General features: G+C 41.8%; 1 protein-coding gene across 2 annotated transcripts; it reads right to left on the bottom strand.

Annotated features, from left to right (window-relative positions):
* Positions 1 to 29,614: 29,614 nt before the first annotated feature.
* Positions 29,615 to 108,748, bottom strand: Tmem200a (transmembrane protein 200A). Of its 2 annotated transcripts, none has more exons than XM_032894908.1 (2): positions 107,823 to 108,748; positions 29,615 to 32,822 (listed from the first exon to the last, which is right to left on the bottom strand). In XM_032894908.1, exon 2 carries the CDS (start codon positions 32,804 to 32,806, stop codon positions 31,331 to 31,333), a length of 1,476 nt encoding a protein of 491 aa, XP_032750799.1. In that variant the 5' UTR covers positions 32,807 to 32,822; positions 107,823 to 108,748; the 3' UTR covers positions 29,615 to 31,330. The 2 variants fall into 2 exon arrangements, with proteins under 2 accessions (XP_032750799.1, XP_032750798.1); XM_032894907.1 differs by lacking the exon at positions 107,823 to 108,748 and adding an exon at positions 71,572 to 71,590 and having other exon boundaries at positions 30,003 to 32,822.
* Between the last annotated feature and the right edge of the window lie 35,431 nt (positions 108,749 to 144,179).

The raw sequence follows: 144,179 nt of genomic DNA on the forward strand, positions 1-144,179 counted from the left end.
AATCATAACAGTTCTCGATCTTTTAAGACTAGCTGCAAGCAAGGTCAAAGTACTAATTACTGCTTTGACATATTTTATTAGCTCAATGATTTATAGTAAGGCTGTAGCCATTGTTAAATGAAGCACTGAAGATCATGCAAGTCAGTAAGTTGGATCCTGTCCCCAGGCCTGCTAGCGTTACTGAGTGACCTTAGGACAGCCAACCCATAGTGTCTGAATCGAGTGCTCTGATGCCAACTGTAGGGGACCACCCTTCAGTTTCATCATCTGTACAATATGGTGAGCAGAGTTATCTGTAAGGGCCTTACAGTGGATGCTTCAAAGACAAGGACTTCCTTAAATTGTCTCATTGCTCCTGAACACTGAGATCAACCCCTTAGCTCAGAATGCTGAGCCACTGAGATCTTGACTAGATGGATATCTTATAGGAGTTGACCCTCTCTCTCACAGTGGTGGAGAGGAGAAAGGCGTTGTCAAATGACAGAGGGAGGAAGGGAATTCATGACCAGCCAATTAGAGAATCCGAACACTTTCAGCCACTGAAGTGAGTGACTGAGGCTGGCAGTGAACTCTGTGCATTCATGACCAATGAGCTCAGGATGCGTTTGAAGCACTTGTTGTACAGCCGGATGTGAAAGTTGGAAAAACTCAGAAAAGAAGCAGAAGTTAGAGCAGGCAGTCAGTTCAGTCAGCGAAGTGACAGACCCTTTTAAAGAATAGGTTTGAAAAACAGTTGAGGCTTTAAAAACCATGTAGACAATCTTAAAGTGAAAGTTGGGTCTAGAATGAACCCGATTGCCTGCTCATGCCAGCATCTCCCTCCACACAGATGCCCAGGCTGTAGGAGGGAGAAGTGGGCAGCTTTATAGAAATGGGACACTGAGCCAGAAGGGAAAGGGAGGCAGTGGGAGGAAAGTGGCAGGTGGGAGAGAATGAGAGAGAGAGAGAGAGAGAGAGAGAGAGAGAGAGAGAGAGAGAGAGAGAATGAATAAGAAGAAAAATATGGAATTAGCCGGAAGAATACTGAAGGGAACCAATTCCTTCAACCTGCCTGAGCATGAGAACTACCTGGGGGAATTTCCCATTTCTTCCTGTTTGTTTTCTTTTTATCTATCTATCTATCTATCTATCTATCTATCTATCTATCTATCATCTATCTATCTATCTATCTATCTACCTATCATCTACCTATCACCTATATCTATCTATCTATCTATCTATCTATCTATCTATCTATCTATCTATCTATCTATCTATCTATCTATCTATCTATCCATCCATTCAGTTAGTTTATGGTAGTTTCATTTTGTTTGAAAAGAGTCCTTGCTATGTAACCTTGACTGCCCTTGAACTTTTTCCAATCCCATCCTTGCCTTCTAATGGTGCTTCCTTCTCCCTTCCCTATTCGCTCTCCATTTTTTTTCTGAAATATTTTATACAGTGCACAGATTGTGTGTAGCCCATACTTAAAGGTTAATGAATCATAATACATCAAACACCCATAGGGTCACCATACAACTTTAAAATTTGACATTGTCCACTTTTAAAGCTCCCTGGATGCTCTTCTCTTCACTGTGTTTAATATTGTTGATCTTACCCTCAATTTAGAACCAATAGATGAGGTTTATTTGTAAAGACAATGTAAGGAGAAAAAATGGTAAGAGCAATAATGGTGTGAATGAAAGGCGGGTGATTTGGTTTTATTGAACAATTTATTTTCATGAAAACCTTTCTAAAGTTTCTATAAAGTTTTAGCCTAATCCAGTGTCTCCCAGCAGCAGAGGCCACTTGGGTGGTCTCTGCCTGTAGGCAGTAACTCCTGCAGAGTGGGCCAGCAGGCGTGGCTGTTCTTTCTGAGGTGATTTTTTTATGTTTTTGTCTTGCAATTTTAATAAATTAGTTGTGTGTTCATGCCCAAACTACCAGAGTAAACTCGTCTGTCACTGGGCACATTCTGTAAAATTAGAGTCATTAAGAGTCATTAATGGGGACAATTCTTGCAGTAATCCGAGGCCCTGGAGAAGTCACTTGGTTACTTTATTACCCTGTTACTTTGTTAATGATAAGTTACCAGAATCTCCCATAAAGAAGACATTGCTCTGCTGAATTCAATGGAGCTCTTAGATAGGCCTCTGGGTGTTTCTAGCCCTGCAGGTTTTAAGCAGCAAGTTGCTAGAAGTAATTCAGAAGGAAGGACATAGGGGTGGGGTGGGGATGGGCAGGCAGCAGGCAGCAGGCAGCAGAGAGCAGGGAACAGGAGAGCTGCTTTGCCTCCTTGAGAACTGGATTGTCCAGTTTCAAATTCTGGACTGTTTTGACCAATGTCAATTCATTCCCATTACCTTCCTCTCCATCTGGCACAGAACTGCTTGTTGAGAGTGGAAGTCAGACAGACACAACTGGTCAGCAAGGCCTCCAGAGCTTTCCAGATTATCTGTGATTCCAGCTATGATTCCAACTCCACTATTTCAGGACAACTAGCAGAATCTGACCTTGTTCAGAGACACCTCTTCAACCTCCATTTGTTTGACAGAAGAGAGGCAGCTAAGGCGCACCCCTCCCCCTCCTAGTTATTCACTCACAAGGCCCAGAGATGGGTCAACAAGTTTCAGCCTAAATCTCTGAACCAAGATTTGCTCTGTAACAACTCCTGGACCTAACCAAGAGGAGTTGGTAAGTGGTCAATAGGTACCATCCTCAGGCCTACATGATGGAGAACTGACAGACCAAAGTCAAAATGTTAAGTTAAGGGATTGTGTCTGACTGGGATAGTGTGGCCGTCTGAGCCTTTCTCCACCTCTGCACTGGCCACATTTGGATCAGCTGTGTTGTCAGAAATTGGCCTTCTTCTTATTAGCTGCCAGCTGCAGCCCCTCTGTCTCCTTAACTCAGGACAAGGAAAAATATCTGCATACATAGACTGATTCCCCTTGTGGCAGGTTCATCCTTAACTGAGAGATTCCCCTTGTGGCAGGTTCATCCTTAACTGAGAGATTCTCCTTGTGGCAGGTTCATCCTTAACTGAGAGAGTCTCCTTGTGGGAGGTTCATCCTTAACTGAAAGTTACAGAGAAGTAGCTGCTATAGAGAGTGTGTTTATAGTGGGTTTTCTCAAATATTCACAAACTATCTGAAAAAAACTCTGCTGAATCCTGAGGGCCAGCTCAAAATTATTGAGCTCCCATCGCTTACATTTTAATGAGTACAGTAGAATAATTTTCTCAGTTCTGGGCTCCACACATTGTAGGGGGAGGAGCTAATACTGAAATCTGGTTCAGTATCTGGAACTAATACTGAAAGCTGATACTGAAATCGACTGTTTCTTGATTAGGTCAATAAAGACAGCAGTAGCTGATGGCTGGGCATAGGTAAAGAGATGGGAATTCCAAGACCTAGGAGAAAGAGGAGGGAAAAGAACAGGCCTTTTCAGCCAGGCTTTGGAGAGAGGAGCAGGGAACCATGTAAGGTCTGGGGTCAACTAGAACCGGTGGTGGCTTCTGCCACTGGCAGAATTCTAACATAGATGATGAGTTTAGCACCAGAGATTCTTCCCCCAGCAGTTGTGTTATTTGGCTGGTTTTAAAATATTAAGTCTGGTGTTTCCCATCCACCGTGACTCAGGTAGGCATGGGAAAGGCCACTGACTTGGAGCAGTCTTTAGAGGTTTGGTGGAGCTAGCCTGAGGGGCTGGAGCAGCAGCTCCCTGGGTGCAGAGAACAAGCTGGCTGTTGGCAGAGCTATGTCAGGAGTGGAACCAGTGGCAGCTCGTTTTTGGAGCCGAGCTGAGAGCATGGCCCCCCAAAAGGTGATAGCATGGCTTTTTAAAACTACATGCTACAACATGTGTCAGACATATATTCTGCCATTCAGCTATAACCTTATCCACATAAGAAATTCATATGTGAAGTCCATGGTCTTCCCTAGTAGTTGGGTCAGAGAACTTTGGGTTTGATAATGTAATAATGTTGTTAAGTGGTCAACATGTCAGTGGTGGTAGAAAGACCCAGTGTTCCTGCTCTGATCAATGTTCCCTCCACCCTTTATGGACAGCCCAATCTGCTGGTCCTACCAGTGTCATCCCTTAAGTTGACATTCAAGGAAAGTCATTGTTATTGTGCAATACCTTACCTGGTAGAAGAATCTGTCACAACTCAGTACCTCAAATTCAAGTGTAGTGCATGATGGAAGAATGCTAAGTAGAAACTTCAATTTGGAAGAAGGATGGAATGAATTTTGAGTCTCCAATACAGCACACATTTATTTTCATTTGCCTGTCTTAGCTAGACAGCTCCTTAAGATGCTTCTGTGAATGGATTCTGGTGCTATCAGAGTGCTGGGTAGTAGTGGCTGCAGGGAGTGGATATATGTGGACCTTTGGGGCTTGGAGGGTGGGAAGCACTCCATGGAGAAGTGAGAAACTGGAAGAACAAAAGGAAGCTAAGATTTAACAGAGTCAGCCTTAATTTTTATCTTAAGGTTGCTTCTGCCAATAGCAATAGTTTGTGTTTATGATATCTTTACTCTATGTTCACCTTATCTTCTCAGCACATTAGAAGGAAGGTGTCCTTATGGCTGTTGGTGTTGTGTCTCAAATGTCTTATTGAGGTCCTCATTAACATATCAAAGGGGACACTGAACACCAAGTTTTCCCTGCATCCCTCAGTCCCTCCTTGTTACAGGGTCCAGTTGGCATGCCCCACCACAAACCATAAACTTCTCCAGCACAGGCACTTCCCTCCCCACAGCTCCAGTGGTTCTTATATAATTCAACCATTTTGGCTCTGCTAGTCTCTTGTCCAAGGCTGCTTGTCCTTCCTCCCATCCCCACCCCCACCCCCCCAGGTCAGTGTCTCCTCTCCCCACCTGTTGTCACATGTCACACAGCTTGACTCAGTATCATGCTCACTCTGGACTCTCCCAGATGTTTCTGCCTCTGACTATGCCCTCCTTGAATCTACAATAAACTTTCTCCTCCAACATACCTAGGGGCAGCCATGTCCTTTCCTTTTTTATTTATTTATTTTATTTATTTTTTCCATTCAGTTGAGAAGACTGAAGTTACCAGAGAGACAAAATGTAGTTCTTTTACCTCAGACCCTGGCTTTTATCAAGAGCATTATGGGAGGCAGTTCTACTTGCCAAACACCATGGCCTTGCTCATATACCCAAGGAAAAGCCCTGGGTGAGCAGAAGTGGGACAAAGCTTCCAGCAGACTTTTGTAGAAAGGGCAGTCAGTCTAGTCTGAGAAAATAGATTGTGATTTAGTTCATGATTCAGGCTTCTCCATATCAGCACCCTGTCCCACTGCCATGATTTAGCAGGGTGGTCCTGAGTTGAATCTCCACCACCCCACCCCCTACCAGAAGTCCAGCAGGAGGACTTGGGTCTGAACCCCCAGGGTCTAGACAATCACACAGAGAGCTTAACTGCTAAAAGAGACTGGAGCTCTTTAAACAGTTCCTGGCCACCTTGATTTCTTTCTGCATGCTGCCTTTTGCATGCAAATTACTTTTTCTGCCTTCTTTTTCTCCTCCAAGACATCTGCTTGCATTTGAATTCATTCATATAAAAATAAAGGGGAACATGAAGACCATTCAGAGAGATTGTTCTTGCTCTGGGATCCTTCAGAGAAGGCCTGAGTTCTGGGGTCCTGGAGCCCCCTGGAGAGTTTGTCACCAAAGGGAGATGGTTGGGCTGAAAGGGCGGTAGTGTTGAGGGTCTGAAGCAAAGGTGACTCTGTTTCAAACTAAATGAGAAAACAGAGAAGAAGGGAGGGAGGGAAGAACAAAAGGAGCGAAGTCCAGCAAAGACAGAACACAAGGTACTCTGATTGGACCACGTGATTTTAATGCCCAAGAATTTTATTAAATTAGAATTGTCTCACATAATTTACTCTGTTGTCTTTGATCGATGCCCCCCCCCCCCGCCTTTGTTTCTGTTTCCCTGGCTCACTTAGGCAGGAGAATACAGCTTTGAGGGAGGCAGGCAAGATCTAAGAGCCAACTCTCCAACTGTCTCACAGGGCACCCTGCTTATTTTCAGGTCTCTTAAAGGTTAAGTTCTATAATTGACACAGAAAATTTTTGTCAGAACCTAGAATTACGCTTGTAGCTAGTTTTCAAAGTGTGTGATGGCCTTTACTTTCCCCAGAGAGCCAAACTAGAACTTTCTGCTGACTACAGCCCAGAAAGTCAGAACACAGTGCTCACAGGGGGCCCTTCCTTGTGTGGAGCTGAACAAGGTCATACCTAACACACTGCAAAGACCTTGGGGAGAGGCCTTCTTGTGTTTGCTTCAGCATCTCTTGCTTTTCAGGTTGAAGCACTCACAGGCATCCTGGGGTACAATTTGGGTCCCTAAGTGAGTCACTTGACACTGGTGCAAGTGTGCAGGGGTTCAGGGGGCTGGGTCAGTCAGCTCAGTGAGAAGAATTTCATGCAGCTCAAGGCCACTTCACATACTTTGAAAGCACTCCCCTCTAACAACAGTTAAGTGTCTTTGTGGTAGCTGCCTGTGTTTGCAAAGGAGGTATCTACTATACATACAAAACCCAACCAAACCAAAAAAGAAAAAAAAGAAAGAAAGAAGAAAAAAAGAGAGAAAGAAAGAGAGAGAGAGAGAGAGAGAGAGAGAGAGAGAGAGAGAGAGAGAGAGAGAGAGAGAAAACCCCAAACACCTCCAAGTTGAAAGGAAAGCCACCAGCTAAGGAGAGCAGCCCTTTGTTTGCCCCATGGAGACTCCCTCACATTTCCCGGAAAGAGAAAGAAAACCCTGACAGAACTGAAATGAAGGAAACCTTGATAACAGCCACTGGGAAGAACTCCGCTGCTTCCTTCCACAGAATAATTTGGTCTTAAAACATCACATCCTTCCTGTCTATTTTAAAGGCTTCCCTGCGGGCGTGTCTACTCTCTGAACTGCCACCTCCAAGACAAAGCACCCCCTCTGAGAGAATGGAGCTAATTACATTCATGTCTTATTCAGGTGATCCCTTTTATCACAATGACAGTGGACTTTGAAATCAGCTTGAGATTTTACAATGAGGCTCTGGGAATTTTCCTAGATAGGAACCTGAGACCAAGGCAGTGAAGCTAATCTTATCCCAGGGCCAAATGCTGCCCCTTCCCTCTCTTGATATTAGAAGCATTGAGAAAACAAACAAAAACAGAATAACTTCACGGTAGCTTTCTGAATGTTGCTGGTAGTAGCAGGGAACTGTTCTGCGCACTGGCCAGCAGCATAGACAGATGTGCTTGTGCTTTTCCAATAAATCCCTAAGGTTTGGTTGGTTCAATAACAACAATTTGTCATAAAAATCTTCATTTCTTGGTTGCTTGGAGGTGAGTGAAGTTCTTTATGACTCAATTGCAAATATTCTCTTTTATACAGAGAACACAATAAATAATTCTATATCTCTATCTATCATCTCTCTCTCTCTCTCTCTCTCTCTCTCTCTCTCTCTCTGTGTGTGTGTGTCTGTGTGTGTGTGTGTGTGTGTGTGTGTCACAGAAGGAATGCAAGTTAGAGACACTGCAGCAGAGTTCAATAGGTTTCATAAATGGTGGGTTGTAGGTTCAAAGTTTTCAAAACCTACTTTTAGTAAGAATTCTCAAACACTTTGACCCTCCTTCTTGTCCATTGTCCAAAGGTAGAGAGAAAAAATGGTAAATAAGACAAGGGGATATGGATCTGTTTAGAAGTAGTTCTTTGGGACAATTACAATTACAATCTGTTCGTCAGGATACCAGATACCTGTCAGCAGCGGTGTCATGATCCAGCAGAAACTGCCAGGCCTTTAAGGAATCAGGGCAAGTCGGCAGGAGCAACTCAACCAATTGGAATGCCAGGAGTTCTCTGCCCAAGCCTCTGTCAACAAAGTGAAGATCAGTGATGCCCAGAGACCATCGAAGAGTTGCACAGCTAACTATGCCAACGCCTTGTCACTGTCCATTGTGTCCTATTTATACTCTCTCCAAGCATCACATGTTCTCCCACAGGACTTGCTTCAGTAAAACACCACATGAGCTTGCATCACACGGCACAACCAGTAACTTCTCTTCAGTGAATCAGGTTTAGGCCCAGATAGCAGAACAGGGAGACAGCAGGTAGGGGACAGGCAGTCAACTCGGTTATATCAATAACAGGAAATTGAGCCAAGCTGGGGAGTCCTTGGTACTACATGCACACACACACACACACACACACACACACACACACACACACACACACACACACACATCAGGTGATAGGTTGTTGTGGGTCCGTGTCATTGCAATGCTAGGTCTCCATCACTTTCTTGGGTCCAGACAAGGAAGATGTACTCTTTACTAGAGCTGCTACACCCAATTAGTTCTTAGGCCTGATTTTTTTGAAAAGCCTGTAATATACCAGCATGCCCTCAAAGTTCTCTCACTTGTCTACAATAAACTGGTGAGGTAGCTCACTTGCCACCCTCGGCAATCAGTCTGTGGTAACTGATAAGTGATGCAGAGTCTAGGCATGTTCAGGGGGATACAGTCACCCTTCTTCCTCAAAATAGAATCATAGGTTGCTTCTCAAATGGAGTCTCCTAGAGCCATCTGTGGCCTGGAAAACCAAACGTATAGATAAGTAGGACATACTTTGACCTCGACATGAAACATCCTATTGAGTAATATTTTCACATATGATGAAAATTTCACATTGCTTCTGAATGAAGGGATATGGTAAAAATTTCAAATTTGTGATGTGTGAAATGCAAGCAAGTGCTCTGTTTTAAACATCATGCCCTTGTTGGAAATAGGGAAATGTAGTTTTTATTTCTCTCCTCCCATCTTCTTATAGTGTGTACTTCCTATAGTGTAACCATCCTCTAGGACCCAGAGAGGTGTCTTAGTGGTTATGATTATATACTATTCTCATAGAGGACTCAAGTTTGGGTCCAAGAATCTACATAGTGGCTCATAACTGCCTATAATTCACACAATATCCAAAACTTATGACCCTACAAAGTGACTAATCCAGCATTGGTGACTTCACCTGCCTGTCCCCTAATCACCTCCTGCCCCCAACCACCGCTCTCTCTGCTTACTACTAAAGGGCTGTTCTATAATATAATTCCAACTGTTGGCTGGGGGCAGGGGATGTACATAGGCAAATCGAAAGATGCTTACATGGCATGGTTGTTTAAAACCGGCAGAGAAATAGCATTTAATAATTCCATCAGCCAAAATTTAGGTATCACTGCTGGTGCCAAGCTAAATTTTGACTACCCATTCTCAATAAGCAAACTAAAAGTAGTTCCCCAAATTAGTAGTAGAAAGCAGGGAATAGTGATTTATTCAATTTTGCCATGTGAGAGAAAAGAGGTCCAGTGACCCCTTCCCCAACTCCATCCTTAGGATCCTGGGGTGAGATTTAAATTTAAGTAGAGGGCAGAGGATATAACATCTAAACATCTGGTCCAGGTATGATTTCACCTACCCCTGACCCATCATTACTTCAGCCTCATGCAGTAAGATGCTCACAGAAGTTTTTACAGCTGTGTGCAAATCTCTTTCTTGGCTGGTGCTAGTTCTGTTTCCCAGCCTAAGATTCCAGTAGTTGATAGTTAGACTGAGACAAGACTGTCTTTTTAGAATATTTTCATTTCTGCTACCTAATGACATCACTGTTGTTGTTGTTGTTGTTGTTGTTGTTGTTGACGACTTAATTAAATGGCCTAAGTAGTTTAGGATGAAAAAGATTTGAAGAAACATAATTGAATAGAAACAAGGTAACCTAAATGCCTTTAGCCTCTCCAGCCACTATGGTATGAGTCTAGGTGCCCTCCCTCGTTCTAGAGATTGTCTAGGAACATTTTTTTATACTCACTGAGACACTTATTACTTCCAATGAAGACAGGAAAGTTGAGAGATGTTTCCTCATTTGCAATTCACTCTCGAATTTTATTAATTTTAATGATGTCAATAGCACTTGACTGATATGGTTTAAAGAATGTATGATTTTCACTTAGTGTTTATTTCTTCTTCTTGGAGAAGTTATACCTTGATTTCCTCTGGCCATTTCCATGTAAACACAACAGGGGTGCATTTTGCTTAAAGTTTAAAGTTAGGAAAACGTACATAAAACACCAGGAGTTTCGTTAGCAGGGGAAAGTCTGTTGGGATTTAAGGCATGATTTCTTGAAATCAGAGAGGAGTGTTGGCTGAGAACACCCTGTAATCTGAACATCAGAATGTGTGTTGGTTGTCACGCTTAGAACTGATTAAATGCGATTCTAAAATCAGTGATAGGGGAAATTTATGCCTGCACCTTAACATTGTAGGCTGGCTTTCCCGTCTTAACTATCAGAGACCAGGCCAGTGCTGTCTCACAAAATAAACATTACAGTTGCCAAGGAAACAGAAATCACCTTGGAGATGATTAACGCCACTAAGACTAACCATGAAGGCTGCAATCAATCATGAACAAACAAAGAGCCGCAAACATTTTTATAAGGCATAAAAGACAAGTTTTTTTTTTTCGGAGACCATTTAGAATCATAACAATGGTTCTTTGTGAATGTGGGACTTGGCTAGTAAATGGTTACATTTCTAATCACTCACTGATCAGTGTTTTGCTAGATCCATTGTTTGGGTTCCTTTTAGGTATGGTAGAAAAGGTCCTGATAAAGCAAACCTTGGCAGTCTGTAAGCACCTCTGGTCATGATCTGTTATTTCCCCCTATGGTGAGTCTTTGTAACTGAGACTCTTTTGACTCTGAATTATCATATTTGAAATTTTAAATGTCTGTGGCGTTTAGAAAAATGGTGTTGTCTAAAAGAACTTTGCCATAATGCTAACACTATAATGCTAAAACTGTATTATAACACTAACATTATAACACTATAATGCTAACAAGAAACTTTGTTACTGGGCAAAAAAACAGAATTCAACTTAAAAGATTTCATAGCTGAATTTAGGAAGGATAACTTTTTTGTGGCTGTTGTTACATGGTATGCCTTGTGAAGTTTAGACTGTTCCGTCCTCGAAGGACAATAAAATCATTATCAATGAAGAGGCTGTCCCAATAATACACTTATGTCAAATTTTAATTTTAGAGGAGATAAAAACAGAAGTATATATGCGTTTTCACTTAAAGAAAGCTGCACATGAAAATGCTATTCGAGTTGAATAATGTTCAATGTTGTTTCAATGTATGCGTTTTGCTTTTTAATACTTATTCATGCCCAATAGCTTAGCAGATCAAATGACTGCATTCAGGACATAGGGAAGAAGAGGGCATGTTCAGCAGGGGATGCAACCATTTGTATGCAAAATGTGAAAAGCGATACTGGACAAATGACCCAGTTCCTCCAACAATGAAATCAAAGAGGACACAGAAGGAAAAGGAAGACCCCAAGAGATGCAGAGGAGACAGTAACCAGCTGTCAAATGAGACCCTTACTTGGATTTTGATACAGGGAAGTCAACAGAAATAAGAGGAATTATTACCGGGAGCCAAGCATGCTCAGTCTCAGGAATTCTTCTCAGGAATGTTCTGCTGATTGTATGGCCCCTATCTCCAGGAAAATTAAGCCAGTTACAGCCTCCAGACTTGGGACATCTAGCCAGTTGTCTGTTCTTATCAGTGTATACCTGCATTTTATGGTTTAGGGCTATAAGAAGGGTGGTGGCAGTGATGGATTGTCCTGGGTAACCTTCCCACCTGCTTGTCTTTATAAGCCGCTGTTTTTTGAAATAAACTTTGAGAGCTTGATAGAACACAGACTTACTTTCCTTCTTTGTGCCTCCTGTCCCCTATTCTTTCGCCCCCTCCCAGGTCCACTCTGAACCCCCGCTGGCCGGGGCAAATTATGAGACAACTGCAAACACATTGAGTGATACTTGATAATAGTAAAGAGTCGATACTAAGTTTGTGGTGAGAAAAGTACCCAAATAAATAAGTAAAAGAAGGAGCCTATGAGATGGCTCGTTGAGTAAAAGTATTGCTGCCAAGCCTAAGGACCCAAGTTCAATACCTGGGACCAGAGTTAGGTATAAGGAAAGAACTCAAAGTGGTCATCTGATCCCCTCATATATCGTAGCCTGAGTTCTCTGAATAAATAGATGTAATTAAAAGATATTTTTTATGAATAAAAAATAATGAAAGGAGACTTCTCAAAGGATAAATGCTGAGTTTATCTACCACTGAAGACAATGTGTACAGTCACGGTGAAGGAAATTCCTTGGCTTTATAAAATCAACAGAAGAGACCTTGTCAATTATAAAGGATGACATTGGAAGTAATATTCAATATTTACAATTAAAAAGTTAATTTTTTTTCTAAAAGTGAGCTGGACATGAGAGAAATATGTGCTGGTGAAACCCTGGCATTTAGGAGAAGTAGATTCTCTAGACTCTTGTGGCTCTAAGTCTCCATTTGCATGAGCAGGCCTGTGTGTGCAAGAGTCCCTTTGATTTTATCTTTCACATGGGGAACAGTACCTGGGGTTTTATTCTGAACTCTCTACACTTAGATATATTGGCCTAGAGGATCCTGGTGCCCTTGGTTCATGTACAGATAACCTAACAGAATCCTGACAGCATATTAGTCACTCTCCAAGAATAAGCCAGAGGTGTCAGGGCCGGACAGGGAGGAGGCTACACTCATTTTCCTCACGATTCTATGGCTATTATGGTCCTCTGCTGCCTCTCTCTGTCTTGAGCAGAGGGGTTTCCAGAAGCCATTCCACTGGCTGCTGGAGGTCAGTGGCTTGGAAAATTGTTTTGTGCCCCCCCACCCCCATTTAAGTTCTCGATTTTATTTTCTAATACATTATATGCCTGTAGACAGAAAACATAAACTTATGTCTTTTTAGTCTTCAATGCATTTAGTAAGAATATATAATGTTCCTGGGACTAATAACTTGGAAACTCTTATTGTTTTTGTTGTCGTGTTGGCTTTGAGTGGCACTGCTACGCAAAATATTACAGGAGCACATGAATTTTAGAAAATTTGGATTTTATTGAGCATACATAGCAAAGGGCTTAATTTACTTATTTCCAGCTTGTCTAATGCTAATAACATGTCCATATTGCTATAAGGTTCTAAAGCAAAAACCTTGGCTTCATTATATATGGTCTACATAAAACCAGAAGACCAAATTTAAATAAGCCAGCTTTTTGTCTGAGACACTTGTGAGTAAAGGCAACATCTCATATGAAGCTTAGAAAGTTCTTTCATAAGAGTGGGGAGGGTGTTTTTGCAGGCAAAAGGCCAAAGAAATCAGAACAGATAATAAAGGCAGATTGGTCATTTTGACATAGGGTTAAAATGGAGAGGATTGCCTGAATTGTGCTATCCCTGGCCCCTAGAGGACTTAGCTCTCTCTGTTCTCTTATTTCTCAGAAAGCCAAACAACTCAGTTCCAGTTTGCTGGTATGGAACCTGTCATGATTTGTATATGCTTGGCCTAGGGAGTTATACTACTAGAAGGTGTGGCCTTGTTGGAGGAGGTGTGTTACCGTGGGTATGGGCTTTAAGACCCTCAAAGTAGCTGTCTGAAAGCCAGTCTCCTCCTGTTTGCCTTCATATAAAGAGGTAGGACTCTCAGCTCCTCCTGCACCATGCCTGCCTAGATTCTGCCCTGCTCTCACCTTGATGATAATGGACTGAACCTCTGAACATGTAAGCCAGCTCCAGTGAAATGTTGTCCTTCTAAGAGTTGCCTTGGTTATGGTGTCCATTCACAGCAGTAAAACCCTAACTAAGATAGAAGTTGGTACCAGGGACCGGAGTATTGCTGTGATAGGCCTGACCATGCTTTTGTTTGGAATAATGTGGATTTGGGGACTTTGGATTTGGAAAGCCATTGAATGTTTTAAATGGGGCTTAATGTGATATCCTAGTAGGAATATGGAAGACATTGTTGTTGTGAGTGGTTTGAACTGTGTAGACCTGGCCCAAGAGCATGCAGTGGAAAAGAACTTCAGTATGTGGCCCAGTGACTGTTTTTGTAGTATTTTGGTGAAGAATGTGGCTGCTTTTTGCCCTTGCCTAAAGAGTCTGCCTGAAGCTAAGGTGAAGAAACTCAGATTAATTGCATTGACAAAGGAAGTCTCAGAAATGCCCATCATAGACTTTGTTCTCTGGTTAAGTTCCAGGAAGAATGTTTTGAATAAGCATAGCAAGCTTAGAAAGGGAAAATATAAAATACATGGTTTTAGTATTAAAGGGGCACCAGGAAGTGAAATGGAGTCGAATCCTGTGTTCAAGGATATTAAATTGAATTAAGGGAGTGGTAACTTTGGGGTAAGATCCCACCTAGCTAAATTTAGGTGCAGGCCTGGTGCTATACACCTTTGATCCCAAGAGACAAAGTAGATCTCTGAGTCCAAGGCCAGCCTGGGATAGAGCAAGTTCTAGGTAAAGAAATGTTTAAATTCAGGCATGGTGGTACATACCTTTAATCACAGAAGATAGAACGATGCAGATCTCTGAGTTCAAAGTCAATCTACAGAGCAAGTTCCAGGATAACCAAACTTAGTCAGTGAGGGAGCTAGAAAACCGAAAGCTGGTAAAAGAATAAGGGGCGGGGTATGTGTGTTCTGGCTTCAGCAAGCAGCAGCACATGGTAGCTTTGACCATGTGGCTCTGGATTTTAGAGTCCAGAATAGAAGGGTCTACTGGGACAATTGGCGCTGGTTAGCTGGAGCTAAGAAATTAGTGGTGATAAAAAAGAGACCAGCATCACTGAGGTGACATCTTTTGGAAAGTGTTTTCTGAGAGCACAAAGAAGCTGTGTTCCAGAGATAGTCAAGATTGCACCTTGTGCTGCAGCTGTACTTGGTAATGTGTGGGAGTCACACAAATGGTACTGGATTTGAGGACATGAAGGGGTCACAAAGAGCAGCTGTGGTTTGGCACTGTGAGAGGTCATGGAAGACCACTGGTGAAGGTGCAGCCTCAGTTGCAGTTGACAGTCCAGGACTGAAGGGGTCATGCAAAGGAGCTGAGACTTGGCACCATGAAAAGAGCCTAAGAGACAATTGGTGAAGCCTAGGTGCAGCAGAAGACCCCAGGGTATTGCAGATGCCAGTACCCTGAGAAGATCATCAAGAACAGTAGCCGTGGAGTGGATCAACCTGAGCTTAGAGTGCTATAGAGGGCAGAACTGGAGATTTGGCCCAAGCCATTTGGAGAAACCTAGAAAATCATGTGTGGATCCTAGACACTGAAACAAGAAGCTGTAACATTGAAGTTGCCTTGGAGACCCAAGATGTTTGAGATGCCAGAGCTGTGGTCTGTACCCTGTTGGCCCTGCTTCCCCTCAGGGCCCTACTTTCTTCAAACTAGAAAGTAGGTTTCCCATGGACAGCAGCCAAAGAACTGTTTTTAGGAACTGTTGGAAATGGGAGCCCAAGATTCAGACCACTTCTATTCTCTGCAAACCAGTTCACTTTCCTTGGATTACACTATCTCTTCTGGGCCCTTGGCTCTTGGCCTCAGTTGCCTTCTAACCTCTCCTGAGCACAGGCTTACGGTGTCCATTATTGGCATAAACTGAGTTAAGCTTACCTGTTCTCATATACCAATGGAGTTATTCATTGGTTGATTCAAACACTAATAGTTACAGGCAGAGCAGGTGTAATTAGCTTGTGTCTCGTTACTAGGTAATGTTAACTTAAATGTATAAAACAAAATGTACAGGAGGCTGTTGGTTCAGCCTGAGCTCTGTACCAGAGCTCAATAAACCCAAGCAAAGCACGGTCACCTGGGCTAAGGTTCTGTCTTAGGATTTTACAGTTGTGAACAGACACTATGAGTAGGCAACTCTTATAAGATGATATTTAATTGGTGCTGGCTTACAGGTTCAGAGGTTCAGTCCATTATCATCAAGGAATTTTGGGGGTTACTTAAATATTCTATCATATCATCTGAAATAGTGATATTCTGACTTCTTCTTTTCCAATGTGTATCCTTCGACCTCTTCTTGTTGTCTAATTGCTGTGGCTAGGACTTCAAGTACTATATTGATTAGGTAGGGAGAAAGTGGACAGTCTAGTCTAGTCCCTGATTTTAGTGGGATTGCTTCAAGTTTCTCTTCATTTAGTTTAATGTTGGCTACTGGTTTGCTGTATATGACTTTTACTATGCTTAGGTATGGGCCTTGAATTCCTCGTTCCAAGACATTTTTTTAAAGATTTATTTATTTGAAGTATATGAGTACACTGTAGCTGTCTTCAGACACACCAGAAGAGGACATCATATCCCATTACAGATGATTGTGAGCCACCATGTGGTTGCAGGGATTTGAACTCAGGACCTCTGGAAGAACAGTCAGCTTTCTTAGCCACTCAGAAATCTCTCAGCACTTTCCAAGACTTTTATCATGAAGGGGTGTTGAATTTTGTCAAATGCTTTCTCAGCATCTAATGAGATGCTCATGTGGGTTTTCTTTGAGCTTGTTAATATAGTGGATTACATTGATGGATTTCTATATATTGAACTATCCCTGCATCCCTAGGATGAAGCCTGCTTGATTATGGTGAATGATTGTTTTGATGTATTCTTAGATTCAGTTTTTGAGAATTTTATTGAGTATTTTTGCATCGAAATTCATGAGGGAAATTGGTCTGTAGTTCTTTCTTTGTTGGGTCTTTGTGCGGTTTAGGTAAAAGTATAATTGTGGCTTCAAAGAATGAATTGGGTAGTGTTCCAATTTTGTGTAATAGTTTGAAAGGGTGTTGGTATTAAGTCTTCTTTGAAGGTCTGATAGAATTCTGCACTAAACCCATCTGGTCCTGGGCTTTTATTGGTTGGGAGACTTTTCATAACTGCTTCTATTCCTTTAGTGGTTTTGATACTGTTTAGATGGTTTATCTGATCCTGATTTAACTTTGGTACCTGGTATCTGTCTAGAAAATTTTGCATTTCATCCAGATTTTCCAGTGTTGTGGAGTATGGCTTTTGCAGTAGGTTCTGATGATTTTATTTAATTTCCTCAGTTTCTGCTGTTATGTCTTCCTTTTCATTTCTAATTTTGTTAATTTGGATATTGTCTTTGTGCCCTCTAGTTAGTCTGGCTGAGGGTTTAATCTATCTTGTTGATTTTCTCAAAGAACCAGCTCCTGGTTTTGTTGATTTTTTGTATAGTTCTTTTTGCTTCTACTTGGTTGATTTCAGTCCTGAGTTTGATCATTTCCTGCTGTGTACTCCTCTTGGGTATATTTGCTTCCTTTTGCTCTAGAGCTTTCAGGTGTGCTGTCAAGCTGCTGATATATGCTCTCTCAGGTTTTTTGGTTTGTTTGTTTGTTTGTTTGTTTGTTTGAGGTATGAGTTTTCCTCTTAGCACTGCTTTCATTGTGTCCCATAAGTTTGGGTATGTTGTGCCTTCATTTTCATTAAATTCTAAAAAGTCTTTAATGTCTTTTTGTCTTCCTTGACCAAGTTTTCTATGAGTAGAGTGTTGTTTGGTTTCCATGTGTATGTGGGCTTTTTGTTGTTTTATTGTTATTGAAGACCAGCCTCAGTTCATGGTGATCTGATAGGATGCATGGGATTATTTCGATTTCCTTGAATCTGTTGAGGCCTATTTTGTGACCTATTATATGGTCAGTTTTGGAGAAGGTACCATGAGGTGCTGAGAAGAAGGTGTATTCTTTTGCTTTAGGATGAAATGTTCTATAGTTATCTGTTAAATCCATTTAGTTCATAACTTCTGTTAGTTTCACTGTGTCTCTGTTTAGTTTCTGTTTCCACGATTTGCTTATTGCCCAAAGTGGGGTGTTGAAGTCTCCCACTATTACTGCGTGTGGTAAAATGTATGCTATGAGCATAAAGTTTCTTTAATGAGTGTGGGTGTCCATTTTCTATTTTAATTCATTTTTAATTTGTTAAACTTATTTTTAATGTATTAAAATAAAATTAAATTTTAGTGAATTTTATAGAAGCTACATATTATGTTTCTGTAACAAGTAAGATGATATAAATTATATATACATATTATATATATTGTGTAATATATATGTATATTTAATGTGTGCATTTTATTTATTTTTAATTATTTACTTATTTATATCCCAAATATTGCCACCCTTGGTCCCTCCTTGTGCAGTTCCTCCCCTCCCTTTTGCCTCTGAGAGGGCAGCCCCCATATCCTCCTTGGTATCCCCCACCATGGAGCATCAAGTCTCTGCAGGATAAGCACATCCTCTCTTACTAAGACCAGACCACGTATGCTCTTTGGTTGGTGGCTCGGTATCTGGGAGCACGCAGGTGTACAGGTAGTTGTCACTGTTGGTCTTCCTGTGCAGTTACTATCTCCTTGTTGGTCTTCAATCCTTACCCTAACTCTTCCAATGGGGTCCCCAACCTCCATCCAATGTTTGTCTGTCGGTATCTGTAACTTTGTCAGGAAGCTGTTGTTTAGAGCTTCCCAACAGAGGACTGCTATGCTAGGCAAGCACAACATAGCATCATTGATAGTATGAGGGATTGATGCCTGCTCCTGGGCTTGGTCTCAAAATGGGCCAGTCACTGTCCAGCCATTCCTTCTGTCTCTGCTCCATCTTGGTTCTTGTATTTCTTTTAGATAGGAACAGTTTTTGGCCAAAGGTTTTGTAAGTGGGTTAGTGTCTCCATATTGCTACTGGAGGTTCTGTTTGGCTACTGGAGGTGGTCTTTTTAGGTTCCATATCTCAACTGTTGGGCATTCCTGTTAAGGTCACCTGCATTGACTCCTGGGAGCCTACCATATCCCAGGCCTCTGGGACTTCTTAGAGAATCCCCCATCCCTGACCCCTGGCAGCTGCTTACACATTTCTATTCATTCCTAGCCCTCTGGGCTTCTCTCTTGTCTCTCCCTATGCCTAATCCTGTCCCCCATTCCCCTGTCTCTCCCCTCACCTACCCAGGTCCCAGGTTCCTCCCTCCCTTTGCCTCCATGACTATTTTGTTCTCCCGTCTAAGTGGAATTGGGATTGGGCTTTCTTACTTGGCTTTCTTGTTTAACTTCTCTGAGTCTGTGAGGTCTATAATAGGTATTCTGAAATGCTGGCTAATATTTACTTATCAGTGAGTATATACCATGCATATCCTTTGGGGTCTTGGTTACTTCACTCAGGATATTTTCTAGTTCTGTCCATTCGCCTGAAAAATTCATGATGTCCTTTTTTTTTAAAAAAAATAGCTGCATAGTATTCCATTGTGTAAATGCACCACATTTTCTGTATCCATTCCTCTGTTGAAGGGCATGTGGGTTCTTTCCAGCTTCTGGCTATTATAAATAAGGCTGCTATGAACATAGTGGAGCATGTGCCTTTGTTGTATGTTGGAGCATCTTTTGAGTATATGCCCAGGAGTAGTATAGCTGGGTCTTCAGGTAGAACTATTTCCAATTTTCTGAGAAACTATCAGATTATTTCCAGAGAGGTTGTACTAGTTTGCAATCCCACCAGCGATAGAGGAATGTTCCTCTTTCTTTACATCCTTGTCAGCATGTGCTGTTGCTTGAGGTTTTGATCTTAGCCTTTCTGATCGGTATAAGCTGGAATCTCAGTGTCAATTTGATTTGCGTTTCCTTGGTGACTAAGGATGTTGAACATTTCTTTAAGTGCTTCTCAGCCATCTGAGATTCTTCTGTTTAGAACTCTCAGTTTAGTTCTGTACCCCATTTTTTGATTCAGTTATTTGGTTTTTTGGAGTCTAACTTATTGAGTTCTTCATATATTTTGGATATTAGTCCTCTGTCGGATGAAGGATTAGTGAAGATCTTTTCCCAATCTATAGGCTATCATTTTGTCCTATTGACAGTGTCCTTTGCCTTACAGAAGCATTGCAGTTTCACGAGGTCCCATTTATCAATTTTTGACCTTAGTGCCTGAACCATTGGTGTTCTGTTCAGGAAATTGTCTGATGTACCAATGCATCCAAGCCTGTTTCCCACTTTCTCTTCTATTAGATTGTCCGTCTGGTTTTACATCGAGATCTTTGATTTGGACTCAAGTTTTGTGTGGGGTGATAAATATGGATCTGTTTGCATTCTTCTCCAGGCAGACATCCAGTTAGACCAGCACCAATTGTTGAAGATGCTCTCCCTGTTCCATTGTATGGCTTCTTCGTGAAAAATCAAGTATCTGTAGGTGTGTGGGTTTATCTCTGGGTCTTTGATTCGATTCCGTTGATCCACCATGGTCCATCTATAACAATCCCAGGCAGTTTTTACTATTATTGCTCTGTAGTACAGCTTTAGGTCTCCAGAAGTTCTCTTACTGTTTAGGATTTTCTTTTTCTTTTCTCCTTCCTTCCTTCCTTCCTTCCTTTCTTTTTTTCTTCCTTTCTTTTTTGGCTATTTCAGGATCCGTGAAGAATTGTGTTGGAACTTTAATGGGGATTGCGTTGAGTCTGTAGATTACTTTTGGTAAGATAGCCATTTCACTATGTTAATCCTACGGATCTGTGAGCAAGGGAGATCTTTCCATCTTCTGATTTCTTTCTTGGTTTCTTTCTCCAGGAACTTGAAGTTCTTATCATATAGGTCTTTCACTTGCTTGATTAGACTTACAGCAAGGTATTTTATGCTATTTGTGGCTATTGTAAAGAATACCATTTACCTAACTTCTTTTTCAGACTGTTTATCACTTGCATATATAATATAGTATGTATTACATTGTATGTAAATCACTTATGTATACAATATATACATTTATTAGGAATACATATTATACATGTATATACACATATACATTATGTAATATGTATATGTACATGTTATACATACGTAATATGCATATATAATTTTTGGTAAGCCAGAATATTGTAATATAGCCAAGAATAGGGATGCTTTTGTCTCCACTTCTCCTGGGTGCTGGGAAGTGTTCATTACCATATCCAGGTGTACCTTTAATGGTATCTATAAAAACTAAAGAAAAGGGGTTGGGGATTTAGCTCAGTGGTAGAGCACTTGCCTAGCAAGCGCAAGGCCCTGGGTTCGGTCCCCAGCTCCGAAAAAAAAGAAAAAAAAAAGAAAAAGAAAAAAGAAAAAACTAAAGAAAATCTTGAAAGTAACGCTAAAGTAATATAGCTTATGATATAAAAGGGAACTTGAGACAAAGTTGAAAGAGTCAGCACACTCAATGAAAAGATTGACCCCTGACAATAAATAGTCAGAGTTCAAACAGCAGAGCTGCCAAGAATGAGAAGATCCAGAATACACAGGGGGCCAAATTTACAGGGGATCTTCTAGAGTTCAATGTTAAAGTTTTTATTTCAATCAGACATCTAAGAGGGAAAGACGAGAGTCTTGATAAAGCAGAGAATGGGGTGAGATGTGGGAAAACCTTGTCTAGCTCATCGAAGGCTCTGGATTCTATTCCCAGTACCAAGAAAAGGGTGGACAGAGTTTGAAAGTCCTGGGCATAAGATATCTGTTAAAGCTAACATATTACAGTTACAACTGGTAACTTGAGAAGCAAAACCGAAGGACCGAGCCCTAGACCAATCCAGTGTTAAGTGGTAGTGGAGAAAAGGAAAAAACAAACAAACAAACAAACAAACAAACAAGCAAACAAAAACCGCCCAAAAAACAAAACAGAAAACGAATAACAGCTACAACAATAACAAGAACAACAACAAGAGCAACAAGATGGTGTCTTGTAGGTTAGGGAGACCTCGGCAAAGCAAGAACCCTTCCTCTGGGCTAGTGTGTGTGTGTGTGTGTGTGCACGCATGTGCATGTACTTTCCTTGGCCCAGCTTTGAGTCATTACTGGTCTACATACCATCTCATCTTCTGTTCTTGTCCAGTTCAGACTTGAAGTTCTGGTCACATATCCAGCCTGAGATGTGTGCTTCTAGACTACGTCTAGATCTTGGCTGCATTTTCTCTGTATGAGAATGTCTTTGAATCATTTCCTTAATTCCCTTAAGTCCTCAAGGGCTACCTCAAGTTGTTCCACCAGAGAGCATTCTTCCTTTTTAATATTCCCTCAGGGTGTCAAGGGTAATGCAGATCTCACGGTCAGTTTGAGTATAATAAACCAAAATCGCATGACTGCGCACAAGGAACTCAGAGTCTTTTTATAAATGATTTGTTTAGACTAAATTTAATAAAGTCAGATACTTTTTCCTACTCTATTGACGAGAGTAAGTGTTTGTTTGCCTTTGAAATTTCTATTTTCCTACTTTTATGGTATCTGAGGTTCGCTCCAATGTGTAAAAGTTTAATTAAGACCCAATTTTTATTTTAGGTGTACAACCTAGAAATAAAGGTAATTTGCATGAACAGGTAATACTAGAATTCCCATGAGACTAGATAATGAGGAACTGTGTCCTACCAATCTCAGGGCCTTGGTAAAGGGAAGGTAACCTGAAGCTCTGTAAACACCAACCAATGAAAGGAAAACCTCTCTTATCTCAGAGAGTGGAGGCCCTAAGATTAAAGCAAAACTATATGGGGCTATAAGGTAATATAAAATTTTAACAACTCTTGCCCATTCTTTACATAATAAAATTCCTTTTCATTCCAGAAAGATTTCTTATATCTTGTTTTGAAAATGATATTTACAGCTTCTGACATTCGTTCCCTCTTTGGTTACAGACTGGAGTGAACAGGAAGGCCACTGGGTTGGGTTGGTCTCTCCTATAAATCCCTGTAACTGATTCTCACTCTAGTGAAAGACTGTTAGTCCAGCCCTAACAGAGATTTTATAACCGGCCACCCATGCTTTTTGTTTTATTTGTCAGATGGTCTGTGCTAAACTGACTCATAAGTGTGTGGTAATTAAATTTAGCTAGTGTTTCTCACCATAGACTAAGGTTCCATCACTATTCACTGAAACAGTATTATCAGCACTGTGTAAGACCCTGATATACTAGAACCAATTCAGAATTTTTTTTTTTGTGATTTCTCAGTATATAAATAATTCAGTAACATGGAGGGATTGACAATGACTCTCATTCCGACCATTGAGTCAACTTTTGGTAGAAGAGACCAAAGGTAGCATATATCAAGGATGGAAAAGATTCGCCTATTTTCTTTCAGGTGTCTTCTCTTGCCTTCCTTGTAATTTCATGTGTCACTATTTTATTGTAAAATGACCAATACGGAATTTTATCTCTCTCTCTACTTGCTAGTAAGTAAGCATTGACATTAAACTGGCTTCATAGAAACAAATCTATAAATAAGAGAAGATTTCTGATGACTCATAGATGAAGCACTAACCATGACGTGTTTGAGACCAGGCAGTATTTTTAGAACTGGACCAGACCATTTTGACTGTTTTTTTAAGCATCTTGTATCATAATTTCTGAGTGTATATCTTTTCCAGTAGAAGTGTACAGTAAGAAAAAGAATGTGGCTTATATTAAATTTGCTTTGTAAGTTGCTAAACATCTTTCTGGGAAACATAAAACAACATGCAGTATTTATATGCCAAAGAGCATATAATTCATAAGAGAATGTGGTCATGTTTTTAAGATGATAATGGACATACTATACAAAAAGGGAAAACTATAGACTATATTGAATATGATCTTGGATTAACTATAACTTAAACTGAACCTGATCTTAGATTTCAATGTCCTCCATATTTTTTGCTCATATATGTTTTATTCAACATTCTTGATTTTCTCTAACAAACTAAAAATAAAATGCAAGCATATTTTTAAAAGATTCCCTTGACTTGTCAAGAATTGAGTGAAAAGTTAATTTGGCTTTCCAGATTATTAACAGAGTAAATGATATCATAAGGAAACATATTTTAGAATTTGAAAAAGCTTTAGGGAAAATACTCCTAATCACCACAGAAAATATCCACGTTCATAAAAAGTGATTCTATTATTGTTATAAAATTTTCCAAACAGCATTCAGTTATTGACGGTTTGTTCCTGGACGATTTCAAATGAATGATCAAATCTTTAGCCCTTAGGGTGACTGACTCAGTGAGCTGGCTAAGAAACACTGATAAAATGTGCTTTTAAACCAACTAAAAATATTTTTTCACACCTCAGTAATTAAAAAATTATGATCTTGGTTTTATTCCAAAATAAAGTATAGTTGGAATGCCTTTTTGTCTCGCATAGGTTTTCAATAAGCAAGGAGAACATATGGTGTTCTCTCCTCCTCTCCCATCTCCAGACTGCACAGTCCTTACCCTGCCTCCTTTTATACGTGAGGTTTGTTTAATGTGGATAGAAATGTTTTTTAGTTCTGTAAAACTTTCACATTGAAAGAGTGTCACGGTCTGAGAGAGCTTATGGGCATAACCCTCATGGCAGTGTTAGGGAGCTAATATGTTAAGATACAGAAAATCAAAGGATAATACAAATACTAGAATTTTCCATTGCAAGTTATGTGCTTTCTCTAAGATCAGTCTCTACTGCACCCCTTATTATCTAAGATACGTTACTTTCCTCCCAATATTTTAGATGTTTTTCTCTGTCCTGAGTTCTGCAAAAATCAAATAAACCTTTACTATTAAGAATAAGAAGCCATGGATATAGGTCCTGATATTTCTATAAACTTATATATTCCCCTGAGTGTTGACTCAAGCATCTTATTGCTTCTGAATTTCAGATGCTTTCAATAGCAAATTATTCTGTATATTGTACTAGAAATGCTATAGCTTTGACTACAATTAAGTAAAATGGACAAGTGTTCTGCAAACAAGTTTGATGAATTAGTATTTTATACATGCATCATGAACCTAGGGATAAAATATGTACTGGTAATGAGAAAGCCCTAAAAGATTATACATTTCAAAACTATTAAACACAATTAAGGTAAGATTTTTTTTTTTAAAAAAGAACCAGCCAATTCTGCAGTAAAACAATTCTGCAGTGAACCAATGAGAAGAGAAAAAATATTCCAAGCTAAAGATGATGCAGCAGTCTGCAGCTTTCTGTAAAGCACGTTAGAGGTATGAGAACAATAAACTCCTGTCTATAGAGACTTCCTACAGTCATCTCTTTATTTTATCACATTACACAGTGAGTGAATGCTTATAGACAAATGCAAATTAGCTTACCTGGTTTGAAGCATGAGGAGCATCTGCCCTCCTGCCACTTCAAGGTGGGTTGACCTAGTTCTGTCATTTTAAGGGCTGTTCTCGAACACAGCATTATGGACTGAATCATGCTTTGACCTCCAGTTCCTGGGCTGAGACCTCAGTTCCCTCCACCCACTCACCCCCCCACCCCCACCATAGAATACAGCTGTATTTAGAGAGAGTTCTGTTAGTTAATGACTTGGTTGCATTGGGACGAGGATCTTGGGAGGTGGGCCCTAATGCATCCCCGACTGTTGTTCTTAGAAAAAGAAAATTTGGATGTATACAGTGACACTAAGAATGTACAAGACCTGTGAGGACAACGTGAATTCTCACTAGAAGACAGCCGTCTGAAAGCCAGGGAGAGAGGCTTTAAGAAGAGAAACAGAGTGATTGACATGTGGCCTCAGGCTTCTGCCCTTCAAAGCTGTGAGTATACAGGCCTCTTGGTCTCTGATAGAGGTCTATTTTGTTATAGCAGGTCTAGAAACTCATACAGTCTCTTAAGACCATAATGATTGCAGGCCCTCTCAGGAGGTAGAGTTTTTGTCCTGTGGTTCTTGTTGGGAGAGATAGTAGAGAGAGGGAAATCAATGACTTATTTTAGTTTGAATGCAAATAACAAAGAGCTTTAATCTAATGGAAGATTAGAGGCAAGGTTCTTTAATAATTCAATATCACACTTATGTGCTCAGAAACCTTGCTAAGAGGTATGAAATATGGCGTTAGAGTGAGGGGAAGGGAGTGAGGGCAGAGTGGCTCACTGTAAGAGTCAGGGTAACCTTACAGTTTATACCCAGTCCCTAGAGGATAAGAGACTTATTTCTTACAGCAATTGGATACTGTAGTCAGTTGACATGTAGCTCTGGGCTGGCAAAGTCACTAGCATTTAATGTATTGTAGCAAAGTATTTGTAAGCAGGTAGGTGTTTTTCTTTTTCAAATGTATTTTTTCTTAGCCATCCATGGCATGTTTCTGTGGTGTATATAAATGTTAAATTTGAATTGCTAAAGCAAGTAACTTAGGTTTGTGTTAAGTCAATTTGTACGAAAATTTTCTTTTTGGATAAAATTAGCTTTGTTTCTCCAAACACTTAAAATTTGATATATTTCATATATCTGAGCTTGAAAGCTTTTCAAACTCATGGTTGTACTGGATTGTACGATTTGTTATCTCAAAAAAGCAAAACTACCTGTCTTAGAGAAGCTCTGCTTCTTTCTAGAAATAATCATAGTTACATTAAAACTATAGTGCTAAATTTATAAAAAGAGATTATCAGTACGAAAATAAATTTTGGTCAGATATTCTATTTGAGACCTTGTTCTATAGCAATTTCCTCCAAGATTAAATCATCTATCTTGGAAGGATATTCTTTAAGACATGGGATGCTAAAAAGGTTAGACAACAGAATTCACTCAGGGAAGATGAAATACTTCGTTCTGCAGGGAAGCTCATTAAACTCAGGAAAAAATGACCTCAAAGGTTGCAGGAAGTCCCTGAAACTGACCAGACATATTGGGCTCCTCTCTGGCCAAGCATACATAAACTGTAAGGTCTACCCAGAGATTCTTGGACCAGCTGAGCTGCCTCAAAGTGAAAGATCCTCCAAGCTATCTTCAAAAAGCAGAGACCAGCCAAACTGCATAGAAGAAACAAAGACCTGCCGAGCTGCCTGGAAGGGGCTGGTTCGAGAGTTTCTGAGCAGACCTTACATTCTCATTTGATGAAGGGCTACCTGCAATGGACAGCCTCCGACCTGTTGAGATGCCTGTGGGTTGTTCTGTGAGCCGTCACCCATGCTGAGGCAGGCTGTGGTGATGCAGCTGTCTTTGAACAATTTCTGCTCCTGTAAGTAAGCCCTCACCCATACTCTCAAAAAGAATCGGAGTGAAAATCATTGGTTCACCAAACTGTATTTTTTTTTTTACTTTTCCCCAGAAGCAGTGTCATAGAATAGACCTCATTATAGGTGATTTTGAAAGCTGCTGAAGAAACCCCTCTGGTTGGGGATTTATTGTATCTATCTGGCTGCTGTAACAAACTACAATAAATCCAAAAGTCATGATCTTGTTCAACACTAGAAATCCAAACTCCACACCATTTTCATTAGGTTAAGCACCAACCGAGTTTGTTCCTCTGGCAACTGAGGGCAGAATCCGTTTTGTTTTGTTTTGTTTGATGAGTAAATAAATGTCTATTTATCTCATATAGGGAAGAGACCGAAATAAGGACACCACCAAAGTCCAGTTTGGTGAACCTATGAGTTTCACTCTGGCTGCTTTGAAGAATATTGGGGGGGGGGACTACTTAAAGGAGCAGAAATGATTCAAAGACACCTGCATCACCACAGCCCATCAGAGCATGGGTGTCGGCTCACAAAACCTGGAAAAGCCGAGCATACTAAACAATCCGCAGGCAGCTCCACAGGCTGTCCACTACAGGTAGCTCAGTTGGCCCGAGCCCCTGTCAGGCAGCTCAGCGGGTCTCTGTTCCTTCTAGGGAGTTTGCTAGTCTCTGCCTTTTCAAAACAACAGGGCTAATCTTTCATTTGGAGGTAGCTCAGCTGGTCTGAGAGTCTCTGCACAGACCTTACAGTTTATATTTGCTTGGGGAAGGGAGGAGCCTAATATGTCCAGTCAGTTTCAGAGACTTCCTGCAACCTTTGAGGTCCTTATTTCCTGAGCTTAATAGCCTCCAGAGCTTGCAGTTCTTTCCACCCTCAAAGTGGGAGCCTTAATGGCTTTGCCCACATCACTACCTTCTTTGTGATTTTCTTACAGCTTCTCTCTTACAAGGACCTTTGTTATTTCCCTGAGTGATCCAAGATGATCTCCCCATTGCAAGATCTCTAATCTCATCAATACCGCCTGTCCATTTTGCCAAGTAAGTTAACATTGATCTGTTCTAGGGTTGGGGCATGGACATGCCTTAGGGCATGCTTATTCATCCGGGAGTGGATGATAGACAGGAAGGGAATGAAGGATGGAAATGCTTTCCAATAACACTTCTGTGCGGTGACAACATTTAGATATTAATTCTTACTATGTATTTGTCATGACACCACTCTGGACTCTCTAGAAAGGTCATCTCACATAAATTACAAAATCCTGGGAGCAGGACTAGCATCTGGCCCAGACTGATGAGTTCACATCAGCGTGTCTGACAGACCATTCCCCATTCCCAGTAAGAACATGACCTTGCTAAGGTTATGCTTTCGAAGCCTGTGGCCACTCAGCTCTACCACAGCATCCATCTGTCCTTCCTGATTTGATGAGCAAAGTGCTACATACATAAACACAATCTGATCCTCATCCAAGAGCACCAGAAACCTTTGAATTAGAAAGAATCTCTGATAGTTTATGTTCTGACGCACCTTACATCAAGTGACATTGTGAGATTAAGTGTCACCGTAGAGGCTATCCATCCGGGTTACCAAAGCTACTGAGGGCATATTCTGTGTTTCTCATCTACTTTAGGCTAAGGCCATTCAGTTAACGTTTTACACAGCATGTTATGGCTGAATCACATCTCCAATACCTTGCAGCTCAGATAATAACTATATTTGCAGAGAGACCATTTAAAGAAAGAACTGAAGTTAAATGAGGTCTGTGGGGTAGAGCTCTCAGCCAACTTAGCTGGTGTCCTATAAAAAGGAGTCAACAGGGATACGTATATGCAGAGAAAAGGACATATAAGGACATGGTGGTAAGGTCACCATTCACAAGCCTTGGCTGACAGGTCCCAGGAGAAACCAATCCTGAAGAGTCAATGAAATTCAACATGAAAAATGATCTTGAGTTGAGAAAATATGAAAATAGCCCAATAACACAAGTGGACAGAACTTACTCTAACCTAACCTTGTTCTTGGCCTACTAACTTCCGAAATGTCAAGAAAATAAATTTCTATTGTTTGAACTAGACAGTTAAGCTACAGGCATTAGAAACTACCTAGGCTGGAAGCAGCTAAGCATGGTCCACGTTCCTGGGGTTTCTCTTAGGGACAGATTACAGCTCTAAATAATTTCCAGCATTCATAAGAGCTTCACACACATAAACTTCACATACAAAATATGAAGTAAGTAGTCTTCCAGGTTAGAATGTTGCCCAACTAATATGGTAGGCATCATCTCACGCTGATAGTGACATATGAGTCTGATTAATTTAAATGTGAAGACTATTTATCACTTAATAAAGTTGATTAGTTTGGTAAGTAAGAACCTGGGGCTTTTTGATGAAGAAATAGTTGGGTATGAACTGCTGCTTTTAGCTCCCAGTTGTTTTATTTAGATCTTCTGAGAGCCATGCTGCTCAATCCTCTACATATTTCTGGACCACTTTATGGGAGGAGACTTGTAAGTCATGTGTCATTCCAGGCATGTTGAGAACTGGAGGGCTGTTAAAATTTCTGTGCTGTACGTGGGGGTTGATTGTTTTCCTGGGAAGTCAAAGAAAACCATCTCAAGATAATGAAGTATGGAAACGACCTACTAGGAAGAGTGGCTGGGTATCTCTTTAAACCCACAAAAGCAATACTAAAAAGCCAGGGCACCATGGTATTAAGTGCCATCAGTAGAGTAGGGTATGGCAGAAAGTTGACAAATCAGTATTTTAAACAGAAATGTCCATTTTATTTAAAAAATGATAGCAAAGGTATGAAGAACACACATTTCTATGAGTAACAGACATTTACTAAATGTTTTTTATAGTAAAATATTGAGCTCAGTCTATTATAACACACGGGCTTGAGCTTCTAGGAGGCAGGGTGCCTCTCCAGAAGGAAGATGTCTGTGTAAACACAGGTTTGGGATTTTGGGATGCTTTCTCTTACCAATGTGTCTTTTCTCTGCTCTTTCTAGTGACCGCAATAGGAATGTTCACAATTGTTTAGGCTTTGGGAAAAAAAACCAGCAAAATTTCCTGAGTATTCCATTAGACTTTTGTAAGTAAAGATTTTATTTTATGTGTATAAGTTCCTATATGTGTATATAAATGCACCATCTGCATGCCTGGTGCTCAGAGGCCAGAAGAGAGTGTTAGATCCTCTGAAACTGGAGTTACAGTCACATGGTGTGAGTCACCATGTGGGTGCTAGAACAAAATCAGGGTTCTCTCCAAGAGCAGCAAATGCTCTTCACTGCGGGGACACTCTTCTAGGACCCCATTAAATGGTTCTTAAAACCATGCTACCTTCACGGAAGTGAGAGAGATGTCTAATGGAAACATTCACTTTAGTATTTAGTATCTTCGACAACTTAATGTGTTTGAGAACCACAACCCTCAAAACTTGTCCAAGCAGGAGAGAGTCTTTGGAGTTAGCAGAAGGCTTTCCAGCACGGGGTAAATCACAAGGCAGCTTGTCAGGTGCTAAACTCTCTTTCACCATCAAGCTGGTGGTTTGTGGAAATATGAAGAAGTGCTGAGGTTAGCTGATTATTTTCCAGGTAATAACAATAAAAATTTTTGGAAGAAAATAAGGACACGGGGTGAGTGAATTCTGGACAACTGCAGGTAGCTAGATGTAAGATGCAAATAACACTACCTTTTCTCCTTAGGCGGTGTTCTCTCTGCTCGTGTCAGGACAGAAATCCTACAAACTACATTGGCCCACTCATTTTTCACACCACGTTGCAGAGAAAATGTTTGGCTCTGAGGCTCTAAAGTTACAACTAGTAGCTTTTGCTATTTGTCTCTAAAACATGGACTTCTCCACCAGGAATTTTTTTTTTCATTAAAGTATCACCCTAGCAGAACTGATGTGTAATATACATATATATGTACTGCCCATAAAGAGTTCAGAGTATGAGTCACGACAGATAGAACAGCAATGAGTTCTCCTGTTAAGTAATGTGAGCAATCCTGTATAAAACGATTGAGAAAATCGCATCTTAAGACTACACTCACCCTTGTTTATAAATATGTCTATTGAGTATTGGACCTGAATTTAACGTTCCTTGCCCACTTTGGTATTCTGCGCTTTCTGTACTGGCCACTGGTCACTCTATGAAGATGATAATCGGTGATAGATTTTGAAAGTAAAGCCAAGTTCTTAATATGAATGCAGGTATTTTGCATCTACGTTAACAAAAGAAACCATGCTCTCAGAGAGTGAGAAAACAAAAAAATCTCACGTGATAATCTACAGTTCTGTAGGGAAAAAGAACCCACACATACAGCCATCTTCATTACAGAATTAACCAGCCATTTCTAACACACCGACATTTGATTTTGAAAGGCTTCCGACCAATGCTTTAAAAGGGAGGAGCACACTGGCTAAAGTAGCATATACCTCCACCGAACATGGTCTATTTTTTTTTTAAACACTAAAACCTTGTCTCCGAAGTTCCTCGCTTCAAGTTGTTACTCAAAAACTCATCATGTTCAAAACTCAAGTTGTTATGGGATCTTGAGATCATAAGGAGTTTCTCTTTATTCGTAAAGTCTTTTTTGATTGCTGTTTGAGGAACGAGCAGTCGATCCATTGGGTCCTCTTTGTTCTCCAGTCTCATATAGCCTTTGCTGTTACTCCGATCCAATCGGGGCCAACTCGGGTGCTTCCTCTGTTCTGCCTGCACCGTGAGTGTGGAAGGACCTCGGTCTAAGTCTAGGGATTTGGAATGAGAAGAGAGCAAATGTAAGGATGTGTTGGATCCAAACTGTCTTCTCGCGGCCCCAGGAGACAAGAGCTGTCCAGTCCCGGGTCCCAGGGCCACAGAGGACTTGTACTGACTCGATAGGGACTCCCCAACGGAATTGTTCCTTGGGAGTAATGTGCTGGCGGGCTGGAAGGACTCGCCAGAGCTTGGCAGTGGGACCACAAGGGAATCCATTGAAAGATTCCTGGACCTACTTTTGAGGTTGTCTGCGACCTCGGTGATGCTGTCTATACTGGGCTCATCAATGACACAGTTGTTAAGCTTGATCACAGGGAGCGTGAAAGCACTGATGGATGACGACACGATCGATTTGGTGTCACACTTCTTGGAGCTGCTGGTCTTGTCATCGGTGGTCTTGGCTGGAGGTGGATAAAGGCCAAAGACAGAGACTGCACTGTCCGAGAGCAACGGGGGCATGAGGTGCCTCGGGCTCTTACTTTCAGTCAACATCAGCTCATCCTCCTCCACAGAGCTGTCCACACGAAAGCTGTTCCGCATCCCTGAGAAGGAGGCCAGGGTGGTGGCAGCCAGCCTGGATGCGCAGGGGCTTCCGTTCTGCTTCACCTCGGCATCTCCCAGCAAACCTGCGTACAGGCCGTTCGCTTGCTTCTGCTCCTTGAGTCTCAGCGTGTGGATGTCGATGACTGTGGAATAGATATCCCTCATGTGGATGATTTTGGTCTCTTTGTCGCGGTTCTCATGAAGAATGGCATTGGCACAGATGAAAATGAAGATGCCGATACCCATGGTGAACGGGCCAAGCATCTTCATTTTATCCGAGTGTAGATGCTGCTCGAAGAATCGCACCACCACACCGCCCTGGTTCCGAACCACCTGGGTCTCATTGGTGGACAGAGTGGTCTCTGCGTTGATGAAATGCTCCTTCTGGGGCCAATATCCAAGGACTGCCATGGCGATTCCTACAATGGACACCAGTACTCCCAGAATGAGGAAAAATCCAGATGGAGAATAAAGTCGGATTTTCCCCCGGACCACCACGACGTCAGCTCGCGGGCGCCGTCTGACAGGTTTCTGGTCCTGGGTAGCAGGCAGCGGGCTGAGGTTGATGTGTTGCTGGGACCTGGCAGAGTCCTGCCGCTTCAGGGCCGCCAGGCCGGTGATGACCCCACCAGTGGCTATCATAGCTTCCTCTTGGGCTCTGAAAAGAAAGGAAACAGATGGTCCACAGGTGAGCCCAAGGAGACTGAGCAATTCAGTCTGAGGACTGCCTCACACATGGGTTTGGCTGCTATTGTTCCGCGTGATAAAGGCAGAGGAATAGCTTTAAATTCTTACTGTTTGGGAAGAGGTTATGTTCATTGACTAATGTGAATTTCTGGAGCGTTCTCTCTCTCTCTCTCTCTCTCTCTCTCTCTCTCTCTCTCTCTCTCTCTCTCTCTCAGTATTAATGAAATGTGATTTTTGGTTAAATAATCTTGACACCTAGTATATTAAGCTGTCCCTTGGTCACAAGCCCCCACCCCACTCACTCCCTAGACATACAACTTTCAATATTGTTTATGTTATTTTAAAGAAATGGGGACTTGGGTAGGGAGAAAGGTGGTCAGTTGGTAGTGCCTCCCTCACAAGCGTGAAGAGCCAAGTTCAATATTCCTTTAGATCTGTGTGTGTGGTGGAGCGCTCATGTGAGCTGGGCACTGGGAAAGCAGAGACAGGAGGATGGATTTGTTGGGCTCCCAGAACTCCCAGCCTAGTGGAACCTACCAGTTCCAGGCTAGCGATAGACAAAAGCAAGGTGGATGGGATCCTGAGGAACAAGGATGGCATCCTAAGAAACAACACTAGATTTTGACCTCTGGCTCCACACACACACACACACACACACACACACACACACACACACACACACACACACACACACACACACACACACACACCCACCCCCCCCCACACCACACACCCCACACACACACCACACACACCCCCCCCACACACACACCCCACACACACACACACCACACACACACAGACACGAAAAAACACAGAATACTAAACAGGCCAAAGAAACTCTCCAGACTTACCAAAAGAATATATTCCAGCATCCACGGTGAGTTACCCTGGGTTCCTGGGTAGGAACAATTCTTGTCACATTAAGTTGCTCTCTAAGTTTTCATCCTTACTTGTCTGGTTCTCTGGACACCACCGGCTGCTTCCCTTTTTAATTCTTCCTGCTTCTACATGACCTCCCTATTTTCAATTTTGGCTCTTCTTCCTTCAGCTCAAAGTAAATTGTTGGTCCCTAGCGTCCCTTCCTTGGATGCTTGTCTTGACTCTCCCTCGGCATCCATATCTATTCCCACATCTTCCACAGTGGCCTTTGTGCTGATGATTTGATCACACCCTGAATTTCACACACTGCCTCACAGGGAGCCCACACACAACAGCACACAGCTGGCAAAGTTGGTCCCCATCTCCAGGCACCACTGTTCTCAGGGTCACACCTGGCTTTTAGTAGAGCCAGTCCCTCAGGCTTGGGCCTATCTAGTGATCCACCCGCCACCACCCCACCCTCCCACCGCCCAAGGTCTACATCCCCTTTCAACAATGTTCTAAATCGTAGAAATGTCATGACACATAGGGTCTCAGTTCCACCTTTCTATTACAGCCCTATTCTTCCCAGATATGTGCAGCTCTTAGGAACTACTGCTGAGTGACCTTCCAACTTCTCTCCAGCATTTGGGGTCCTCTTTCTGTACCAACCAGTTTACATGGAGATGTCAGATGATTCTATGACATACCTCTGAAGGAGCATAATAGCAGATAAAATAAACCTCAATGCCCGCAGATTAATCTGGAATTTCAGATCCTATGGCTTTAATCTCTCTGATCCCTTTAAGGTGCCCCAAAACTTCCCATTTCTCATTTATAGCCTATGCTATGCTGTTTCTGAGAGCATTAGAAATGTTTCAGCTAGGTGGGTGGTGGTGCACACTTTTGACCCAATTGCTCAGGAGACAGAGGCAGGCAAAACTCTGTGTTCACAGCCAGACTGGTCTATAGAATGAGTTCCAGGACAGTTAGGACTAGACAGAGAGACCCTGTCTTGAAAAATAACAGCATAATAATGTTTCAGCTGCACTGTCCAGTTCTCCTAACTCTTGTCAGCACCTGCCTTCTCATGCTGACTTCTGGCTAATCATCAAAGTTCCTGTTCCACATAGTTTATAAAGTCCATCTCTAACTAACTGACTCAGCTCTCACATTCTCAGAAGCCTCATTCTTCAGAACATTTGAACAAACTTTCTAGGGCACTGGATACACACACACACACACACACACACACACACACACTCATGCACGCACACACACACAGAGAGTCTGAATTCTTCATGCCTCATGGTCAAATTTTAATTAACACTTTCCTTATTCACTGTAGTACCTTGCACACAGCCAGTGTTCAAGAAATAGTTGCTGAAATGATGACTAAAGAGTGAGCCTTTCCCCAGGATTCACTAACTGGCTTATGATTACTAGACCAACTTTCAAGTTAAACACGTAAGCAAAAAAAAAAAAAAAAATTAAAATAAGAAAAAGTACATGGAAGCCAAAAGCAACACTGTAAGTTGGGAATATTTCTGCCTCATTTTATAATGAACAACACTCAAATGGTCAACTTTAGTTGGTAGAGAAACAAAGGCTATTTTAAGATTCTCTAGGGTCTTTGAGAAGTTTCTGAAAGGTTGCCAATTCCATCTTGGGGGTGGGGGGAGGGAGAGAGAGAGATCTCCTTTTGAATTCCTGCTTATGACTTCTGAATTGATCTTAAAATAATAGGGTTGTGGACTGTGTGGACCATTTTAGTGAGCTGGCAAGGAGACCCTTCTTGCTATGGAATTCTAGACTAGGGTAAAGGTAGCTTAATATTGAGAGAATAATCACGAGATTCATCAAAGTATATTACTCAGCTTAGAACCTGTCTCAAACCTTGGGTAAAAGGAAGCGTAGTTCCAAATGTTCGAAGGAAACAGTTTACCCTGCAGGTGTCTAGTCTAGCTCTTCCCATAGGGTAAGCTAAGGAAAGAGACAGAAATCTTTTGGAATAGGTGGATTTGAGAATGAAACAGAAACAAGGGCCTGCGGTTTTCCTTTGATTTTAAAGCAACCATAGTGAGGCACGTTTCAAACAGATGTCGGGGCCTTTACGACTTGTTAAATATTTATTTTTTTTTTTTTTTTTTTTTTTTTTTGCTTCCTGAGGTTGGCTGGGGAATGGCACTGGAAGAGAGAAAAGTATTCTAAGAAAGAGATATGACCACAGAAAACTGCGGGGGAGGAGGAAGGACTGGGCTTCCATGTGAGCAAGCAAGTTAAGCATGCTAGGCTAGGGGGTAGAGAGAGGAGCCATTGCATAGAAAGCCAAGTTCAGAGAGGAGAGAGAGAGAGAGAGGGAGAGAGACAGAGACAGAGACAGAGACAGACAGAGAGGGACAGAGACAGAGAGACAGAGACTTGTTGGTTGTGGTAGGGATCTTATAAAAACCAAAGTCAATCCAAAGTCAACCTGCCAAGCCCTAGAACCAGCAAAGCAAGGTTTGGTGACAGTTTTCCCCCTTAACTTGATTCAAAGCAATCCCACACTGTATGACTCTGTATCACCACTCCGAGATCCAAACTAGAGCCCGAGGGAAAAGCAAAGAAGTGAATTCAGTCACTGCTTCCTGGAGCTTGAAACCTAATGGAAGAGCTAATAGCCCAAGCAGGAACCAGCTGGAGGTCATTCCAGAATGGAAGTTTCAATTAGGAAGAGCCTTGCCCCGGGGTGCATACAAGAGACAGCATTTTTTTTTTTTCACATTTATCATAGCGAGAAATCAGGTTAACATCACTTCAGAAGAGGTGGAGAGAAAGCCAGCAGAACAGGAGCATGGCCTTTACTTTCTCCACCTTCCTAGTGCCCTGTGTTGACCCCTTAAGATTTAGCGACTCAGAGATTTAGCCCATTATCATCTTGATGGGAAGCAGAGCAGTGGGAAGGCAGACATAGTGCAAGATAAGTAGCCCAGTTCAGATCTGCAAGCAGCAGGAAGAGAAAAGCCACTTGACCTGACTTGGGTTTCTGAAATCCCACTATATCTCCATCAAGGCCACACCCACTCCAACAAAGCCACACCTCCTAATCTCAAATAGTACCACTCAGTAATGACTGAGCATTCAAATATTTCAGCCAATGGGAGCTATTCCTATTCAAAGCAGCTACCAAAGGCTAAGCCGGTACCATCTTGTTTTTTCCGCACACGGCTTTAACAGACACAGCCCTTTACCTTGAACGTCTCAGCTCTAGAAATGTAAGCAACTCATTCTCTCTATAAATTATCCAGACTCTTTACTGGAATAATACCAAAGAGGCTTAGACAGAAGGGCACAAATTCCAGCTAAGAGTGGTCGATCCATCCTGACGACTTAATGTCCTCCCTAAAGTTCTCCTTCCTTGGGATGAATATTTGATTAATATATGATTTTGATAGTCAAACGAATCTTCAGTTAAGTAGTTCATAGACAGAGAATTCAGATGAGAAAAACTAATTGAGATTCATTGTGAAAACTGGAAATTAAAAGTCTACGTTCTCTCAATTCATGGAGTTGCTGCCACTAACTCAATACTAGAAAAGGATAGAGGACATGGTGAAATCAGAAATAGTCTCCTATGTCACCATAGCTTCCCCATTCTGGCTTTTAGTATGCTTACCATGTAGGCATTGCCTACACAGTTCCTCTAACAGACTCCTGAACTGTGTCCCTCAGTGCTAAAGGAGTTTGTGTTTGCAAGATCGGAGAATTCTCTTTTTATGAGTGGTAGGGAGTCCTGTCTTGTCATTCCTCGACAAAGCCCTTCTCCATACCTTGCCATTCCATTTCTCAGAGAAATCCTGATGGACCTTTTACTCATGGCTTGGGAGAGTAAAATTCACCAGCCAAAATGATGCTTTAAAAATGCCATAGGTTAGGGAATTTCACAAGAGGCTTAATATGCAATTATAGTGTGGCACATTTTGGTGCTAATGTGGATGGTGAATTCACTCTAGGAAAGATGGGTTATTTCAGTAGATAGGTGACTATGGAGCCCTCGATGGACTTGGCAGGATGGATGCACCTGTGTGGCTTGTGGATTTGAGTCTTCTCCAAGCTTCGTGACGGTAACTGAAGATATTTGAATTCAAAGGACCATTGCTCTCTGGCCTTTCTTTCAGACCTTTGGAACTGTCACCAATACGTTCTGGATTTCCCAGGCCTAATACCAGTGAAAATGATCCTGATAGTTACAAGCGTCTCTCTTTGCAATGTTGCTCCACAAACCATGGTAGCCATGCTGCTCAGGGGAGCCTCAGTAAGTGTTCTGTGGTGAGGGGTAGAAAGCAGTCCGTGGTCATAAGTAGTTCAAGTCTGAAGGTGGGACATCTCTGCTGACATCCTGCATGCTGGGAAATTAGTGACTTCGGTAGCAATGGCTTTGTTTTAACAGTTGAAGTCACCTTCCTGTCAGGAGACATAGCAAGTGGAGAGTGTGACCGTTATTGTTGAGAACATCCAGATTTGAAGAGCTGGGATGTGTGGTGGGAACATATTTCTACTTTGGGGAAGACAGGCTTCTAATGCCTTCTGTTCCTGAAGAATATGTCTCCCACTGGGTCCCAGCAGGGTGTTTTCTGAGCTCATTATGGATCTGCTACGAGGCCTTCTGGAGATTTCTGTGTTCCAGGGCATCATGGCGTTTAGTCCTTGGAGAGTATTTGTTCCATGCCATTGTTCCACAGCTCAGGCCTGCATGGTCGTTTGTCAGGCTAGTGGGTTTGTAGAAACATTGCTGACACACAATCTGTATAGATTTTTCAAGCACATTCTCTCTATGCTGCATTGTCTGTGAGCCCAAGGTGTGCCTGGTCACAATGGGTTACACTTTATTTACATCTAGTGACTTGAGAGTCGGTCTGGCAATTCGTTAAAGACTGCTCTGTTCGTGGTTCACTGTTTCACGTGACTATAGAGTGTTACCCTATATTGAGTAATAAGACCAGCAAAGGTCTCCAGAATATGAAACCTGTTGGTGCAGAATTAACATTTTGCAGATTTTCATATTATATCGTCGTTAAGTCTAGTGTCCTCCAGCTCCTTTGTCCTCATCCCTGTCTGTTTTCACCCTAGTATTCCAGTGGCAGCATGGCGGTGCCTACAGAACTGTCCAACTGCAGCTACTATGTCAAGCCGCTGGGCTTTCCCGCCTTATCATTCCTTACATTATAGATTTAATATAATTCTCTAAATCTGAAGAAACAGAGTTAAAAAGAGAAGCGAGCTCTCATACAAACTCATCTCTTCCTTGCAACAAGTGGGTTCATATTTCTTGAGGCAGACGACCCCAGGCTTCTTGACTCCTTACAGACCACCAATAATCACACTTGAACAATTAACCAAACTATATATTGATTTACTTATAGTGTATGTGTATGTGCATGCATGGGTGCATGCATACATAGGTGCATGCATGAGTGTGTGTATGTATGTGTGTGTGTGCATGTGTATGCACATAATATTACAGTGTGTATGTACATATCAGAAGGCGACTTGCAGGAGTAAGTTCTAGCATGTAGGTGCTGAGGATGCTCGTGGCTATCAAGTGATACAGGGAGGACACGAGCCACTCAGTCTCTTCCTCCAGCATTCACATGCAAACCACTAACACACGTGGAAAGAGGCCTTCCAGTCTGTTCTCTTATGTTTTCTACTTAGTTTGACTGAACTGCTAGGTACCCCTAGGAACTTTCTCCTTTGATCTGATAACGATATAAATTTAAAAATAAAAATAAAAAACCTCAAAGTTTTAAATGTCTCTACTGGGAAGAAAGTCCTAAAACTGTTGTAGCTTGAACAGAAAATATTTCCATCTGTCACATTTGTGGATACCACATGGGGTTTTATGTAATGCTTTGTTTGGTCCTGAAGGCATAGATTAATTTTTACTTCCCTTGGGCAGATAATCTTGCAATCTGACAGTTTTTAAGCCCTAAACAAGGATAAAAATCCAAATATATGAATAGAACAGTGTCAATTATATCGAAATAATAGGCATACTTCAAGTGAGAAGATGAGAAAGCCTTATGGTAAGGGCCGCAGGGAAGGATGAATCAGATTCTGTGCACATAGAAAGCTCTTGCCGATGTGTCAATCCTCCGTTAACTGCCACCACACCCTAAAAGCCTTCCCTGATTTCTTTAGAGCCTGGGGAAGAGCACTCTACAATGTTGCCATCTTAGAACACTTCCATTTAAACATTTAATTTGACTCCTTTCCCAGACTTCTATCTCTCCATGGGGGGCTGCACTGTACTAACTTTGTTCTCCTGTTGTTACCCGCATTTCATTCATGTGTGAGTCACTGGATCAGTTCCCTCCTCACTCCGAGGCCCTCTGCTAGCATGGGAAACCACAAGAAAGAAAGGCAAGAAATAAAACACTGCACCACCAGGCTCATTAAAAAGAATATTTGGTTTGATAAACGTCTAAAGTCTCTCAATTCTGGAAGTCTGGTCGGTCCTGACTGAGTCTAATGTGTGTTCATGCTTGCAGAAGCCCATGTGAGGTATAAATTCATGTGAGGTCTGCTCGGGATGGTAGATCAATCAGGAAAGAACCACAAGAGGAAGAAACAGATGTCCAGCGGCATGAGAATTCTGAACACTGGTGTGGATTAGCGCTCTGAAAGCATATTCCAGAACGTGCTCGGCCTGTAAAAAAGGCAGGGAGAGGGAGTGAAGAATAACAACAAGGCTTTTAAAATGTTAGACAAGAGCAGAAGATATGCACAAAGATTAGGTGGCTTCTTTGCGGTTGCCCATGGAACATAACACAGAAATCTCAACGGAGGCAGAATGAGCTTCTGCCTGGGAACAGAAGAATGAACCGGGCTCAGGGGAAAGCAAGACCAAGATAAGAGATCAGAAAATACAAGGGCTTGAATAAGAGCAGGAGTCCATCTGTCTCCCTGGTAAGAAAAGGAGCAAATTAGATTGTGTTTCAATGGTATGGTCTGATGTCTGTGAAAAATGCCAGTCTCTTGTAAGGTGGTGAAGCCGTGGAGATGGCCCATCATTGTCCGAGCTGCATAGTGAGATGGGAGCACATTTTGTAAGGCTCACCTTGATAATATCGATGCCTGTTGCTAATAATATTGTGGCTAGTTTATGAGCACTAGGAAGGGAGAAATGAATGACCCATAGGTAACCATAACCTGGTCTATGCTACTTTGTAAACTCTGGTTATCACCAGAATAATCCATGCATACAATATTTCCAGGCAACCTCTCTCTTTTGAATGCATTTACAACTTCAGTGCCAGGGCGTGCATTTCTGTGGAGTGCATCAGGAATAGCTAGACCGGGAGCTCCCCAGTAGAATAGTACAAGGCTTTGCTCTATACAGCCTTCTGCTTCCCTGTGCTCCAGCCTTTGGAAGTTCCATTTACAATATTTGCAAGTGTATATAAACTAGAAAGAACAACTAAGTTTTGGAAGCTACACTCTAAGGCCAAAGAATTGACAGAAAATAGTCTCTATGTGGATCTTTGATGATGTTTTTGTTGTTGCTGTTGTTTGTTTTGTTGTTGTTTTTGTCACTTTGACAAAATACCCAAGAAAAGGTAGGATCAAGAAGGTTTATTTTGACTCAGTCAAGGGCAAAGTCCGTCCTGGTGGCAGGAGAGGAGACAGCTGTTCCCAACACAGCCGTTGCCCAGAAGCAGAGGCCAATGAATGCTGTTCTCAGCTTGCTCTCTCCTCTTTATTCAGTTCTTGGATCCAGCCCATGAAACAGCACTACACACCATTTGGATAGGTCCTTCTACCTCAGCTAACTGTCTCAGAAACATGGCCAGAGGTTAGCCTCCTCGGTGACTCTAGAATAGATCTTGACACTCTGACAATACTAATCATCACAGAGGAAATGAGTCCCAGTGTGGCTCTGACAATCAAGGATGAGAATAAAAAGGGAAAGAGGGAGTGGTCTGTTGAGGCCGTGTCCAGATTCTGAAGGGAATCTAGATGAGCACAAGGGACTGATGCGTATCCACAGCCACACCACCAGTCTTATGCAACCTCTAGAGCTTCTCTCAGGCTGTAATTTGAGAAGCATAGTGATTTGCTCCGCAGTCATAGTTATGAGAAAACAACATCCTTTAAAACCTGAGATCCAAAATCAGGGTAAGGAAAAAAAAATAGGGGAAAATATTTTCACACGAAAGTAAATCTGGAAGGCTGGTCCCCAGTGCATGAAAGTATAGGCTTTGCATGACCCTAGTCAAATTATCTAAACTCTTGGTAATTTTTCAAAAAGTTGTTTAAAATTGGACATAGCAAGCACACGTTAGATCCTAGCACTTGGCAGGCAGAGGCTGATAGATCTCTAAGTTCAACACCAGCTGGGTCTACAGAGCAAGTGTCAAATGAATGCAGTGGGACAGATGGACTGGCTGAAAGGTGGACATGATACTGAGGGTTGAGCTGGGGACGCTTCATGCCCTTTGGAGAATGACAGAGAGGCCACAAGTGAGTCTAATGACAGAAAGCTGAGGAGGCCAACTGGCCTCCTTCAAGGGTGGCTTCCTCTTACATGCTTACACCAAACACTCTTAGGCTCAGACACACTCCCCAGTATCATCTTCTTCATGGAAGGAACCAACCCACTGGAAACTGAACCCAGGCCTCCTGCATGCTAGGTCAGTGCTCTACCACTGAGCCACACCCAGTTCTTTATTTCTAAGGCAGGGTATAAGTTGCCTAGTACAGCCTTGAACTGTTACAGCAGGCCTCAATCTTGTGGTCCTCCTGTTTCAGCCTCCCTAGTATCTGGGATTACAGGCCTGCATCTACAGTAAGGGTCAAGCATGCCAGAAATGTCTCTAAGGCATCCTGTGTTTCTTTACTACCACAAATGCAGGCATCGTTCACGTGGGTAGAATTGTCTCTGTGCACCTCTACTTAAACCTTGTTTGCTTAGTGATTTTTAGCCCTTTTAATGTTTCCTCTGGTCTTAGATCTTGGCCTCAACCCTGGACGGTACTTGTTCTTAAATTAGCAGACATACCTAATTCTGCAAGGGGAGACAAGGTTGATTAATCTTACTGATATTGTTCAGGTTTCAGCGTTCCCTTTCCTCCTTATGTAACTGTAATTCTCAAATGGAAAGAAATAAAAGCCATCCATGTCCCTTGCGAATATGTTGACGACACAATTGTACACTGGAAAATGTGTTCACCTAATTGGCAGTCCCACTTGAAACATAAGCACTGTTAACACAGTGGTGTTGCCTTCCAAATCACATCAACATAATATCTACACGTGCTATATAGTTCTCAGCACAGGATCTTATCCTTTATATCTGTTTTCATATCTCAAGTACAAGGATATGAGTCTTTTCTCATTAGCCAACATCTTTCCTATTAATACCTAATAGGTCACCACTCAGGAATAGCATGGCTGATTTGACCACTCTTCTGTTGCTGGGTCCTTTCTTTGTCCCAGATTGTCATTACTACAGAACCACATCGGATGTCCTCACATGTCCTTTAGTACATACATGTGCAAGTCTTTCTTATGTGTATTTATTTTATGTGATTATGTGTCAGCGTGGGGAGCACACATGCCACAGGGCACATTTGAAGGTCACATCAGTGGACAATTTGCAATAGTCAGTTCTTGCCTTGCACCCTGTGAGTTCCAGCAATGGACCTTAAACTACTTGCAGATACTTATTGTTGCCATGGATTACCAAAGGTCCACAACTTTCTCTGCTTCCTAGGCTTTCTTCTCGACCTGGCCCTTGGCTGGCTGCTCTTCTCTCAAAGGCCTTCCTCCCTCCTTCCACTCCCTCTTTTTATTTCCCCAGGGGCAACTCTAAGTCCATCAATTGTGTCCTTCCTTCCTGCCTGCCTGCCTGCCTTCCTTCCTTCCTTCCTTCCTTCCTTCCTTCCTTCCTTCCTTCCTTCCTTCCTTCCTTCCTTCCCTCCCTCCCTCCCTTCCTTCCCTTCCTTCCTTTCCTTCCTTCCTTCCTCCTTTCTTTCCTTCCTTCCCTTTTCCTTCCTTCCTTCTTCCCTTCCTTCCTTCCTTCCTTCCTTCCTTCCTTCCTTCCCCTCCTCTCTCCCTCCATCTCTCCCTCCCTCCCTTTTACTCTGTGGTGTGTCTATGTGTGTACATGTGCGCCCACATGTGTATTTGCTAATGGTCACGCCCATGCCCTCCCCTGTCCCTCTCCACCTTACTCTTTTGACAGGGTTTCTTACTGAACCTGGATCTTGCTGGAGAGTCAAACTCCTGTAATTCTCCTGTCTCTGTATTTAGGCACTAGGATTTCAAGTGTCCCTGCCAAGCCAGACTTTTTATTTGTTTTGTTTCCCAAATGTGAGCACTCAGGATCTAAACTCAGGTACTCAGTGCTCTTGCCACAAATCCTTTGCCCACAGTGTCATCTCCCCAACCCTAGAAACTCTTCCCAAAACAAGTACCAACTGACACCTCTTTAGAAAATGAGGCAGTGAGTTTGGCATCATTGTACAGGTGAGCCAGGACACTTCTGGTCAACCCCCCTCCCCTTTCACCCCACCCTTTCTGGGGGATGCATTAAGTGGGGTGCTTGGAAATTGCAGCCATAGGTTTGAAACTGGGAAAGGAAGGCAAAAACATTGAAATTATTTGCATTTCTAGAACAGCTAAGAAAACAAACTAAAAAATTTTAAAACATTAAGGAAGTTTAGTGAAGTGGCTTAGTTCAAAATTAACATATAAAGTCAGTAGACTTCTGCATATAAAAGCCTTGACCATAGACTGTCTCTACTACAGAAGACAGGACCTGAAAGGCAAGAGAAAAGAAAGGTTTCTGTTTCAAAACTATGATATAAAATGTTTTCTTCTAGATGAAATGTTACAGCAACATACTAAAGTCTCATCTCCCTACATTTATGTATAGATTTGGTATGGGTCAATAAAAATTAGTAATCCAATCAATAAAGCCCATTTGACACATAAATAGTAAGAACAGGTAAACACTTTTGGCAAAGAAAAATAATCATAGACTTTTTTTTAATCAGACATATGTTATGATACTGGAAATTGTGTCAATTGTGTCTGACAAAAAGAAATTTAATAGAGCAGAATACTGAATCTTAATCCTGACCCATGCACATGGGTTTTGCTATATAGGACAAGTACATAAAATTACCATGTAATTCCAAACCAACAGAAGTATATAGTTGATTTCTTACAAACAAAAGTTATACTCTATTTTGAGTCTTTAAAAAATTTTAGATGTATTTTAGTTTTTATATGTATGGATGTTTTGCTTACATGTATTCATGTGTACCTTGTATGTGCATACCTGGTGCCCTCAGAGGTTAGGAGAAGACATTAGATGTCCTTGGACTGGGGTTGCAGATGATTTGTGCCACTATGTAGGTTCTGAGAATTGAACCAGGGACCTCTTCAAGAGAAGCCAGTGCTCTTAACCACTAATCTGTTGTGGTTTGCCCTGGAGTTATCTGTATTTTGATGCTAATTCCACTGCCCCAAGGACAGCTGCCTAGTCACCTACTCAGGACTCAGGTGACTTCATCAGAACCTTCTCCGCATTGAATTTGTAAAATACAGGTGAGGGCAGGTACAGGATAGAAGGAGGCCTGTCATTGGAGGAGAAGGAAGGTGGGAGGGAGAGAAGTTTGAGGGAAGAGGAGGAGACTGGAACGGAAGAGGGAGAAGAGACAGGAGGGAGAGGGAGAGAAGCTATGGCAGGTGATGTTAAGATTCTGCTCTGTGTATTTACAGGTTGTTACTAATGTTCTTAAGGGATGGATGGTACTGGGCTTTGTATGTTTAGGTGGGCAATTATATCTTACAATTGAATCTGAGGGTATTGTGTTGTGTATTCTTTTATGTGAGTGTAGGAAACTGTGCAGTTGCAGGAGACACTGGGCCGCTGTCGAGTTGGGATGTGTTTCCTCCAAGATATCTAGTAGATATCTTGGGGCACTGCAGTGTGGACCTAGTGAGGTAAAAGACAACCTTACTTTTTTTATTTTTTATTTTTACAACACCACTAATCCATTTTCCTAACCCATCTATTTTGAATCTTAGACAAAAAAGAAAGAAAGAAAGAAAGAAAGAAAGAAAGGAAGGAAGGAAGAAAGAAAGAAAAAAAGAAAGAAAAAAAGAAGAAAACATCAGGCCATAACATCATTAAAGGCAGCCCTGGAGAAGTGTGCATCTGTAATCTTAGAGTGAAGTTCTTTCCGATGTCTGCACACAGCCTCCAATAAATAAAAGTAGACTGAAATCTTTTACAGATAACTAAAACTTCCTGTATGGTAGAGGCTATCATTTTAAAATGTACAGATAACATTTACTAGACAGGTCACCAGTAGAGAGCCAGATTTCTCAATGCACACAGAGTTGCATAAATCCATTTAAAAGTCCATGAGGACACCTTTCCTCTTTCCCCAGAAGGAGTTACAGCAATCAGGAACACCAGGAAAGCAAAGAACAGGAAGACAGTCTCTTCACTACACTGCTAGGCTTTTAATTACCATGACAACGCGTTGGTTCACTGGGGCCTCTGTAACTACAGTGTTATAGAGGAGGTGACTGACACACAGCAGAAGTTTTTCTCATGGTTACAGAATGTGGGAAGTCCAATATGGAAGCACAGGCAGACTGGGTAGCTAACAAGGACCTATCACTGTCTAGTTCATAAACTACCCCATTAGACATTCACACGGCAGAATGTGTGAGTCCTCAGGGTCTCTTTTATATGATGCTGTGGTTTGAGTATGTCCCCTCATAGCTCTGACATTGGGAACTTGCTCCCCAAGGGCCAATGTTAATGGTGAGCATCTGAGGAGTTGATTGGGTTAGATGTGGTCTTAAGGGTTGATCCCATGAAGAACAACAGTCTTAGTCACTGTTCTATTGCTATGAAGCGACACCGTGACCATAGCAACTCTTACCAAAGAAAGAATTTAACTAGGGCTTGCAGAGGGTCTTAGGTGACCCCTATTCAACACTCCTCCCCACAATGGGGTCCCAATCCACAAGTTGAGAAATGCTGGTCTAGAGGCTTTGGAAGAAGGAAAACCTGCCCCCCTTTGATTAAGACTCGGAGGTGCTCCATGATTTACTCAATGTCACCGAGACATGTAATGGAAGAGTAAGGTTCCAAATCCAGATCCATTTTCTTAAAACGTGTGCTGCAATTTCTTTTTCATTGTATAGCACATTAGCAGGGACAGGATTGGGAAACAAGACAAAGTTGAAAGTAAACATTGAAAAAACACAGATGAGTGGAAGGAAGAGGGGCTTACGGCTAGGAGTTTAGAGTTCAGTAAGGAGAAGTCGGGTCTTTAAGGAGAGAAGTAAGCATCACTGAAAGAAAGCAGTTCTAAATGTCTCCGCGTTGCTCTGCTCAGTGCCATGCCCTCAGAGTTGCAACAGCTGCTGAAGAGGACAGAATAAGTTCAGCTTCTGACCCTTATTTCACGTCTATAAAATTATCAGATCGGCATGTGATAGATTATAAAACATCTTCCAAAAGCAAACGCACACATGATCGGTGTGAGGCTGGAGGATGATACCATAGAGAACCATGTGGTGGTGACTCCCTGGGACCTCTTTGGTATCTTTTGCATCTTGGCACATTGAAGCATAGCAGACACAGTTTCTGAGAGCTGATCTCCTTACGGCTTTACTTTGGACATCTGTCTCTAAAGCTGAGGATATTGAAGCTCCTATTGCCTAAAGCCCAGTTACGTTCACACCCAATCAACATAGAGATTGTAATTTAAGAAAAAAAATACCTTATTTATTTAGTGTCCCCATACCAGGGCAAATACATAGAGGAGAACTTGCAAGAAATCATTTTGCTTTTTCCACCATGTGGCCCTGGAGATTGAAGTCCCAGAGCCAGGCCTGGCAACAAGTGCCTTACCAAGACTTTATTATCAATATTTTTATTATTCGCTCTCATATGACAAGTCCAGCATAAGAATACACAGTATCACTTGTTAGAAATGCTTACAGAAAAGTTTTCTTTTTTTCTAATTTAGTAATACACTCCCTTTGATTATTTCAATACAATAATTTGTCAACTAAGGCACATCCAGATAAAGGAATATTACATAAGCAATTTTTTTAAAAGTAGTAAGTTGGAAGACAGGAAGAAGTGTTCAATAAATACATTGATTGCATAGTGAAGACTGTGGTGAGCTTTCTTGTTTATTTGAAGTTTTCAGACACACAAACATGCACACATATATCTGAAAGAACACAAACTAGAATGTGCCCAGGTCTTTATGTCCTAACATTGATTCAGCCACACAAATGCCCCTATGTAACTACTGATAACCAGGGGTATTGTTATGGAAAAAATATCCAGATAAGTCCATTGGAAATGTGTTCTTTTTAAAAGCTAATGAAATATGATTTTAATCTTGATGATCTCTTTTTTTAAAGTCCCAAATAGATCACTTGGAACATAACCTTTCTAGTTTATGTGTAGCTTTCCCCTCAGAGTCAAATTACTCTGTTGTTAGATAAAAATCAATTTAAGAGCTACAGCCTAAATGTAAAATGAGTTTTCAGCTTGAACCAAGCAGCCAAATGACATAGTTCCTTGTATAAATTAGATACTTTACGACTTAAGCAACTCTTCTTCAGCAATTTCCAAAAAAGCAAACTGACTACTTAGAAACCAGGAGTGTAAAAAACACAGTCATGTGCATGTTTTCAAATAGCTGGCTGAATGAATGCAGATGCCTTTGCTTCAAAGGAGACAATTCTTCACTATTTTGTCCAAGCACAGACTTTAAAGATGTGACCCCCTTGGCTTCCTTTCTGTCTCTCCTTCTAGAGTAAGGTGATTCTACTCTCAGGAATTCTCTTTCCTCAAGAACCAGCACAACATTCACTCAGATGCAAAACAATGACCTTACCACACCAGATGGAGAAACTCAGGTCATTCTAACCATCCAAAATACTGAAAACTGAAACTGCACTGAGATTTCACATCACAGCTGCCAGAGATTAAAAAGACAAGCATTGGCAAGGATGTGAAGGGAAGGGAAGCTTTGTATTCTGTTGGCAAAAATATAAATTGCTATAGCCACTGAGGATGTCATATAGAAAGTCTGGAATGAGAAGGAGAAGGAGAAACAGGAGGAGGAGAAAGAGGAGGAGGAGGAGGAAAAGGGAGGAGGAAGAGGAAGAGAAGGAAGAGGAGGAAGAGGATGAGGAGGAGGAAGAGAAGGAGGAGTAGGAAGAGGAGGAGGAAGAGAAGGAAGAGAAAAAAGCAGCAGCAGCAACAGCAACAGCAGCACATGATCCAGCTGTAACTCTTGAAAATGCATCCAAAGGAAATGAAGTTGGCAGGTCATCACACCCACATTCCTTGCACCATCATCCACAATAATCAAGGTATGGAATCCATTTAAATACCTCCTAAAGTACCAGTGAAGAATGAAGAAAATTCACACACACACACACACACACACACACACACACACACACACACACACACACACACCAGTCCAGAAGGCAAGACCTTCATTCATGAACAAATGGGTGAGCCTGAGGAACTTTATGTTGGGTGAAAGGACATAGAAAGAAGAAAACTGCATAATCTCACATATATCTAGGCTAAAAAGAATTGAATTTATTGTAGAATGGTGGTGGAGAAACGGGAGATAAGAGTCAAAGAGGATAGTTTTCAATATGGGGATGGCACAACCTACCCGCATACCCGAAATATAGTATACGTGTACCTGATACATGCAGAAGGTCTAAAGTCAAGCATATAGTATATACATGTTATATATTATATAGGATTCTGCAGCTCCTGGCTTCATGATGAGCAGTAGGAGAAGATTACCAAGCTGTGTGAGACAAGTATCATCGCAACACAACAAACCATGCACTGCCTTTATCTACAAGAAGATGGTATACACTCTGAAATGATAGAGTACAGCATAATGAATTAGTAACATACTCAATCATCGCTATCAAGCTTTGTTCACAGTGCACACTTGCACGCCCTTTTGTACTATTGCAGTGTTTTCGCCTTCTTTACACCGACATTGCCACAAACACATAAGTGTTCTGTTGCACCATGACTTGACGAGCACTAAAATGCCACTTTTAACAGGAAATTACTCACTGTAATACTAGGGAAAGCACTGTCCGTGTACAGTCTATTGTGGGGCTAAAAATGTCATTACTTGGCACATGGCTATATACACAATTTCAATTAGAAAACAAAAAAGCTAAGCAAAACCGGGACCTGAGAAAAATTAACAGGAAACCTTGAGACAGAAGAGGAAGGGATCAGAGAAGAGTGGAAATAAATAAGACTTCCCAAAATATGAGTCAAGATGAAGGCATTGAGAGAGCTGGGAGCTCCCTCTCCCTAAAGGAAAGAAAATGATGAATTTGAAATTTGAAAAAAAGCTAATAAGATAGGCTCAATAGTTAAGGGGACTTCTTGCCATGTCCCCTTGTGTGTGTACGTGTGTGTGTGTGTGTGTGTGTGTGTGTGTGTGTGTTTGTGTGTGTGTGTGTATGTTATGTGTGTGTGGGAAAATTCTTGTGGGGAAATGTAACCAATCAATTATTAGTCAGTCAATGGTCTTGTTTTGGCTATGTCTATTCTAGCCCATGGGTCAATCATTTGATTATAGTCTACTAGAAAGCGGGCAGAGAGGGTTGGCTTGCTGTAGGCAGTAAGCTCATGGAAGAGACTCCACCTTTCTTGGAAAACACTTCTAAGAATAAAGAAGTGGTTTCTCACCATCCCTTTCCTGCTGCCAGGGTGACTAAGAACACTACACAGTCAAACGCCACCCATCCCTGGTTCTTGTGCTAGGATAGCACAGAAAGGCTACTGGCCAAACCAAAATGGTCATGGATGAGTGAGAACGTTTGGGCTATTTAAGATCACTGAGAGTTGGGGGTTGTTTGTTACTGCAATTCTGATACAAGTGAGGATAGTATTATTTTAGTATCATTTATAAAGAAATGAAACAGAAAATTTAAAAAGTTGGTAAAATAGGGAGGTAGGGCCACAGTCCGAATATTCGTCCCCAAAATGTTTGTTAAAACTTAACCATCAATGTGATCACTTTAAGAATGGGACTTTTAGGACATGGCTGTCAGCAGGGCACCATGCTCTTCGGTAGGATTGGTATTCTAACAAAAGACATCATATAGCAGTTGTCCCTTCTGTCTTTTGTTCTCTGACGTGTGAGTACCTTGACAATGCAGAACCGCCTTACCAGGCACAAAACTCCCATCATCTTCATCTTGACCCCGCTAGCCTCTGGAATGTGAAAGATACAGTCCCATTGTTTATAAGTTACTTAGTCTGTGTATTTTGTTATAGCAGCAAGATTTGACCAAGACAAGTGGTGTCACTGGGATTAATGTCTGATCCTGTGGCTTAAAGAAATAAAGGAAATTCAGTTCATGAACCTACAAAGATTTCCTTCTGTGGCTTACTCTATACTTTCCACACTGGCGTGTAATAAAATCACCTGATTGGAGATTGTCCTCATTTAAAGAGTCTAAACCCATTGTAGCTCAATATATGATCAAAAGTAGAGCATGAGCCTGAATCCATGCATGAGCCTGAATCCTGCCCATGCCTGTGATTTCTCACACCACCACTAACACTTAATTGACTAGAGGTTCTAGTCCTAACTCTCAGGAGTTGTGACTTTCTGGGGAGATAACTGGCCTATGGCTTCAGGAATTGATTTGTAAAGTGGGGATCTTGGCCCTCTCTTCCTCACAGGTTTCTCAGAGTTGTGCTGATCATAAAGGATCTGCAATAAGCCATTCATAGAATCAGTAACTTCAGCTAGGGTGGTGGGTGTGGAGGTATGGATTATAATAAATTTATATTCACCTTTTTCTTAGGAAAGAATCTCTTTCCTTTGGTTATCTGGGATAGATGGAAAAGTTTCTAAATATGATATTTGCAATGAATTCATTGTTGTAGGCCCCTTAAACAGTACTAAACAATAATTTAATTTTCTCTTCATGACTCAGAGTTGTTTTGCTTTGCTTTGATCTGAATATCAGCTATGACATGGATGTCTGCCGTACCCTAAGAAGTGGGTGAAAAGCCAAGATTCCAGAATGAGTTTGTATCCGGAAAGAGGAACTGGTAGCTTAGAAATAGAGAATGGGTTAAGCATGAGCGAGACCCTGGGTTCAGTCTTCAACCCGAGCACATGTGCATTCATCTACACACACACACACACACACACACACACACACACACACACACACACACAGAGAAAGAGAGACAGAGAAAAACAAACAGAAAGACACACACACACACACACAGAAAGAGAGACAGAGAAAAACAAACAGAAAGACACACACACAGAAAGACACACACACACACACACACACACACACACACACACACATACACACACACCCCAGTAGGCAGGGCTGGACCAAGGTGGTCTATTTATCCCTGCAAATAAATGTCACAGGTGTCAAGAGAAAGAAAGACTGAGTTCATCAGGTCAACAGTACCCCTGATGCTGGCTGCAGTTGCCTTTCACTGGTAAGTTCTCACTTGAGGGTGCTGATACACTGTGCTCTGGACATGTAATAACCAAATAATGATGCTACCATTGTTAGTATTAATTGCTGGATCTAGATTTCCCTTAAAATCTATCATAATTCCAATAGCTAAGACCAGAAGATCTGCCTAAATGAGTGCACCTATTCTCTGACTGGGACCCTGGTCTGTGTAAGCAGAGAAAAGGATTCGAACAGTCGTGTTCCATTCACCTCTCTCTGTTTCTCACTGTAGATGGAATTTAACCACCTACTTCAAGCTCTTACTGCCTTCACTCCTTGCCATGATAGACTGATATATCCTTGAACGGTGAGCCAGAACAAACCTTTGCTCTTTAAGTTGCTTCTGTCAAAATATTTTATCACTGAAACAGGTAAAGAAACTACTACAATCCCATGTGGCAACTTAGAGCAAGCAAGGTAGAGTTGATAGCGTTGGAAATATATCTATTTGAGAAGGGGAGAGAGGGAGGGAGAATGTGTATGTGGTACACTCTAATTCCAGCACTCAGGAAACAGAGGCAAGCAGATCTCTGAGTTTGAGGGTAACCTTGTCCACAGAGTAAGTCTCAGGTCAGCCAAGGCTACACTGAGAAACCCTGTCTTGAAAAACCAAACAGAAGAGGAGAAGGAAGAAGAGGGGGAGGAAGAGGAAGAGGAGTGGGGGCAGGAAGAAAAGAATGAAGGAGGAGGAAGAGGAGGAGGAAGAGGAGGAGGAGGAAGAGGAGGAGGAGGAAGAGGAGGAGGAGGAAGAGGAGGATCCTGTATGGGATGGAGAGGCAACAGAATGGACTCTTAAAAGGAAAATTCCTAAGCTCCTCCAGTAATCCAGGCACGAGGGATGAGTCAGGTAGGTAGTCATGAGGGAAAGAGAATGGAAAGAATACAGAGCTATTTAAAAGACAAAATAAGACCTTGACATTAAATACAAGTGCTCAGATAGGGGAAGTGGTCAAGATAATGCCAAGGCTTTAGTAACTGGATGGATAAGGGCCTGGTAATTGAAATATGAACAAAAATAAGCAACTGGAGAAACTTAGTTGTGAGAGCTATTGGTCTTCATATTATTGGAGATTTTCTGTTAATTGACTGTATGCATAGACACTTGGAGCAAATGATTAAAAGATAAACATGTAATCTACTGGTAAGAAAACGTGTTCCTTGACTGAGAACCAAAATAAAGATGATTTTCTTCATAAAATACAGTCTTTACAGATTATTGATTCTATACACTGGACTGATGAATATGACTTGGGAAATAATGCATGTTGCCTTATGGCACCCTTTGTTTTGTAACTTGAAGGAGTACTGTCGTGATAATTAGTATGGAATCCTTGCTTAGATTTTTCTGACAGGATCTCACTATGTAGCTGGCCTGACTTGCTAGTCTCAAACTTGTGGTCATTGACTTGTCCCTTCACTTGAACTGGGATTAGAGGCATGTACCGACATGCTTTGCCTAATATGTAATAATTGTTACTCTATTAAGACAATATCAGTAACAAAGAGACTGTTTCTAGCTGGGCATGGTAGCATAATCCTTTGATCTCAGGAGAGGCAGGAGGAGGATCTCTGTGAACTATGAGTTCAAGGCCAGACTGGCCAAGCTGTAGGCCAATCAAGAGAACACAATGAGACCCTGTCTCAAGCAAAGCAAAGCAACAATGAAAAAGATTGCTTCCAAAACAAAAGTCTTAGGTAAATATCACCGTGATCATGAATAACCTTAAAAATGCAAAAGGAAGAAAAGAGCTTATGTGCAAAAGCAGAAGAAGCATTCTGGCTGGGCTTGTTGATCCACACTTGTTATCCTAGCCCTGGGGTGTCTGGAGATGAAGATCTCAAGTTGGAAACTAGCCTGGGCTAGATGACAAGGTCTTGTGTCAAAAACAAAACAAAACAAAACAAACACCAAAAAACCAAAATTCTCACCCCTCAGTGTTACCAATTCTTTTAAGTTTAGTTTTCAAGTGACCTGCCCCTGTGACAATGAGGAAGGTTCAATAATGATTCCTATTTCCATATATACACACACACACACAGCATACTGGCCCACCGTATCTAGATCAAAATACTCCTAAATATGGGCACAACCTCAGAAATCCTCCGGGATTTATGTTATGGGTAGCAGGAAAACAAGAAAGGGATTTGTGACACCTAGATAAAGGAAAGGTTAACCACGAGCAGAGAAGAGGTGGGAAATTTTCTCATAAAGTGTAAAAGTGAAGAACAAAGTGGGCCTCCATAGTCTTTCAAAACTTAAGAGCTGTCTTGTTACAGAGACTCTGGCTCTCACCACCCAACACCTCTCTACTGATACACGGTCTTATTTCACCCTAGAGAACATTCTCCACCAACGAATGATGTTCATGAAGAAAGAATCTATCTGCTGGCAGGTCAAGCACACAAGGCTGAGGAGAACTTGTCAGATGGTTCATCCCTTCAGGTTAAACTAGATCTTTTTGTCTTGCCAAGGCACATAGAAAAGTGGCCATGTTCCCTCCACTCATCTCCTCAACACCTCCAGCCTTCGCACTTCATTACAGCCTTAGCCTTAGCAGCAGAACAGCCTTGTCCCTTCAGGGCAGAGCTCTCCTCTTTCTACCCTCCGCCCTGGTGCCTAACTCCCTGGCTCTGTTCCTCCCACCCATCTAGTGCTAACTTGCTGACACTTGGCTCCTTTGAAATACATTTGGAATGTGTAGAGCAGATGAGCTCTCAGTTCCATCAGATTGTCTACGAAATAATAGTCTTTCCTTATGACTTCAATTAATGACTGAAATTACTAATCTCTGAATCTTTTATAGCTCAGGTCCAGTGGTTTCTTTAGAAGTTCAGGACATAGGCTGGGGAGATGCTTCATTGGTAAAGTAGAAGCCTGAGAAGCCTAGTTTGGATGCCAGCACCCATGTAAAGGTCAGGTACCAAAGCATCTGCTTGTAACATCAGTACTGAGGAACGTGGGGCAGGGGTTTATAGCTCACTGGCCTTCTACTCCAGCCAGTTTGTGAACCTGAGATTCAGTGGGTGGACCTGTAGAGTCATTGAGAAGACATTAAATATGTCTACAGTTGGTACACACACACACACACACACACACACACACACACACACACACACACACACACCTGCACATACAGATATTTACACTCACCTCCAAGAATAAATATATATATATATCAAAACTATATAAAATAAAATAAAAATAGTGAGAGATACTGATTTATATAGGATTGTGAGAGAGGATGGTGAAAAGAACAAATGAGCTTCATGAAGCAGTGAAATAGTCTACACATGGACACAAAATGAGACTCAGGAACAAGCGATGAGAATGGTTCTTGATATCAACATCAGGCTTATGCATGTTCACATGCATGTGCACACACAGATGTGACTCTGTATGTGCAAATACACACACACACACACACACACACACACACACACACCCACACCCACACACACACACACACACAGCCTTGGTTAGGAGCAGTCATGACATTAATCAGGGATGCCAAAACAAGCCTATTTGTGTTGGGGAGGACAATAAGAAGACATGGTGTTAGGGAAGCAGAAATTTAGGTGCGACCTTGCTGAGTTTGAGATGCTAATTAGATGTCAACTCAAAAAAGTCACATGGACACTGGGTGCAAAGCACGAAGCCCAGAGGGCACCACTTGGCTTCTGTAGTCTAAAGGCTCTCTCTCAGGCTTCTTGGTAGTTATACACATATATTTTTTTTTAACACAATTGAGACAAAGGGGCAACCAATACTAAATGAACAACTTAAAGACAATTCCAGGGCCAAGATTTGGACAAGAATATACATTCCAGATCACAAGTATATATTTCATGTATAAAGTAGGAAGGCCCATGATAACAAGAAGAACGAGAAGAGGAAGAGGAGAAAGACAAGAAGACAAGGGCTTGCAGGATAGCTTAGCAGGTAAATGTGCTTGCTATACAAGTCCGGTAACTGGAGCTTGAGTCTCTGACCTGATGTGGATGTGGAAGGAGAACAATGGCTTCACAGGATGGTCCATTATTTCTGGAATGTACGCTGTGCTATATGCACTGTCTCCCACACATGCAATAATAAAAGGAAAAGGAAAGGGAGGAAGGAAGCTTTTACATGACTTCAATGTAAATGCAATGTAAATTCAAAGCGGTAGGAACTTTTACAGGGACAGGCTCTTTTTAGCCAAGCTCATAGAGAGTGTCCTGGTAAATTAATTATTCACAGAACAACCTGAGGACACAGCACCCCACTGGTGAAGGTTTGGCCAGCGTGAATCTGAGATCAACCTGACATCAGAGAGGCTCACCCCAAGTACATTCTATAAAGAAGTCATTTGGGTTTGAGAGGTCAAGGTGGACAAAATGTTTCAGATTTAGGGACAGTGAAGTGACCATTAAATGGCCCTAGGCTGGATGTTTTCATTACAAATGACTTTTTAGTGGAACAACCAGAAATACTCAAGTGGAATCAAGGATTACATGATACTAAAGCCCCAATGTGAGTGGTTTAAATCTGACGGTTATATTTTAGTTCAGTAGAAAATTTTCTCTGCAGGAAACCTTTCTCTGCAAGGGCAAGTTGCTTTCAAGTTACTTTCTCTTGTTTAGGAAAACATCTTTTCAACCATATTTGCAAAGTGTGTGGAAGTTTGACTTAAAAATACCAGTTTAAATAAATGCCAAGAATTACACCCATCTATTCATCCCTACGTGGCAACTACTGATTCTAAACCAACTTCCAGTGTCAGATGCCGTCTTGAGTCTCTATAACCCCAGCACTGGAAATGCAGACAGAATATCTCAGAAACAGCTTGGCCTATCTGAATCAGCAGGCTCCAGTATTAGTGAGAAATCCAGTCTTAAAGGATAACATGGGGGTGGGGGTGAGATAGGTTGGCGGTAGAGTCCTTGCTTATTCTGCATGAGGACCTGTGTTCAGTCACTAGTACATAGAAATGAAACTCATCTTACAAAGAGCAAAGTATTCCTAGGGCTGGAGAAATGGCTCAGCAGTTAAGAATGCTTGACGCTCTTCCGGAAGATGCCAGTTTGGTTCTCAGCACCCAGTTTGGGTAGCTGGCAATCACTTGTAACTCCAGCTCCATAATTTCTTCTTCTGATTGCTATGAGTGCCAACACACACACACAAACACAGGCACACACAAACACAGGCACACACACATGCACACATGCATGCACAGATACACATGCACACACATGCACAATCACAGTTATATATGCACACACAATAAACAAACAATTAGGATAGTGTTTGAAAGCACCGACATGACCTCCACTTTCCACAATATGTGTAAATTATACACACATATGAACCTCTGTACACTTGTGCACATATGCATGTATACACATGAACACACACATATATATATATGCATATACCACATGCAAATGTATGCATATATGCACACACATAAAATGGAAAAGTTAATGGCATATTGTTCCCCAGATTTTCAAAATCTGTTGGAGCTTCTAATGGCCTTTTAGCACAGTCTTCCTGCAAAGTTTCACATCCGTAAGGTGAGAACAAAGCAGTGAAGCCCGAACCAAGCCTTCTGCCCCTCTCTCCCCATCCCTCTCTCTCTATCATCTGGATTCCCACTCTCATGGAGATCACTGAGACTCTGAAGACAGAAACACAGAAGTGTCCTCCCAGGAGATAAGATGAAGCTCAACCTCACAACTTCACCAGAACATAATTAGTTTTGTTTTAAAATACATGATTTTAAGCTAGCATTTTAAGAAAATGCAATGTGCAAATTCTGCTATTACAGTTATTGTCTACACTACAACCAGTGGAAGAGAATCTCTAACAATTAAAAATGAATTCTATACATTACTGGTCTTTGGAAGTTACAACCAACTTCTAGAACATGAAGCATTGTTTTCTCTTCAAGACTGAATTATTCCTATAGCTGTTATGGAGAGGAAAGAGAGAGGGAAAGGAGGAGGGAGGAGGGGAACTTACCATAAAGAAGACTGTCTCATAGATCACACACATTCTCTGAAATTAATTCTGGCTTCTTAAATGCTAGACCACTGGCTTAATTTTTTTTAAGTCAAACCACCTGCTAGTCAAGAGCTATAAAAATACTTTGTATTAAAAGAATGACAAGGGAAAAAAAATCCAATCTGTCTGAAGAACTTGTTCATCAAGTCTTTGAACTTCAGCCAACTCTGCCATGAAGAAGAGGGAAATATACTACTAAAGAGAACTGAGAGAAGACAGCACCCCTATACTGGACCCCCCAGAAGCCAGTCTGATCCCCGGTAAGCCTTTGCAAAGTTGGGCAGGGCTGAGGTCTCTAATTTATTCTGAAATCACATTGTGAAAACATGTCTGCTTTCATAAGAACAAAAACCAAACATTGTTTATCACGTGCCAAGGGAGCCTGCTAGTTCAGAGAGTGAAATGCAAACAACCACTTAAACCTAAGTACTAAAATTCAAAAATAAACTTTGAGGGTGTCAGTTTATGGCTTATGGGGAGCAGATGTCAAGACAGAATTAGAAATGGAGGATTATTATTATGGAGGGAAACACCCGTGGTCAGCTGGCCAACTAGAAAAGTCAGCCTGAGGGACAACTGTCAGGCCACACCATGCACTGTCACTATCTGGAAGCGTTTCAGGGACAATGTGGCCCATGAGAACGTGCTGGTGATCACATGATGTGGTACCTACAGGCTGACGACCAGCAGGTCCCATAGAATGTTTTGAGTTGGGTCTCCAGCAAAGGAGTTAACACAGAGATGAGCTAACAACTTAGTTCTACAAAAGCAAACAGGGCTGAGGGTGGGAAACCAGGAGCAATAAGGCCAGATGCAGCCTCTTAAATCTGTTTCAGAGAATAGATCTCCAGGCTGCTGAGTTGAGCTTCCCACATGTGACCCTTCCTGTGCCCTATCTGTTTCTTACATGCTACTTGTCATCTTGTTTGGGAGACAAATTAGTTTTCTACTTGGTTGATCTCCCTTTAGATTAGGGAAAACTTGAAGGCCACATCCTACTGTTCATCTGTGAATGTATTGTGAGACCTGTCTGCGATTTAAGTGCAGGAGGTTTATGGCTCTGACAATCAAGTGTCTTTGCATGAGCACAGATGTGAAGGGACTTGAGTAAAGGGTGCTAAAGTATAGATAATTACTCCCAAGAGAGTTTATTGAGACAAAATGTTTGCTCTTTGAGTCACGCTGGTTACCATCTCATCTTAATTCCCTCTTTTAAACTTGCACAATGTAGACGAAATACAGCCCCCAACCATCAACCATCTTGCTGTAGCAAGATCCTTGTCCAAAGCACAAGCTGTTTACTAGCCCTACTGGCCAGCAAGTGTGACGTTTTACAATCTAGCTTCTTGACTACAATGTGAACCATAGTTCTGGATGGATGGAGTCAGAGGGTTGGACTTCTTCCTCCTGGTGTTGCTTCTACTGCTATGTTTCAGAAACTACTACAAACAGATTTAGGTGTTTTCAGATCCAAAGTCAAGTAGCCCCCCACCCCCATGTGAACATCCACACTGATTTATACGGAACTTCGAGACTTGCAGACCACAATAATTCTAAGGGCCATCCCACTATGCAATGAAGTTTTCACTCTATCTTGTAAGATAAAAGGGAAGGGGGGAGACAGAATGCTTTATCAAAATCAAGGATGCTGTGCTCAAGACTGAGTACCAGGCTCCAAACTCTTTATGGCTTATTTTAACACTTAAAAGAGAGCCAAATATGAAAAATAGCCTTTCATGAGCTAAGACACAGGGATAGTCATGGCGAACTATTCTTTCTAAGATTTTAATCTTAAGGGTAAGAAGAAAGATCGTTAGTTGAGCTAAATACTCGCTGAAAAAGAGGAGTTTGTATGTTTAAGCAAAAATTTAGGTTTAAGCAATAAAGCCGGAAAAGTAAAATCAAATGAATGCAGTTTTGTTCATAATTAAAGACATTATACACAGTTGTAGAGATTACAACTTTGAGCCTGGAAAAGGAACAAGACAGAGACTAAGGTAGAATTAGTGACGTAGAAAGGATAATCTCAAGTTTAAGGCCAGATCTAGCCTCAAATTAAAAGTAAAACTTAGGGCTAGCTTAGCAGTATACTGCTTGCCCAGAGTGTTCATGGTCCGGGATTTAATCTCCAGTTCAGAAATAAAAAAAGACAGCAACAACATATAGTGATGAAAGCATTCTCTTATTCAGCATATCTAAATAAAAATGGTATATAAAACCTACAATCCATTAGGCTATCTAAATATCTCTCAGAATTCTTAAGTACTTAAACCTACAGGAACTTTTTAAAGATTATATTTATAAGAGATGCTTGAATGATCTTTTCAACCCTAAGGAATCCTAACGGCTGAGTTCGCTGGTCAGTGAGCTTGCACTGTTTGTTGTTTCAATGACCTGTGGGTAATAAATGACTTTCCAAGGCTGCATTTAGCACTTACACTGGAAACCCATGTGAGACTAGCAAATGCTTCACGACGTGTGTGTTACTCTGCACACACAAGCAAGGATCAGGATTGAAAGCAGAGAGGAGATACACACAAAGGCTTCAAAATCATGGCGAGGGTCTGGTTTTCAGTGGATTAGTGATCAACATAGACTTCAATATAGTTTACATTCCTTCTGTATATTTATGGTATAATCTGTGTATTTTAAAAAAAATCAAATCTAAATAAGACAGACAGCCTTGGCTATGCTATGCCATGGAAAGTTGCCAAAGGGAAATGCTAGACACAGAAGATCTGAAAGCATGTGGTTCTGATGGAGCCTGTCCTGAGACTATTAATGGCCTCCTCCAGTATAAACTTACTTTGAAGAAATGTCCATGTTTTCCTAGAAGTTACCGAATGAGCAAAGATAAAGAAGAGTTCATGTTGGTTTAATGTAAATAATGTTTCTGGAGGCTCTAAGCAAAACCAGCCAAGAACAATGCTTATTGTGAATGGAATGCATGAAGAAGCCACCACCCAGTGAGGGGTAAATGGTGCATAAGGGCATCTGTCATCTGGGCTGAGCATGGTAGTGAGCTAGGGCACCTAGGGACAATATCGGACCCAGGACACAGAGGAGGCTACAACAGAAAGCACATACTGGCTCCAAACTGTGTGTTATGGTAGGAATCCATGATGTCCCACTGTTTTCTTCTGCAGCCCAAGTAGCCCAGGTTCATCTGGACAGCTAAGTGACTAAGACCAAACAGGTGAATACGTGGGATTTCCCATCCTCTGTTCGAATACCTCTTGTAAAAATGAACTCAAGGGGAGGGCAAAGCAGAGCTGTTTTAGGAGACATAAGAAGAGCAGTCCCTGCACGCTTCTGAAGTAATGATCCAATAAAATCCCACACATACATCGCTGCCTTTCTGCTTTAAAATACATGCTATCAAGGATGATATTTTATCCCAATTCTGTAGTTTTAAACAGATATTTTGCTCCCTTGGGTGATACTGTGATTATATAAATCATTATTTCCAATTATAGAATGTCAAGGTCCACAAATGAGCCTTGGGCTCTCCTGAAAGCTTAGCTGGTGTGCACAGAAGCAGAGAGAAGGAATTAGCTACGCTGTTCATAGTTTGCACTAGGTTAAATTGCCGATACTTCAGATGGAAAGTGGTCAGACATCAGATATTTCACATGGATAGATCTAATAGGTCAAAAATCATCATCTATGGGTTAGAATCACAGCAAATAATCACTACACTCTCACTGAACAGTGAACTCAACAAGTAAGACTCAGTAAGGTTGGAAAGAGCACCCACCCATGGATGTCTTATAATGATGATCTTTAAAAAGTTCCCATGTAGGTTTATCTAAAGAAGGTTTACCTTTCTATTTCATTCTCAACTGAAGCTCCACTTCCAGCACAATCCTGAAATCTCTCCCTCCGATGCACACTGGTTCAACTTTTGCTCCGTGAAAGTTGTTGTTTCTTTCACTTTAATGTTTTCATAATTTGAATTAGTCTAGGTACATATATTTTTAATTGCCTATATAGTTGAGTATGGCCTGAGACCCAGAGTGATCCTCCTGTCTCAGTCTCTTGCTAAGATTACATGCATAAGCTACCAACCACATCCAACTGATCATTATGATTTGCTTTGTGTTCTATAGTGTGTGGTGATGGGTGATGGGAAAACCATACAAACACACAGGGCAGAGACCTGGGGTTGGAACTTTTATATAGAGTTTAGGCTCCAAGAGATTAGCCACATAGCCAGCTAGGAACCAGCTCAGTGGAAGAGGGCTTGCTTAGTATGTGTGAGACCTTGGGTTCAATCCCCAACCTAATATAAAGGAGAAGGCTAATCTTGCCAAGAGGTAGTAAGAAAACTTTGGTCATTGTCTCAGTACCATGACAAAGAAGCTTATCTTTGTGAGGAGTTTGAAGATATTGTGCAGAGAAAAGCCACATTAAATGTTCTATAAGTCTAAAGGTCATAGGAACGTAAAATAAAAATATGTCTCCTTATCTAATAAAATCTGTAGAAACACAGCAGGGCACCCACAGATACCTGTAGAAACTGATGTAACTCAGGGTTTACAGAAGACAAGATCTGCCAAAGAGGAGCTCCTGGTTAGTAAGAAAAAGAAGCATCATCACTAAATAGTCACTATGATAGTCAGAAGAATCCCCAAATAGTAGGACTCACAACCCAAGGATGAGGAAAAACCAGTAGGAAGGTAACTTTGAAAACAAATGATGAATTAACAAAGAAGTACAAGAAGAACTGCCATGTGAGGGAGCCTGCCCCTGACTATTAATGATAGTCTGCTATACTTGCAGACAGGAGCCTAGCATAACGGTCATCGGAAAGGCTTCACCTAGCAATGGATGGAAACAGATGCAGAGACCAAACATTAGCCAAACATTAGGAAGAGCTTAGGAATTCTGTTTTAGAGAGGGAGGAAGGACTGTAGGAATCAGAGAGGTCAAGAATACCACAAGGAAACCCAAAGGATCAGTTAACCTGGGTTCATAGGGACCCACATAGACAAACCACCAATCAGAGAGCATGTGTGGGACTGACCTATGACCTCTCCAGGAATATAACAGTTGTGCAGCTTGGTCTTCTTCTAAGATTCTTAACATTGGGAGCAGGGGCTGTCTCTGACTCGAATGCCTGGCTTTGATACCCTTTTCCCTAACTGGGCTGCCTCATCTACCCTCAATAGGAGATGTACCTAATCTTATTACAACTTGATATGCCAAGGTTGGTTAATACACATGGAAGGCTTCCCCTTTTCTGAAGAGTAAGGGAGGAGGAATAAGTAGGGGTAGGGTGGGGAGGGTAGGTGAGGGGAAAATGATTGGGGGGGGTCATCAGTCAGGATGTAAAGAAAGTAAATGCATTAATGATGATGAAGAAGAAGGAGGAGGAGGAAGAAGAAGAAGAAGAAGAAGAAGAAGAAGAAGAAGAAGAAGAAGAAGAAGAAGAAGAAGAAGAAGAAGAAGAAGAACAAGAACAAGAACAAGAACAAGAACAAGAACAACAAGAAGAAGAAGAACAAGAAGAACAAGAAGAACAAGAAGAAGAACAACAACAAGAAGAACAAGAACAAGAAGGAAGAACAACAACAAGAGGAAGGAGGAGGAGGAGGAGGAGGAGGAGGAGGAGGAAGAAGAAGAAGAAGAAGAAGAAGAAGAAGAAGAAGAAGAAGAAGAAGAAGAAGAAGAAGAAGAAGAAGAAGAAGAAAACATACAATGGGATGCTTGCAAAAAGAAGGGGGCTATTGAAAGAGACCTTGCAGAGGGAAATGAAAGCAGTAGACTGTAGTGTGTGTGGCTTGGTGGAACTTCAGAGTCTTCACTGCTGGAGATAAGTGTGACTGGAAGATATTTCTGAGTGACATGAAGAGCCAAGCATTGGCAATGAGAAAGGGCATACTGCATAGGGCTAAAGGCCCCAAATGACCTCTCTAGATAGCCTCCTTCTAGAAGAAACTATAGACAAATTTGGAGAGAGAGAATTCAGAGGAATTGTGCCTGGAAACTTCCATAGCTGGTGAAAAAGAATCAATCAAGTCAGTAAAGTAAACTATGTCCCAAGTACAGATAAGAAAGAGAGGGAAGAGGAAATGGGAGGGGACTGAAAAAGATGACGGAGAGAAAGGGGAAAGAATAGAAGAACTATTCCTTCACACCACATAGTGAAGCCAAAAGCACAAGGAGAATAGGCAGGGATAGGAAAGCTAAAGACCAGGGGACATGTTTATTGTTGTTGTTGGTGGTGGTGGTGGTAGTGGTGGTGGTGGTCTTTGTGATTCAAGCGGGGTTTCTCTGGCCTTCACTCTAAGATCCACCTGCCTCTGCCTCCCAAGTGAATGTGTATGCAACCACTGCCCAGCAAACAAGTTTGAGAATAGACTTCTTAAAATAAACGAAGAAGACAGAAGTAAAGGGAGCAAGGTCTTCATGAAAGGGTAGGAAATACTAAATAATTAAGTATAGCCTACTCATTTGAGGGTTGGGAGCAAGGGAAATGGCATTTGCCTCACACCTTCTCATAAAGACAACTACAAAAGAATATAAGGCACTAAGAAGGAAACTGAGTCAGGAAAGAAAAGAGAGAGAGAGAGAGAGAGAGAGAGAGAGAGAGAGAGAGAGAGAGAGAGAGAGAGAGCGCTTATATGAAGCAAGAAGAAGCTGACATGATAACAAGTCACTAGCAATAGAAATGGTTTATTAAAGTAGGAGATGTGATTGATGGTGAAGTTCTAAAGAAAATGAAAGAGGGAGGGAACATGCTAGGCAATAATAATGAAAGAAAAGAGTGGGATAAATGGAATTAAATTTCTATAAGATCCTTTTGTATTATTTAAATAAAATATTAGTTAATGGCACCATCAAATGCTCTTACTGCCAGGATGCTTAGTTTATGATATATGTTTAAAGATAACCACTCAAATAGAAATACAATAATGTTTTAAGTTACATCATAATGAAAATATATAATTTTCAAAGCATCAGAAGGAAAAATTTAAAAACCAGGAAGTCACCAAAGTGGTGTCAGCATATAAAAGGGCCAGTAAAAAGAAAAAATGGATGGTAAAAATAAATCAATGTATCAGTAATCCTTACTAGCCAAAGAGGTTGCATTTAGTCAGATTTTCCAAAAGCACAAACTTAAAACATGAATAATATGAAACAAGAAATGGGAAAAAATCTAAAGTTTTGTATTAGCTTTATACAAAATAAACTTAAAGAATGAAGACATTATTAAGGTTGAAAGGGTAATTATAAAACAGCAACAATTTAACACTGTAATATAACACAGTGAACAAACCTGTGTTCAACCAATACAAGAGGCTCACAATGCAGAAAGCAGCAACGAGCTGTAGAACAAAGTTTGATCTCTTCTCCCGGGAGTGTAAGTTCCATATTTGCAATAATTAGTAAGTGTGGAATAATCACCATTCTACTTGGAGATGGAAACGACAGGAAGTTTCTATGTGCGTGTGAGAAGACATGGTCTACTGCACTACAATTTTGGTGCAGAGAACTTGAAGTTATTAGTGTTCTTATTGTGTTTCTGTTGTGATAAAGCACTCAGACTGAAATTATCCTAGGGAAGAAGAGGGTTTGTTTGACTTACACTTCCAGGCCAAGGACGGTCACTGAAGAAGGTCAGGATAGGAACTTAAGCAGGGAAACTGAAGTAGAAACTGGATGCTGCTTGCAGGCTCACTCAGGCTCACTCTTGGCTTTTTATACAACTCATGACCACTTGCCTGTAGACATGGCTGCCTATGGTGGGCTGTGCTCGCCTACATCAATGCAAACTAAGATGATCCCCCCAATGGTGATGCCCATGGACCAACTTCAACTGAGACTCCCCTTGTAGGTAACTATTAGCTGTAAGTCAAGTTGACAGTTGACGCTATCCAAGATAATCAGGTTGAGTGATGTAATTGCCTAATCCCATTCAGCAGTCTAGTCACCCAGGGATGCAGGAGTCTGTCTCGTTAATTTACAAGAAATAACATTTTGTGAAAAAGCAAGACAGGAGAATATGGAATAGAAATATATTCATGTAAATTTTAAATTATGCAGAACAATTCTCATAATAACATTATCTGCAGACATATCAAGAAAAAACGTATCAGTTATGTCTGAGGAGGGAAGGTGAATCACAGGATGAGAGGAAGGACCTAGAATAGTATGTTTTTATTTAAAGACGATATGAAAATATTAAATCTGAGTGCTTCCAAATCGACTTATTTTTGTCCAACTGGAAGTTTCCACTATCAAAGTAGATGTTAATAGATTGGAAAACATATAGAAATCCCACTCCTGTTAAATGTTACAAAAGGAACTGTGTCTCATAAGACTACAATAATCCTGAATTTGTAAATATTACATGCATATATACGACTTTATATAGCTAGTTTTGTGTATTTAATAACAGGAAAGATATGGTAACCACTGGAGGATATAGCTCAGTGGAAAAACACTTAACCGGCCTCCAGGAAGTCCTGTGTTCATTCTCTGTTAGTGCTAAGTAATTAATCCAAGGAAAAATGAAGCTGTGCTCACTGTATGTAGAGCTGGCATCTAGAGAGGACCGCTGACTTCCAGTCTATCTATGTCTCTAGATTAGTTGATGCAATTTTTAAAGAACGGGTATTATTTTCATAAATTTTTTTTCACTTGACTCTATCTCATCACTTTGGAATATTCTTAGCTTGAGAACTTGGTTGGAATCCAAAATAAGCATAAGATTCTTAAAGCCCTACTAAAATATCAGCAAACAAAAGTCTATACATTGCTGCCATAGGGGTTTTTGAAATCATCTTATTTCTTGAACCATTACCAACATTTCAGAAACTCCACTACCTGCAGGGTACAACTCAACTCATATCCATAAAAGTAGGGAGTATCAATTTAATAAGTGAAGAGGCAGAAAGAAAACGTTTAAGTTTTAGTTGATACTTCTAAGCAAGGGGGGTGTAGGGAGGGATGGAAAAAGGAAGAGAGGGAGGGAGGGAGGGAGGGAGGGAGGGAGGGAGAGAGAGAGAGGGGGGGGTTCACAACTAACCTTTCTTTAAAATTATTTCAGCATCAAACGTCCTTTCTCATTATCTTCGTATTTACTCAAGACTGAAAGCTGGCAATGTGAGTGCTGAGCCTTAGCCATTAACGTCTTCCTGACAAGTTGGATGTCTGTCTCTGTCCTCTTTCGAACCACTGTCATGCCATGATTGTCTTAAGGAAGCCAAAATGCTACTGTCTCAGTGCTTCAAACTGCCATTTAATGTAATATCTGCCTTTGATTAGATCAGGGTTCCGTCCTGCTCTTGTTACCTTCCTGGGTGCAATCAAGAGAGGGAGATGGGCAGAACCTATCCTACCCTCTTCACCTCTGCAATCTAACCAGCCAACCAAAGGCAATTGCTATCAGTAGAAATTTCATTTTTTTTCCATTTCATTTATTCTTTTTTTTAAAAACACTTTCTAATAGCAGGCTTAATAGGAATTTTTAAAAACTACTTGAGTACGGAATATTCTCAAGCAGGACATGGCATAGTTTTAGCCTCTTACATTCAAATCGCCTCTTTCTCTCTGAAGAAGCCATAGTGAGATCTGTTCTTCCTGAGCTCACCTTTGCGGATCTGCTATTAATGTTTCAGATTGTATAATGGAACAGACTGTCCGCGGCAGGCGATTAGAACTGCTTTTCCACAGCCTTCGAAATTACAGATTGATTTTGACATGCTTTAGCTGCCTGACATTTCAACTAAGGGTTCTATTCACTAGGGAAAGGTGGAAGCTTCTCAAATGACCCTTTTCTGGGCAACTCAACCTAGCTGCAATATTCGGAACAAGTCCAGCCAGCATGGCTCTATAGTTTAATCTGTATTTCTTTTATTGTACATGAAAGGAGAGTTTCTGCATCCTATATGCAGGAAGAAAGATAGTCAATATACCATATATATACATATACACTATATAATATATACACCAAATATGTATATGATATAGATCATATACGTCAAATATAAGTGATATATGATATGTAGCATATATGTGTGTGAATATATATATTATATATAACACACATACACATACTCAAGTATCTACTACTTTCAAAGTGTTTAGAGATATGAATGTTACATAGAGTAGACCAGAATTCTGGCCTCGGCTGGCTCTGTGGTCTTGGGCAAATCATTCAAGCTTTTCTCCTCAATTCCCACGGCTGGGAAACAAAGGCAGTGGGTCACATGACCTCTGAAAGTTTATCCTCATTGCAGTTTAGTATGCTATGGTTCAGTGCAGGGCCTGGGAGAAGGCAGGTGCAGCCTAGGCACCATCCCCACTTCCCCTTCTACAGTAACCTCTGTTCCTAAATCCCGGAAGCCAATCTTCATGTCAGAGCTTTGCATGCACCTTTGCACATCTTAACAAACACAAGCCGGCTGCCAAAAAAGTAAATTAGCAAGGGCGCTGTCAGCCAGGCATGAAGACCAGAGGAGAATCCTTGGCCAAAAAACGTCCTCCCACATAGGAAAGGGCTGGTAATTGGAAGGTAGAGGAGGAATCCCCCCCCCACCTCCCGGAGCAGCCTGTGTGGAGGCGGGTGCCCCTGCCATTACCCAAGCCTCTGCCAGAGCAGAAGTAAAGAGGAGAAAGCTCCTCATCCTTGATGTGCGGAGCATATCCAAGGCTGCCTTCCAGTTCCTGGCAGGCAGGATCCTGCTGGCAGAAGTTAGTTAGTGTTCCCTTCTGTGGGAGCAGAAGGGGATTTCAATATGACAGTTGTGAAACACCCAGCTCTGATCAGTCCTTGAGCAAGGTTCCTATGGTCTCCAGCTTTCGGCATCAGTGGCAGGATCCCAGTTAGGGGTGGCAGAATCTGAATCTTTTAGGCTGTTAAAAGACTTCAGAGAAGTGAACAAACATCCATTGTAAACCTTAATGGTGGTTAGCAGAACACAGATTCTAGTACAGTTAATTGAATCACTAATTATAAATGGCGCTCTGCATGACTGCTATTTTACACCAATAGCAAAGCAGTGTATAAACACTGGGGATTGAAACCCGCCTGCTATTCTAATCTAATGAAGATCTATGTGCAGTACTAGCCTGTCAGATCAACACAGGGAGAAAAGTCCTCACTCAGAAGGACAGATGGGAATCTCATAGATAATTGGTGCATGGAGATGTTAGTGGAGAGGGGGGTGAGGGGGAGGAGAGAGGGAGGGAGAGAGGGGGAGGAAGACAGGGGAGGAATAGAGGAGGAAGGGAGGGGGGGGAGGGAGGGAGGGAGGGGGGGGTGGAAGGAGGAGGAGGGGAGGGAGGGAGGGAGGGGGAGGAGGAGGGAGAGAGAGAGAGAGAGAGAGAGAGAGAGAGAGAGAGAGAGATTGATTCAAATAGCCCAGGATGGCTTCCACATGTGAGGCAAAGGTGACCTTGAACTTTCCCCACCAGAGTGCTGGGATTACAGGTGGATGGAGCACTAGACTTCATGCACGCCAGACAAGCTTGTTAGGCAAGCTCTAACCAAGTGAGGACAACCCAGGGCTCTCAAGTATAATTTTAAAAATGTATTCGCACATTTGGACAAAGTGAAACACATTCCCCTGGACCGAAACCCACATAGCTCTTGGAAGAAGTCATAAAAAAAAAATTAAATAAATAAAAAAGCTAGAGTTTCATCTAGAGATGTTCTAGTCATTTCAGGTTGTTTTCCTTTTTGTTTTTGTTTTTGTTTTTGTTTTTTTAAAAGCTGGCAACTGTTTCCCTGCTTTACGTGACAAGTCTGAAAAATAACCCACCTGAGGAAAGAACTGTTGTTCTTTGAGAGCATCAAGGCCATTGTTCTGAGCAGCAGCCCTGTCTAAACACTGTGTGTGTATAGAAAATGACAAAGAACGGCCTTCTGAGGCCACGTGATGCGAGGCAGTGCCATCTGCCGAACCGGATCCCTGGGTCCTTCCATGCAGGTGCACTGGAGGCCCAAAGACCGGTACGAAACCACCACTGCCCAGCACACACTGCTTCTCTACTTACTGGTCATTTCCAACTACAAGCCATGGCATCCACTATTGGAAAACTATTTACTCTCAATTCCACTGACGCTAGGTACACACCTTTAAAAACAGCACTCCATCGCTGGAATTGATTTCTCCCCCCTTTGAATGTTTCTCTCTCCAAGTTTTTTTTTTTTAAACCAAGGGACAATGAAAGAGAATAAGAGGACTTATTATGTAACCCTTACCTTGACTGCCCTTCACTTCTTACTATATCTGATCTCACTGGATCTTAGCCCCACACATCTGTCTATAAATCTGTGGATTCCCCGGTTCTCTCCAAGACAAATGTTTGCCTTGCCATTGCAAGGTGTACTTCTGCTGACTAGTTCCATCTGCTTGTTCTTATCTTCTTTTCTTCCTACTTCTTGTCAGGTCATATAGCCTGGTTCTGTCCTACAGAGTCCAAGCTTCATTCAACTGTAATTAGTTATGCAACACCAGCTGTGGAGACCAAACTGAATGGGGTGTCCATAACCCAGAGCTTAGATAGACAAGCCCCGTCAAGAAAGATGAGTTCTGTCTGGGGAGTGTTAGAAAACACTTGTTGATGGGTCGGCATCGTGAGAGGGTCTGACGTACCCTGGAATGACGAGATTAGCGCAATGTGGGTGGGTGTTGCTTCTAGGATGAGGAGATGGTGGCACTCTGCCTCCAAGATGGGCAGATGTGAGCCAATGTAGGGAAGAAGAATGAGTAAGAAGGGATGAGTGATATAAGGGAGGGGATGGAGCATGCTGAGATTTTGAGTCATTAAGGCATGCTGGGATATTAATAACCGTGCGACCAAAAGGTGAGCAGGACACAGGTAAGGAAGGAAGGCTGCATTCAGCATCAGTAGAAACCATTGGGAGATACTAAAAAAAATACCTCAAGCCAGCCAAGATGAAAGATGGGTAGAATGGGTTCCGAGAGACAAAAGACAGGCTAATCAGCTACTGTGATAACCTTGGCCATGGCATGGACAACATAAAGCCGTGGCAGCTGAGATGATTAAGGGTTGGCTATTTTGTGTAAAAATCACAGATAATGTGTTCAGAACTACAGGGATTCTTTATTTTAAAAATATAAAGGAAGACCGTGAGGGTGGAGTTAAGAAATGGCTCTTGGGTAAGTTATTAAAGCATAAGTTTAGATAATAATTGTGTCCACCACTTAAGATGCAGGCCAGACAGTCTTCTAAGTGAGTCACATACATACATTACCTCATATTTGTAACTTGTTTTGCCTGATTTAATCTTCACAACAGCCCAGGCAGATCAGTATCCACTTGTCTGATAAGGAAAACGAAGCAAAAGAGTGGCTGAGTTGTGGGGTTATCACGAGTGGCAAAGAAGCATCCCACACCATCCCCAGCCAGAAAGAACCCTGAAGAAGTCGGTGGTTTATTTATGTGCATTGGGCGTATGAAGTTCTGAAGAGCTCTCTAACAGACAAGAAATAATTCTGGCAGTAACAGGAACATCCAAGCTGGAGATGTATATCAGAGGACGCTGTGGTTCTAGGTGGCTGCTGTAACCCCTGAGTGGAAAGTAGGTTAAGCTAATAATCTCAGCCTTGAAGGCTAATGTCTCAGGCATTTGGACTCAGATTACCTTCGACTTTCAGAGGATGCAGGGTATAACCATTCACTAATGGGACAAGGGGGTGAGAGAATCTGATCGGAGAAGGTGGTAGCAGTCATGGCTTCAGGGTGGACACCTGAGCTTATGATTAATACCTGGTTCTGAAGAAAACAAGAATGCATAGAATGAACCAGTACAATTTCCATAGCCAATTCATTTCTGAAGCACTCATCCTTTCCCTATCTCCGTGTGTGTGTGTGTGTGTGTGTGTGTGTGTGTGTGTGTGTGTGTGTGTGTGTGTGTATGCCTGAATGCATTTTTATGCACATGAGGATGCATGCATGGTTGTATACATGTAGAGGCCAAAAATCAAATTTGGGATTTGTTCCTCAGGAGGTGCTCATCTTGTTCTGGTGAGACAGAGTCCCTCGTTGGCCTGGAGATCCCTATTAAGCAAAGGTGGACAGCCCAGGAGCTCCAGGGATCTGCCTGTCTCTGGATTACAAGTGGACACCACCATGCCTGGCTCGCTCTTTCTTCCTTTCTTTCTCTTCCGCTTGTCCTTCTTCAATTTGGGTTCTAAGAATCAAATACAGGTCTTCGGCTTGCAGTGAGAGCACTTTAGCAGCCCAGTTACCTCCCTGTCCCAACATGTCAGATATTGAGTCTCACCATGTAACCCTGGCTAGCCTTGAATTCAATAGTTATGGTCCACTATGCCCGGCTTCCTCTTTCCATATTCTTTGCATTCGTGCTATTCAGGAGCAGTGCCTGTGACTCCGGAAATACCCAATGCTACTCTGACGGCTGGCCGTTCGGTAGGAAGGGGAACTAGGCAAACCCGGATTTCCATCACGAAGCAGTGACTGCCGGCAGCAAGCAGTGATCTTAGCCTTGTGATACAGAGAACAGGTCCCTACAACAAAGACTTACTGGGTACAAACCATCAATAGTGTGGTGGCTCAGAGAGACCTTTAATGAGGGTAAGCTGACAGAGAACAAAAAAGGAGGGAACAAAACGTCACCTAGGGAGATCAGAACAGGCTCACAAACAATAGAGCAGACTACAGGAAGCAATTTGCCAGGCTAATGGGTGGATATCTGGTTTTAAGGGACATCTGCTCCTATTAAGGACAGTATTTTTTATAGTCCAAATCTATTATCGGTGTTTATTAAACATAAATATCACTGTACGCAAAACAAATCCCTCTTTGCTACAGAAGAGAAATCTTTGTGAAAAGGACAGAGCTTGCCCCTCTAGGAATATCAAGAACAGCAGTGCTGGCCAAGCCTTTACATCTACTTTGTTAGTTAGACTCCAGCCCTTCTAGGAGGTGCGAGTGCATGGGTTGTGCTTTGTAAATTCAGAAATCTCCCTTGAGATTATGTGGTGTTTGGTTTTTCAGACCACACGGTGTGACTCTGAATCCATGTCCCTCTATCACTTCTGCTCTGTGCATAACAGCATCCTGCACCATGCCAGTCACAGAATTGTATCTATCTGTGTATGTATCTATGTGTCTATGTATGTATCTATATTTATGTATCTGTTTATGTATCTATGTATCTGTGTATGTATCTATATCTATGTATCTATGCATGTATCTATGTGTCTATGTATCTATATCTATGTATCTGTGTATGTATTTATGTATCAGTCTATGTATCTATATCTATGTATCTATATCTATGTATCTATGTATATCTATCTATCTCTGAAACAGGAGAAGGCAATGACCCTTTGGTCAAAGTGTGACACATTTAAATTGTGTATAAGTAGAGTTATGACTTACAGAAGGCTTGGCTGAAACTTAGCAGCTAGGAGGGGAAGATGAGATTGGATGTGTGCAGGATCCAAACAACACAGAGAAACAAACACATATGACGAATACTTCTGTCAGGCCTTGGGGTTTATATCGAGGGACATTCCCATTGCAGCCAGCCTCAGGACGGCCCGTTTCACTTTCTATGCCTTTGTGGAAGCTCATAAGGAAAGACTGATGGTAGTCCTCACTGCACCAGAACACCCCAGAAACAGAGACACACATCTAACCGTTCTTACATTTCATCGGCACGTAGGCAAAAAGAACCTCTGTTAATTTTATACAATTTTACTTATAGAACATATTTGTATAATAGTTTTTTTATTAACTTGAATATTTCTTATATACATTTTGAGTGTTATTCCCTTTCCCGGTTTCCGGGCAAACATCCCCTTCCCTCCTGTATAATAGTTTTATAATTTTATTACAATTCTTGGTATCAAGACAGCAGTTACAGATGGCTCAATCTTCTTAAATATGTCTTTGTGAATGTGTTGTTTTTGTGCATATATGTGTTCATGTATATTAAAGCCACAGGATAACCTTGGGTGTTTGGGTGTCATTCCTTAGGTTCTATCTATCTATCTATCTATCTATCTATCTATCTATCTATCTATCTATCATCTACCATCTATCATCTACCTATGGGGATATATATATATATATTATATATATATATATTCTATCTCTCTATCATTTAATTTTCTGGCAGTGTTCATTATTGGTCTATAGTACGAGTGTGCTTGGCTGGCTGAGATCCCTGGATCTACTGTCTCTGCCTCCCCAGCACTGGAGTCACAAACATGCAGAAAGTTCAGCTTTCTAAAAATCATGGGCCCTGGCAATGTCAGGTCATCTTGTATGAGGTAACACTTTGAAACGGGTGGCCCTAAGTCACCAGCATCTTCTTAACTTTACCTAAGAACTATACAAAGTTCTAGGATGATATAATTCTGAACGTTCATTTTGTGAAATGAGCTCATAAAATTGTAAACCAAGCCCTCCACTTAACCTAAGTCACCTGGAAATGTCACCAAAGCATATTGACATTTCTGAAAAATAATCTCAAGTTCCAAGAGCTGCTCAGAACTCTGAGAAAATTGTTAACTGAACGAATCTCTCAGATTCAACTGCTGGTGTGTTTAAAAAGCTAGGCACTGAATTTCTGCATTTAAAAGTAATAATTTCTAAAAAATTATAAAGTGTTCTATTCACTTTTATTTTAATCTCTTAGCCATTTTGGGGGGAGGGACGGTATATCCTGAATTCACCTTAACTTTATAAAACTTTCCAGTTTACAACACCTTGTACTCTTAAATTGTTTCTTATAATGTGGTGGTGATACAGTCATGGGTTGAAGGAAGGGGCTACAGTGTCCATGCAGCAAAAGCTCGGGAGGGGGGTATACATACACATTACATGGGAAGCAACCTCATGTTTACGGAATACTTACAGGAAGTGTTACTTCATGTAGTACACTGAAGATAGCATGGAGTCACATGTACAAAGTACATAGCAAAGCACGAAGACTGTACATTGCCCAGTGTCAGCCATCTTCCTTTACTGAGAAAGACAGCCTGAGTTCTAAAATAATACTCACTATACACAGCTCAAAGTGGCTGTTAGCATAGAGTATAACTGGCGGCTTGCTCAACTACAGCGTGCGTCCTCGCCTCTGTATTTCTCGGAAGTGTTGTGGGCAGCTTCTTCTCCTCACCTAATGGAATAAGCAGTGTGGAGTATCTCGTCATTAATCCCTACGCATGTCTTCACAGCATTCACCAGGACATGGCCAAAATCCACACAGGGGACTCTGGTAAGGTGTTACAGAAGAACATGCCCTGGGCTGAAGTCCGCCTCTGTCATCTGCATCTGCCCCATGGACACCTTGCTATGTGATTGAGTATGAATTCTAAATCTTTCTTTCCTTTTATAAAATTGGGGGGCCTCTATTACAAGAGCTTCAGGGTTATTGAATCCAGTGGAACCAAAGTAATTTAAAGACAGTAGCACTGGGGTTACTATGGGACAGGCTGTATCCTCGTGTTCCACTTAGTTTGTATTTTATGTATCTTTTTATCTTTTATTTATGAAAGAATTATTCCAGAAATAGTAAGAAAAACTTCTCTAAGTCTGTTTACTTTCTTCCTCAGTTAGTTACAGATGGAGCTTAAATTACTGCTATGTAATGGAGTAGCAGACATCACAAATCACATGGTATTGTAAGCTCGCACTTTACATTGGCTTATGTGATTCCTATGAATTGCAGGAATCACACATTTCTATAAGAGAATCTTAAAGCTATCCGTTTTCAGTCTTTCTAATTTTAGTGCTTGTTTACAACTGAATGATTCAAGAGTTGTTTAACTCATAGGGTTACAAACATATTATAAATGTAGTTTACAGTCAGTATCTTTAGTTACAAGATTAAGAAAGCATGATCATCAAACTATACCCCTCATCAAAATAATCATTTCATCAGAAAAAGAAAAAAGGAACATATGACATAAGCTATGTATGAATAAAAACACACATGAGCAGTAGAACACATAGCGATCAGTAGAAATAAAGTGAATAAACAACAAACTGTCATATACTGAAGACAGGCCTCATGGTCTTGAACTAAAGGCACAAATAACATCATACTATGGAATTCATTCTGAGCCTATCTATTTAGAAAACATTTATGCAGTCATTGCCTTGGATTTGTAGTTAAAGCCTATTACCTTTTCAGTTGATTTTTCTCCTAAGGAGGGAGATTTTGGGTCCCATGTTTGAAAACAAATAATAGATGTCCCTGTTCTGGAAATAATACCAGCTCCTTTCCCATCTGCCAGTTTCTTGTACTTAGTACTTTAGTAGCAAGTAGCTATTGTACTGCTGTGACCAAAACAAATTACAAAATGACTTAGGTCAGGGGTAATTTTGGCTTACAGTTTCAGAGGTTCAAGAACATTCTCACTTGGCCCCAGGAATCTGGACAGGATATCAAAGACATTATGATGTCAGCAGAGGCATATGACAGAAGACAGTTGTCCACTTCATGGCAAACCAGAAAGTGAAGGACAAGACAGAAAGTGACCATGGACTCTCAAGTATTCATCCTCAGGTGACCTAATTCTTCTAGGAAGGCTTCATCTCCTTGCTTCTATAGGCTTCCAAAATAGCGCCACTGACTACAGAAGAAACATTTAAAATGTAAGCCAACAGAGTGCACTTCATATTCAACTTGTAGCATGTATCAGACCTATTGCATGCCCAAAGCCCTCAACTATTCCACTCAGGGTTTTGTTGCTGTTCTGTTTTTCATTTGGGGGATATTTTATTTTTGTTTTGTTTTGTTTTAGATTATTGAACTGGGTCCAAAGGATTATAATGCTCAGTGGATCTCCACTAGTACACAATTCATCAAAAAGCAGTGAATTCTAACATGTTATCTCCCTCTTTTAATTAGTAAGTGCCACTCTCTGCTCAGCTCTCTCATACATAATCTGAAATTTTTCACCTAGGAAAGGAAAACTATGAGAACCAGAAACTTACCTGTACATTTTCAATTCCCTAAGACATTCCTGTGTTCTTTCCTACCTCCACAAAGGCCAACAGAATTCCAAAATCTTCCCAAGGGGAACCCCTCACTTGCAGAACCTCACAGAGATTTAAACTGCTCTAGACAGGGAGCTGAAACTTAAGTGTTCCCAAGTACAGCTACCGTAGAGTTCCCTGATTGACTCAGTTTACAGGAAATACACACCTGGGTGGAAACTGTGTCACTCACATTTCTGGTTTAGAAATTTTCTGAAGATTGGAGCCCTGAGGGCTCATCTAATATCTGCAGACACTTGAGAAGTCATGTGGCCAAGTCCAATGATCAAACTGAAAAGACAGATGCTAGGTTTGGGAATTTATCCATTCTGCTCCAAAAGAATTATGTGGCTTTTTATGAATGCTTATAATGTTTTTATACTTTTCCCCATAAACCCAGAGAACTGGCAGGTAGCTCATTACTCTTTCTTAGTGTCTTGATCCACCTTCTTGTTGTAAGAAAGGCATGTCGTCACACAGTTGTAAGAGTTGGAAGGGATTTTAGAGGTCAGCTCCCTTGGAACTGTTAACAGAGGAAATGGCCATCTTCTCTCTCTTCTCTCCAAAAGTGCTAATGGACATTGGCCAATGAGCAAATTCCCCTACTGCCAAAAAGCTTCAAAGTTAGCAAAGTTCTCTAGGACTGGGTGGCTGGGGACAGGACTGGAGACCTAAAGGACCTGGCTTGCAGAAGCTACTGGTGAGGAACAGGGACTACAGCCTTTGAGCAAATTAAAAATACAACAAAATGAAACACATTTATCATTAAAAGAAATTTTGATTCTTGAAAAGTTTTCAAATTCACATCTATTATCTAATTTTATGTGGCTCATAAGGATTTTTTTTTTTTGTTTAGAATGAAAAAAATGTAAAGCTAATATCACAGGCACCCTTAAACACACATGAATATTCATTCTTAAAGACCTCTGGTTCTTATCTATAATGAGTTTTGGTATTTGGAAGGCATAAGATAAACAATGGGGTAACTTTGCGTTCCTCCAAGGAAAACAGAAGGTGAACTGATTGAAGGACTCCTTGATGTTTACTACTGATCTAGAGAGCTCCTAATTCTCACTGTTATGCCTGACAATAAAATAGATACCTTTAGCAACTGTGCCATTAGCTTATAAAAGGTACTCCTTCAGGGCAATTGTCTCTTACTAGGACTGCAGCATCTTGAACCTAGGCAGGTTTTAGTCTCCTTTAATATAACCTAAGCAACCCCTTTTTTCAAAGAGGACATCAAAGCAGGCAGGTATTGCCTAATGGCTTTCCTGGTGGCCCCATCCTCTCCCTCTTGACAGCAATGACACTAGTCCCTGAGACAGTCTGGCTGCGAAATCATTTATCTTTCACACAGAGGGCTGTGTCTCCCTCTGAATTCAAGGTCCATAAATCTTTTTCAATACCATAGACAGCTTTTTTTCGCTCTTGAAAGAAATGTCGGTTGTCTTCTAACTTAATACATGCCACAGAAGAAATAAAGAACAAAAATCTAGACACTTCAAGTGCAAAAATAATTGTCTTCAGAATAACAACATGGTTTCAGAAAAATGGGATTTTTCTATCTCAACAAGGGATAATGTCTCAACTGCCTATTTTGCATTTCAAAGCATAGCAAAAAAGCCCACTGGCAGATCCAAAAACCTCTCCTGGAAATCCTTCCAGCTCACTTATAATGGTGTGATGTGAGAAACGACACAGCATTCTGTGTTGGTCAGGGCTGAGACTCTTAGAACAGGTTTATAAAAGGGAAAGTGCAATGAGGGATCCCAGATTACAAGGTCAAAAACTTCCTTGTATTTCAGACAATTTGAGTTAGAATAGCAAGAAAAATTGTTTTTTCCTTTAGACTGTGAGCTTTTCCGTAAGGGTCTTGTCTTTGGAGCTGTAGATAGAGGAGGCGGACTAGAGATGCAGTGCTCAGTCATGTTGGCATCCTTTGGGCACAGAGACCTGCCAAGATGACTTTACAGTGTCCATTCTATAGCACAGGTTACCAGGCTTGACTTCAGGTTAACAGTGTTCCTTGCAAGGAACTCCACTCCGAATGGCAAATCAAGGCAACTTTTTCATTTACCCAATTTATGAAAGAAGCCTCTTGTAAATTACCAACAATAAACTCCACTTAGAATTCAAATGAACTCTGACACATCAGCAACAGAATAAACCTTATAGAGAGAGCAGTAAGATCATTAAGAGCCAGAGAACCAGGTGTCAGATTGTGTCTTCTATACAGAAGAGGAAAGCTGCCTCCATGAAATTGCAACAATATGGCTGCCCAAAACAGACCTGAACACTGACACCAGTTGACATTCCAGTGTGGGTGGGAGGGATCTCACAAGGCTCCACCCCTAGATGAAGAACCACAGGTGATTAATGATTGCTCATGAGAGGGAGAGTCAGTCCTCCTCAGGGGTGACCCCTAAACTAGTCCCAGTGGTCCAAACCCCAGATGGTCAGCCCTAAAAGCATACATAGGAGCAACACTGAATGACCGCAGCAGGTTACATTTGTCTATTATATAAATACGATTGTATGTATGTATACATGCAGCAATAGGAATTAAGAGAAAAGAGAGAAACAGTTAAGATTTTCAAAAATGGTTATAAAAAGCCACCATCTGAGTCTCTGGGGGCCCTGTCACTCAGCTCTGGATCACGGTGTGCAATAAGTAACCCCTGACACCTTTGCTTCCAACACAGAGGCTACAGTGTCTCTCAGGCTGACCTACTGAGAGTGTTTATTATGTGGTCTTGTGAGTCTTCCAAATGCACAGGCAGGAAGCATGATGTTAAAAAAGTGAGCCTCTCTCTAGAGGAGCCCTGCTGTGCTTTTCACACACTGTCTTCCACACATATGACCAACATCCCTGAGTTGTCTTCTTGAGTTCTTACAAGTAGACAAGATGGCGTGGTAGAGATAAAAAGGCTTTCAGAAAACAGTAATGCAACACTTTGAAGCTTTTGAAAAGAAACAAGCAAACAACAAGAAAAACTACGTTGGATATTCCATCAGAAAACTGTGAAGAACAGTTCCATGTTCACGCCAAACTCACAGAAATACAGACTGACCCTCACGTCAAAGGTTATACTTGATTTTACAGAGAGCACACACATTTACCCCTGCATCTAGGAAGCATGCTGCTCCTGCCCGAATAAAAAAAATTATGATGCAAATTTTAATTGTCACAAGAATTAATGTTTCTCTTTATTAATTAAAACAGCAGGTGGGATAATATTATCTAACCTTTAGAGAAGCTTACTTTAAAAACTCCCACAATGTTAAAAAAAAATCTTTCTAACATGGCAAATGCTTACAATCTACTAAAAATAGTATTCACAAAGGATAAATTTCTTATAAAAGCTGATCCAAGCCAATTTATATGTAGAAAAAGTGCTTAAGCATTTCTTCTTTACTCACATTATTTGAGTAAATCATTCCCATGGATCTCTTTTTGAGACTTATTTTTTAAAATTACAGAAAAAAAATAACCTCCTCTATTTGCAGTGTAGATGGTACTCAGCACTTCCTGATTCACTTCACTCCGGTCTGTGATAACCACCGCTAAAAATACAAAAATTAGAAGAAATACGGGAGAAAGAAGCCTACGACTGCAAGTATGGCAGATCACAGTTTATTGAACCTTATTTTCAAAGGGACTTAGGAAGCAGCGTCGGGCCCTCAGCTGTGTTAGAGCTCAGCTAGCCAGATCCTCTGCTGTCACGAGGCAAGACTCTTGCAAAACCCCACAAGTCAAAAAGGGAGCTGGGCTATCCATTGTGGCTGGCTCTCCTAAGGGGCTGGCTGTCTACTGTTACCAGCCCTCCTCTTGCCCCTTTGCTTTGCTAATATCCTTGGGCTTACTTCCCACAGACCTCCTCTCTTATCCAGGTGGGCTGGTACTGCTGACTTCTGACCAATCACAAATCGCTCAACCTTCCGTGATCTTCCTCTGAACTCTTAGTGTTCTTGATTAACAGGACCTGCATCTTGAAATGACATGGCCTTCTCTGTAGCTATAGGTACCTAATGGATCCTGCTAATGAAATTTAATCTGGCAAATTCAATATCCCCTGAGGCAGTGTCTGGGGGCCACAAGGGTCATGTGCACAACTATGTGCCACACCTAGCTTTGAGGAGCACAGCATTTCCTCTAGTGACTTGCTTCCTGATCTAGTCACTAGGTAGGCAGGGTAGAGGTCTAGGGAAATCTGGTCATAAAGGTATGACTTAATGATGCTACCAAAGCTCTTTCTAGGGCCAGCTATCTTACCATTTCCCTAAGAAGACAGAGAAGTTCCTGAAGGTTTGGGGTGGGGACCATCATTTGTTCCAAAACTCAATCACTCATTTCAATTTGAGAAGCGTGGAGGTGGGTTCCGCTTGGTAACACTAATGGCTCCTGATATCATTAAAGGAAAAAGATTCATAAAATTAGAGCCAGAAGGAACCCTTTGTTTACATGACCCTTTATAACCCTACCCTGACAGTCCTTCCAAAGTCATTTGCTTCTTTGGTGATCATGCTCAAAATTCCTTGGTGACTTTCAGATTATCCCTGGCAATGGACTCTCTTAGTTCAAATGAGGTAAGGCAAGAGTGGACTCTGTATTTTTAAAAATTATCTTTGAAGGAGTGCCTTAATGCAACCAGGTAGCAGTCAATTCTGAAAGAGGAAAGACAAGAGATGGCCTCCCATTCTGACACAATCAGAGATTGGCTAAGTAGCCTCACTATATTGAGCTGCAATTAGCCATTCCTCAAATTCTATTACCATCAGAGTCTAGAGTTCAGTGATGAAACCCAAAGGAGCCTTCCTGGTCCTTCTACTTCAAAACTTTAAAATGATATTTTTTTTACCATAAACTTTATTTGTGCATCTCAACCGAAAGCAGGGAAAGATTGGTTTCCACTTTCCAGGTATAATATCAAGTCCTTGTGGTTGTCGGGCACAAAGCAGGGCAACTCAAGGACTGTCCCTGGATGTTGCCACAGAAGATAGTTCTCATATCCTCGTGACCACTGTGTTTGGAGAAAGTTAGTCATCTCTTGACAGCAGCCCAAGGCTGACTGATGGCTATCTAAACCTATCTGTAGCAGTGGGGATACATTTCTAAAAGAAAACCAGCTTCTACAGTCACACAAGTCCTCTCTCTTCTGGGAAAGAGCTCTGTTCCTTGCTGCAAGATTCATCTTCAGGGGTAGTTAACATACAAGGACTGTGTTCCCAGGGAAAGCAGTAAGTTGGAGAGGTTGGGGTCAAACGAAAGAGGGATTGGCCATGCAGCATGCATGTCTATTGGTACTTAAAGTACTTCTGATGTGAGTCTTTCCGTAACTGGTGGGCACTTGTGCAGGACAGTCAAGACCACTGGTCAGCTTAACTTCCAAGTACCCAAGTAAGACAAGAAAAGTACTAATAGTTCCATTGAAGACTAATATACCAATAGGAGACCTAGAACAGTTCATTTCCACAGGCTCAAGGTTCGAGAGAGGCTTTGACACACTTTCTCCCCCTCCCTCCTTACCTCCCTCCCTCACCTCTCTGTGTACTCTCTCGAAAGAAAGTTTGTGTTTTGACCACAGGTTGTCATTGGCTGACTTCCTTGACAGCTTTCCTTCTTTTTTGAGGCAGTCTCTCACTGAACCTGGGGCTCATAAATCAGCTAGGTGGGTCAGCCAGTAAGCTTCAGGGATCCAACCTCCCGGAGCCCAGGGAGCAAACACAAAGAGCCAAGCTCAGTCAGTGTATATAGGGATCCAAATTCAGACCCCACGTTTGCAACAGCAGACCTCACGGATGGAGCTATCTCCCCAGCTTCACGTCATGCTTTTAAATCGGAACTTCCGAGTGCACTAGGAACAGAATAAGTAAGCCCTATTAGGTTCTTTGATAACTTCATTGTATAAATTAGGTTAATTTATGAATCTCAGTGTTTTAATGCTATAAATTTTTGAAAAAAAATGAAAAGACTATCTTTGACTATTAGAGCAAATGTAAAATAAATGCAGTTAATCACCTCTAATTGGCAGTGCTCACACGCGGCTGATGTTCAATTTAAGTGTGTTAGTTCTATGTGCTTATACTGGCTGTACACTAGGTCTATGTTCTTCCTCACTGTGCCTTTTTCTGCAGTGAGAACATGGATGTCATGTTCCCTCAGGGTCCACCGTCCATACAGTAGACCAAGCCAAGCTCCCAAATGGAGATGCTAAGCCCAAGCTTCAACGACAGGTTCTTTCTCCATTTCAATGAGCTCAAATGCATTCATAGTAAGTTTTCTGCTAGCTACGCAGTATATGCTTTCTCATTGAAACCATATACTCTTTGGAGTGTCCCAGAAAAATCAATATTCTACTTAGAAAAGCTTAAGATACTATTGGGTTAAAAAAGACCCCACATGTTATGAAAACAATGCGGGAGCTACTAATAAGTATTCAAACGCTTTAGAAAGTACAGTCCACCACATTGGAAAGAAGTGAGAGAGTTGACAGTAGGAATGAATCAATCATCAGCACAAGTGTGAAATTGACCTTCAGATGTGCTATTTTGTCATTGTGGCCTAGTCTGCTCAGTGTCATAACTATCACCTGAACCAAACCAAAACAAACAAAAACCCAAAACATTTTTTCAGTAATTTCCACTCACATTTTATTCAAACCATTGAAGGTTATACTATGGCTTATAGTAGTAGATTTAATTGGAGATGGAAATGGACCCCCATCATCACAAAAGGCCACATATAAACAAAGTTTTATTGCAGCTGTCATGGCTTGTTTCCTGATGACATTGCACCCAGCTTTTCTTTTACTTATGCACCCTGAGATGTACTCCAAAGCATACTCTCAGGCTTAGCCTTATTCTGTGGCTTTATTGATAACTACTGATTAACTATATCTATTCTATATTTGCTCTAGTAGTCTAATACAGTCCTTTCATTTTTCCAAGATTTATAGCATTAGAATACTGACATTCATAAATTAACCTAAAATCAGTAGCCTACTGATGACTCAATTTTATGTCTCCATGATGAACTTTTTCTCATCTGTGCTCCATGCTCATCTGTCCAAACATTTATCTCCTCCTTCTCAGTGCTGTCTCATTGGCATCTTTAATATAGTATGTCCCAAGATGAACTCATGTATGGAATTAAGAAACTCCGTCTTCCTCATCTTTGGCATGTATCATCTTCCATCTATGTGTACCAAGCATGGAGTCTCCTGGACTGTGTTGTTCCTTGCTGGCAATGCCTCCAAAGCCCATTCCTTCTACCCACTTCTCTCCAATGCCACTGCCGACACCCACCCATGGGAGGAGCTACACCCACCCCGTGCATACTTTTCCCTCTGTTCCTTCCAGAATGTGTGTAGGAATTACTTTCTCATTTCCTTGACAATACTTAACTAAAGCAACTTCTGGGAGAGCTTTAGCTCGCAGTTTGAAGACAGTGGATAAAGGCAGGGAAGCCATAGCAGCAGGATGGTAAGGATGCTGCTAATACTGTATTTGCAATCAGGAAGCAGAGAACAATGAATTTTTTTATTTATTTTTATTAATTGTATTACTTATTTTTATTTCAAATGTTATCCCCCTTCCTGGTATCCCTCCCACAAGCCCTCCCATCCCATCTCCCCTTCCCTTCATCTCTAAGAGGGTTCTCCTCCACCTACACACCCACTCCCTCCTCAACTCTCTAACTTCCCCTTTCTCTGGGGCATCTAGTTTCCACAGGACCAAGCTCATCCCCTTCCACTGAGCCCAGTCCTCTGCTACATATATACTGGAGACTAGGAACTGGCCCATGTATGTTCCTTGGTTAGTGGCTTAGTCCCTGGGAGCTCCTTTTTAAAACAAAACAAAACAAAACAAAATCCCGTTTTATTGAATTTCATGAATTTCACATCATGCACCCCAACTCCACTCATCTCCCCATCCCTTCCTATCTACCCTCTGCCCTTGCAACCTCCTCTCAAAAAGAAAAGAAAAGAAGACAACACACACATACACACACACACACACACACACACACACACAAACTTGTCATAGAAGCTGTAGTGTGTCACAGTGTGTTCCACACTATATCCTTTTGTCCACACATGTTGCAAATGCTCATTGCAATGACTCATTGACCAATGTTTCAGGGTCTCTGACTTCTGCTACACTGTCTATACTGGTTCCTCAGGGAGATATCCTCTCAGATATCTTCTTGCTGTCCTGTGTCATGGAAATCCTACAGCGCTGCATCTGAGAACCAATCCTTTCATGAGCTCCAGAAGATCACTAGGGTGAGCCAACTCAATGTCCTGGATCTGAACCTGAGAGTTAGCTGAGTCTCAGCATAGCAGAGCTGACCCTGGTGGCTGGGGTGTGGGTGAGTTGGCCTGAGGGTGAGGGCATGAGCTTGGGAGAGCTGGCCTGTGCCTCATTTGCAGTGGGATGGTGGTATAGGTAAGGGAGAGCTTCTCCCACCTTCGCCTTTCTCCATCTATAGCAGATGGGTCATGAGAAAGGGATGCTGGCCCTGCCCTTTACTGGCTGATGCACTTGGGAGAGCAGGCTCTGAACCTCACCTGGGCAACACAGTAGCGCTGACCCTGGTGGTGAAGGATGGAGTGGATGAGCTGTCCTTGAGGGCATGAGAGCAGGAGAGTTGATCCTGTTTTTTGCCAACTGCAGCACTAGGTGAGCTCACCAGGGCAGCATTGGAGAGCTAACCCTCTCCAATGGTGGTGTGGGTACAGGTGAATTTCTCCTTTTATAAAGTCCAGGAACTCTGCTCACAGAATGGTGCCATCTGCATTTAGGGTAAGTTGTCCTATCTCAGAAACTCTCTCACAGTTAGATAGTCCTGGAGGTTTGTTTGCAAGGGGATTTTTCTTGGTTGATTGGTTGGTTGGTAGGTTGGTTGGTTAGTTGGTTGGTTGGTTGGTTGGTTGACTGGTTGATTGGTTGGTTGGTTGGTTGATTGGTTGGTTGGTTGGTTGGTTGATTGGTTGGTTGGTTGGTTGGTTGGTTGTTTGGTTTTCATGACAGCATTTCTCTTTGTAGCCCTGGCTGTCCTGGAGCAAGGTGATTTTTTTTGATACTCTCAAGCCATCAATCAAGATTCAACATTACATGCATTTTTCATCAAGGCATGCCATTTCTGTTTATAAAAGCCTTGTGCTGGTCTTAGGACCAAGTATCAGATGTCACCACTGCCCTCACAGGACTCCAGATGGGACCTTCCTTGTCTTCTTTACATGTCCTTCTTCTGCTCATTCTGACCCAGGGCTTTGCTCATAAAAACACCACTCTCCTTTCTCAGCCTTCCTGTACAGATCGCCGCTCTAACCACCCTGGCTCTGAACTTCGCTAGACAAGGTCCCCAGTTTCTCATAGCAGGAATCATACCTAGCACATCATTATCGATGGTTGTGTTTCTTGCTCTTACTACTGGGCTCTGTGTTCCCTGCCCACCAGATTTATCAAGTATCTCACACCGTCATGTCGGAAACCCAGGAGCTCTGTATGAGTCTCTGTTGTCAGATGAATACCGATCTAAGGTGGGTTTTCTGAGCATTCCCTAGGGTTTCAGTCTCTCAGTTCTGAAGGGTCATTAACTTCAGTCCAAACGTCACAGTATTTTCCTCTCTTAATTCATGCTTGTCACCCACTTTACTGACAGACTATGATTAGGAGGAGAGAGACTTGGTAGCATGTTTCTGCACTTAACTTGGGATATAGCCTTTAGAAAAGTCAACGGCAGCCCCGACTTTAGCTTTTATATGCTGCACAGCTCCAGGACTCTCAGCCTGTGAAGGTACCCTTAACAACCCAGAACAAAACTTGGCTCACACAAAAAAGTCTTCAATTCAACTTCTCTGAGCTCTCCCTGTTTCACGATCTTTATCATTCTGTCTTACCCTGACATTTTGTCTAAGAACCTTGGGTTAGAGATCAAATCATCTGGCAGGACAGACAAAAAGCTACAGGCAGACAAGGACTTCTCACACTGTTTGGATCCTTCTGAAGTACCAACTCTGAGGATGAAGCACAGAGGAGTTTCTGCTCTAGGTGAAGATTCCAACTTCGCTCCTCAGGATAAAGCCTGTGGTTCCCGTCTGGCCACCGTGGCCTCTGTGAGCTCCCACATTACTCAGCTGCAACGGACTCCCGGGACTGCAACATTCTGAGCCAACTTCCCATCACACTGTGTCCTTGAGGCCTCTGAACTCCCTGCCTCACTGTTTGTTCTGGAATATTCCTCCACAACATATCCTAATGTTTTTTCCTCTGTCCATTCAGGTCTCTGTTGCGTGTCAAACCTCAGAATGGTCTCCAGACTCTATACCCATTCCAGTGCTTTCTGTCCCTAGACTCTACCTTATCTCACTTCTCTAATCATATGAAATTATATACGTGCTGTTTCTTCCAGTTAGATTAGAAGGGCCAACTTTGTTTCCTGTAGCATTTCCAGGGCTGAGGAGAATAGATGGGTAAGTCTTCGGAATAAGCAGGTAAAGGAATGAGTGAGTGGTCCTCTGAGAGAAATGGACAACCAAGCAGTGTTGAAACCCGGATTCAAAGTTACAAGTGTGCTTTGAGTTCTTCAAGGACGTGCTAGGTTCCTGTCCCTAAACACAGGAAGTCAAGGGAACAGACTGAAGCAAGAAGCTGAAGTGCTAGGCTTGCAGGCTTGTGGGTGGCATGAGCCTCTGGGCTTGCCGAGCATGCCAGCTGCTGGCTCTCCTATCAGATGAGCAGATCAGCCTCTGGCAGCTGGAGCAGGTGAGCTGGAGATCCCCAGGGTGTTACCTGTAGAACTGAGGATCTGCAGGACTCAGGTGGTGTCGTGCGTCACATGGGGATGGTTGCCATGCGTGGCCCTTTACACCTGACTTCTGTGAGATTCCGCTTGATTCATTTAACTGAATTCCAAATTGAAGCAGCTGTGAATGAAGTCACGTGTTCTCCTTACTGTGCCTCCCTTTTAAACTTACACTCAAGGAGTGCTAGGTAGAGTCTTGACACAGTCTCGGCTGATGGCACTATAAACCCTGAGTTCCTTTGATACAAGCTTAATCTTCTAGCACAAAGCACAGTGGGAGATACTTGGCAGTCTCTCAATAAGTAGCAGGCACTACATAAGTCTATTTTAAAAACAGATCTTCTGAAAGACAGTGAACTAAATATTCATTAGCAAATATCACTGATTATGCTGTACCATCATTTCATATTTGGGCTTGCAGGTGTGAGAAGAGACATTTAAATGAAAGCTCAATTCTAGGATTGGGACACTTAGAAAATAAATAATTTCCACATGTCAAGTGGCAGGACCACATGATGGCAATGAAACCATTTTTTATGTTTTATTTTTATTTAGTTGTCTTTTTTGAAACAGGTTTTCTGTGTGCAGGCAAGGCTGTTCCAAAGCTCATTGTGTAGAACAGGCTGGGCCTGAATTCCCAGAGATTCACTTGTTTCTCCCTCTCTAGTGTTGGGATTAAAGACATATACCACTACACTGGCCCCTAAAACCTCTTAATAAGTGTAGAATTCCCCAGGATCCCTAGTAATATAGAGAGGAAGAAAGGTATGTGGAAAGGTGATTGTATCAGTGTGTTAGGTTTTTATTTTAAATATTTTAATTTTTAACATTTCAATTATGCTTTTGTGTTACTATTGAATTCAGAGTACAATGGATATAAAATTTTCAAAGGAGTGAAACACTGTATCTTAAATGTGATTTTATATGCCATTATGACTTTTTTCAATATAAAACATTTACAGAAAGGTTATAACAAGCAGACATTATGCTAAGCAAGGTTAAAAAGTATGTTTCCCATTATTAGAAGCTTTGTGGTAGACTTCAATACTGTGTACATTCTCCTGAAACTTTACTTGCATACATATTAAATATGTATATCTATTCACTTATGCTAATCAACACATTCTGTTCTTATTTAACTTAGAAGGTGAACACTGCATATGTAATGTCTGCAGCCAGCGAGTGATGCATGGCTCATCTTAAGCATAACTAACAATTATTTTTTAAAAAATCTCCTAAATGGGTGTTACTTTTGTTCCTATCCTGATATTCATGATCACAATGAGGTATCATTTTGTACTCCTTTTCCCTTCAATTCCTGTTTCTGATTGCTCCACCATCTAGACCCGAAGCACAACCTTACACTGGTTTCCCAGTGCTCCTTTCTAAAAGCCACCCTACTCCCTTCTTAGATGCAAGAGGCCAGCCCTTTCCTGTCTCACAATTCTTAGCCCAGGTGCTCCAGCAGTCTGCCCTGGCTGCCATTCTATGACTTTAGATCCTTCCTCTACCTGAAATTGCTCTGCTTATTTATGACCACTGCTTTCTCCGTGTCAATAGAGTTCAGTCACTGCTTTGTTTTGCTCTCTTACCCATCTCCAGTTGCCAGCATACACTATTTATTGACTCACTTATTAATTGATGAACTTCCTGTTGAGTTCAAATTTACCGTTCTATGTATGCTATCAGAACCCTTTGCGTCTCATCACTAAGAGAATAATAAATATGTAGGACAGGCTTTTCTACAGTCTCCTACATCAACACTCCATAAAAAGAATCTCAAGCTAGGAGATGGGTTACTTGGTAAAGAACTTGCTATCCAAGGAAGGTATGAGATCCATTCCCAGAATCCACATAAAACAAAACAAAACAAAACAAAACAAAACAAAACAAAACAAAACGAAACACCCAAAACTTGGCACAGTGGTGCTTGCTTATAATGTCATTGCTAGAGAGGTGGATGCAGGTAGATCCTCTTCCTGACTGGCCATGAAGCCTAGCTATACCAGTAGATTCAGTGAGAGACCTTGTCTCAAAATAGAAGATGGATAATGACTGAGGAAGACACACCTAAGATTGATTTCTGGCTTCCACAGGTATGTTATAGACCATGTGAATGAATGGACACATAAAGGCACAGTGATATGATTCACATTTGACAAAATGGCAGGTGCTGAATTATTTTTAGATAATTGTTTCTCCCAAGTCAACAAATGATTTTGTCTAAAGTTGATTGACAGTTATGATGTTTTCCTTTGTAAGAAAATCAAAATAATTTTTATTTCAGTTGCAGATTATTTTTATGGAGAAATAGTAGCTGTTGACAAGATGAAGTTGGCATTTAAAACCCACCTCATAGTGATGGGTACAGAAAGTTTAATAGTTACCATGTATAATCTCAGTGCATTAAGAGAACAAAAATGTCTGTAAAGATGTGAGAATATTACATATCACACCTTCTTATGATAAAAACCAAAGTTCATGTCTGAAAGCTCAATATTACACTGTTTAGTTTTTCTTTAGAATCCTATAGAATCAGTGTCGGAGGAATGGCACACCCAGCCACAAAGGCAACTGCTGCAGTGGGAGCTAATTGAGGACTGCCTGAGAGACCAAGGATTGCTGATGCAGACAATGCCAGCCAATCAGGAACTGCTGTTTGAAAGAGACACTTTCTTGGGACTAATGAGGAACAGGTGGAAGGTATTAAAGGAACTTGCAGCTGTGTTCTTACCTACTCCCGGAGTCAGTGCCATTGACTCTGCACCACCTTACCTCCAACTCCCAAGGGCAAGTAGGGTCATACAGCAGGAGGTCCATGGCACAAGCAGCATCTGGCACCCAATGAGGGTCTACAGGCTACATTATCCTCTTTTTGTGGCTGCTTGTGAACCATCTTTTCTGGAGGCTTTTTTTTTCCCTTTGGCCTGTCGTAAGGACTGTCCTCAAGGGTTGACCTGATCTGCACAGGCACGCTGCTGTAGTGCTCCCTTCAGTTGCTTGTTTGTAAGTTGGCCCCTTAGTGTTTTTTGTTGTGGGTCCTGAGAATGTGAGCATGGGGACCTCTTTTCTGTCTTCTTTGTCTTTTTTGTTGTCAATCTCAGCAATGAGGATGTGGGAGCCTTTGCTCTAGCCTCCAGCCATCAGGCTCTAAACCATTCTCTAGTTCTGCTGTCCCAGGTCTCTCACTCACAAGCCCTTCTGCTCCTGCCCCATTGGAGGTACCCCCAGCTTACCCCTGGTGTAATTTAGGGGGACTTTGCTTTTTGGTGGTCAGTCTTGCAGTGGTCACTCTTGTGATCCCTGTCCCTTGTGCTAGACCGCCTCTTCCCCAGGGGCATATCATGAGGCTTTTCCTGTCAATCTTGGCCCTGATGCTGTGAGTAGGCCTTGGATTCTTACTCCTTTGGCAGATTTGGCACTAATCAGAAAATCTGCCAACAATTCTGGCCCAGATTCCTCTCACTTTGAACAAGTACTGAAGCAATGGGCCGTGTCCCTTTAGACCTATTACAATTGGTATAATCTTAAGGTGGTACTCGATCCCTCTGTGGTTCTTAATTGGAGGTCTGGAAATCATGACTTAGGTGAGAATCAGGATAGGATTAACCTGGAATATAACCTTAACATTGCCTTTGATATGCTAACTGGCCACAGGGCAACATTAACCCTGTCACTCAGGCCACTATCAGACTGCATGCTTACTTTAACCTGGTGGTTGATCTTGCCTGTAAGGTCCTTAAGGCCTGCAACTCCTCATGATCCCTCTTCTTACTTTAATAATTTTGTCTAGCAGTCTAGGAGTCCTTCACGGACTTCCTTTCCCATGTAACTAAGGCTGTGGAGAGGCAGGTTGATGCTAGCCTAACCAGTGACATGCTCATTAACAGCTTGGATGGCAATGCTATGACCGCCGTAAGGAATGATAATATCCATAAATGGTTTGTTGCCACTCATGATTTGGGCCCTAGTGCCTCCATTGACACATTGGTCCTATTGGGACTGCGGCAAACCTGGTCATCTCAGACAGAACTGTCCTTCAGATAGGCCCAAGACCAGTATCCTTGGTGTAACAAAGGTTTCCACTGGAATAAGGATTTTGTTTTCAAAAGCAGGATGACAATTTAAACTCCAAAAGAGGCACCCCTCAAAACCCCTGCTCGGCCAGGAAGTCTTTTGCAACTGCCTATTTCCTCATTCCCCAGTGATGGCAGTACATTTAGATGGTATACTCATTAAAGAGTTGGTTGACAACAGGGGCAGATATCACTATAATCACAAAAAAATGAATCATTGAGGTTCCCCCATTGGAGAGTCTGGTCTGGTCTCTCCATTATGGGAGTTGGAGGCCAAAAGGCCACCAAAATAATGACCTGATCTATCCATTGGCAGGACTTGGATGGTGATTGGGATCTTTTACACCTGTTGTGGCTGATGTTTCCCCACAGTCTTTGGGGTACAGATATTCTGGAAGAAATGGGTTCCATCCTTACTATGGACAATGGCACTTTTTTTGATGACATAATGCAACATGACCAACTGGTCACAAAGACAAATATTACCTCCCAATTCTAATGGCCACTGCCCACCCAGCACCAATTGGCATCAAGGTACCTGACCCTATACCTTTGGCCTGGCTGTCTGAAGCTGATATCTGGGTGGACCAGTGGTCCATTTTGGAACCTAAGTTTTCTGTTCTCAAGGAACTGGTCTTGGAAAAATTAGCTTTGGAACCTTTGACCAGCAGATATAACATTCCCATTTTTGTCATTAAGAAGTCAGGGAAATACAGGCTTCTACAGGATATCAGAGCCATTAATGAACACATGATAAAAATGAGGATCACTCAAGCAGGACTGCCTCAGCCTAGTGCTATCCTGCCCAAGTACCATGCGATAGATGATCCTAGGTACTAAGAATTCTTTTTCCAGAACCCTTTGACTCCTCAGGATAGATGCCATTTTGCCCTCTCAGTATGGGAGCCTAATATGAATAAACCAGCTGAAAGATATTAGTAGACAGTCCTGCCTCAGGGCTTGAAAAATAGCCTGACCATTTGTCAGTTATATGTTACAGAAGCCATACAGGAAGTCCCCAGGAATGTCCTTGTAGGCCATTACATATGTTTGCACACCCTAGCCTGCCCGATCTTGAAAGGGAGTCCCTCTCAATCACTGGTTAACTTAGAAAAGCTCAACTTGAAGGTTGCTCCCAAAAAGATTTAAAGAGTTCCCTCATATGCCTTCCTGGGCTTTTCTATTTCTGACAAGATTAAACCCCGGGCTTTCTCCATCATGGCAAAAGTCCTACTCCCTCATGACTACAACAATTCTGTGGAACTGTTAACTGGCTCAAACCTTTCCTGTCTATTCCGGACTAGATGAGGCACCTCTTTTCTCTCTTGGAGGGGCCTAGCAGCCCCTCCACCAGGGTTAAACTAAAATCTGAGGGTAATACAGTAAGTTATAGTCCTCCTTTCTATATCAACTCTGGAAAGGCATGATCCAGGGAAACCCTTCCTGGCCATAATTCTGTGGTCACTTGAAGGGGTCCTAGGAGTGTTGTGGCAGAATAGGCCCCTCATGTGGTTGCACCAAGCCAACTCTTATTTAGTAAAGGTTACCTCAAAGTTTGAGATTGCCTTCTGCCTTGCCCTTAAGGTGAAAGGCTTAGCAAGGAGAACTTATAACAGGGAACCAGACAAAATAATTCTACCATTTTTCCTATGATATTCTCAACCATTACGAACAGATTCCATCAGCTTTCATGGAATGGTGGCAGGGCTCACAGGCTTGTGATAATCGGAGTATCTTATTGCTTTGTCCCAGCTGCCAATTACAGTTAAACACCATAGAATATCTAGCTCTAGTCCCATTCCCAGGGCAACTATGGCCCTTTCTGATGCTAATAAAGCCAGGTGTGGGATTCTTATCCAAAGTGGGGGAGGGGAGGACACAACTCACATTCTCCCTAACTCGAATTCTGACTCAGTGCAACTGGGTGAATTATTTGGCCTCCTGAAAATTTGTAAGTGTTGCCAACAGGAGCCAATCAATATTTTCGCAGACAGCCAATATGCAGTACAGGCTGTCTGTACCCTTTCCTTCTCCCATACTAAAGAACAAAACAGCCCAAAACATGTCTGCATGGGATTCATCCAAAAGGCTCTTGAGAATGGGGCACATCCCTGGTTAATCTCACACATAAGATCCTAAACTGCCTGGCATACTAGCAGAAGGAAATGAGAGAACTGATGCCCTGATTATGACTGTAGACACAGGGTTGCCAGAACAAGCCAGAATGTCACACTAGCAATTTCACCTTTCCACTTGGAACTTACAGAAGCTCTTGCCTAAATTGCCTATGGAAACATCACAATGTAAACATCTTGCAAGATCCTGTAAAATGTGCAGACCTCTTGCACCATCAGGGCCCTTTGGCAGATCAGGAATTAACCCTAAAGGTCTACTCCCCAGTGCAATTTGGCAAATGGATGTCACCCATTCCAGCCTTTGGTAATCTTAGATACGTACATCTGTGGTAGATACTTGCTCAGCCTTTGCAGTGACCATGGCAGGTGAAAAGGCCTCTCAAGCTATTAAGGTCATGAAATCAGCAATGCTGAGAACGAGAGTGCCTTGGGCACTTAAGACTGACAATGGACCTGCATACTCATCTCAGCAGTTCAGCACCTTCTTCCCCTCATGGAGAGTCAGTCACTCCTTTGGGATACCCTATAATCCTCAAGGCCAAGCAATCATAGAAAGAGCGATTGCTCCTTGAAGGAAGCCCTTGCTCAGGTCACCTTCCTAGAATCCTAAAGAGATCCACACCTAAGATTGGTAGAGGTCCTATTTCCTGTGAACTTTTTCTCCTTCAATGAATGTTTACAAACATTGGGCATTTTTGCTGAGGGACACTCCCCTTCCATTGGTTAGATGGAGAGACCCAATAACCTCTCAGTGGCAACCACCTGCTCCACTTCTGACACGAGGGCAAAGTTATGCTTGTGTTTTCTCCCAGGATGCAACTGCACAAATAGGGGTGCCCTGGAGAGATGTTTGCTCAGGCACAGACCAGGGGACAATGAAGGAACCAGGAAAGGACCAGGATTAGGAAACATAATGTACATATTGTGTTTATTAATTTTTCTTCAGTCTGGAAGGACTGATGAGCTCTGGGCTTTGGTGCTCCTGCCCCACTTTCTTTTGGCTGTTAACTCCCCAGCCTACCCTGTTCTTTTCTCTTCCACTTTATGTTTGGACTTGCCCTTCATGGACTTAGTCAATACTACATGACAATTAAAATTGGGCTGCAGAGGAAATTCTCTGCTTTACCAGCAATGTCTCATCTATTGACCCTTGTATCCAACAACAAAATATGACCATGGGGGACTTTAATGGTAATCTAACCTGTGGTAGCATGTTAAGCATGGAACTTTATGTTCCCCTTACTGATAACAAATCCCTTAAGTATCCCCCAAGCATATCACATCTACCCCTGCCTTGCTGTCCAAGGGTCCCTCAAGTGCGCACTTTTATGGGACTTCTTTTCCCTTGAGAGCACTGCCAGCCTGCACTACATGTAAGATTTCCTGGAGACCACCAAATAGTGTCATCTAACCTCACACTTGGTATGTGGAGGTTTACCTCACATGATTTGTCCAATATTACTCCCTATGTTAACAGGGATCCCATTCGATTCCTACATGAGTCCACTCTGAGCAATTGGGATTTATGTGGACCCTCTAATTGCTTTGATTTAGAGCCACTTACTGTCCTAAAAGGTGATCAACTCTTTAATGGGACTTTTATTTCCATATAAACCAGTTGATGAAAATGTGAACTGGGGCAACCCTGTAAATGTGACCATTGGCAGGTAGGTTGGCTGGAAAGCCCCCCAGTCTGTGTATGATCACCCTTTTCTTTCTGGTCACCAATACTTACATTGTGACATTAAGATAGCCTTAACTGCTTTAATGAAAAATGTCTGCTGGATGGGATATTCAACAACAGCTATCCTGATGAGAGAACCAGCTACCATTTGGATGCCTATGGTAAATAACGCTCACTTTCATGCCATCACTATGATGACCCAGATTCACATACAACCCCTACACTGGGTAAAGAGGGATTTTGGTATTATGGCTGCCATCATTGCAGGCATTGCTGGGGTGACAACAGCTGTGGTTGCCTTGACCCAGAGAGCCACTACAGTGGAGACTATCAATGTTGTAATCTCTAAATTAGAAATGCTGCAGGTACAGGAGGTACTAAATCAACATCTTTATCAAGTCATCCACATTTTACAACAACAGATTGACTTACTGGCAGAAGAGTTGGCCCTTGTTAGGGATATGTCTCTATGGGTAGGCAACCCCAGGTTTCACTCAATCTGCCTAACCCAGTATGTAACACCACTGAGCGTGATAACAGTTGGCTCAATATCTTGAACGTACCTGGACAGACAAATTCCTTAACTATTCTGTGCTGTTAAGGGAGAACATAGCCAACCTCAATGTCACCAGGGTATCTGCGCTCTCCCTAGATGCTGGATTCTTGGGAAAAGTGTGGAACAATATTAAGAGGCTGTTTGACCCCTTGTGGATAGCCATTTATGCTACGATGAGAGGAATTGTCATACTAATATTTTGTTTAAGTGTCTTACACAGCATATCTCCGGAGTGTTCCATGAATAAGGCGACACTCCAGGTGCTGATGGCTCTTGAAAATCCCGATTGTGGCCCCCACTAAGGAAGTGATCAAAGCCTGGATGGCAGAGATCTTGAGACCACCATATAGGCTGTTCCTCATTTCCCCCTAGTGTAATATGACTCCAGAGTAATGTTTCTTTGAGAGCTGGTAGTCAATGACAGGTAAGATCCTGGAAGACAGGGCAACCTAAGACAGGCACAGTCTAGTATACAGGAAATTCTCTGAGCTAGGGTCAACAATGTCAAGGCAATGGCGCCCTGCTCCCACTAGGCTGTCAAAAATCTAAAAGCAAAAGGGTGGAGATGTAGGAGGAATGTGGTGACCTTCTTTGCATAAATGCCCAGGGTGTGCAGCTGCAAAGGCAACACCTGCAGGAGAACTTAATTAAGGACTGACTGAGAGACTAAGGATTGCTGATGTAGACAATGACAGCCAAATGGGAACTCCTGTTTAGAAGAGATGCTTTCTTGAGACCAATGGAGCACAGGTGGAAGGTATTAAAGGAGCTTGCAGCAGCGTTCAGATGGACTTGTTCTCACCTGCTCCTGGAGTCTGTGCTGCTGATTCCACACCCCCTCACCTCCAACCCCCAAGGGCAAGTAGGGTTGGACAGTGAGTGGTCCAGGGCATGGGCAGCAAATCAGTACCTCCCAAACTCAGATTCATTAAAGCTAATCAGGCAACTTTGCATTGTGCTCATGACCACACACAGTTTCACAAATCTGTAACCAAGAATGGGCAGGCCCAAGTTTTTTATTCTTGCCTGAATCCCCTGTAAATGGCTGGGGCAAGCAGAGTGTTAGAAACACCCAAGATTTCCTTGATTACTGCCTATTTCTATTTGCTTTAATCATGGCAACTTGACACAGCCTGGAGTTATCTAAGAGGTGAGCTTCAGTTGATGAATTATCTAGAATCAGACTGGTCTGTGGGCATGTCTTTGGGAGTTTACTTTGATTGGAAATTGAGGAGTAAGGGCAAAGCTCACTGTAGCCATCAACAATGAGTCAACCTCACTGTGGGCACCATCATTCCCTAGGCAGGTGGTCCTGGGCTATATAAGAAAACCAGCTAAGCACAAGCCCAGGCAAACAAGTTAGCAAGCAACATCTGTCATGGTTTCTGATGTGCTTTTTTGACTGTAAATTCATTGGTCAGAGGTAATGCTGGGTAGAATAGGAAACAGGTTTGGTTCCAAGTTCCTCCTTGCATTCCTACCCTGATGTCCTGTCCCTCAGTGATGGACTCTATGTAGCCTAGAAGCTGAAATAGACCCTTTCCTCCTTTAAGCTGCCTTTAGTCAGGGTGTTTTACCACAGCAACAGAGAGGAAAGTAGCACACAATGCGTGGTCCGAACAGCCCATTGCCCTGGACACACCATCAAATCTACAGAGTGTGGGTCCTGGGAAGTGGCTCTCACACTCCATTCCCTTATCACTAAGAAGGTGACATTATTCACGTTCAAAAGTCCATGCCTCCTCCCTAGTTTTCTCTCAGTAGTGGGTTCCTATCTTCTTGATCGGGAACACTTGCAACATTTTATGGGCAATGAGTATCTCTTACTATAGTATTTTATTAATCTATATTCTAGAAGAGAGTATTTGGTAATCATTTTTGTTAAAAACAACAAACAAGTGGCTTGATAGATGGCTCAGTGGTTATGAGTAATTGTTGCTCTTTCAGAGGACTCAGGTTCAGTGTATGGTACCCACATGGTAACTCCAGTTCCAGGGGATCCAATCCCATGCCCTCTTCTGTCCTCCTCAGGCACTGCATACATGTGGTACACAAACACACAAGCAGGCAAATATATATATATATATATATATATATATATATATATATATATATGTGTGTGTGTGTGTGTGTGTGTGTGTGTGTGTGTATGCACGCACATGCATGTATATGCATATATGTATAAAACTCAAAGAAATCACTGTAGGGAGGACATGAGGAAAAGCTTTCTCATTAATTACATCTTCATATTCTGTGATAATCAGCTAAGTATTAAATATGAAGTGTCTTACACATTTATAGCCTTTTTGAAAATTTGAAACTATCCCACTGCATTTTTTAAACATAATCTGCTAAAATATCTTTTAGATTTATTAATTGTGTGACTGTGTGTCTGCATGTTTGTTTGTGTGCCAAGAAGGTGGCTTAGTGAATAGAAGTACTTGTACTTAAGCTTGAGGACACACACACACACACACACACACACACACACACAATGGAATGCAAATTAATGTATAAAATTTCTTTAAAACAAAGGAAATAGCCAAGTCTGGTGACACACACCTTCAATTCCAGAACTTGAGGGCAGAGGCAGGTAGACATCTCGTCTATGTAGTGAGTTCCAGGCCAGCCAGGGCTATGCAGTTTAGACCCTGTCTCAAAAAGAAAAAAAATTCTCCTGTTTGCACAAAGGTTTCATCAAAGTACTATTTATAAAACTGAATGTTTGGAAATAGCCTTAAGGTCCAAGTGTAAGGGTATTAAACTATGACATACCATGTAACCCAATATTACACAGACATTATTAAAGTTGCCTAGAATTTGGAAAGTATTTAACACATAAGGTTAAGCAAACAGAACAGGTTGTAATATTAAGTATGGAAAAAAAGAGAAACTCATTAAAAATGAGAAGAAAATGCCAAATGTTATGGGTGCCTTTGGGTCATCAGATTATAAAATCTCTCCCAAGATTTTTAATTCTTAATGTATTTTCCAACGTTTTAATTGAGAGTATGGTTTGCTTTGCAATTAGAAGCAAAAACAATTCTTCAGAAGTACTGTGTAATCATTGAGTTATAAATGTGTGCACATGTATGTGTTTTCTGGGCCCATCTGACTCCCATTACCAAGAAAGGCAAAAATGTGTTTCTCTGACACAAACATCTGCACAGATAGAATACTGAGGACTTTTTAATTCACTCCACATCTCAGCCTAAAGATGCTGATTTTTGAAAGAGAAAATATTTTCTTCTCAACACCTCTGGAATTAGTTCACTCTTCAAAAAAAAAATAAAGCTTGTATTATCTTGGTTTTATAAAAATTTCAATATTCTTCTCACTCCCAGCTTTAGTTCAATGTGCTGCAATTGTTTGTTTATATGTGGCTCTCTCACTAAGTTATGAGACTCAATCCCTTGCCTCAAGGAGCTCTTCATTCTATGGGAGAAAAAAATTAACATTGTCTTCCCCAAATAATGACAATATTCCCAGAATCTGATTGAGTGATTGTTACTGTGTGTGTGTGTGTGTGTGTGTGTGTGTGTGTGTGTGAATTGTCCTCAATTGTCTTCCACCTATGTTTTGAAGTAGGGTCTCTCACAAACCCAGAACTGGTCAACTGGGTCCCACTGGCTGGCAACAGCAATCCTTGAGGACCCTTCTGTCCTTGGGCTGAGACTGTAGGAACAGTCTCTGAGACATGCCGTTTTACATGAATGTTGGGGATACAAGCTAAAGTCCCCAGACTTGTGAATCACACTGCACTGACTGAGCTACCTCTCCAAGCACCAACCGCTGATTCTCTATCAACTACAGCCCCACGGCTGTCTAGATACGCTTTATGATGATGCAGAGGCATGGCTTTACCCCACTGCATCCCCAGTCCCCTGTCACTGACTACCAGCCCAAATCCTATTAGTAATGCCCAGCTCTCTCGTATGAGATACCACCATTCCCCTGTGTACATTCTCCTTCCGTTTAATGAGCAATGAATAATTTGTTGAACCCCAGGGAAGTTCCTAGTGATTTCGGGCTGGAGGGCACCGAATGTGCTCCCTCGTTCCTCTCCTGCTGATCTTTTCTCTTCTCTGCTCATACTCATTGCATTTCCCTTCTGCTGGAAGCCTCTGGAGGGTGACCTGCATTTCTGATGTCCCATTCTTTTCTGTCACCACACCTTTTATGCTCTGCAGTTGCAGCTGCATTTCATAACACTAACTAGCTGTGTGCTCTCCATTACTCTGAAACATTCCTTGAGCCTTACTTTCTGAAACAGACTACGAGACTTTTACAAATAAGAGTAATACATCTCATTACTCTTCTTACACACCTTACACACAGGTACACACACACACACACACACACACAGAGAGAGAGAAATAGCACACACATCTAGCTATATATATCTAGATACTTTTCTTTTGCATTTGCTACAGAATGGCACTATATCATTCATATTCATAGAATAGCACTTCAAGTAGGACCTTAGGATGATACTATATAACCAGAATGTTCCGTATTTCTTCTACACTTAGCTTCTCTTTGGTGGCCGTTGGCAGAGGTTTCCTTCCCTGTAACTAAAAGCAGTCACTAAAATTAACCTTTCAAATGTCTGACTTGCCAGTGTATTGACTTTGCCTGGTGATAGGAACTCTGTCCAGAGGGAAGGGCCCTGTTAGGTAATTGCACTTTGACAAAGCCAAGCATAATCTCGCTGTACAACTCTTTCCATGGTCTACTCTGAACTCATACTCACAAGCCTTAAAAGTCAGCTCACTCTCTTCTTTCATAACCAGAGACCTGTAGCGCTCCCTCCTTCTCACTCAGACTTGAAGGTGACCTTGCCCTGCTAGGACCAGGGTGACTCCCTAAAAATCCAGGATGAGTTCCAGATTCTGACAGGTCTAGGAGTCAGTGCCAGCTCCTGCATAGTCTTGTCTGACCCCAGGAGTTCTGGCAGACAGTATTAACCTCTCTGGACCGCCTCCCTTAGCTCAACAGGGGATGCATACTATACTTATCTTCCAGGACTGTAATGAAGATGTAGGGAGATCTTATATACGTCTAAGGTGCATGGAAAATACACTGCGGACATGAGCTCCTCTTAGTACATAGTGCCTGCCTACTAATAGAATCCCCTCTCCGTCTGGGAACAAGCCCATTCCATACTTTATTGATTTACCTCAGGAAGATGCATCAAGTGGAGCCATATGGTCAAGTTCCTGTTTTCAGACCAACAATCAAACTGTAGCTGTTCTATTGATCCGCCCACCTGTTCATCTTTCCTGTCTGGCCTCCAGCCCTGGCTCTCACTCTTCTGCCAAGTTCCATACCAAGAACCTGTGCATGTGCACCCTTTGCTGGAGCCTCACCTTGGCCCCTTGTCTGACGTGTCTGCGAGCATGCATGCTTGACAGCTGTGTATGAATAATCTCTGCCATGTTGCCCTCTGAATGACACTGATGCCTGGCACTCAGGTTGCATATGAGAAGGTCTACTGAGCCTGCCATCCAGTTTGGCCTGATACAATATATTCTGACATTGGCCTTGAGAAGTAATATTGCACCTTGCTTTCTTCACAGGCTATGGTGATTGGGTTGAGAGTTGGAATCCCAGCTTTACCACTTACTGTTCACAAAATCTCCTCCAACTTTTTTTTCCCTCACATTAGAAAGCTCTTGAGAAGTTTGAGCACTTATAATGACTTACAGCCTGCTCACGGGACCTGTCAGAGCAAGAGCTGACCAACGGACCTCAGTTTAGAGGCTAGGGAGATGGATTCAGTAGAAAAGCACTTGCTCTTGCTGTGCATTTATAAGGACTAGAGTTTGGAACTCCAGCACCCCTGTACAAAGCTGGATTGTAGCAGCATGGAGCTCTAAGGCTAGCATTGGGGTTAGGAGAGGGAGCAGAAAGAGGCAGATTCTTGAAACTCCCAGGCTAGCAAATCTAGGCAATTGGCAAAACCCAGATACAGAGAGACACTCTATCTAAAGTATTAAGCTGGAGAAGGTAACCGAGGAAGAAAGCCCAATGCCCACCACTGGCTTCCACACACCACACACACACACACACACACACACACACACACACACACACACACACACACAAACACAAATACACGCACACACAAACACAAATACACGCACATTGACACACCTCTAGGGTGCCTGATGACCACAAGCTCTATTTTTATGCAAGTCAGTTGGAGTTAACCTCTCCCTGACCATGTACCACCTCCCTTCCATGTGTGAGCCTTCCAGGTTCATTCAATTCCATAAACATGTCCAGGAGTGTATACTGGCTAGTTTTGTGTGTCAACTTGACACAAGCTGGAGTTCTCACAGAAAAGGAGCCTCAGTTGTGGAAATGCCTTCATGAGACCCAGCTGTAAGGCATTTTCTCAACTAGTGGTCAAGGTGGGAGGACCCAGACCATTGCGGGTGATGCTGTCCCTGGGCTGGTGGTCTTGGGTTCTATAAGAAAACAAGCTGAGCAAGCCAGGAGAAGCAAGCCAGTAAGAAACATCCCTCCATGGCCTCTGCATCAGCTCCTGCTTTCTGACCTGCTTGAGTTCCAGCCCTGACTTCCTTTGGTGATGAACAGCAATGTGGAAGTGTAAGCTGAATAAACTCTTTCCTCCCCAACTTGCTTCTTGGCCATGATGTTTGTGCAGGAATAGAAGCCCTGACTAAGACAGAGTACAAATATGCTTTACTCCTGATATACAAACTCAGACTTCTGCAGCTCCACTCACCCCCAAATTCTAATTTAGAACCCGAGTCTACTGCTTGTCCCAGCCCATTTCCAGGAACCATCCTAATGTTGTGTAAATAGTGGCTCTCGCTTCTCTGTCCAAACTTCACTGGCTCTACCATTTCCAAAGTCAGTTTCTTCTAATCTCAGTACGTCTGGATGGATTTCTGAAAATGAAATCTGTCTGTTGGAAACAAGGCATGCAGATATTTGTCTAAAGTGCATGGCTTCAAGTATACAAATGATAGGTTCCCCATTCAGTAATACTCTGGAAATCTCATTCCTTTTAATAAAGTCTAGACAGGAAAACTTTTTACCACTGGGCTTCCCCTTAGTAGCAGGTTCTGCCTTCTAGAATTCCCATGGCTTTGGGCACCAGATTTGCCTAAATGCAAAGTACACATCTCTGTGTAGGCAAAAACCATGATACACAGTAACAAGTGCACCATTGACTTACTTGTACCATTTCTCTGTGATCTTCCTAGACCTGTCTGTCCATCCTGAGCCAACCTCCTCCCCATCAGACTACTACCAAAAACCTCATACAGGAAAAGTTGGGCACAGTTCCTATCCCAGGCTGCCACAGAGCACTACCACACATAGGAACTGATGCTGTGGCCGTTAAAGCCCAGCAACCACAGAATCTTTCAAAAAAAAGTATAAATGGGACCTGGAAAGAATAGAATCTCTTTTTCTTATGGATCCCATATTAGGTTTGGACCTATTGACAGCGATCATTCCCTTCACATAGAAGGATCTCAGGATAAATCTGATCCAGAGAGAAATGGAGCTGAGAAAGCAGGAGAGAAAAAGATAAAAAGTTGCTTCCTCCAGCAACTGAAGTAGATCAACCTAAGGGTGGACCTAAAGACCTTCCAGTCACGTCATCCAGCAAGTCCTTCATTGCCTGATCTGGTTGCATGTACACATAATTAAGTGCATCCTTGACCAACGGACAAGAACCCTAAGGGAAATGAAGGCAGAGGGATGGGGCATCCTCTGCACACGTGACGTTCAGAACAGGGGTAGCTGTGGTACTGTAGGAAGGCATTTAAGCTTCCTCACTTTCTATTCTGCTAAGCTCCTGGCTTTTCTTCGGTACTTTCCCCTCTGGTTACAAAGTTCCCAAAGAATAACTTGCTCCTATATTTCCTACCAACGGTGCCTTGGCCCAAAGATCCTCTCCTCTCTGTAGTTTGTGGCCATTCTTTTTTTTTAAAGGGCCAGGGCATTCCAGGTTTTTAGAGTAGTCTTGCCAAGGATTCAGTGATATGTAAATTCCCACTCATGAAAGAGAAAGGGTGTTAAGTTGAAGAGGAAGCCAACAGACTCCACCCAATGGTCAGAATCCAAGCCATCTCAGAGGTTCTCAACTGCGTATTTATACCTTTTTGTCTTCTAGAATGTATACAGTTTTCACTAAAAAAAATTCAACCCTCCACTAAAATCAGACATCAAGCTTCCTTCTTTGTCCTCTCCCTTCCTCTCCTGTCCTCCCCTCCCCTCCCCCTTTCTCCTCTCTCCTCCCCTCCTCTCCCCTCACCCCTTCTCCCCTCGCCTCTCCTCCTCTCCTGTCCTGTCTTCTCCAAGGCATGCTTAGCCTCTTTTCTATCTCCATCAGTGCTGTTGCGAGGCAATGGAGTAGACTCTGCTAAGGAGTTTTGTAGCACCAGCCTGGCTTTCAGCACCTTTCCGCTCTAATTACCTCTGGAGGTTGTGAGGAAAATCAATCGCTATTATTTGTGAAAACCCATGGAAAAATCACCAGGCACCGAGTGAAAGTTGGTATTTGTTATTTGATTTTCCTGTCAAGTGGGATCACCTAGACCGACCACATGCCCCGGGCTAGATTGTTTTCCTTTCCAGCTCTCAGGGGTTATCCTTTCTCCGCAGCCAGCAATCTTACATCCTGCCTCCCTCCAGCCCTAATGCTCCCAAGCCACACTCAGCCCACATTCAGATTTTTTCCTTCTCCTTAATGCCACCAGAACTCCTCACAAAGCATTTTAAGAGACCATAAAGGTCTTCCATCCAAAGTTGCTCTTCAGATGAGGACATCGGGTACCAGAAAGGCCAACTGACTTTATCCAAGGCTACATAATCCATGGCTAAGTCAAGGTGACAACCCTTGAAGCAGTGCCCAGTTGGGATCTGCTGTTACTGGTGTTGAGTCTGTACTTGTCTCCTGGTGTTCCCAGACACTCCACAGACTTCACAGTCTGGCCTGTGTTTACCAGACTCCTCCTCACCAGTCTAGCTCCTGCAGGATGTCCACTATTGCAGGACATCTCAGCGAGTGTTCATCATCATGTTCTGAGTGTTTTGGCGTGTATCAGACACTAGCAGACGAAGCCCACCATCAGTGCAGGGATAAACGGATATACTTGATAAAACTACGACTCTCATAGTCCTGGAAAACTTGAATTCATCTCCTCTCAGATTCGTTTTTCTGCCCCTTACACAAGTTCTTTTTCTAAATATTCTCTGCTTCATAACCACTGTCCGTGCTGTCTCCTATTTAGAGAGAGAAACACTTCATAAACTTTATTTTAAAACTGCCTCATCTTTTAAATTCTACATTCTGTTTGATAAACAAGGTAAGGACATTTGGCTGCCTGTGAATACGTCTTTAAATCCCATTTTCTTAGGAAATGTAACAGGTGACATGTGCTTGTCCTTGTTCTTATTTCCATAGGCAACACATGGATTTCTTTATGCATTCTTTATTGGGTCCTGGTGAGAATGAGGTTAACGCTTCAGTTCAGGTTTGCTGCTCCAGGTGTCAGAAGTTCTCTTTATATCCAAGAAGCGACTGTCAAAGTCTGGAAACTATAAAAGTCCAAATGTAGCAATCTTGGCACATTCAAAAGCATCTCTGAAAATTCTACTGCCTTAAAATGACAAGGGCAACCATCCTCACAGTGACAGTCCTGAGGGTTCAACTCTTCCTGATTCCAAATGTCATATGGACACTTTGTTTTTACCTAGACCAGCCTAGGAAGCAACAGGTTAAGTCACTCTGTGCCAATCCCCTGGAACTAACATCCAGAGCCTTCCTACACAGCAGCTCTCTCCTTCCTTAAGGCTTTCCCAGCCTGGATACAAAGATAATTATAGCCCTGGTTACAAAGTATCTCATAATTATGAGGTATCTAGTAGAAATGTTAAAGAAAAGTTATTAACACCTCAGCATATTTTTTTTAAATTCAAAATTTAAATGCAACATTAAATTGCACAAAGCATTAAGGGTCAGTTTCCACTTCACAGAAGCACTGTTTTCCTTTTAGAAGAGCCAAGAAAGACAGAAAACTACCAGCAGATGCTTCAGCGTGGGGAAACAGCAACATAGAAATAAAGTGAGTCTTTAAAAGTTTCAAGATGCAGCCTATAGCCAAAGTAAGATGTCCTGGTACCAAGAGTCAAATAAGAAACCAAAGGCCATTTCATGTTTTTATCATGCAGCGAATGGGACACGGATAAAGGAAAGAGCATTTGTACCCACTGGTACCATCTATGCATAAAACGCTCTCAAACTTGGTTTGACCTCAAAAAGGAAACAGTTAATGTGAATTACATTTACGGATTCCTGAAATGGTTTCTGCCATCCACCATTGAAGGTTTTCAGAAGAAAAGACCAGGTAAGCCTGGTTACTTAGTTTTGAAAACCACCAGACTGAACCCTTTAACTCAATTATATCTGCATTTCAGTTAACAAATAGGGAACGATTCTAGTTCCTTCTAATATCTACGTATGTGCTTTCTCTTCTGACGTTATCGATGCCTAGGGTGAATAATGAATTGTTTCGATTACACACACACACACACACACTCACACACACACACAAACATACACATGCACACACACACACAGTTCAAAATAATAAGAAGCAGCAAACGTGGAATGCCGAAGTCTTCATAACACACAGTGTTGGCGTGAACAGTCAGTTATTGCGAAACAATTAATAAGCAAATCTTACGAGTCCTTTCACTTAAGGCAGACTGTAGGGAGGAGAGTCGTGCTGAAACCTACAGATAATTAACCCCCCTACTTCGTTTTGCTTATGTAGGGAGGTTCACACCGAAATGCTGTTCTAGGAACCCCCTGTTCACACTTCGGTCTGCCATAAATTCACACTGTCGACCCTCACAAAGATTGCTGACTCTGGAACCTAGACAAAGGAGGGTGTAGCTCCAAGATGCGAAGCCAGGCGCTCACCGAAGCCGAGAAGCCGAAGCCGACTGCTCACTGGCTGCCCCGCACCACCTCTCCTGTACTCTGGAGACCAAGAAGTCTGGAGCTGATGGACGACTTGGTTCATTTCCCCCAAACTTTAGGAGTCAGTGTTTCCCCTAACTCTGCGAGCTCAAGCGGAGGGGAGGAGAGGGGGTTGCAGAAACCCGGGGTAAGGATGCAGGGCTCGCCCACCCACCTCTGCACCCACCCCGCAGCGCCCCGGTGGTCCCCTCACCTGTCCTGAGCGCCGGGTCTCGGGGTTCCAGTGGCCTCTCGGGGCTCTCTGCTCTCGTAGCTGTCGCGAAGGCGTACGTCTCCGGGGACCAGCGGGAGAGGCGGCGGGGTCGGGGGCGTCAGGAGGAATCTGGGCAGCCGCGGGCAGCCGCGGTCTCACTCCCCATCCCCGTGGGGCTCCGGCTGAGGACGCGGTGTAGTCACCGCGGGAGGATGAGTCAGGCCGGGGTGCAGGCTCTCTGACTCGCACATCTGGGGGACGCGGCCGCCGCCATCGGACGCGCGGAACCCCAGCACCCCTGTGCTTCTAGGGTACCGGTGAGACTCGGTGAGCGAGGCCAGGACAAGGGATCGCAGCTAAGGCGTCTCCGCCGCCGCCAAGGAAGACAAAAGGAACACGGGGCTCGAGGGAAAGTTTTGGGCTTGGTTCCTGACGAATTCTAGCCCCCGAAGCCGCCCAGAGGAGGATCGGGAGCGAGGGCGGGACGGGCTTCCCGGAGCGTCGCCGCCAGCCGGGGACCCAGACGGTGCTAATCTCACCGCCGCCCACGACCCGTGGGAACTCCGCCGGCCCCGCCGCCTAGCTTTGCGGAGAGCTGCGGGCAGGACCCGCCCTTCCCCCCGGACCCCAACCCAGCTGCCCGGCGCCCTGGCTGCAAAGTTGTACTTCTAGCGCCGGGATGGCGCGCATACGAAACCCATTTCGGGAACAAAGTACCGCTTCCAGGCGCTCTGCTTCGTCTGAAGGCCAGCGGGCGGAAGCGGACACACCCACTCGCTTCTCATCACGGCCGGACCCGGGTTCCAGAACGGGAGATCCCTGCCCCTCCTGTCCCAATAAGAACTGGGGGTCCCCGGCGGACTCTGTTTTCTGGAAGCAGGAGCCATAGGCCCCTCGGTTCCACGCCCCTCGGCTGCTTTCTTATCAGATGCAGCCTGGGTGGGTCGGGGTCCCCCTGGCGGCTGCACGGATGCTGTGCTAACCGAGTCAGACCTGAACCCCCAAGAGATACTGCATGCCCTGAGCCCTGAGAGGGTGAAGCAGCTTTAGGTTCCTGGGAAGTTAGCTCCGTAGAGCAGACGGGTTGGGGAGGGTTCTGGGCATTGGGTTGTGGGTGACGGGGCTAATTGCATCCTAAGACTTCTAATGATGAGTCTGAGACTCAGCTCCAGCTATCAAATTCAATGAAGGCTTCAAGTTACCAAAAATATCAGTGAGTAAAAACCGTGTCCTGTCTGTACAAGGACATAATAGTTACCTGCAATTCTGCTAGGAACCAAGTGCGGACTCTGGCTGAAGATCGAGTCAGTAAAATAAAGTTTCGTATGCAAATTACTGCATTGGAGCATACAGTGCCCAGCAACCCTAGCTGAGCTGTGGTTTTATAAATCCGCGAGTTCCTTGCGATGTTTTTTGTTTGTTTTTAACTCATAGGCAAGAGACAAATATTCTGTTGTGGTATGTATCTAGCTCAATGTGTCAGCTACTGGATTCTATGCAAAGGGAAAAAAAAAATCTAGACTCAAAGAATTTAAGGCAGCTTGTAGAGGCCGGAGAGGTCATTAAGATGACACTGTGGCCACAAGGAAGGGCTGTAAAAAATGGGCGTTCGAGGTTTAAAAAAACAAAAAAAAACAAACAAACAAACAAACAAAACCTTGCTTCAATATGGAGGTTAAATACTTTTTGTGAAATTCCATGACCAAATGCCTTAAGAAAAATTAAACGAGATGAAATGGGGGTAGGAGAAATGAGTCACCTTATAAACCATCTGCGGTTTTCTTTTTCTTCCACCTCATGTGGTTAGTTCTCTTGGCCCAACGCCATTTCCTCAGTTCTCTTAGGTTTTCTAACACATTTGTCAAGGAACCCTATTAAGCCCGTGATCCTACTAAGGTTTTACTCATTGTAAAAGAATGCCCTGAATCTTTCTTTCTCTTCAAAGCTCAAGTAGACACTTCCCAGTAAGCCTTCCTCACTTGTCAAGGGATGAGTAACGGGTTCCTCCTCTCCAGCACTTTTAATGTAGTACACTATCAAAATGTATAAGGAAACATGTATAGTGGCAATTCAGACATTCTAGGCGTCAAATGGCCAGGCAGTCCTTCTTAAAGAGAGGCTGATGAGGAAAGACTGTGGAAAAAGATCTAGACTCATTCTTATCACCATTGATTATAATTACCAATCTGAAATTGTATTCAGAAGATGAAGGAGGATGGTGGGTATTTTCGTTTTTAAAATAATTACTAGTAGTCAGAAAAAAAATCAGTGGTAAACAGCCTTGTAAATCGAGGGTTGTCTGCCATTCTGTAGTCTAAGCAACTCCCAAGAACTTATTCACCAGATCCCCTTAGGCTCTTAGTGCCCCAGGCAAGCTCAGGTAAATTATTTAATCTTTGCTAATGGCCAATATTTTCCATCTGCAAAGAGCCCAGTGAGTGTCTCATGTCAGTAATGGATTTTGGAATTAGCAGCTTCATATCCACTTTGATATAATGGATGGGAATCAACTATTCCCTACGTTTTGGAGGAAAAGCTGCCCATGTTTCACACATAATTATTTTGTGAGTGTGTTGTTTTGAGATGTGTAAAGTTTCCATTAGAACAAGTCCATTCTAAAGGATTACATGAGTACAGAGTAAAGAGAATGCACTCTTCTCTCTAATTGAAGCCTGATTTTTGAGTATAAATTCTCTTGTTTCTTAAACAGAAAAAATACCTAATGTCATTAAAAGTTAAAATAATATATATGAGATTCTTCTGGTTTGCTATATATTTCAGGACATTTAATTGAGCACATATCCACTCACCACACTTGCTTAACGCTAGGGGAATAAAAGATATAAAGAAGTAGTGAGAAAATATTTCTATGAAGGTCAACATTTCACTCAGAACAGTATAAATATGATATAAATAGAATATAACTAGGATATAAATATAAATATTCAAAGCCTGATGAGTGATGGGGAATTTTAATGGGTTAAGCGAACATACATTGGAACGAGAAAGTATGATAATTGGGATTTTAAAATTAAAAATAATTTATGGATGTTGTGAGCCTGAGCCATTTGTGTACAGGTGTTCATGGAAGCAGGAAGAGGAGGCCAGGTCGCAGAAGCTAGAATTGCATATAGTTATAAGATGCCCAACATAGGTACTGGAAACTGAACTTGAGTCTTCTGGAACAGCACCAAGTGCTCTTAACAATCTCCCCAGCCCTTCATGGATATTTTTAAGTAGTTCAGGTATAAGGATATGATAGAAACTGTTAGACAGTTTGGGTGACATTAACCCACTTCTGTCACAAATACAGACTACACCGTCCTCAGACCTCAGAAGAAAGACCCTAGCATGAACATGAAAGCAGAAATGGAGAGGAGATTCCTTGCTAATCTTTGGCCTGAATTACTTTGACTACGCTGTGAAATGGATAACCTGAAAGCCCCCGTGCTACATCTCTGGCAGCGCTGTTACACTTCAAAGCAGGGGCTAAGAAAAAGTCAAATGAGAAAATGCCCTTTCTGACTTTATCCTTGAAATACAGATGTAAACAGAAGAAATGCAAGGGAAGTGGGGGGCAGGGGAGGGGGCATATGGATCTTAACAGACTACACTCACTTGATTCCAAACAGCACTTCCTCAGGTTGTTTCACCGTGTCACACTGACTATCACTCTTTAGAGGATTTGGTGGAGGAGGCGGCAGCAGCAGCAGCAGCAGCAGCAGCAGCAGCAGCAGCAGCAGCAGCAGCAGCAGCAGATGTAAACAAGCATGCAATCAAGGGTGCTACTCTCCTCAGGTAGATGCAACACCAAGCTCATAGTTAGGCACGTTGTAAGTTCAGCATTAGTTCTGTGATAGAAACAAGCTGATCAGATTTTTATGTCTGAGGGACACAAGATTTCTAAGGGGACACATTTTCCCTTTATTAGGTCCCAGTTCTGTCCTCTAGCCAGATATGTACTTGTGAACTGGACAACTGCCACATGGTCAGCAACAACACACATAGTTGTACACACACACACACACTCATAATGTGTGTTGTGATTAGATTCTGTTCTCATAAAATAGAGAGCTGACACAAAAGTGGGTAACACAGCAGTGGTGAGCCAGTTGTTCTGCTGTCCGTGGTCCTGAACCAGGCCTTGATAGTTGGTGCCTGGTTGCTTAGTATGATCTATCTATCCTTGACATCATTGGATAGAGACTAGCTGAGATCTTATGATGCCTAGCACAACCCTCTCGAACCACACTTTGCAAGGCAGTAATTCTCAGTAGTTTTAGTTTGGTGTGCCCTTTGTAATTTGGGAAGCTCTGCTTTAGGACACAGTTCATCCATCTTGTGTCAAACAACTAGGTTGCGATCCCAACTTGTACTGACTATCCTGAGTATTTTTAGCCTCATCCATAAAGTCCTAATAGTCATCGTAAGTTTTTGTCACCCGACTTTGAGAATTTATAGAAGTTTTAGATCTTTCAGTCTTCCATGTACCAGATGTTAAACAAATCTCTTGGTCACATGTGAGCACCACCTCCTGGATGGAGGTAGGACAAGCTTACAGTAAGATACATAGGCAAGGTGAAAACTTACTGTGAAAACAATTCAGGCTTCAATTTCTACTCAGTTAAATACAGTCATTTCCAATTAGTTTTTACAACTAAACTTTAAGTCCTACCCGATTTTTATTCCACTGGGTTTTTTTTTCCACATGTGCTTATGATTTAGAATAAGAAAGATGAGATCATTGGTGATAATTACATTAGATCTGTTTTATTAAATAAAATGATGATAAAGATGACTTGGTGGTTTGAATTCACAAAGGCTTATACATAGCTGGCTGTCTTAATTCTGCAGCTGACAGAAATCGGTACACACATACTGCTGACTTTGTAAATGAGCAACCAGTTACACTGATGTACGGATCCTAATTAGGCCACAATGTTGGTAAAATAGAGTGCCAGTTTAAGTAACACCATTAAAAATCTCTAGGAATACCCCTTTACACATCTCTCTGGAAACATGAGGAAATATTGAAACACCCATTTTCAAAACAAACTTTAAACCCAATGATATGCTCCATTACAATATAGCCATTTCATGCCCTTTGTTATTGGAAGTCACTCATCATTGTATGACAAGTAATACTTTTGGGATGAAAACTAGAGTTAATGTGAACTTGAGTAAGCCAGATATTATTTTGGGCACTATTTGAACTTTAAGGCTACTGGCAAATACTTGTAGAATATCTATGTGAGCTCTGTCTTGTCCCTTCAAGTGATTTTTTTTTTATGAATCAAGCAAATTCCCAATTCAATATCACATAACAATGCTGGGCCCTGGCTGGAACCCAAGTCTCCTTCTTCAGTGTTCAGAGATTATTCGACACTCAGAGTGTCAATTTCTTTAAAGCCCAGATAGTAAAAAATATATGTGAATATACAAAAGGCTAAGCATTTCTCCAGTCTAACCTCTCCTCCAAAGGAAACAGGCTTATAAAGAAATGTAGAGTTTCAGTTCTACGTTATTCATCCATTAATTGGAGAGCATTTATATGAAATATCTGGATTTTTCCTGCCAACGAGGGCGCTGAGGGTACCTGGGAGAGAATGGGGGACAAGAGACGTGACGAAGGACATCAAGACAAGAGTCTGATCAAGGCGACAATTTTATTTTTCCCAAGGCTGAGTTTATACCATAACAGGGGTAACAGAGGGAGGAGGAAGTATGAAACATTTATGTAGGCCAAGGACACAGTATTTGTGTGGTCAGGGAATTGGCTGATGTTGACAGGATGTCAGAAAGGTCACAGGTTTGTCATATCTATTGGTCAGCAGGATGTTGATTTTTCAGAAAGGTTACAGGTCATCACATTGGGTATCTTGACATCAGATGTATTTCTCAGCAAGGTCAGAACTTTATCATATCATTATTCATCTTAACTAACAGATTCATATTAGTCTTCTGCAGCTGGCTGGGGATTTTCCATGAACCCAGTCATACTTAATTCTAACCATAATAACATCAATAATGGAGGGCTTCAAGGGCATCACTCCCAACATTTTCCCATGTATGTTGTGGTACAAGTTGGATCTCTCCATCAACAAATCATTACATTGTGAAGTGTGACTCAAGAAGTACACATAATGGTGATATAAGGTAAGGGGCACTGGATTCTTTGAGTGCACAATGGTCAATCTTCGGTGTCTATTTTATTGGATTAATAATTAATAAAAACACTTTTGGTGCATGAGTGATTTAGTTTCTAGAGAGGCTTAATGAAGGAATAAAAACATCCACTGTAGATGTAGCACCATCTCATGGGCTTGTGACCTAAACTGGATAAAAAGGAAGGAAGATGTTTGCTAAGTGCCAGCATTCCCGTCTCTTCGCTCAGCTTCCTGACTATGAATGTAACAAGTCAGGTAAACAGTGGCCTCGTTCTCCTGCCACTGTGGCTTCCTGACATAGCCTTAAACCATGATCCAAATTAGGTTCTCCCTAAAGTTACTTCTGGCCTGGTATTGGGTCACAATGGCAAAAGAAAGGGCTAACACTGAGGAATTCCAGTTCCAAAGACATAAAGATACAAGACTGACTTTGAATAGAAGGAGGTATAAAAAAGTGTGCAGGCAACCCGGAGGAAAAAGCATGGGGGGCATGTTCAAAGGGCTGATGGCAATGGCTGAAGAGGGAGAATTCAAGCCAGGAGTGATTGTAAAAAAGGGAGAGTAGGAAGGCAGGTGGGGACTTGCTCACAGAGAGCCTTGTCTTCCAGGCTGAGGAGTGGGAGGGTTTATGGAGGAATCAGGAACCATCCCAATGAACTTCCATAGCAATGGAGAGGAAGGATGGAAGGGGCAAAGAACTCAGAAGCAGAAGAAATCTTGCATTCTTCTAAAGGAAGATAGCAACTCAACTTAGGGATTTGAAGACAGGAATAGAGAGAGAAGGTACAGATGAGGAAAAGTAAGTATTTACTAAGTAGGGAAAATGGGCTGCAATCCATGTTTTACATTAATACCTTGAATTATTATTAATTTTTACTATTCCTTAACAAGTGCTATATAATATCAGTAGAATCATTGTAAATCAAGCAAACCATGAAGCTTTCAGTACAGGAGTTTGACAGGCAGTGTGTGTGTTACAATTGTTATCTTTGTGTTAAAATGGATCATGTGTAATTGGTGGTATAAAACTTGTAATTGAAGGTTTCCAAGCTCGACGTTCTTTACTCGTCCAAGTCTCAGTGCTGGCCACCTTCCAAGATGCTCATCACAGCCTTTGAAGAACTTGATACCTTTCCATTGTCGGGTTTGTGTGTGTATGATGCTGTCACATCCAACTGACTTTGAGGAGCCTTCCATTGTTTGCTATTGGGAGGTAATCCCCAGGTCTATTTTGGCCATAGCTAAAAGTTACATGTAGGATTTATCGTTTGCCTGAAGTCATGCTCTCATCTAGTAAAAACTCTTTGGTGAAGAAAAGTTAAGGAAAGAAGTGTCATGGAGCTTTTTGGGTGGGTTTGGTTTGTGTTTGTGTTTCTTTTGAGACAGGGTTTCTCTGTGTAGCTCTGGCTATCCTGGAACTTTCTCTATAGACCAGGTTGGCCTTGGACTCATAGAGATCTGCCTGCCTCTGCCTCCCAAGTGCTGAGATTAAAGGCACACACCACCATCACCCATCTAGGAGTGCTGGAAGTGTCATATTTTAACTGTATTTTAAAAAGTGTGTGTGTGTGTGTGTGTGTGTGTGTGTGTGTGTGTGTGTGTTAACAAAGATGTGCCTGGCTCAGATGAAAGTGGAATGCAGAGAGTTGCTATTTAAACTAAGCAAAATGTACATTTCCATGATAGGCTACTTCAACCAAATCCTGAGTTTGTACAATCCAGTATTTTCAAACCCACTAAATGACTATATGGTTGCTCAATTAACTACTATCTATCTATAATTTACTTAGAGATGACCTTAGGAAATTTTCCAAGATTTTTATACTTAATTTATATAAAGAAGATTTTGTATAACTTTTTAAAAAAGCCTAACCAGTAATATGGATTAATCCAAAAGCCTACTTCCTGTGGCCTAGCTTTCATAGTACCAAAAAGTAATATGCAATCTACCAAGAGAGGGAAGCAAGCAATAGGTTTATTTGGTTTTAATGAGCTATAACGATGGCCAGAATAGAAAGATAGTCCTAAAGGTACAATAGTGGCACTCCTGTCTTGGCAGTAACCAACAGCTTTCCAATCGGACTTAAGGCCCACTCAACAGGAGTGCATCTGTCTTGTACTAGAAACCTAGCTAACTACCAGGGGCTAGAGAGGTCACCTATCTCAGAAGAGAATCGACTACTGTCTCTTTACTAAAACCATATGGTTCCTAACTGATTTATAAAAATTATCCTCATACCTGAAAATAATTGTAACTCTCACTGCTGGTCAAAGAAGCTTTTCTTCACAGCCAATTTAAAACAATAGAAAAAACCACGGCAAGTCATAATGTGGCCAACCCATTGGATACACATGGACCACTTGGAGCCCAACATCACTGGATATATGTACAACACAGTTCCTGCACCTGAGGCTCAGGTAACATCTTGGAGAGGGAGCAGAAAGATTCTAAGAGTCACAGGACCAGGAAGTCAGCTATGATACTGTGTCTCCTAGAAATGGAAGGGGTACTTCATCCATGTTCCTCAATAATATATAAGACCTGAAATCCTAAATAAGACAAAAAGATGGTAAAATGAATAGATATGCTAATGTGGAAGGGGGAAATGTTACAGATTTTCACTCTCAAGAACTGTAAGCAACCAATGACTGTTGATAAAGAAAGAATTATTCTCTTCTAGAGATGAATTCCCTAATTAGTTATCCAATACAAAGTGATCTGTCCTGGAATCATATATACACAAACCATATTATATAGACTCAACAGGTTGTATTTATATATGTATCCACTTATGTATTTGTAGCAATAATAATTTTAAAATACTATAAGTTTAAGAAAGAGTGAGGAGGGATATAGGGGTTATGGGGATATGGGAACAGATGGAGGGAGAATAAGAGGAAATGATGTGATTATATTTTAATTTTAAACCTTTTAATTGCAGTACAATGAATCACTTGGGGGGGATACAGTGGCGTGTACTAAAGCACAGACTTAGAAAATGAGGAGAGTCAGGCAATGCTTACCAAGGGGCATGTGTTCTTCAAAGGGGCATTGTATAAGCAGCGCTGTTGTATGATCATTACCAAGTGCCTTTAAACAAACTCGTATGGTCTAGCTGACAGCACACACCTACAATATGTGGGCACACCTGTTCTCCCTAGACTGCCTGCCTCTACAGAAATGCCACTATCCTGCGGACCCTAGACCATTATAAAACAGTGATAAAACACTTGTGCACCTAAACCTATGTAAACATAGGAAAAGCATGCTAAGAGTACAGCACAAAAGGTATCTGATGACTCTCTTGTTCTAGAGCACCTAACATGAATGCATTTTCAGGAGAAGAGTGGCTTTGGATAAATCACCCCCTTGACAGGACATAGGTGAAGATGTAGGGCTGAATGGGCATTGTAGCTGCTGTCAGCACACACCCAGACTACACTGACTTCATCAACAGAAGTTCTTCTTTGACTAGTACACGAATGGTAACTTATGGCAGTTTTTCCATAAAATTACCATTTCCAACTTCTGGGCTCCTTTGGAACAGCTTGAAATACAGGTGCACTGCAGAGGTAATAAAAAATGTCCTCCTTAAGTCTTCCACTCATGCCAGTTTTAAATTTTTTAGTTTTAGTTTTGAACTGGCTGGCTAAGAACCAAGGCAGACATACTCATGGCCCAGGCTTCCATGTGTCTAAGGATCCTATTGCTGTCCTCCATCCCCGCAGCCTGTCTCACTGAAGGACTTCAGGAGCAGTCATAGCACATGGAGCTATCACCTGCTTTAGCATCTACACCTCTGATTCCTCCTGCGGGACCTGCCCAGGGCTCTCCTCGAAGTATCTCTCTTTTCAGAACGTCTCATGTTGTTGTGTTTGGTTTTCTTCATTACCGATTTTCCTGCAAGCAGGTGTTCAATAATAAAACTCTTCCAACATTGAGGTTCAAAGTGACTCCTTTTAATTTGTGATTGTTAGTGTACCTCTGTGTATAAGTCTCTCTCTCCCTTCCACCCTCTCCCTTCCTCCTCCCCCATCGTGTGAACATGTGTACATGTTGGGAGTGGTGCCCTTGAAACCCTCCATTATTGATGTTAATATTATGGTTAGAGTTAAGTATGACTGGGTTCATGGAAAATCCCCAGCCAGCTGCAGAAGACTAATACAAATCTAGTGGTCAGGATGAATAATGAGATGACAAACTTGTGACCTTGCTGAGAAATACATCTGACGTCAAGATGCCCAATGATATGGCCTGTAACCTTTCTGAGAAACCAACATCCTGCTGACTAATAGATATAACAAACCTGTAACCTTTCTGAAAAACCAACATCCTGTTGACATCAGCTGACCTCACGAGTACTGTGTCCTTGACCTGCGTAAATGTTTCCCACTTCCCCTCTCTCTCTGTTAACCCTGTTATGGTATAAATTCAGCCTTGGGAAAAAATAAAATTGTTGCCTTGATCAGACTCTTGTCTTGGCGTCCTTCTTCGCATTTCTCTTGTCCCCCATTCTCTTCCAGGTACCCTCTGTTGACATGTGTGTATGGCTCTCTGTGTGTGTGTGTGTGTGTGTGTGAAGACAACTTGAAAGAGTTGGTTGTCTCCTTTCAGCCCTTACTCTGTCAGTCCATGTTGACAGCCCAGATGTAGTCAGACTTTTAAAAGACCTGGTGCATCCCATATAAGCTTCTGCTAGGCCTTTGACTGTGCATTTTCTTAGTGCATTCTCCCTTGGTCTACAGTCCCTTCCCTCTTGTCTGTCCTTCATCTATGGGATCACTAGGGAGCTAGGGATTTTCAGCTGTGTTATAATCCCATGGGGTGCTATCTCACATGCAGTAAGTCACTGACTGACACATTGCCGTGTAGAGAGCTATATTTTTGTCTAGAGTTTCCAGCACTGGTGTTTGATGGACAGACAAATGAACTGCTTCCTCAATCATTCCACATCTGCTAAATAGACCTGAAGAATGATCTGGGATAGAGTTGCCTAGCAGGATGAAGATCCTAGGTTTGATATCCAGCATTGAAAGAGGAAGGAAGAAAGGAAGGAAGGAAGGAGGAAGGAAAAAGGAAGGAAGGAGGAAGGAAGAAGGAAGGAAGGAAGGAATGGATGGAGCAAAGAAGGACAAGGAGAAATGAGATGGAGGGCGGAAAAGAGAGCGTGTTCATTAGCCTATTCTCACCCGAAGTTTCATTTTGTGTTTTCATAAATGCTCATCCATTTAGGAGCAAAAAGCTTAGATACATACATACAAAACAATGGATTTTAGTGTTGGCTGCATTAACAAAAATACCACAGTAAATTTCTAATGGAAAGGTATCAAAGAAGAAAACTTAATGGAAAAATGTTATAGACCATTTTGTATGGTGTGACTCCATCTTTTTAAATACACGCATGCATTTGTGTATGTGTGTGCATGTGTGCACGCCCATGTGTGTATGTGTGTGTATATGTAAGGTACATCAAGAAATATAAAATGATCACAGGAGGCTATGATCAGGAAATAAAATTGGAGGGTAAGGAGATTCTTCTCTGTGTGTGTTCGTGTGTGGGATGTGAAGGTGCACATATGTGTGCAGTGGAGAGCAGAGGACAAGTTCGAGTGTCATTCTTTTACTATACCCACCTTGTGTTTTGAGACAGGGTCTCCCTGTATGAGCCTTATCCATTAGGGTAGGCTGGCCAGCTAGTGAGCCCTAGTGGGTCTATGTCTGCTTCCCTGAGTGGGGTAACAAGTCTGCCCCTCATACTTTTTGATGTGGAATCTGAGGATGAAACTCAGCCTCTTGTCTTGCATAAAAGCATTTTACTGACTAAGTTATCACCTCAGTTCCTAGCTTTTATTTCACATGTTTTTCTTACCTGACATTCAATTACTTTTATAATTAACCACTAAAAGTAATGACCAACATGAGTCTTCTTTCTCCTTTCAACAGTGCAGCAGATGGAATGGGTTTAGTAATAAATGGTGAGTTTTAAATGTTTACCTCTAAGCTAGGCATAGCAGCTCATGCCTGTTATTTTATCACTTGAGCAGCAGAGGCAGGGGGATTACAATGAGTTCAGTGCCAGTCTGAGCTGATTGCAGAAATCTGGCCTTTGAGAAATTAAGCAGCACTCAGAATTGGAGAATGAGGTTCATTATGGCCATGGACAGTGGGGGTTCATTGTAGCTAACGACCTATGCAAACACATGATCTGTGAAGCTTCTCTCAGACCCATAGTTTCTAGTGTAGTCTGGAGGTTATCTCTCTCATTGTCTCTGTTATTTTATGGGTTTGAACTTTAGCCTATGAAACTAGGACCATGCAGAGAAAATTTCAGTAGCGAGCATAGCCTATTGACAGAAGCGGAACAGATACATTTAGAATGGCTGTGAAAATAAGAAGAGGTTTCTAGCAGAAACAAGAAGAAAGGTGACTTACAGAAGCAGAGCACAGCACATGACTCTTGGCTATGGATGCTAGGAAAACTTTAACACAATCCAATCCTCCTCATCTGACTTAACCTGCATAGTGAGACCCAGTCTCAAACTCAAACAGGAACGAAACCAGAAGCTTACTTCCAATCTTTCAGAACACTTTGCAAGTCGGGTGTGAATGTACAAGTTCACCTATGATTCATCAACTAAAAGAGAAAATTGAATTCTTGCTGAGATCTGTAGGTTAAATTGAAGCCTTCCTAAAATTTCTCTCATTTCTACATATGAATGTCTTTTAAAAAAAAATTCTGGAAAAATGCTAATAATTGACAGTTTCCTTGTTTCCTTGTTTCGGTTCCTGCCTTGACTGAAAATAGATTGTTTTTCATATACTATATCCTGATCGTGGGCTCCTCTTCCTGTACTCCTCTCAGATTCTCCTGATCTCCCTTCCCATCTGTCTCCACCCCCCCTTTGTCTCTCACTAGAAAACAAACAGGCTTCTAAAGTATAATAAAATATATTATACTATAATACAATCTGATATTATAATAAATATTGAAATAGGATAAAACAAACAGAAGGAAAAGAGCCCCAGAAAATCCACAAGAAACAGACAGAGACAGAAATCCATGAAAAGTCATGAATGACTTAGAACAGTAAGCTGGAACCCAAAATATACACCAAAAGGACCCACACACAGGGCTATGTGCTCCTCAGTCTGTGTGAGTTCATCTGAGCATTGATCCTGTCTAGAGAGCCTCCATCTCCTTTGGCTCTAACGCTCTCTCTGCCTCTTTTCCCACAGGGTTCCCTGAGCCTGAGAGGAGGGGTTTGATGGAGACCTCCCATTTAGGGTTGAGATTCCAAGATCTCTCACTCTCTGCATAATGTCTGGCTGCGAGTCCCTGTGTTTGTTCCCATTTGCTCCAGGAGGAAGCTTCTTTGATGATTGCTGAACATGACCCTGACATATGAGTGTAGCAAAATGTCATTAGGCGTCATTTTATTGCTACATCTTTTAGTAGAACAGTAGTGTTTTGTTTTACCCTAGGTCCCTGGGTCATGTAGTCTCAGGATCTTGATCACGCAATTAGTGTCAGGTGTGGGTTACACATCATGGAGTGAGCCTTAACTCAAATCAGGCATTGGTTGGTTACTGCCACAACCTTTGTGCCACCATTGCTCTTGCACATCTTGCAGGCAGGACAACATTGCCGATCACAGGGCCTGTACCTTGGTTAGTGTTTACAGTTTTCCTTCACTAGCATGCAGAGGGCCTTACTGTGACAGAGATGCTAGAATGTGGGGGTGAAGACTCTGTGTAGGCACCAGCTTGAATTCTCAGCTTTCAGTGGGTTGTGTAGGTGTTGTCTTCAGCAACGGGATCTTCGAGCTTGTGGGGAACGACAGCCTGGGTTGCTTGGGGGTTCCCATGGGACCCCTTTGGACAACAACTCACTTCTGGTCTTGGAAGTGTCATTTAGTGATGGATGGCCAATGGGGATTCTGTCTCCATCATTATTTGGCAATTTTGTTTAGATTGTTTTCACATATGTATATGTCCTTTAATGTTAACTGTCTCTCCTCCATTTGCTCCCTTGTCGTCTCTTTCCTTCTCCCATCTCTTCACTTGATTCTCTTGTTCCAATTTCCCTTCCTACCCAGAGCTCCCTTTCCTAGGAAGATCTATCTGTCCTCCACCACCTTGTCACTTACTTTACTCCTACCCTCTGTGCTTCAACAGATTGCAGCTTGATTATCATCGACTTAATAGCTAATATCTACATATAAGAGAATACATACCCTATTTGTCTTTGTAGGTCTGGGTTACTTCACTCAGGATGATTTTTCCCCCCAGTTTCATTCATTTACTTGTGAATTCCCAATCTTTATTTTTGATGGCTAAATAACATTCCATTCTATTAACATACATTTTCTTTATATCCATTTATCAGTTGAGTGAGATCTAGGTTGTTTCCAATTTCTGGCAGCAATAAATCTATAGAGTGGCAATGAACATGGTTGAGCAATTATCTCTGTGATAAGATGACATATCTTTGGGTATATGTCCCAAAGTGATATAGCTGGATTTTCATATAGATTAATTCCTATCTTCCTGAGGAACCACCACAGTGATGCACACACTTGTTGTACAAATTTGCATCCCACCAGCAATGGATGAGTGTTCTCCTTACTCCACATCCTTGCTAAGATAAGGGCTGAAAGGAGACAATCAACTGACTTCTTTACAAAGAAACAGATTTCCATAGGTGTGTACGTTTATGTTTTCGATTAAATTCCATTGTTCAACATGTCTTTTTTTGTTCCAGTACCATGCTGGTTTTATTACTATAGTTGTGTAATATGACTTGAAATTGGGGATAATAGTATCTCCAGCAGTTCTTTTATTATTTAGGACTGTTTGAGCTAACTCAATGTTTTGTTCCTCTATAAAGCTGAAAGTCGTCCTTTCAAAATTTGTGGATTGTGTTGGGATTTTGATGGGGATTACATGGAATCTGTAGATTGTTTCTAGTAAGATGTCCATTTTTATTATATTAATCCAGCTGATCCAAGAGCATAGGAAATCTTTCCATCTTCTTATATCTTCTTCAATTTCTTTCTTCAATGTCTTAAAGTTTTTATCACACTAGTCTTTCACTTGCTCAATTAGAGTTAGCACAAAATAGTTTTATATTACTTGTGTCTATTGTAAAAAGTGCTGCTCTCCTTTTTCTCTCTTAGTCTACTTGTCATTTGTATATAGGAGGACCACTGAACTTTGTGACTTAATTCTATATCCAGATACTTTGCTGAAAGTATTCACTTATGAGTACTATCATACCATCTGCAAATTAAGATACTTTGACTTCCACATTCCCATTTTTTGGATCTCCTTCAGTTGTCTTATGTCTTATGTCTAAGACTTCACGTACTATATAAGTATGGAGGGAGTGGACAGTCATTTCTTGTTCTGACTTTAGTGGAATTGCTTTGAGTTTCTTTCCATTTAAGTTTATGTGGGCTATGGGCTTGCTTAAAACTGCCTTCATCGTGTTGAGGTATGTTCCTTGTATGACCATTCTCTTCAGGACTTCTCACAAAGGACTGTTGGACTTTTTCAAAGGCTTTTCTGCATCTAATGAGATGATTATATGGCTTTCTCTTTCAGTCTGTTTATATGATGGGTTACACTTATTGATTTTTGCATGTTGAACATCTCTGCAATGAAGCCTACTTGGTCGTAGTGGATGATCTTTTTGATGTGTTCTTGGATTTGGTTTGCAAGTGTTTTATGAAAATTTTGGCATATGTGTTCATATGAAAAATTGGTCTGTAATTCTCTTTATTTGTTGGGTTTTTATGTGGTTTGTCTGTCAGGGTAACTGTGGCATTATAAAATTGGATAATATTCTTTCTGTTTCTATTTTGTGGAATAATTTGAGAAGTATTGGCGTTAACTCTTCTTTGAAAGTCTGATAGAATTCATGTTAAAACCATCTGGTTTTCTATTCACTCAGGGTTAGAGTTCTGTTTAAATCTGATTTTGACTTAATGTTGCTAAGTGGCATTATTGAGAAACTATCAATTTCTTTGCAATTTTCCAATTTGGGGGAGTAATTTTTAAAGTATGTTCTTATGATTCTCTGGGTCCCTGTGGTTATTATGCCCAACTGTTCATCTATAATTTTGTAATCTGAATCTTGCATTCTTACTCTTATCTAACTTGGTAAGGGTTTGCCAATCATTGATTTTCTCAAAGAACCAGCTTTTTGTTTCATTTATTCTTTGTATTTATTTTATTTTATTGATTTCAACCTTGAGTGTGATTATTTCTGCTGTCTACTACTTTTGTGTGTTATTTCTTGTTTTTATTCTAGATCTTCTAGATGTGCTGTTATGTTACTAATATGAGATCTCTCCAGGTTTTGTTTTGTTTTAATATAGGCAGTTAGAGCTTTGAACTTGCCTCTTAGAACCAATAAGCTTAGGAATACTATGTATTAATTTTCATTCAATACTTGAGAGCTTTAATTTCTTTCTTAATTTCTCTCTTGAACCAGTTTTCATTCAGAAAAGAGTTGTTCAGTTTCCACGAATTTATAATTTGTCTTTTGTTTCTGTTGTTGATATCTATCTGAGGTGGTCAGACAGGATATAATAACATTTTGTTTCAGTTTTCTGGTATCTATTTAGATTTTTTTTTGTGTCTGCATATGTGTATTTTGGAGAAGGTTCCATGACCTGCTGAGAAGATACATTCTTTCGTGTTTGGATGAAATGTTCTGTTAATATCTGTTAGGTCCATTTGGCTAATAAAGTCAGTTAGTTCCAGCATTCCTTTGTTTAGTTTTTGTCTGATGACCTCTTTTTTTTTTTTTTTTTTTTTTAATTGGGACTCTCCTCACCAGACTCTCAAGTCTGCACCATTTCCAAGTCTCTGCTTAATTCCTGGACATATCTTTTTTTTTTATTACTTTTTTTTATTAGCTTAAGTATTTCTTATTTACATTTTGAGTGTTATTCCCTTTCCCGGTTTCGGGTCAACATCTCCTAACCCTCCCTTCTTTATGGGTGTTCCCCTCCCCACCCTCCCCATTGCCACCCTCCCCCCTCACTGGGGTTCAGTCTTAGCAGGACCAAGGGCTTCCCCTTCCACTGGTGATCTTACTAGGATATTCATTGCTACCTATGAGGTCAGAGTCCAGGGTCAGTCCATGTATAGTCTTTAGGTAGTGGCTTAGTCCCTGGAAGCTCTGGTTGTTTGGCATTGTTGTTCATATGGTGTCTCGAGCCCCTTCAAGCTCTTCCAGTTCTTTCTCTGATTCCTTCAACAGGGGTCCTATTCTCAGTTCAGTGGTTTGCTGCTGGCATTAGCCTCTGTATTTGCTATATTCTGGTTGTGTCTCTCAGGAGAGATCTACTGGATGACCTCTTTATTGGTGAGAATAGGGTATTGAGATCTTGCATTATAATGTATAAGGGTCAATATGTGATTTAAGTGGTAGTAGTATTTTGTTTTTATGAACTTTTATGTGTGTTCTTGTGTTTGTGGCATGTGCGTTAAGAATTACAATGTTCTCCTGGTGGATTTTTTCCTTTGATAGTGCCCCTACCTATCTCTTCTGATTAGTTTGGTTTGAAGTCTTTTTTGTCAGATATTAAAATTGATATACCAGCTTGCTTCTTAGGTTCATTCGCTTGGAGTGTCTTTATCCATTCTTTTACCCTGTCGTGATGATGTTAAGGTGGTGTATTTCTCAGAAGCAGCAAGGATGATTCTCGGTTTTTTTTTTTAACACCCATTTTGTTAGTTTGTGTGTTTTTATTAGGAAATTGAGACTGTTGATCTTGGGGACTATCAATGAACAGTGTTTGTTGGTTCCTGTTTTGTTGTTGTCATTGTTGTTGTTGTTGTGGTGGTGGTGGTGGTGGTGGCGGTGATATATGTGTGTGTGTGTGTGTGTGTGTGTGTGTGTGCACATATACCTCATGTTTTCCTTCTATGGCCTTCTGTAGGGGTAGGTTTGTAGATAAATACTCCTAAATTTTGGTTTAATTGTGGAATATCTTATTTTCTTCATCTTTTGTGACAGAAAATTTGCTGGGTGTAGCAGAAGTCTGAGCTGGAATCTGTGGACTCTTAGAGTCTGTAGAACATTTGTCTAGTCCTTCTTGCTTTTAGAGTCTCCACTGAGAAGTCAGGTGTTATTCTAATAGCCTGCCTTTATTTGTTATTTTGTCTTTTCCCCTTGTAGCTTTTAATAATCTTTCTTTGGTCTGTAAATTTAGTGTTTTGATTCTTTTGTGTAAAGGGAATTTCTTTTCTGGTCCACTCTATTTATTTGTTGTTCTGTATGCTTCTTGTACCTTGAAAGGCATCTCTTTCTTAAGTTTAGAAATTTTTCTTCTACGATTTCGTGAAAATATTTTCTGGGCCTTTGACCTGGATTTCTTTTTCCTTTATTATTCTTAGATTTGGTCTTTTTATAGAGTCCCAGATTTTGTCTATGTTTTGTGCCAGGATTTTGTTAGATCTAACACTTTTCTTCAACAAAGTTATCCACTTCTATAGTGTATTCAATGCTGGAGAGTTTCTCTTCCACCTCTAATATTCTGTTGGTGAGGTTTGCCAAAGCATCTGTGGGAAAACCAGGAAAAAAATAGCCTGTTACAATAGCTCTTTGTTCCCTTATTCAACATTTCATGTATTTGTGCTGCTAGGTTCCAGGCCAATCACCTCTGCCCTTCTGGCCCAGACCTCAGAGGTGAGTGCTTATATAATGCAACATCTGCAAGTGATAGGTGCTGTGAAGTAAAAGACAGTTGGATAATGGGTTAGGCAAGGAATGACCTTGGAGTGAAGGGTAATACAAAAGCCAGGCTGTGGATGGAATAAGGCAGGGTCCAGCAAACATCTGCAGGAAGACATCTAAGGAGTGGCAAATGCATGGGTCTTCTCAGACCTGTGAAGTTCATCTGACATACGCTCTTGACTTGTAGTAAACTATTGTATTCTTGTCATAAATAGCTCCCACAGATAGCATTTGGTAGCTTCCCACTGTGGTGACAAACTGCCTCAAGATGGGGAATATTTTTACTCACAATTTCTGAGGTTTCAGTCTTTGTCTGTTGGACCCATGGTGGCATGGCATAGCATGGAAGGAATTTGTTGCAGAGATGACCTGGACATGATTGGGATCAATTAGAGGACCAGCCTGGCAGAGCCAATGAAAGGGTGTCCATTATAATCATGGTGAGAAATGAATGGAGAAATTAAATAGGTAAATAATGCAATTTTCTCTATGGGGAGAGGAAAGTATGGAGGGAAAGTGTAGGGAGGGGAGGGGAAAGAAGAGAAAAGGAGAAAAAAGTAAAAAGAAAGGAAAGGAGGGGGAGGGGAGGAGAGGTAAGAAAGAAAAACAAAGCAAAGAAAACTAGAGTTATTTCAGGAAGCCTATAGAAGACAAAACATAATAGACAAACAGTGCTTCAGGATGGAGAAGACGCAATTGGGTTTTAGTAGACATAAATCATTGAGTTCTCTTCAAGTATCCACTGGGTCATGCTGTCCCATGCCTCCCTTGAGATGTTTCTGTAAATATTTCTGGGGTGAGAGTCTTCTGCTTCTTCTCATACATTTTTGACCTTGCTCTTTTTATTTTCTTGCCCCTCTGACTCACACTGCCCCTCTGCCTGCCACATGCTCTTGTCTCTTGTCTCTTGGATGGATGGATCCCTGGGCCTCATGCAGGGTTTCCTTCACTCTCTGGTGGATTTAGCACTTTTTTAACAGCATGGTATTTCCTAATACTGTGTCCAGGAAGAATTGTAGATTCTTTCATGCTTAGCACCAGATGTCAATAGCAGATATTTCTTCATGCTTGGTAACGCATAACTCTCAGGACCTTCACCTGATCAACTCTGGAGTGCACAGTGTAGTACTAGAGATCACATGAGTCGGAAGGATTCTTGGGGAGGCCAGAGTCTCTGAAGGTAACCCTCCAGTTCTTAGCAGTTCAATTCTTAGAGGATTGTGACTCTGGAATGGCTTACTATTAAAGAGCACAGATGTCCAAGAGAGTTGACAGCCTGTGCTGTGAACGTGCTGGCTTCATGACTGTGGGGTTTTTAGGCCAGCTAGTGTGACCTCTCTAGAATGCATCTTCCAACTATTCCTTTTTTCCCTTTCTTTCCCAAAAGGCATTTTTGACCTAGCTGGCATATAAATAATTAAAAGGCACTTAAGACAGCAGATGTAATTTTTCTAACAAATAAAGGGATTACAAAAATATAAACGAAGGAAAGGGCAGATTAGATGCAGTGGTGTATGATTGTTGTGCCAGCTGCTCTAGAGGTCGAGGCAATAGAATTGCTTGAGCCCATGAGTTTGAAGGCAGCCTGAGAAACTGTTTAAAACCATATGTCAAAAGATAAGCCATTAAGTTAAAAAGAGCACAGGAAATCTCAGCTGAGGCCTCAGTGTGCGGTAAGGCAAATAAACCCAAGCGATGTCATTTAGAGTTGAGCCTTTATCTCCTATGTAATTGCGAAGATGGAAATTAGAATTTTATTTCTGGAAATTCATTTCAAAACTATGGGAATAGGAAAACTCATATGTGTCTTGATGTTAGGTGTTCCTCTCTGGGGCTGGCAATCTTCCCCAACAGAGAAAAAACCAGAGCCAAGTCGGGGCTGACTCCTCCGTGTTATTGGTGGTTATATAAGTGCATTGAATATTTCCAAAAGCTGTGCTTCTCTGGTCCATATCACTCTGCTTCTTCTTCCTCAATCACTAGATCCTCTGTCTCAGGCAGTTAAGGTGAAGCAGAAAGGAAAGGCAGCTGCAGAGTAGACCACTGGCTTTTCTAGCTGAGGTTTTCAAAGATGAAAGGGGAGATGGCCCGGCCATTAAAGATTAGGAGATTCTGCAGCATGCGCGCTCTGCTTTTGGACCACAAAACATGAGGCAATGGTGGCTGAACAAACAACTTCCTTGAAACTTATTGTTCAAAACTGGTAGGCAGGGTCTAGTCGCCTGGGTGCATGATCTCAGCTATGAGGGGAGCTAAACAGGAAGATTCTAAGTCCAAGGCCTGCTTGGCTATAGAGTAAGTTGAAGGCAAACCTGGGTAATCTAGTGAGACCTTTCTATTTTTAAAAAAGACTTGAGCTATAGGTCTGTAATAGAGCACTATAATGCTTTAGGTTCAGCATTCCCTAGGGTAGGAAATAATCAAAGTTCAGAAATCAAAAATGTTACTTTTGAAAAGCAGAGAGAAAACTGGGAGTAGACAAGGCATTAAACTCTCAAAGCCTCTAGTGATGTACTTCTGTCAAGGTTGTGCCTCCCCATGACCTCTTCAAGCAGTGCTCTGACCTGGGGACCAAGTGTTCTAATGCCTGAGCCTGGGGGGATGTTTAGTATACCAACCACTGCAGTGGGTCTCTGGAGGCCCGATTGGTCAAAAGTCATAATCATGACTATGAGGATTGGTGGTCACTTAGGTCTGGGCTTTGCTTTTATCTACCGTACACAACCTCACAAGATGCAGATGATTCAGAGCCTAAAGTTTAAAGTCATCTTTGTCAATTTTGTTCTGCTACGACTTTGTGGTGAACAAGTGCCCATTAAAATGACATCAGCCATTTTCCTTGTCATGATTCAAACATGGATTTGATTCGCACAATGAAACTGAGCAACTTCTTCTATGAGCGGAAGTTTACTCACAATTATGGAGGCTACAAAGTTTGAGATCAGGGCACCAGCTTCTAGCAAGGGACATTCTACCACACTGCTCTGTGAAGGGAACCAGGGAGAAAATACCAACTTCTCCACCAAAACCTTTATAAAAGCGTTAATCTGATCCTGAGCACAAAACCCACTGATCTAAACACTGCCCACTAGGCTCAACCACCCAAGGCCAACATATGGGGGATTAAACCTCAACATGACTTTGGGAGAAGATAAAAACATTCAACCAATGTGTGACTCACACTTGTGTTTTAATAAAACAATAAGGGAAACTGCTGAAATCATTTTAATGGGCCTTTACTCATAAAGCCTTAATACCCTTTCTCATTAATGTAGTTCTTTGACTTGAGTTGATTCCCCTCCCTTTCCTACATAAATCAGCTACACCAGTTTTTAATCAAATCATTTTCTTTCCTGGAAACTTCTGTGGCTGACTGCAAAACAACCTATTATGTTTTACCGTCTAGCCTTACTAAGCCCTCTTGTATTCCTAGCAGGATTGCCTTTCCAGACTGTTCTGACAGGTCACTTGGGGGAGACGCTGAGTTTCCAAGTCCTTATTTTGACATTTGTTTAGTCTTTGTCTGACATTTGTTTATTTTCCTCTTGAGCTCCCTGTGTTCAAATGGAAAGTCAGGAAACCTAATCTATTTGATATTGTTTGGGGAACACTGACAATCACACACACACACACACACACACACACACACGCACACGCACATTAATGCACACGCACACACACACACATACACACACACACACACACACGCACGCATTTGCACACACACACACGTTATCACATGAACACATGAACAAACGCACCCCACACACCCAGAGAAGGAGTTTTCAAGCTGTTTGTTCATTTACTCCTACTGCCAAAAGTGGCCAAGGGCCTGCCTATTGCCAGATGCCAGTTACCAAATGATTCAAAGGCATTCCAAATCCTGTTGTCTCTCTGGGCTGTCCATTCTCCATGTCTTTATCTCCCCCAAATCATTTATATTCGTAATTTTATCTAAGTGCTGTCTTAGGCTGGAGAACTCTCATTCCCCAACACAGACCCAGTTCTCTGCAGTCTACAACAGCTCTTCTCGTCCCCTTCTCTTGGCTGAGGGACACCCCTATCAGCAGACAAGCTGGGGCGATGCTTGCACCACTCTCTAAGGAAACATCTCTGTGGAGAGCATCAACTTAGCTCTGCTTGACTGAAGAGGCAGCTTCAGAGGCTTCAGATTTGTCCTTTCTGTCTCAAGCTTCTCTTTAATCCCTCTTCTTCCATCTTTTCCTTTCCCTCTCTTGAGGGGAGACTTCCGTCCCTCAGATTACCTTCCACACGGGTACTGTCTTCCCAGTTCCGTTTCTGTAAGACAAACACTGTAGGATTAATGCGGTCCTGTGTCCACTCCGGCCGAGGCAGGATGCAGGAAGTTTGACTACACTTACCCCACGCCACTGCCTGAGGTGAGGCACCGGAACCAGCTGGCTCAGGGATCCCTGGGCCTGCAAGGAGGCCAGGGCCATCGGGTTCTCAGGCTCTTAGGCATCCAGGCCCCGCTGAGATGCCATGGAAGAGCTCAGAACAGAGTGGGAGTCCACGGGGCTAGATCCAGCCTGGGGCCAAGGGGGAAAGGGGGTGCCCTCCAGCGAGTCCCAGGGGAAGAGAGTCCTTGGCTTGAGGGAGGTAGCCTTGAGCTTGGCAGTGGAGGTGGCTGGGAGTGCAGGGAGATTAGCAACGGCCTTCTCTGTGGTTCCCCACAGCAGATCCCATGAAAATAGGCAATCATGATTTCGAGACATTTATTGTCATAGAAGAAAGTGGATGAATAAAACTGCCCCCACTTCTCAGAGTGGATCTGAGATTAAATAGCTTTTGCAGGGAGGAGTGTCTGGGAAGAAAAGGTAATTGGCTAACCATCCAGGCCTTTAGGTACCTCAGTACAATGGAAACCTGAATTGAGCCTACAGGTGACTTGTGGAGGGGCTTGGGGCGTTGTCCTTACGTGTCTGAGGGCCACAAGTCTATGAAGGGCTGTGGGCCAGTGACTGGCCTGGTTTCCTGAGAGTCAGGTGAACCACCTACAGTCCCTTTCAGGGTCACCAGGGTTTCAAACCTCCTCAACAGGGAACCAGGGCGCCTTTTACGGTCCCACAAAACATGGAACGGAATATCACGTGCCAGCCGTTCTTCTAACTAGTTGGAACACTCTGTGGTTGATAGATTTATGTCCTCTTCAAAATTCACATGGAAGCTTAATCTTCAATGTGATAGTTTTGAGAGGTGTTTAGACCATGGGAGAAGATGGACAGGCTGCATGGATATGTCTCATGTCGTGTAGTCTGAAAGAACTGACTGTCTTGCTTTTGACCTTCAACTCTTCTGCCAGGTAAGACCTCAGAGTCCCTTTCCATCTGGTTTAGTGCCATCAACAAGGTGTCATCTTGGAATCCTTCCTAGCCTTCTATCACCTTGATAGTGGGCTTCCCAGACTCTGGGACTATGAAAAATATATTCTTTATAAAGAAACAACATTCAAGTGTTTTGTTATAGCAACATAAACATACAAAACCAAGATAGTTATGGGAGAATTTTCTTTATGTATCATCAAAATTCCTGTAATTAAAATCTGTTCCTCTATACTAAGAAAATAAAGTGATAATGAGAGAAGAGAAAAGTAACTCCATCTCTCCATACTGCCCTGGAGTGGGGGTTTACAGTGAGCCACATTCTCAGAGTAGCTATTGGACTAAACACTTCTTGTCCTCCAGGTTCAGTTCATTTCCTCTGTTGTTACTTCCCCTCAGTACTCCCAGGCTCTCTCCTGATTGTCCAGACTGCGCTTCAAACCTCTTGAACATGCCGGGCAAACAGAGAGCCTTCTCCTCCTTTGTATCAGTGTTGACTTGTGATATCGGTGGCTCCCTAAAAATTCTGAGTATAGATTTAGGATCTTGCAGAGAATGAACTATCTAAGCAACCAGCTTTTTCTTCTTGATAAAGGTTAAGAATACATCTTTGAAATTGACTTTATTGCAGACCTAATATAAAACTACATAACCCCCCCCTCAAATACACAAAAATCAATTGCAGTGATAGGAATGATTAAGTCCCATTTTTATTTCTAAGATGCTCTCTTCTTTCAGAATTTTCCTTGCATCCATTTTAGGAAAGTTTTCTCCTAATAAAAATGAATGAGGCTCCCACTCCTACATCCCTAATGTGGTCTAGATTTGCAAGGTTCGAAATCTACATTACCTACTAAAGCATGGTTAATAATAATTTCTGTCTTCGTTCTTTTTCTATTGCCATGACAAAACACCGTGACCAAGGCAATTTAATTTGGAGGTTTGTGGTTACAGAAGGTGAGAATCCATGACCAGCCCAGCAAGGAGCGCAACAGCAAACAGGCAGGCATTGAAATTGCTGAGAGCTTAAGTCTGATCCACAACTATAACACAAAAAACATAAACAAAAAAAAATCTAACTCAGAATGGCAATGAATTTTTGAAATCTCAAAGCCCACCCCGAGTGACATGCCTCCTCTGTGGTGTTTTGAATAAGTTTGATCTCCATAGACGCTTGAGTTTGAATGCTTGGCCTATAGGGAGTGGCACTATTAGGAGGTGTGCTCTTGTTGCAGTGGGTGTGGCCTTGTTGGAGAAAGTGTGCCGCTATGAGGGTGGGCTTTGAGTTCTTCTGGTGCTCAAGCTTTGCTTAGTGTGGAATCAAAGCCTTCTCCTGGATGCCTGTGGAAGACAGTCCCCTTTTGATACCTGTGGAGCAAGATGTAGGACCCTCAGCTCCTTCTCCAGCACTATGTCTGCCTGCACACGGCCATGCTTCCCATCAGGATGATAGTGGACTAAACCTCTGAAACTGTAAGCAAGCCCCAAGTACAATTTCATAAGACTTGAGTATTTTTACTGTTGCAATTCAAGAGAACTATTAGCATCTTACTGTACATCAGGGACACTTAACATTGATTTAAACATTGAGATCCAGTTGAAATTTACTAGGTAACTAATACTGAGTTTGAGAATTATTTTTCTTTTGATAATGTACTCTTGCTTTTTCATCGGAGTTTAGATATTATTTTCAATACTATAAAAGCCCGTCCAGATGATACAGTGTTTTAGATTTTGAAAAACAGAAAATTCCTTGAAAAAATATATACGCCATAATTTACATAGCCCCAAAAACGAGGGTTAAAAGATTAACTTTAATAGCAATGACTAAATTCATAAAAACAAATGCCTCATGCAAAGGTTGCTTAGCAATTATATTTTATGTTTCTATATTAATTTTCTACAAAGCTGCTTCTCAGTTTATGCCTGATAGATTAAAAAACAGCTCATTATGATTCCAAAACAATTTGTTCCTGAAGTTTGTACTCAATGTCTTGTTAAAGGCAAAAGGAAAAAATTCTAACTCTCTCAGTCTGAACCATTCCGTTCATTAGACACAAGGTCCTTTGAGAATCTAGTGAGAGTATACTGCCTTATCTTAAAAAGACAAATGCAGCCATCTTCACAATGTTTCCCCATGTTCATGGGTGGCCTAATGGTGGTCTGATGCCTGTCTTTGGACCACTGATTTAAGTATATGCTTACAGTCCCATCACCTAAAGACTGGGACAATCACTAATGCTAAGGACAAAAGATGTATATATGGTTTTACTTTGTGGGCATTCAGTACTGTCTGACCAAGGAAGGGTTATTGTAGAGTTATAAGAATAATCTATAAGTATTTGAAATTTATGTGACTAAATCTGCAAAGGTATTTGGATGACAAGAGCACATGACTCTATATACTAACACCTGAGGGAGCTTGTCAGAATAAACAAATAAAACACAGGCCCAAGATTGTCCTTCAGACAGCCATTTCTAGAAAGACTTCCAAAGTCAATACCACTGTATTTAACAACTTACGACGACAGCAAACTTCCACTCAAAAAGCTGCAGAGCAGGCAGCACGGGCCTCAGGCCACCATGTACCCCTCATCCACCAGCAGACTGGGTCTACTTCCCTCTGACAGAGGTCTCACCACAAACATATCCCTACTGTCATCCTATGGCTGTCACAGACCCAGAACGTGCTCCTTCCTTCACTTCACTTCTATATGACTTAAAATGTGTTCAAGCTTCAATGAAAGCCAACTTCAACTATCCAGAACAGACTTCCTGTGCCTTTGGGGTAAGGAGATCCTGATTCTATTTCATTGTTTGTTCAATAAGGCTGTTCAGGATGCTCTTGTGAGAGAAACTGACAGACAAACCAAGCAGTGATAACTAGAAATTCCTCTGCATCTTTACTCTCAGTCCCTAAAGGGCGTCCATTTTGCATTGTGTGCTCGATAACTGTTCAGTTAACTAAAAGAAATGTCAAACAAAATAGTGTTATGTAATATTCCTTATTATCATTAAAATAAAAGAGGCCTTGGTCCCTCCAATCCCTTTCTTCCTTACTCTCTGTTCTTTCTTTGATAACAAACTGTCCAACACTATACTGACATTAGCAGTGAATGCTTTAGACGCCAATGGGAAAAGCTCAAACACCTCATTACCTAAAACTTTATGTACGTAAGCATAGTGGCAGCTGTTTAATGTCTCTAGCCTCACTCCTTGTCCCTGGGTGGATTTCATGCCAAGATGGCACGCTCTCACTGCACAGGAGAAATCACACATCCTTGGAACAATAAGCACAAGAGTCTGAGAGACTGAAGCCCTCGAGGCCAGCCCTTGGTTCTCTCCACATTACCTCTGACTGCCCTGACAGAACACCTCACACTGAGGGGTTTGCAGAGAGAAAGGAGCCTTAAAATGACATTAGAAAAACTATAATTAGAATGTCCCGTTGGGTAAGATCAAGTTTGTTTCCTTTCAAAGTTCCTAAAAAAATTTTTTCAGAATTACAATATGAGGAAATATGCTGATTTTAGCCTTTCTGTGCTTACTTTTGATTAATCAATTAGCATTTATGATAATTCAGATTAATACCACCCTAGAGATGTCCACACACCCCAAGCTCTCAAGAACTGAATATATTGTTGTATGGCAATGGTGAATTAGTGTTTTAGATAAGTTAAGGTTGCTATTCGGCTCATTCTGAGATGTGGCAATAATTCTGGAGTATCCCAGTGGGCCCACCAGGATGTGCAGGCAAAATAGGGAGGTAGGAGAGTCAGTCTGAAAGAGAGCGATGCTATGCAATTCATATTCTTTCTCCACTTTTTCAGAATGAAAATATTCTATAGACATTCGCACACATCATCCTGAAGCCCTTGAAGGTGACATTATGTCACATTTAAAGAAAGACAAGGAAACAAATTCTCTCCAAGAGCCTCATGAAGGAGCTTCCCTGCAGTCACTTTGTTTTTAAGACATATTTTGCATATTTTGTCATAGACGAAATGTAAGCCTTGGTGCCTGCCTTCCACAGGGCCAATGGAAGATAATATATCCCCTTGACATATTATTAATGAATCCTGTGAGAATCTTTCAGGATATTAATGCTCCCAAGTTTTGAGGAACTAAATTAGAAGATGCTACCTGGGCATACAAACTAAGACAGCTAGATTCAGAAGTGTGCACAAAGTATGTGGGTTGAGAAGTTTAACAGTTTACGTCACATCATGGCAGGTACTGAGATAGCCAGACTACTGAGTTATTTCCTCTGCATCTGGCCGCCGGCTGTAGACGCAACTCTAATAAATCTTAGTTTCTAAATTAAGGAGTTGCAAAAGCAAAATAGAGAAGAGTGCATAAGGGGAAGAAACTGTACTCATGGATGGTAGTGCTCCAGCAAGCACTGAATCCTTTTGACAATGGAAATCGGTAGCTCCCAATTAATGTTGTCCCTGGATGGTCTTCCTGTTGTTGCTGATAAGGATAGGTATCACCCACAACTGAGACTTTCTACATGAGTCATAGTAACACGAGTGGATTGTTATGAATACAGGGTCCGTTGCACATCCGACATCACTAGAAACCTGTAAATGATCCTCATAGGACTGTCTAGTAAGGCGCAAAGGTCACATCTCACACCAGTGGGTTGAAACTGGAAAGGGAGTACTTTAACATCCATATCCCTACATCCATATGAAGAAGTGGTATTCTTACCCCTACACAACATGACTTACAGTGGTTATCCTTCCCTATTGTCCCAGAGACATCTAAAAATAGCTTCATGTCTGCCGAACAGACATGAAGAACAGTGATAGCGATGTGTCCCTCATGCACTAACATCAACAGGTAATTCTTCAAGTCTGTCTCTCATTTCACAATGACAAGCATTTCTGGTGATGAGATTGGGATCTTGGTGATCAGGGCTTCTGCACTATAGAGTACCTCCAGAGTACCATCTATTGCAGCAAGACTGATGACCACATTTCCACAGAGGAAATAACTCAGTTATAATAGGTGTTCTCTTAAGGACAGCATCATATAAGAACAATGTTTGTATATGCTTCTGACTAGAAATCAATACAAAAGGCCCATTTCACTTCCAACAAATATCTCAAACCCAAACTTACTGTCGAAAATCTCATTTTCTTTTCGCCAATAAATTCTCAATAATTGCAATTCATATTCTCTCTCCATCTTTTTTTAGAATGAAAACATACAGTAGAGATTCCCACACACCATCCTGAAACCCTTGAAGGTAATATTATGTCACATTTTAAAGAAAGATTCAAATTTAGGTTTAAAGAAAGATTCGAATCTAGGGTCTGTTGAGATGCTCCAGTGGTTATGTTACCTGCTGCCAAGAACCGGGTTCTATTATGGGCACCCATGTGATGGAGGGAGAGAATCTACTCCCACAAGTTTTCTTCTGACCTCTACCCATGCAATGGCACAATGGCAATGTGCAACGCCCCCCCCACACACACATTCAAAACATAAACAGAAATATTCAAATCCTTGCTCTGTCACTATATCAACCTAGGAAATAAATTATTGTTTTCACCATCTGAAAGCAGGGATACTTAAAAAAAATCTTGAAAGTGTTTTTTGATAATTAAAGACATAATCCATGTAAAGTACTTAGTACATTGAATTAATAAATGTTATCTTTTAATAGCTGAAGCATGATAATATGTTGACACAAACTATATGCTTGATAATGTTTGTATTGGCAAAATCTAAGCCTCTTAATGTTGGCCTGGTTGTCGAATGAATGACTAACTGTATCTGATCTGCCAGAGCCTATGACACAGGTTACACACACTACTCCAGCACTCAGGCAGCCTCACTCAGGAAGATTCCAAATGTAGTTGTGTCATTGGTGGTGGCTGGCTTGGGTTTTTACCATCAGATTTCTTAATAGATTTGTCCATTGGGAAGTTACACATACTGGAAAGTCGGTTAGATGGCGTGAGAGCTGGCCTTGGCTCTCTTCACATGGTTTCCTGTTTTGTAGACGTTATCTATGCAGAAGGGAAGGGAACCCAAAACCCTGGCATCCTTTCTACTCTCCCTGCAGCATGACAAATCCACTAATTGACTGCCTGCTGACCACTTGGCGTATCTTTGGGACGAGGAAAGCCAACTTGAGAAAATTGGAAACTGAAGAGTTCCACCCGCCGTTGGCCCATCCCCTGCAGCTCAGACATAATGGCCTTTGATAGTGCCAAGCGTTTTTGTAAATGTTATAAATATTTTAAGTGAAAAGTGCTTGATAAATGGCATGTAATTCTTTCAGCATAAGGCACATGCACTTCCCAAACTATGACAGCAGATTCGGCTCCTGCAAATCTGTTCTGCCTGTTCACACCTCATCCCCTTTCTTAGAAGACCACATCGATGAACAATGTGCAAAGGGATCTTACAGGAGCAGAGCCTGGGCTTTGTCAGAGTCTACTACACGCTGCACACGTGCTTTTGAGCTCGGAGGAAGAAACCATATAGTTGAATGTCTTCTCTGCACCTGTCTCTGAGTAAGAGTCTGTGCATGTGTGACAATGACAAACCTCCACAGTGACTCTGAATGGTCTGTCAAAAGCTCGGTTGCCCAGCATTGCAATACAATGCTCGTGTGTCCAAGAATCATAAAACTGACTTAGCTCTGCTGATACCAATGCCTTTGTTCTTCCTACCATCCCATGCTGTCTCTGCAACATGGTCTATGAAGTAAAGTAGATGAACTAAATGCAATAGGGAATTGACAAAACAAGGTCAAAATCCGTGGTCCTACAGTTTCTGATTCTTCCTCTCTTTCTTTCTCCCTTTCTTCTTCCCTCCCCTTCTTGCTTCTTTCTTTCATTCCTTCCTTTCTTTAAATTCTAAGGGCTGTCTTTAATAGTGTACTTAAGCCTTGTGCAGAAGTATTTGTAATTCCCTGAGATAAAAATATGTTTAATTGTGTTGTCCTGTCCCTAGCAAGGTTGTATTTCCTCAGGTGGCATAGGAACCAGAAGCCATTTGTGAATCCTGAACTCTGACGTTCTTATGATGAGTATACCCTGAGGTAAGCAGAGAGAAATCAGTGCCTTGAAGTGGAGGGCAGAAGCTTTCCCCAGAGAAAGAAAAAGATAATGGTATTACACAAGATAACCTGAGTATAATGCCCCAGGCAGAGCCTCAGAAGCAAGCCTGCATCTGAAGGAGGCTAGCTATTGTTATGAGGTCACAGAAACTGGGTATCAAACACAGACATCGTAGTCTTAGAAAAGACCCTGGACTCTTACGTGACAAGGGAACACTGAGGGGCACAAACTTGAAACAAGATCATAGAACTTGGCCTTTTCAAACCTTATATAAAATTACACAACTGAATTGAGGCAGGAAAAAGCTCTGGTAACTGTGTAAGTTTTATAAGCACGAAATAACTGAACCTTAATTAAAAGTTAGATAGGTCAATGGTCATGTCAATCAATCAGTAGTCCTTCTCAGCTGTAAATCCTAGGAACCACAAAAGGCCCTACAGGATAGACCCAATGGTTCAATAGTGGCACTTTGTCTTGAGGGTAATCAGAAGCCATCTAATTGGACTTAAAGCTTATTCAGTGGGAGGGATTTCATGCCTGATACTGTAAGGCTAGGCAACTACATATATCTAGTGAGGTTATGGATCCTATAGGAGAGCCTACTGCTGCCATTACCCCAAACCAGTGTGTCTTAGTTAGGGTTTTACTGCTATGAAGAGACAACATGACCAAGGCATCTATTATAAGGACAATATTTAATTGGGCTGGCTTACAGGTTCAGAGGTTCAGTCCATTATTGCCAAGGCAGGAACATGGCAGTATCCAGGCAGGCTTGGTGCAGGAGGAGCTGAGAGTTCTACATCTTCATGAAGGCTGCTAGCAGAATACTGGCTGCCTGGAAGCTAGGACAAGGGTATTAAAACCCACACCCACAGTGACACACCTATTCCAACAAGGCCACACCTCCAAATAGTGCCATGACCTGGGCTAAGAATAAACAAACCATCACACAGTATAATTTCTAACTGCATTCCAAATATTTATCCCCATACCTTTATCCTGGTAAACGTACTTCTCATATCTCATCTAAAAAAATAAACCTTTTTGTACCAGAGAACAACTACTATAGAGAACCACAACTGGTCAAAATACAGACCAAAGGTGATAGGAGGTGTCCATCCTCAATTAGTACATCTACAACACGGTTCACTCTAGAAGGCTGGGAGGTGTGTTACTCCAATAAATACATCTTCAACATGGTTCACTCTATAAGGTTCAAAGAACAATGAGGAAGATGAAGCTGAAAGATTATAAGAGTCAGAGGACCAAGATGCCTACTGTGAGACAGTGTCTTCCAGACATGATAGGGATGCTATGTGCATGCAATCTTAGCAGGAAGTTTGCCTAAACCAGACCATTAAAATGATCACACCACTGATATGCCGACATGGAGAGAGGAAATTTCCCAGGGTTCCACCACCCTGCTCCTGGATGAAGAGCTACAGAAATGACGAATCAGTTCTACTATGGGTGAGCTTTGTGGTAGGTCATTTTAACCTAAATGATCAGCCCTAGGCACATGTTTATAGAAGCAACACTTTGTAGACTCACTAGGTTGTGTATGTGTGTGAGTGTGTATGTGAAGAAAAGGGTTTGAGTTTGGGGAAGTATATATAGCCTTGGGATGAGTTGGAGGGGGTGAACCTGCTCTGCTCTTCCAAAGGACCAGGGTTCAATTCCCACACCCACATGGCAGCTCACAACTGTCTGTAACTCCAATTCGAGGCGATCCAACACCCTCTCATAGATGTATATGTTAGCAAAACACCAATGCACATAAAATAAATAAATTATACTAAAAAAGAATTAAATATATAGTGAATCTGGGATGTCTCTAGTAGCTCTCCCATGTTGAAGGTATGAATTCTGTACAGCTTTTGTTCAGAATCCACAAATGCACCACACATGTTCTTATGACACACAGCATCAGCAAACACTGTCCAAAACACCTTGGCTCAGATTTGAAACTGTTGGATGTTATAGACTGTTGTGTTCTTACAGTACATTCAAAATTTTCTGTTCCTATAAAAAAGAATGGCTTAATTATAGAAGACAAAGACAGCCATTCCTCAGCACGCATCAAATTAGTGTGTCTCTAGATTTCATTGTGTTGAAATGTTAGATTATAAACGTTTCAAATCAGCAAGGTCTAGATAGAGAAACCCTCTCTCACAAATAATAGATTGCTCATTGTGTGATTGCTGCAGATTTTACTTAGAAAATGTTAGGTAAATTTTAACTTGATATTGGGACAGAAATAGACCTAAACATACTTCTAGTGTTTTGTACTGTATCTCGGCATTAAGTAACAAAATCCAAATACCAGTTAACTTTGAACAGCGTAGAAGAATAGTCCTGCAATATCAAATACTCTGTCACGATTTAATTCTTTACATACAAAGAAAGGAAGCACGTCCACACCATTGATATGCAAATATGTTCTCATCTTTAATAAATGGTTAAGTTCTCTGGTGTGTCGAAGAACTGCTATAATAAAAGTAATATTTATCACCAGCAAATGACGCATACAACCTATTATCTACCTATATATAATCAAGAGGGCCGAAAGATTTCTCTGGTGAAAAGGAGTTGCCGGTAGCAAGGGCTTAGGAGGCCCTGAGGAGAAGAGTATGATGAATGGGAGATACAGTGTTCATTCTCCCATGTGTCAGCACCTCAGACACTTCCATGATGCTCCGTGTCCTCCATGACTAAGCCTGTTCTCACCTGACTCATGGAACTAGGCCCGATATTGATTTAAAATAATAAATAAATGTGGTATTTCCTGCTACCACATTGCTCACTGAGTCACATCTGCTGCGTGATGCCGGCTGTGACTCAAGCCTGTGTGTGCTGCATATGGGGCTTTATTGAAACCTATCTTTCTTCTGTTCGTCATCTCTCGCAGCCCCTCTCTTCAAGGTGCAATTTTAAAGGAATTAAAAATGAGCTGCTCGGAATTCTGTGTGAAATAGAATTGGTAATTGCGCCAAGTCTTTTAAGCAGTTTAATTGCTTTTTAGTAACTTACATATGAGGCAAGCATATAGAGAAGAAAGGTTAGGTCTTGCAGTATCATTAATTCATATGCAGTTTAAAAAACACACTTCATAATCTTACTGAGAAGACTATACTTTTGATGTAGTTCTGAAGTCAGATCTTGATGTAGATAGGGAAAACATGTGTCTTCTTTAAATTATTATATTTAATCCCTAACTTGTATGTGCACGAAAGTCCACTTTTTAATGTATTAAATATTATAGTAAAATATTTTTAATGCTAAAACTTCTGGAAAGATTCAGGTCACAATCGTAATACGTATCAAGACAAAGCCACAGAGAGTTTGCTTTCTTGATCTAAGAGACTGCTAATTCTAAATCTCTCATCCTTTATACAGACACATGCACACACACACACACACACACACACACACACACACACACTAACACTAACACTAACACTATCACACTAACACTGTAATGGTCTGTCTCCATTTGCTGCAAACCAAGAAACGCCTTTGATGATGGATGAGAGCTACACTTATCTGCGGATATAGCAATAAATATTTTAAATGCAGTTATGAGTTGTGCTAGGTTCCATGGTCTCACTGGCTACATATTTGCCTCCATTTATAATTACCAGGCATTGATTCCCTCCAAAGGAGCAGCATTTAAGTCTCATTAGGTGACTGTTAGTGACTGCCAAGATATAAAGGCCACTATTGAGCCCTGAGGGTTACTTTCCATGCTGGTCATTGCTGTAGTTCACATGCTTTTCCCCCTTGTTAGATTGTATCCTTTTATAACATCCTTTGGATATTATAAAAACTTGTCCTCAGTGAAGAGGTGTCCATGTGAGCTCCAGCCTTTCGCCTCCAAGTCCTGTATCATTAGGGTCTTACCTTCAACTTCTGGGAGACAACCAAGGACAATAGCAGTCACCTGTATCGTCTTCGGAGTCTCTTAGTTTCCCCTGAACAGCAACTCCACAGAACTCTCTCCCAGGCTTACCTCAGTGCTTCTTTTCCCTTCTACAGAAAATCTTTGTTCTACAAATCTATTCATCCTCACAGCCCGCCTCCTTATCTCTCACTTTCTCCTCAGCCAACTTGACAGCCTACCCTTACCCAAATCATTCGAGTCACTTACAGTTGTCTTCCACGGTATCAAACTCAGTAGTCATGGCTGACTTCACCACCGTCTTAGCGTTCAACACACTGGGCATTCCTTCTGCCATAGTCTGCTTGCATGGGTCTCCAATCACCCCAGCTTGTATTAGTCTCCTGTTCAGCACGTTTCCTGGTTAATCTTGAGTGCTGTGCAGCCCAGGACACTTCCTCTGACTTGACCTACCCTGACCATTTTGTTCCAGATGCCTATATGAATGATTCTTCTCACACTTCCACCGGAATACACAATACATGTATAATACACAATAAATGTCATCTCCTAACATTTCCAAAACTCATCACCCATTTTCCCCTCAGTCCTACCCAATCTTTCTCTCCTCAGTAAGGAGTCAGAAGACACCCTTCTACAAACATAGCCACCCAGAAGCCATGAGGCTAACAACTCATTCCTCTCCCTCCCCACTTCCACTTCAAATCCCTGCCAGTTCTGAGAGATGGCTAAGCCTGCTGTCACCTCTGCCACCTTCGCCATTATAGTGCTGGTTGTGTTTAGATTAATCGTGGAGCCTCTTAACTGATTTTTTCTTACATTTTTTTCATTTCTTTTATTTATTTATTTTTTTGAGACAGGGTTTCTCTGTGTAGCCCTGGCTGCCCAGAAACGTTATATAACTATATTAGCGATTCTCAACCTTCCTAATGCCATGACCCTTAAATACAGCTCCCCACATTTGTGGTGACCCTCATCCATGAAATTAGTTCATTGCTACCTCATAACTTTAATTTTGCTACTGTTATCAATCATACTGTAAATGTTGGATATGTGAGATATCTGATATTCAACTCCTGTGAAAGGGTCATCTGACCCCAAAAGAGGTTGCCACCCGTGAGT

Source organism: Rattus rattus, chromosome 2, assembly GCF_011064425.1.
Source record: "Rattus rattus isolate New Zealand chromosome 2, Rrattus_CSIRO_v1, whole genome shotgun sequence".
NCBI classification, from domain to species: domain Eukaryota; kingdom Metazoa; phylum Chordata; class Mammalia; order Rodentia; family Muridae; genus Rattus; species Rattus rattus.